This window comes from Salvelinus sp. IW2-2015, linkage group LG15 (assembly GCF_002910315.2).
Source record: "Salvelinus sp. IW2-2015 linkage group LG15, ASM291031v2, whole genome shotgun sequence".
Lineage (NCBI taxonomy): Eukaryota > Metazoa > Chordata > Actinopteri > Salmoniformes > Salmonidae > Salvelinus > Salvelinus sp. IW2-2015.
This window is the reverse complement of record NC_036855.1, coordinates 42417145-42554769: the sequence shown is the minus strand read 5'-3', so window position 1 is coordinate 42554769 and position 137625 is coordinate 42417145. Positions and strand designations below refer to the sequence as shown.

Below are 137625 nucleotides of genomic sequence, written 5' to 3'. Positions count from 1 at the left end.
ATTTATCACTCCAGTGTTAATCTGCTAAATTGTAATTATTCGATTTATTGCCTACCTCCTCATGCCTTTTGCACACATTGTATATAGATTCTCTTTTTTTTCTACCATGTTATTGACTTGTTTATTGTTTACTCCATGTGTAACTCTGTGTTGTTGTCTGTTCACACTGCTATGCTTTATCTTGGCCAGGTCGCAGTTGCAAATGAGAACTTGTTCTCAACTAGCCTACCTGGTTAAATAAAGGTGAAAGAAAAAAAGAAGAAAAAAGAAAAAGTGACATTYCTGGGGCTAAGGCCAATGGCTGTAATTCAGCTAAGCACTTTAAAGTGTTAGAGACGTCTACTCCATGGTTCACACTGGCCTTGCAAGTTGACTAATGTTTTGACCAGGGAGGCAGCTGGTCAGCGAACAGAGATAAGGATGAGCAGATTACTACAAACCTCTCAGAGGAAAGTGTCGGTTTTCATTATGCGTATGTCTGTCAATTGTTTGTCAATTAAACCTTTAAATTTAGAAGTCGTTTGCCTTATCCTTGGGCTCAGCATGTTGAACTCCTTGAGCAAATCATTATTCCCGACACCAACTAATCAATTATGATTTCAATATTGAAATTGAAGTAGGTTATTATTTAGTCTTCTGTTATTAAAGCAAGCTATTGATTAGGCAAGCTAAGTTAGCGTCAGCTAGCAGCTAGCTTGGAACCTAACTAGCTGGTTAGCTAACGTTAGCTAATGTTTAACCACATATAAACGTTACCAATATCTCTGGTTTAGCCAAGAGTATTGTAGCTAGCTAACTAAGTTAATGAGGGGTTAGTAGAGGAGGAGGATTTGGAAAACCCGCATGACTGGGAGGGAGTTGCGGAGAAGGGAGAGGCAGGTGAGATTGAAAACAGACAGGGAAGGCCCTCAGTGGGGAAGAGGCCCTTGATTGAGATGGGGTGAGGGGGWGCCAAGAGAGCTCAAACTCTGAACTAAATAGTGAATATTGTACACCGCTAACTAATTACTAGAGACAGTCTTTTTGAAATACAGAATTGATTACTTTTACTCTGGCAGTTTTTGTGCAGTTACAATAAAAGAGAATGACCTCTAACCATCTCTCTCTCTCTCTCTCTCTCTCTCGATCCCTCTTTCCATGCAGGCCCACTTTCCAGGACACCTATAACACCCGATGTCACAGGAAGGCCAAAAAGATCATCAWGGACATCAACCACCGAGCCACGGCCTATCATCCAGAAGGCAAGGTCAGTACAGGTGMATCAAAGCTGGGACCGAAAGACTGAAAAACAGCTTTTATCTCAAGGTCATCAGACTGTAAAATAGCCATCACTAGCCGACCTCCACCCAGTACCCTCTCCTGAACTTAGTCACTGTCACTAGCCAGCTACCTCCTGGTTACTCAACCCTTAGAGGCTGCTGCTCTATGTACATAGACATGGAATCACTGGTCACTTTAATAATGAAACACTGGTCACTTTAATAATGTTTACATACTGATTTACTCATTTCATATGTACAGTACATACTGTAGTCTACTGTATTCTAGTCAATGCCACTCCGACATTACTCGTCCTAATATTTATATTTCTTAATTATTTTACTTTGAGATTTGTGTATATTGTTGTGAACTACTGCACTGTTGGAGCTAGGAACATAAGCATTTTGCTACACGCACAATAAGATCTGCTAAATGTGTATGTGACCAATAACATTTGATTTGATTTAGTTTGATTTATGTGGTGGGGAAGTTGTTCTCTGCTTAGCTGACAGAGATAGGAGCTACAGGAGTCCACTCTGTTCCAAGTACCTGGCTCTTCTCTATGCACAGCACACTGGGGACTTCCTGCAGGTAACCATGACTTCTATCAATCACCCCTATAAATTAATCATTAGTGGTACTGAGAGTTCCTCTAATACAGCTTTGACTCTGCATTGGGGCATTGTAATTAGGACATTTGTCACGTAGAGAGGATGACGTTATTGACTTTTACCAACTGCTTTTTTATTGGTTAAAAAGATGGTTGTATACAGTGGATCGTTCTGTACTGAATGTGTACAAGTAGGTTAGGTAAGGAATGAGGTGAAAACCTTGAGGAGGATAGCTCTCCATGATGAGGGTTGGGCAAAATAATTACACCAGGCTGTTCAATAGTGAGCCATACTGACTGACGAGTGGCGTGGATTGGTACAGCTCAGCTCAGTACCACATAGAATGTTAAAACTTATTTTACTAAATTATTATCTATAGTTGCCTCTTTTGATACAGCAACAGTTTTAAAATGGGCTGCTACCGTGAATGCAATACTAAGATGTTGAAACTTTTGAACTTTTTATTTTTATTCTCTCTCACTGCAGTTGTTCTCAGGAGACTGGTCAGTGTGTGTGTAGAGAACATACACTGAGTGTACAAAACATTATGTACACTTGCTCTTTCCATGACATAGACTGACCAGGTGAATCCAGGTGAAAGCTATGATACCTTATTAATGTCACTTGTTAAATCCACTTCAATCAGTGTAGATGACGAGGAGGAGACAGGTTAAAGAAAGATTTTTAAGCCTTGAGACAATTGACACATGGATTGTGTATGTACAGTGCATATTCAGACCCCTTATCACACACGATACTGACACTTACGTGTCACTGTTGCCTGTGTTGTGGACAAATGTCTTGGTCTTCATACTGTAGTTTGTTCAGCTTTCTTAGGTTCTATTATGGTACTGCGAGCACGGGAAAACAAACGCTCCTCAGTCCCTGTACTGGTTCACTGGGGCTTGGTCTCGTCGTTATTGCTTAAAGGTAACAGGCCTTGTGATCATTGATCTTTCTGTACGTTGAAAATAACTGGGTCGCACATCACCTCTATAGTGAAGCCTGTATCCACAGCATCGAGTTTAGCACATGACGCCAATGGCAAATCCTGATCCTGTGCATTCCCCTCTTCCTCATACTTATTCTGGAAGTTTTCAAAGAGCTCCTTCCTATTGGACGGGAAAGGAGATCCTGTCAAGGAACTTACAGTGACTGTTTTTGCTTTCGGAGAATTGAGAAAGATGGACGGATAAAAAAAATTCGGAGAGATGAGGTCACATTGAGTAAAGAAGAGAGAGTGTTTATTGGCATTCTTTTCAAAAGACCACAAAGAAATGGTTAATATGACCACAAAATCAACATTGTCCAATGGCCATCTCAGTCTCTGGACTTGAACCCCATTGAAAACTTGTGGTTTGAATGTAGAAGAGGGCAGTCCATAAGAGCAGACAAATTATATCAAGGATCTGGAAAGATTCTGTATGGAGGAATGGTCTATGATCCCTCCCAACATGTTCTCCAATGTCATAAACCAATTTAGAATGGCTCAGTGTTGTTATCCTCGCAAGTGGACAGTGATAGAGCAGCGAAAACAGGTGTGCCAATCATTTTTACCTCTATCTTTTTAGATCTGTTTTTATTACTTGTTTAACAAAATATATTTCTCTGAGCAATTGTTTAGTATAAAATAATATAATATCCCCCCCAAAAAATAGCATACAATATAGCTCAGTATTTGTATTATTTATTTTATAGAGTCTTTTTTTAACATCTTTATCAAGGGTTGCAATAATTGATTCAGAAAGTGTTCAGACCCCTTCCCTTTTTCCACATTTTGTTACGTTACAGCCTTATTCTAATATGAATTTTAAAAAAATCATTTTCTTTACCAATCTACACACAATACCCCATAATGACAAAGTGAAAACAGGTTTAWTTTTTTTTTTTTTATGTATTAAAAATAAAAAACTGAAATATCTTATTTACAGAGGTGTAAAGTACTTAACTAAAAATATTTGAAAGTACTACTTAAGTAGTTTTTTGGGTTATCTGTACTTTACTTTAATATTTATATTTTTGACTACTTTTACTTTTACTTCACTACATTCCTAAAGAAAATTATGTACCTTTTACTCCATACATTATCCCTGACACCCAAAAGCACTCGTTACACTTTGAATGCTTAGCAGGACAGGAAAATGTTCTAATTCACACACTTATCAAGAGAACATCCCTGGTCATCCCTAGGGCCTCTGATCTGGTGTACTCACAAAACACTTGCCTCATTTGTAAATTATGTCTGAGTGTTGGAGCGTGCCCCTAGCTATCCATAATTTAAAAAACAAGAAAAATGATGCCTTACAGTTTGATTAATATAAGGAATTTTACTTTTGATACTTAAGTATATTTTAGAAATTACATTTATTTTTGGTACTTAATTAGATTTAAAACCAAATACTTTTGGACTTGTACTGAGCGACTTTCACTTTTACTTGAGTCATTTTCTATTAAGGTATCTTTACTTTTACTCAAGTATGACAAATGGGTACTTTTTCCACCACGGCTTAGTTATTTACAAAATTATTCAGACCCTTTAATATGAGACTCCAAATTGAGCTCAGGTGTATCATCCATTGATCATCCCTTAGATGTTTCTAAAACTTGATTGTAGTCCACCTGTGGTAAATTCAATTGATTGGACATGATTTGGAAAGGAACACACCTGTCGATAAGGTCTCACAGTTGACAGTGCATGTCAGAGCAAAAACCAAGCCATGAGGTCGAAGGAATTGTCTGGAGAGCTCTAAGACAGGATTGTGTCGAGGCACAGAGCTGTGGAAGGGTACAAAAACATTTCTGCAGCATTTAAGGTCCCCAAGAACACAGTGGCCTCCATCATTCTTAACTGGAAGAAGTTTGAAACTATCAAGATTCTTCCTAGAGCTGGCCGTCCGGCCAAACGAAGAAATCGGGGGAGAAGGGCATTGGTCAGGAAGGAAACCAATAACCTGATGGTCAAACTGACAGAGTTCCAGAGTTCCTCTGTGGAGATGGGAGAACCTTCCAGAAGGACAACCATCTCTGCAGCACTCCACCAATCAGGCCTTTATGGTAGAGTGGCTAAGCGGAAGCCACTCCTCAGTAAAACTCACATGACAGCCCACTTGGAGTTTGCCCAAAGGCACCTAAAGGACTCTCAGACCATGAGAAACAAGATTCTCTGGTCTGATGAAGCCAAGATAAAACTTTTTGGCATGAATGCCAAGCATTACGTCTAGAGGAAACCTGGCACCATCCATATGGTGAAGCCTGGTGGTGGCATCATCATGCTGTGGAGATGTTTTTCAGCGGCAGGGACTGGGAGACTGGTCGGGATCGAGGGAAAGATGAACGGAGCAAAGTACAGAGAGATCCTTGAGGAAAACCTGCTCCACAGCACTCAGGACATCAGACTGGGGTGAAGGTTCACCTTCCATCAGGACAACAACCCTAAGCATACAGCCAAGACAACACTGGAGTGGATTCGGGACAAGTCTCTGAATGTCCTTGAGTGGCCCAGCCAGAGCCTGGACTTGTGCCCAATCGAACGTCTTGGGAGAGAAAATAGCTGTGCAGCGACACTCCCCTTCCAACCTGACAGAGCTTGAGAAGATCTGCAGAGAAGAATGGGAGAAACTCCCCAAATACAGGTGTAGCTTGTAGCGTCATACCCAAGAAGACTCAAGACTGTAATCACTGGCAAAGGTGCTTCAACAAAGTACTGAGTAAAGGGTCTGAATAAATGTARATACATTTTTTATTTTTAATACATTTGCAAAAATATCTAAAAAATTGTTTTTGCTTGATGATTATGGGGTATTGTGTGTAGATTGATGATTTTTTTATATCCATTTTAGAATGAGGCTGTAACGTAACAAAATTTGGTGTAGCTCTTGAAAAACAAATCAGTTAAAATATGTTTTTGTAAAGTCTAGGGTGTGTGGGATGTGGAGGGTTTAGTTATGTGTTATTCTAATAAAAGTTATATAGCCATAAGAACAAAAAACACTGTGTGTTCAAGTGAAAATGCTCAACAGTAAAATGCCCCTTGTAGAATGTTTGTTTAATGCTAATGCAAACTGAAAAAACAGCAAAAGACAGGTTAGAATTATTATTTTCATAATTACTATAATTTTTTATGTTTATACTATTACTATTGCAATGAATTACTAATATTCAAAGATGGTTTAAATATAATCAAGGATTTTAGGAAGCAAATTCTACGAGATTTGCTTGTTTATATACTATTCTTGTCCTGTTCCTGAGAAGAGTGTTCAAATAAATTTCCACAGGGTGGCGACATTCTCTAGGAAAATTATAATAAGTCCCATGGAACAAGCAACAATAAAATGCCCCTTGTTGAATTGAATGTTTGTTTGACGCAAATGCAAACTGAAATAAAAACAAAAGACAGGTTAGAATGATTATTTTCCTAATTACTATCATTTTGATTATTGATACTATTACAATGAATTAATACCAATCAAATATGGTTTAAATATAATCAAGGCTTTTAGGAAGCAAATACCAAGAGATTTGCTTGTTATGCTTTTGTTGTCTTGTTCTTGAGAATAGTGTACAAATAAATATCCACAGGGCGGCAACATTCTTTAAATAATGAGGGTTGAGTGCCATGAAGTGGCAGGCTTCGATACTTACATTGTTGATCAATAGAATTAGACGAAGTAAAGTCATAGGCTGTGGTCCAAACACTTAAAAGACACACACTCATCAACTTACCCTCACCTTATGCCCTTGGGGGAATCCCTGTCACCATCATGGAGGGCGGTCCAAATGATTAGCCAACCAAGGAAGGTTTGCAACGAAGCCCCTCAGCCCTCGTTTTTAGTCGGTTTTGCGAGTGTACAATTACAGTATGTTCACTACGGGGCCTGAAACTCCCCATGATTCAATTTGGAACGATTGTACATCCACTAAGAAAAGTGTGCGAAAACTTAAAAACAACATCAATGGAGAAGTCAACATACAGCTGTAAGTAAAAACGAATGCAAATAAGTTAGAAATTGTGTTACTAATGCACATGACGGCACAAATACAGTTGAAGTCGGAAGTTTACACACACTTACATGCTGACCAGACCGGACACGTCGCGTGCGCGAGCGTCGCAAAATACATTTAGAAATCCATGTTATTCAATTATTGCACGCGCCAACGAGCGTCTGCGATGCCAAGGGCTAAAATAGAAGTCATTCCTATTTCTGACGCAGATCGCGCTGCAAGTCCTGCCTCTCCCATCTCCTCATTGGTTTATAGAAGCAGGTACCCACGTGCCATCTCCTCATTGGTTATACCCACGTAGGTGATTGAAAGTCGTGGTAATACTATGAAAGTTTAGATGCGATCACCATATAAGTTCAAAGATGAAAAAGCCTGGAAGGAGGAGAGATGACTAGAAACGATTCGGTTGGCTGTTTTATGTGTGGATTCATTGTCGGAGTAGAGGTCCTTGTGCATTTCAGGTAAAATAACAACTCAATGTTTATATCCCAGGACAAATTAGCTAGCAACAGCAAGCTAACTAGCTAAATTGCCATACATGTTTAATGCTTTTCGACCTATCCCCAAATGAATGTCATTGGTTCAGAGTTTGTTTTGATATTTTAACCTGCGTGTCGTGATCGCGTTTGGTGTAGGGGGACAAAATAAATGTATGCACGATGGCACACGCGCGCAGCCGGTTTGGGTTCCGTGTTAGGTTGGAGTCATTAAAACTCGTTTCTTAACTTCTACTTGCTACGCATCCCGGATCCGGGAGCACCCCCACCAGTAAAAAAAGATGACTAGCATAGCCTAGCATAGCGCCACAAGTAAATACTAGCATCTAAATATGCCATTGAATTCACAAAGTTCCAAGACACAGATGAAAGATACAGATCTTTGAATCCAGCCATCATTTCTGATTTTTAAAATGTTTTACAGGGAAGACACAATATGTAAATCTATTAGCTAACCACGATAGCAAAAGACACAACTTTTTTTTTCTCCACTATTTTCCTGCATAGGTAGCTATCACAATTTCGACCAATAAAGATAAATAGCCACTAACCAAGAAACAACTTCATCAAATGACAGTTCTGAACATATTTATTGTATAGCATATGTTTTGTTAGAAAATGTGCTATTTCAGGTATAAATCACGTTCTACATTGCAGCGCAATCTGAGAATAGCGTCGATGCAGCCAGAATAATTACAGAGACCAACGTCAAATACCTAATTACTCATCATAAATCATTTCTGAAAAATACACAGCGTACAGCTGAAAGGCCAACATCTTGTGAATCCAGCCAATATGTCAGATTTTTAAGTGTTTTACAGCGAAAACACAATATAGCATTATATTAGCTTACCATAATAGCCAGAAACCCACCGCATTTACCAGCAGCAAATGTTAGCGATCGTAACAATCCAGCAAAAGATATATAATTGGACTAACCATTGATGAACTCACTCAGATGACAGTCCTGTAACATCATATTACACAATGCATATAGGTTTTGTTCGAAAATGTGCATATTTAGCGGCACAAATCGTGGTTATACAATGTGAACAGTAGCAGCATTTCATGCATTCTGGCCGGCGCCATCTTGGAGAGGCACCTAATCTAATCGATAAATAATCGTAAACTTGACWAAAAAATACAGGTTGGACAGCAATTGAAAGATGCATTAGTTATTAATGCAACCGCTGTGTTAGATTTTTCAAATTAACGTTACTAGACATACAGTGTGCGTTACAGCCAGACCAGTGCCGCAATAATGGCGGACAAATCCTTTTACATTTTTCCACATAAATACGGAATAACATCATAAATAGCTCTTACTTTTGGACGAGCTTCCATCAGAAACTTGGGCAAGTGGTCCTTTGTCCAGAATCATCGTTGCTCGGTTGTAGATTGCCGTCTTCAACTTAGGAATTAGCAGCAAACATTAGCCATGTGGCGAAGACGTGCCCAAATGTTCAAAACGCAATACTAAGGAAATTCCGAAAATTGCAATATACTCGCATAAACTGATATAACTCGGTTTAAAATAACTTCGTTATGATGTTTCTAACACCTATATCGAATTAAATTACAGACGGATATATCTAAGGCCGATAACTGAGCATTTCAAAATGCCATCCTGAGGTCTTGCTTTGCGTCATGACGAACGTCAAAAAGAGAGCTCCCTCCGTTCCTTGGGGCTTTATAAGGTCTGAGATCTACGTAGAAACTCCATTCCAATTCTCATTGGTTACTGACATCCAGGGGAAGGCGCGTGCAGTTCATGTCGACCCATAGGATACATACAGAGCGTTAAACTGATCTGAGAACAGAGCCTCGTTTTCAGACCTTCGCAGTTCCTGTCATGAATTTCGCTGCAGAAAGAGTTCTGTTTCACCCACAGACATAATTCAAACGGTTTTAGAAACTAGAGATTGTTCTCTATCCAATAGTAATAATAATATGCATATTGTACAAGCAAGAATTGAGTACGAGGCAGTTTAATTTGGGAACGATAAATGGTAACGTTGAAACAGCACCACTCCACACATTTCTTGTTAACAAACTATAGTTTTGACAAGTCAGTTAGGACATCTACTTTGTGCATTACACAAGTAAATTTTCCAACAATTGTTTACAGACAGATTATTTCACTTATAATTCACTGTATCACAATTCCAGTGGGTCAGAAGTTTACATACACTAATTTGACTGTGCCTTTAACTTCTTATGGCTTGGGGGCAGTATTTCGACTTCTGGATGAGAAGAGTGCCCAAAGTAAACTGCCTGTTACTCAGGCCCAGAAGCTAGGATATGCATATAATTGGTAGATTTGGATAGAAAACACTCTAAAGTTTGAAATAATAATAATGTCTGTGATTATAACATAACTAATATGGCAGGCGAAAACCTGAGGAAAATCCATGTAGGAAGTGGGATTTTTTTGATATGGGTAGTTTTCAATTGAATGCCTATAGAGTATCTAATGGGTTAGGACGCAGATTTCAGTTCCTATGGCTTCACTAGATGTCAACAGTCGTTAGACATTGTTTCAGGCTTGTGTTTTCAGAAGAATGAGACCTTTCTGTCAGTGGACTGTAGAATCATGCAGTGCTGGATTGCGCACTTGACCGAGTGCGCACCCTTCGTTGTTTTTCCTTTCTATTGAATACGCTATTGTCCGGTTTAAATATTATCGATTATTTAAACAATTGACAACCTGAGGGTTAATTATAAACATCGTTTGACATGTTTCGACGAACTTTACCGGTACTATTAGGATGTATTCGTCTGCATGTTTTGACCGCCTTTGAGCCAGTGGATTACTGAACAAAACGCGCCAACAAAACTGAGTTTTTGAGATATAAAGAGGGACTTTATTGAACAAAACGAACATTTATTGTGTAGCTGGGACTCTTGTGACTTCAACCATATGAAGATTTTCAAAGGTAAGTGATTAATTTTAGCGCTATTTCTGACATTTGTAATTCCGTTACTTGGTCGTAAAATGTTTGTATGCTTTTGTAAGCGGGGCGCTGTCCTCAGATAATCGCATGGTATGCTTTCACCGTAAAGCCTTTTTCAAATCTGACAAAGTGGCTGGATTAACAAGAAGTTCATCTTTAAGCCGATGTATAACACTTGTATTTTTTATGAATGTTTATTATGACTATTTCTGTATTTTGAATTTGGCGCTTTGCAATTTCCCCGGATGTTGTCGTGATGGGTCGCTAGAGGAATGCTTGCGCCAGGCAATGCTCCAAATACTAATTGAGTTAAACAATTTAAAGGCAATGCTACCAAGTACTAACTGAGTGTATGTAAACTTCTGACCCACTGGGAATGTGATGAAAGAAATAAAAGCTGAAATAAATCATTCTCTCTACTATTATTCTGACATTTCACATTCTTAAAATAAAGTGGTGATCCTAAAACATGGAATTTTTACTAGGATTAAATGTCAGGACTTGTGAAAAACTGAGTTTAAATGTATTTGGCTAAGGTGTATGTAAACTTCCGACAACTGCACATCCCGTAAAAAGTAAATGTTTTTGTTTGGTTATCTTTTAGAAATAAAACATTTTCCTTCCTCAGAAGTTCCAGCTAGGCAGGCTAATGTTAGTTAGCTAATTAATTTGCTATCTATCATACAGTAGGCGTATATTAATAAATATATATTTAATATAAGTAGACATGCACTCATAATTAACTGTAGCGCATATAAAGCACCCATAAGCTACAGGTGGCTGAAAACACAATCATCGAGGGATGAACGAGTGATGAATTTCTGGCCACGGGTGGTCCATTTAAAACTAATACCTTCCTCCCTTGCCCCTTGCTCTGCAAGTGTAAACTCATCAGACATAATTTTACGTCATCAGAAGTGTCCACCTAATTTGAGGGCTGAGAGGATTGGGTGTGTCTTTTAAGTGTTTGGACTGCAACCAGAGTGTTCGCCAAGGCGTTGATCATGTGACCTTTAAGCGGAAACCGCATCCGAGAATTTGTTTTCACCGGACGACACCCTTGTTCGGACTTTTGACCCCCCCCCAAAAAAAATTGGGTGAAGTAGATCATACACAGATTATACATACTTTGTTATAACCCTCATGGACATGTGAATCCATCATGTAATTTCGCTTTAACAGAAACACATACAGTGGGGAGAACAAGTATTTGATACACTGCCGATTTTGCAGGTTTTCCTACTTACAAAGCATGTAGAGGTCTGTAATTTTTATCATAGGTACACTTCAACTGTGAGAGACGGAATCTAAAACAAAAATCCAGAAAATCACATTGTATGATTTTTAAGTAATTAATTTGCATTTTATTGCATGACATAAGTATTTGATACATCAGAAAAGCAGATCTTAATATTTGGTACAGAAACCTTTGTTTGCAATTACAGAGATCATACGTTTCCTGTAGTTCTTGACCAGGTTTGCACACACTGCAGCAGGGATTTTGGCCCACTCCTCCATACAGATCTTCTCCAGATCCTTCAGGTTTCGGGGCTGTCGCGGGGCTATACGGACTTTCAGCTCCCTCCAAAGATTTTCTATTGGGTTCAGGTCTGGAGACTGGCTAGGCCACTCCAGGACCTTGAGTGCTTCTTACGGCGCCACTCCTTAGTTGCCCTGCTGTGTGTTTTGGGTCGTTGTCATGCTGGAAGACCCAGCCACGACCCATCTTCAATGCTCTTACTGAGGGAAGGAGGTTGTTGGCCAAGATCTCGCGATACATGGCCCCATCCATCCTCCCCTCAATACGGTGCAGTCATCCTGTACCCTTTGCAGAAAAGCATCCCCAAAGATGATGTTTCCACCTCCATGCTTCACGGTTGGGATGGTGTTCTTGGGTTTGTACTCATCCTTCTTCTTCCTCCAAAACACGGCGAGTGGGTTTAGACCAAAAGCTCTATTTTTGTCTCATCAGACCACATGACCTGCTCCCATTCCTCCTCTGGATCATCCAGATGGTCATTGGCAAACTTCAGACGGGCCTGGACATGCGCTGGCTTGAGCAGGTGGACCTTGCGTGCGCTGCAGGAATTTTAATCCATGACGGTTGTAGTTGTTTACTAATGGTTTTCTTTGAGACTGTGGTCCCAGCTCTCTTCAGGTCATTGACCAGGTCCTGCCGTGTAGTTCTGGGCTGATAACTCACCTTCCTTGATCATTGATGCCCCCGAGGTGAGATCTTGCATGGAGCCCAGACCGAGGGTGATTGACCGTCATCTTGAACTCTTCCATTTTCTAATAATGCGCCAACAGTTGTTGCCTTCTCACCAAGCTGCTTGCCTATTGTCCTGTAGCCCATCCCAGCCTGTTGCATGTCTACAATTTTATCCCTGATGTCCTTATACAGCTCTCTGGTCTTGCCATTGTGGAGAGGTTGGAGTCTGTTTGATTGAGTGTGTGGACAGGTGTTTTTTATACGGTAACGAGTTCAAACAGGTGCAGTTAATACAGGTAATGAGTGGAGAACAGGAGGGCTTCTTAAAGAAAAACTAACAGGTCTGTGAGAGCCGGAATTCTTACTGGTTGGTAGGTGATCAAATACTTATGTCATGCATAAAATGCAAATTAATTACTTAAAAATCATACAATGTGATTTTCTGGATTTTTGTTTTAGATTCCGTCTCTCACAGTTGAAGTGTACCTATGATAAAAATTACAGACCTCTACATGCTTTGTAAGTAGGAAAACCTGCAAAATCGGCAGTGTATCAAATACTTGTTCTCCCACTGTATATATATGGTTTATTTTCCATAAAAAAAAAAAACGGAAATAGAGTCTGATAGGGGGCATCTATACGGCTAAGTTAATTTGAGGACAGGTCAAAACACATGAAACCATTGCATCGGACATTTAGCTAGCTAGCTTGCTGTTGCTAGCTAATTTGTCCTGGGATATAAACATTGGGTTGTTATTTTACCTGAAATGCACAAGGTCCTTTTTCTGGATCTATGTAGAATTTTAACCAATTTTGAGTCACACAAAATAGTGTGTTCTCTACTCTGACAATTAATCCACAGATAAAAGGGGAAAACTAGATAGTTATCTCTCCTCCTTCAGTCTTCTTCTTCTTTTGTGGACTTTATATGGCGATTGGCAACCAACTTTAAGGTGCATTACCACAAATAGAACCAAGTTATATTTTAGCGCCTGGCTATGCAAATGCTCGTGAGCAGTTTGGATGAAATTATTAAATAACATGCATATGTAAATTTATTTTGCAATACTCACGTATGCAACACGGGGCGGTATGGTCAGCGTGTAACATCCTGACTACACCGAGCACGCGCATGCGCACGTTGATTTTGTCCATCCACACCAGACACAATCAGGACACGCAGGTTGAAATATCAAAACGAACTCTGAACTAACTATATTAATTTGGGGACAGGTCGAAACACGTGAAACATTTATGGACATTTAGTTAGCTTGCTTGCTGTTGTCCTGGGATATAAACACTGGGTTGTTATTTTACATTAAATGCACAAGGTGCATTTTTTCCTGGATTTTTGCAGAATTTTTACCCTTTCTGAGTCACACAAAATGGTGTGTTCTCTACTCCGATAATTAATCCACAGATAAAAGTGTAAACTTAGTTAGTTTCTAGTAATCTCTTCTTCTTCTGTGGACTTCATATGGCAGTTAGCAACCAATATTAAGGTGCATTACTACAACCGACTGGACTGTGGACCTCAGTTCAGCTTTCAATCACCCACGTGGGTATATGCTCTTAAAAACCAATGAGGAGATGGGAGAAGCGGGACTTGAAGCACATCATGCATCACAAATAGAACCAATTTCTACCCAAAATTACAACCAACTAATTGCAGCATTACCGCAAAAATGGAAGAGGAAAGTGGAAGGGGGAAAAAGTAAGGAATTTGTCTGTCGGCCCTGCATTAAAGACCACAATTGGTTAAAGATAAATAAAAAAGTATACTAGTTTCATTTAATTTAAGGACCAAAAAATGTACAGCCGTGCCATATAGATTGCAAAACAGTTGGGAAGAGATTTTTGACCTACCGATTCCATGGCATATAGTTTATGAACTGATACGCAAAACGACACCGGATTCGAAACGTTGAATTTTTCAATTTAAATTATTATACAGAATTCTTGCAACCAACATAATGTTATTTATATGGGGGATACAACCTTCCCAGCACTGCAGAGTTTACTGCGAAGAGGCAGAATCATTAGATCATTTGTTTTGGTACTGTCCAWATGTAGCTTGTTTTTGGTCACAGGTCCAGGAACGGCTGAAGAATTGCAATATTTACCTGGTGGTAACCCTGCGGACAGCACTACTGGGCGATCTGAAAGTCATATTCAGTCACTCAATAATATAATAATACTTTTAGCAAAAATATATGGCAAATAGAAATCAAACCGGATGGATATCATACATATGTAACAGTATAACTTTAGTACGTCCCCTCGCCCCAACCTCGGGCGCGAACCAGGGACCCTCTGCACACATCAAAAACGGTCGCCCACGAAGCATCGTTACCCATCGCTTTGTGGAACCACTACTTCTAGGTGTATATGTATATGTATATATATATATTTGCAAAAAAATATATGGGGGATTGGAAGCGATGCAGTCAATTACATTGATCTACCTGCAATATTAAAGCTGATCTACCCCCCCCCAAAAAAAAGATGCACGTGAGCAGGTATGTGTACCAGGTGTGATTGAATAACAGGTATGTGTACATTTCTTTTACAACGCTTGTGCGCAAATCGCAGGCGATGTGGTCAGCATGTTATGCCTCGATTACACCGACAATGTTTTTGCACTTTTGCATTTTGGTACAACAGAAGTACATTAATTTCCAATGGAACGCTGCACTTGCGTTGCAGAGGCAGTTGACGTGCGTTCTGTGTGGCGCATGTTGGATTTATCGAATATATTCTTCAAACTGTATGCGCAGGCCGCTTGATAGAAATGGTAGCAGAAGGTGATTTATGAACTTGTGTTGCACACATATCAGGGCGATGCTGCGCATCATTGTTGGTGTGATCGAAGCGTTAGTGGAAGGTAGCGAGATAGTGTATCCAATATCAGACCAGAGTGACCGCTGAAGCACATTTATTGCACCGAAAATCTACAACTACGGCATTGACTTTTACATTTTTTTTGTAAAAAAAAATCCAAAACAACAACGAACAATTCAGTCGGATAAAAACTGAATCACTCTGAACACTCCCAAATCCCAATTTCGGCAGACAAATTTCACAGTCTCGCTGAAGATTCTAGCCACAATCGCAATATTTTATCACAGATAACACAATCACAGATATTTTTATCGGATTTATAAATCATCCGCTTTGCGAGAGGAAGCCCACTGGCCGGTAGTGGGAGAAGCAGGAACGAGATGGATTTTGAATGACATTCTGCACATTTTTACATCGATGAAACATTTGATCTCAATACAGTTTTCTGAGGGTGGGTATAATTTGTGGAACGTCCCAACAGGAATCTGTTCCAAAAACTTCGTAAAGTATAAGGTGGCCAACAAAAAACGCATACAAAGTAGCATGATCAATTCACCTAGCTAACTAGCTGCCGAATAGGCATCAACTCACCACGTAGCTTATTCTTAATGTTTGTCCATAAGGTACCAGAGTGAGGACAGACATTTTTTGGACTAAACGTGGTGAGTGAAAACTTAATGAAATGGCCCACTCCCTACCCGGTATCTTATTCTGCCACTAACAACTTTGTATGCATGCGTTGGTTTGTTTGCAAACTGGTTATTTACAATGTTTTTGGAACAGATTCCTGTTGGAACGTTCCACAAATTATACCCACCCGTTTTCTATTCCCTACAATCTGATTTTAAAAAATCGCGTTGTTTAGAATGAGTGTAAATGCGAATTGGGTTATTGCACACGCGCACTTCACAGAGGCGTTCTCTAACGGAAATATGCAGATATCTGCTAGAACGCGCCAATAGGATCTCGCTAGCTCGTGCCCACCTTGCTTGTTCTGCCCACTATGACTCATTCGTACCCATTGGAAATGACAGGCTGTGGTCTATCTTGGTTTAGTTGAACAAATCTTTGACTGAACCGAATCCGTTCGTCTCCACTCGCCATACGTCATCAATTTTGGCACCAGGCGTGTCCGTCCGTAGCCTCTCGCTTTCCATCTCCACATTGTCTTTACGATATGGCGACTATGTGTGTTGACCGCTGCCCTTCGCTCCGAAAAACAGGTTTTTTATTGTTCAAAACGAGCATTATTTTTGTGTTTCTATTTAATCCGTCTCTAACCACTCGGCTGTATTCTGAGGAGGACCCCGTGGTTATACTGACAAGCGCGACTGTCAAGCAGACTTTGCTCAACTCTTCCACCGCTTGGCTGGTCCAGTTCTACTCATCGTGGTGTGGTCACTGCATCCAGTACTCTCCTACCTGGAAGGCACTAGCTGGCGATGTAAAAGGTGAGTCTTATGGATATTTAGTTAGCTAGCACGGCCAAAGAAAATGTTTGCTAGCCTTTTCTAAATTCTTTCCCTGTTGTGTTTCTGCTATCTTCTTAGCCGATAGCTAACAACGTTAGCTGGCTAATATTATTAGCTGCTTGATAACTAGCTAGTTTTGTAGCTACCTTAATTGAGTGTGGATTCAAATGTGATACACTAGTTGGCTAACATTACAAATAACAATAACGGTAAGCATAGTCATAATGTTAACTATTGCGTGCATGTTTTCTTAGCTAGCTATTTGGATCGATGTTTTTTCCCCTCATCTGCTCTTCTAGTCAACATATGGTACGGTTTAACACCGTGGTTAAAGTTGGTTTGAAATTAGATATTTGCCGAATATTCGGACCTTCAATCTTCAATAGGTCGAACGATTTGAGCTAACGTCATATACACCAGATGATGCTCTTTTATGAAGGAAAAAAGCTGTAGAACATTGCACAGAGCGTTCAGAGTGCACACTGGTCGAGGAGTAGGGTTGGTCTGAGCGTTCTGACCTCACAACGGCAGTCAAGCACCCAAGCTAACTGGCTAATGTTGGCTACTTCCAGACACAAATGAGAGAACTCACTCTGACCCTTTTACTCTCCCTAGCAGAGCTGATTAAGCTGTTTTCATGTTGTCCATAGCGTTGGTGTCTGTAACTGTGCTGCTGGCACCAATTTAATTACGCTTTTTTGCAGATGTTTACTGACACCGGCCATATTCAACGGGTGTTGAGTTTTCATAAAATCATCAGTTATTCTGCGTTCTGGCACACTCAGACGAGAGTGCTCTGAAATTGGTGTAGATATCCAGAGCGAATTTACGAACGTACCCTTCATTAACAATGTCAATTGAGAACGCACAACGACTGTACCACTTAGCTAAGCAAAGAATGACGTGAATAATCAAGTCAATAAACGTTGGGTAGTTAGTTGAATATCATATAATTAATATACTGGCAAGTTTGATGTATTAGTAGGCAACTAACATTAGGTAACTAGCTAACATACAGGCACATACTGCTGTAATGWTMTGCGGTTCGTAAGGATAACGYAACTAACAAATTGTCTGCCAACATAACGTGTAACTTATTTGAAAAGTAATTACTTTATTACATTGCTCATCATTTTCTTAACATGTGTCATAATTATTTAAAGCAATGAATTTGTCGGACTTCGGCTAAATATTTTCTGCCATTTACTTCAAATCTGATAACGTTTTGAATCGTTTAGAATTGCATTATGGGCTCTAAAAGCACAGAAATAGTGTCCACTGCTCGTATACTTCATATTTTGGTGTATTTAGTACAACATCTGGGAACTTTTGGCGTACCATACTATGACCAATAAGCATACTGCATCCTCAATTTATGTATTACCACTGTCCCTGATGTAGACATTATGAACAATGTCCAAACATAAATAAAATATGATCTAAATCAGGGTAATCTAGTCAACTCACTGGATGCTGCAGCAGAAAGGATCAGAGAGCTCGAACATCAAGTCCAGAAACTGAGCATAAGCCACTCCCCTCAGTTACAAGTCAACAGATTCTGTGCTTCTGATGAAGATTTTTGATTCTATACCCATTTCCAGTTGGAGATTTTCACTGGATCTAAGCTGGTCCAATGGACAGAGAATCAGACTGCTGACTGGAAACAACCCCCAGTCCTAACCGCAAGTTGCAAGTCATTGACAAGTTCTTCCTGTATTGCTGCCATTTAGCTTTAGGATTGAAGGTGAAGGTCTTGTCTGACATCTCTAGAATAAGTGTCCCTACTGTCAGCCGTGTAGTCATCACATGGGCCAACTATCTTTTCCTAGTCCTGGGTTCATTGCCCATCTGGATGAACAGAGAGGATGCGATTGTGACGATGCCTGACAAGTTCCAACAGCACAGTCCAGACGTCAGAGTTATCATTGACTGCACAGAAATAAGATGTGAGAATTCAACATCCTTACTCTTCAATCTGAGATATTCTCCTTTTATAAGAGCACTAACACCTTCAAGGGGCTAATCGGGATTGCCCCATGTGGAGCAGTTACTTTTGTCTCTGAGCTCTACACCGAACCGGTGTATCAGAGGACAAAGGTAACTACTCTCTGACCGAGACATCAAAAGGCTTTCAGGAATTGTGGAGTTACTGGAGCCTGGAGATGGTATCATGGCTGACAAGGGATTCACCATCGAGAGGATGCTGGCTGATGTTGGGACAAAGCTAATCATTCCCCCGTTGAAGAGAACAGCAATGAGGACACTGAAAGTATGCAGGCCATAGCTCGTCTGAGGATTCTGGTGGAGAGAGCCATCAGAAGAGTCAAGGACTACCACATCTGGGAAACAACAGTTCCACTCACCTTGGCAGGGACTGTAACCAACGGCTGCTTGATGACCAAATATCAAGGGTCACTTGATGTCGAAGGACAGACTAGTATGATCCAATATTAGCCCTTCAAACCCACCTTCTACTGTCCTACACTGTTCCTGTTCAGCTCTGCCCGAATTCAGCTCTGCCCCAGCTCTGCCCTTAAGATGAAAACAGTGACTGACTGTTGTGTAAAAATATTTTGTAAATTAGTTTTAGTAAATATGTTATTTCTTGTTGGTACACGTTTTTTTTATGACAGTCATTTTCAATCACCTTAACTTGTATGACCATTGTAAGTCAGTCATCTTATGGCATTCCCTGTGACAATCAGTTCTATTCTGGAATTTGTTTGGGGAGACTGCATTGTAGACCCCACCCGGTAAATAGAGCCGTTGACACTTCAAATCCCTTCAGTTGCACACTCTTGAAAATGGTCAAACATTGTTTAAAATAGAGCCAATGTTTCTAAAATAAACACGATAAAACAGTATCTTGTAGGCACACACAGAGCTCTATCAGTAATGCAGAGCAATGTTTTGAACATCTCAATGTTTTTTTTACACCAGTAAATTTTGTTTTTCCACAATATTTTTTTTTTGTTTTAATTTTTTTTACACAAGAACAAGGTGTCTAAACTCTCGGACGCACACACAGTTCCAACATTAAGTGTAAAGCTGTCTGTTCTCGTCTTTGTTGCTATGTGCTGGGTGGCTAAAGATAAGTCACACCATCTAGCCTTGAAGACAACAGCAGCATTATTTACATAATTTACAATTACATCCCTTCAGGCCATTTTCAGATACTCATCCATGTACAGTACCAGTCAAACGTTTAGACATACCTACCCATTCAAGGGTTTTTCTTTATTTTTTACTAATTTCTACATTGTAGAATAATAGTGAAGACATCAACACTGAAATAACACATGGAATCATGCAGTAACCCAAAAAGTGTTTTAAAAAATCTAAACAGTCTTGAAGGAGTTCCCACATATGCAGACCACTTGTTGGCTGCTTTTCCTTCACTTTGTTGTCCAACTCATCCCAAACCATCTCAATTGGGTTGAGGTTGGGTGATTGTGGAGGCCAGATCATCTGATGCAGCACTGTCCATCAACTCTCCTTGGTCAAAAAACCCTTACACAGCCTGGAGGTGTGTTTTGGGTCATTGTCCTGTTGAAAAACAAAATGATAGTCCCACTAAGCGCAAACCAGATGGCATGGCTTATCACCGCAGAATGCTGTGGTAGCCATGCTGGTTAAGTGTGCCTTGAATTCTAAATAAATCACTAACAGTGTCACCAGCAAAGCACCCCAACACCATCACACCACCTCCATGTTTCACGGCAGGAACCACACATGCGGAGATCATCCGTTCACCTACTCTGCGTCTCACAAAGACACGGCGGTTAGAACAAAAAATCTCAAATCGGACTCATAAGACCAAAGGACAGATTTCCACCGGTCTAAGGTCCATTGCTCGTGTTTCTTGGCCCAAGCAAGTCTCTTCTTATTATTGGTGTCCTTTAGTAGTGGTTTCTTTGCAGCAATTTGACCATGAAGGCCTGATTCACATAGTCTCCTCTGAACAGTAGATGTTGAGATGTGTCTGTTACTTGAACTATGTGAAGCATTTATTTGGGATAAATTTTCGAGGCTGCTCACTCTAATGAACGCATCCTCTGCAGCAGAGGTAACTCTGGGTCTTCCTTTCCTGTGGCGGTCCGCATAAGAGCCAGTTTCATCATAGCGCTTGATGGTTTTTGCGACTGCAGTTAACTTTCAACGTTCTTGAAATGTTCCGTATTGACTGACCTTAATGTTTTAGTTTGAATAAAATATAATTAAATAAAAAGTAAAAAGTGCCCTTCTCTTATCTACATTGAAATAATTTAATTTCAGTAGTCCTCTAAGATTTTTTTTAATCAATTTCGCATAGCTCATTAGTACACCCTTGTGGTTGAATATATATGTATAAGTTGTAGGTAACTGGGATACAACAATGAATAATGTGGATCAAATATATACCATCAAAGGATACCATACAACTTACAACAATGAACACCTTGTGAAACCGCTGCGAAAACCAACCTTGTTATATTTAAGATTTTAACACGTAAACATTGTTTTGGGCACAGTTGTGTCATTTAATTTTTCACAGATTTGTTGTGCACTCGCATGGCAATCATGGACTGAAATACTGAATTCTGCTCTGTGGAATATAGAGGTGGTTGCTGTGTGGGTGTCACTTGTTCTCAACAGGCTCAGAAGGGGTACTTGAAGAGGGAGACTGCAAAGTCCAGGCAATGCTGCTCTCTTTGTTCTGAGTGTATGCAGTGCTAGTGTTTTTCGTTAATCTTTGTATCTCACATATGTGCTCAGTATGATAGAGCAAGATAAATTTCTTAGCAGATCATGACAACAACAGTGGCTGTAGATGATGTAATGAAAAGTTGGAGGGTGGTTGGTAATGGAGGACATCAGGTGAATACGTGTCTGGGTGTCTGGGCTTCTCATGTGAAGGGGGGCTGGATGGGAACTGTTTGACTAAGGGGTCTGGCAGCAGCCTCGTTCTCAGTCATGCGCATTTCACATGAGAGGTATCTCTCGTTCCATTGCTTTTCTACAGACAATGGAATTCTCCGGTTGGAACATTATTGAACGTTTATGATAAAAACATCCTAAAGATTGATTCTATACTTAGTTTGACAAGTTTCTTCGACCTGTAATATAACCTTTTGAACTGTTCGTCTGACTGGACCTGAACGCGCTTTTGGATTTGTTTACCAAACGCCCTAACAAAAGAAGCTATTTTGACATAAATGGACTTAAATTATGGACATTATCGAACAAAACAAACATATATTGTGGAACTGCGATTCCTGGGAGTGCATTCTGATGATCATCAAAGGTAAGTGAATATTTATAATGCTATTTATGACTAATGTTGACTGCGCAACATGGCGGATATTTCTTGGCTGGTTTGGGCTGGTTTGGGCTTTTTCCGTAATTTTTTTTTTGAAATCTGACACAGCGGTTGCATTAAGGAGAAGTGTATCTAAGGTTCCATGCATAACACTTTAATTTTCATCAACATTTATAATGAGTATTTCTGTGAATTCATGTGGCTCTCTGCAAAATCATAGCATGTTTTTGAACTACTGAACATAACACACCAATGTAAAATGAGATTTTTGGATATAAATATGCACTTTATCGAACAMAACATACATGTATTGTGTAACATGAAGTCCTATGAGTGTCATCTGATGAAGATCATCAAAGGTTAGTGATTCATTTGATCTCTTTGTGCTTTTTGTGACTCCTCTCTTTGGCGGGAAAAATGGCAGGGTTTTTCTGTGACTTGGTGGTGACCTAACATAATCGTTTGTGGAGCTTTCGCTGTAAAGCATTTTTGAAATCAGACACCGCGGCTGCCTGGATTAACGAGAATTTTATCTTTAAAATGGTGCCTAATACTTGTATGTTTGAGAAATTTGATTTATGAGATTTCTGTTAATTTGTATTTGGCGCCCTGCAATTTCATTGGCTGTTGGCGAGCGGTTCTGAACCCCAGTCCTAGACAGGTTAAAATACTTTGTCTTTTGGGCTTCACTGAAGTGTAGTGCTTCCAGTGGTCGACCGTCCAACTTCTCCAACTGTAGAAGATCGTTGGCTTCCACCGAGGTAACCCTAGGAAGAGAGAAATATCAGTGTTAGGGAAACTTAAACTAGCTTCAGGTTATTTTGTGTGCAAATGCAAGTAGTTATTGAGATTTTTTTATATTCACTTTAACAGATGGTGACCCCAGCTAGTAACAAAAGAGCAGCGAGGTTTCCCAGGTCTCGCCTTCCCTTTTGTCCTTCTTCCAAACAAAGTAATTCTCCTGGATGTCGTAGCACTTGGTCCCCTTCCTGATTCTGCTCCGGTAGCTCTTCTTCTGTTTCTCCTGCGCCTTGTCCATGTTCAGTCTCACCTTGATTGATGACAGGAATACATGCAATTTATATTTCATATTACAAATACATTTCTTACATATCTCTTGGAGGGCAAGAAAATAAATTAACAGCTGACTATCATTTTTACCTGGTCAAAAATCTCCACATCCTTCGAGGTAGTCCTCGAAGGTGTTCTGATCTGGTTCGACAACTTCCACCACATCAGGTGGAGTTTCAGTGATCTAAAAGTACGTACAAAATAGCAATAGTCAAACAACACTAAGTCGATCACAAATTTATAAGACTACAGTATATGCAATAATTGTATATACAATTGCGTTGTTTGCCTCATTCAACAGCTGCGGCTCCAGCCCGTACTCGGCCTAGATGCTGCTGTTGTGTGCAAAACGAATTACCTTCAGGTTGTTCTCCCACCCTTCCTGGTACCAATCAAGGAACTTGCCAATGGCAAGAGGGTCTGGGTTGGTCCTTTCACCAAACCTGCAGGGGGTAGGAAAGCGTTATCTATTGACAATGTAAGATATTGAAATATGTCTGATTTATGTACAATGGAAAAACAAATGGTAAAAAATAAATAAAATAAACCTTTGGTGACAGAATATAACCTATAACATCCGTACCTTGTTCCAGCGTTAGAGAGATTACTTTATTCTTACATGTATTGTGTCATACATTATGCAGATTTTCATATTTGTAAGGACACACACATTCTTTGATATTGCACTCTGCTGTGGTCAAATATAGAAACCATTACAACATTTGAATTGGGACACTTACCGATCATGTGCCATGGTGAAACAACTGATGGGCTTCAACTACAGCGCCACAGTCTTCAACCTCTCAAACTTCTGGCATGCTAGACAGGGTAAGCAAACGGTGACAAATTGAAACATTATGTGGTCTCTGATAAAACATGAATTGAAATAATACTAATTTCAGATATAATAGAATGTTCTTAATAAACAAAAGGTTATTTCACTTGCCCAGCTGTCCACCTCCTTGACAATTCCCTGTCAGAATAAGTGTAGGTTGATTTTGGCAATCAAGTGTCTCACTCCGAAATGGCCAGCATATATCTCAGTCAGCACGGCCTCCTTCTCCTCTTTAGTAAAAGTCACCCTCCTGTGTGGCTGGTTATCCTTCCCCCTGGTTAAGGGTATTTGGAATTACCATAATTGCTTACAACTATCCATTTGATTGATCAGGTTTAACTTATAGCTAGACACCTCAATATGACAGATATAAACTATATCAGTGGAGGCTGCTGAGGGGAGGACGGCTCATAATAATGGCTGGAATGGAGTCAATTGAATGTATCAACCACATGGGAACCACGTATTTGATACCATTCCATTTACTCAATTTCTGACATTATGAGCCATCCTCCCTTCAGCAGCCTCCACTGAACTATATGTATAGCTCGCAACTAGCTAACGTTAGATGGAAAATGGTTGTTGAAAAGGGTTGTACATAGCTAAAACAGTCCAGTTATCTAATTGAAGTTAACTGCTTAACATTACCTTGAATTGTGAATTTCTCAATGTTGCGATCAGTCTTCATAATACTTCGCCTGGTTGGAAAGACAAAAGAAAATCTCGAGGGATGCCTTTGAAGTGTAAGCTACATACAAACAATGCTGCAATAACAGTTACAGTAGCTTACTTGCTAGCTAGCTAACGTTAGCTAAATTAAACTGTCTGGCTAGGCAGGCTGAGGTATAACATTATACGTACATTAGCTAGCWACATCAATCTTAAAACAGCTTAAATTATTTATTCCTATTTAACAATATGTACTTATATAACGACAAATACATGGTAAAGAAAGTTTTCTCTTTCCAGTATTTTCGGTCCTCTGAAGCAGTAGGTAGTAGGCCGGTTGTCACCGTAAAAAACACCGACCTTGCTGAGCTGAGGTAATAATTTTGTGCGGACTGAGCGTGCGTTTATGCGGTGAACTAGAACTGCCTGCGTCCTCCTTCCTTCGCGACTGTTACGAGGTAAAATAGAGCCAAGCAACCAGCATAGCAACGGACGCTTTGGTTCAATAATCCGGTCAGAATGTTGCTAGTTGTAGCAACAGCCCTAGCAACAGAAGCTTCAACTCATCAAATCCCATTGTGCCATAGATGGGGACACTATCTGGCATGACAGGCCCTCAGTTTCCCACGCCAGTGAGTTCGGAACAGACACCGTTGTAGGCTATTTGCGCAAGGCATAAGAAGCAGTGCTTGACTTGGGCAGGAGCTCACCGGAGCTGAGTACCGGCATCTCAAATGTTCTACTGCTTGAGCTCCTGGTCGTCCTATAGAATATTACCTCAAAAGTATTATGGAGCTCCTGCACCTAAATATAAACAGTACCAGCACCCAAATTGATTACCGGAACCAATTTCAGTCAAGCATCGATAAGAAGTAATCAGGTAGGCCTATTTCTTGACATTTCCACTGGATCAGAGCAAGACATTTTTGCATTTCACGCTGATTCGTTATCGTAAGGTAAAGATTTTTCAAATACGTTCAACTATTGTCATTCTCAATGGTTGTAAAAACACTGTTTGTTTGCTGTTTTGAGGTGAAGAAAACATTACGTTGAGAAGCTCCACAGCTTGTTAGTGGTGGTGCGTTAAGTCGATCAGAAATACTATCAGATCCCCAAATGGGCACATTTAATATACCTACATTTGGGCGCTGGCCAGGTAGCCTATAGGCCTACTTATGTGCGTGCGCATCCCTACTCAATATTCACATGAGCACTCTAAACAAAAGACAATGACTAAATTGACAAAACTCATATGAAATAAACCAAATCTTGTTTCTCACAAGTGTAGCATAGTTGGTGCGCTCTGCAAACAATGTGTCCATTCCGACAATGAGAATGGTAAGACTGGAAAAGTAATATTTTATGCATTAACAGAAATGACTGAAACAAACATTGTAGATTAGGAATTAATGGTAAATGTACAACTGGTGACATCTACATTGGCCATGCGACATTTACGGTGTACGGCCCCAGCAAGAAGGCAGGGCATTCATACTTCTTGCGCTTCGCTGAGCAGTGCAGGGCTGTTGTCAAGGAAGTTAGTTTGTTTATACAAGATGTACCACCCCCACCTACCGTCAACCAATTATGTCAATGAAGAGAAGCTATACAGAGCCCTCAGCATTGTTACAAAATTTGGGAGGTGCATGGCGATGCGGTACGGAACTTGTTTTGGCATCTGCATGGCTCTGCAATTGCGTCACTCCTTCCATATGTGGGAACTTCAAGACTGTTGGAAAAGCATTCCAGGTGACTACCTCATGGAAGCTGGTTGAGGAAATGCTAAGAGTGTGCAAAGCTGTCATCAAAGCAAAGGGTGGCTACTTTGAATAATCTCAAATATAACAAATAATTTTGATTTGTTTAACACTTCTTTTGGTTACTACATGATTCCATTTGTTATTTCATACTTTTGATGTCTTCACTGTTATTTTACAGTTGTAGAAAATAGTAAAAATAAAGAAAAACCCTGGAATGAGTGTCAACTTTTGGCTAGTACTCTATATTTATAAAAAATTCCTTAAATTCAATAGTTCCTTGGCCATGTGCTCTAGTAGGGATGGGCATTTGACCTAGTTTTTTTTACTTTTCACAAACTTGCATGATTATTATTATTTTTTTATTATTATTACATTTTGTTTTTACATTACTCAATTGAAAAAATAGAGGTATTTTTAGAACAAGGCTGTAATTTTTTTATATTTTTTATCTACACTTAACAAAAATATAAATGCAACATGTAAAGTCTTGGTAAAACATGTAAGGTGTTTGGCAGTAAGTCCAACCGGCCTCAGAACTGCAGACAGGTGGGGTTATGGTATAGGCAGGCATGAGCTACTGACAATGTGCATTTTATCAATTGCAATTTGAATGCACAGAGATACCGTGACAAGATCTTGAGGTCCATTATCGTAGCATTCATCCGTCGCCATCACCTCATGTTTCAGCATGATAATCCACGACCCCATGTCACAAGGAACTGTACACAATTCCTGGAAGCTCAAAATGTCCCGGTTTTGCATATTCACCAGACATGTCACACATTGAGCACGTTTGGGATGCTCTGGAACAGCGTGTTCCAGTTCCCGCCAATATCCTGCATCTTCGCACAGCCATTGAAGAGGAATGGGACAACATTCCACAGGCCACAATCAACAGCCTGATCAACTCCATGTGAAGGAAATGTTGCGCTGCATGAGGCAAATGATGGTCACACAGATACTGACTGACTGGTTTTCTGATCCATGCCCCTACTTTTTTTTTTTTTTAAAGGTATCTGTGACCAACATATGCATATAACTAGAGGCTAGAGCTGACCTGGCTGTGGTAACTGCTAGTGTAGGTTATTCATTCATCTCAGTCGAGAGGTGATTAGACATTGGCTAACATTACTGTACATTTCAGTTACAATACGAGCTCAACACTGCGAATAAACACTTGTTTGTTTATTGTTTGTTAAACATCAGTCAACTAAAGAGTAGACCGTTTCTGATCTGCTTTCTTTTACAACTTGGTGAAGGAGCGCAATACATACAGTGTATTCGGACAACCTTGACTTTTTCCCACATTTTATGATACAGCCTTATTTTAAATTTGATTAAATAAAAATCTACACACAATACACCATAATGTCAAAGCAAAAACAGGTTTTAGACATTTTTGCAAATTTATAAAAAAATAAACATACTTTCTTGCCACTGTATGTGAACCCTTTGGAAATACCTGGATTTCTGCATAAATTGGTCATAAAATTTGATCTGATCATCTAGGTCAGAACAATAAACAATCTGCTTAAACTAGTAACACACAAACAATTATACGTTTTCATGTCTTTATTGAACACACTGTATAAACAGTCACAGTGCAGGGTGGGAAAAGTATGTGAACCCTTGGATTTAATAACTGGTTGACCCTCCTTTGGCAGCAATAACGTTTTCTGTAGTTGCGGATCAGATCTGCACAACGGTCAGGTGGAATTTTGGACCATTCCCCTTTACAAAACTGTTTCAGTTCAGCAATATTCTTGGGATGTCTGGTGTGAACCGCTCTCTTGAGATCATGACACAGCATCTCAATCGGGTTGAGGTCAGGACACTTACTGGGCCACTCCAGAAGTCATATTTTCTTCAGTTGAAGCCATTCTTTTATTGATTTACTTCTGTGTTTTGGGTCGTTGTCCTGTTGCATCACCCAACTTCCGTTGACCTTCAATTGGCGGACAGATAGCCCAACATTCTCTTGCAAAATGTCTTGATAAACTTGAATTCATTTTTTCATCAATGATAGGGCCTGGACAGTTTGCTGAGGCAGCAAAGCAAGCCCAAACCATGATGCTCCCTCCACCATACTTTACAGTTGGGAAGACGTTTTGATGTTGGTGTGCTGTGTCTTTTTTTTTCTCCACACATAGTGTAGTGTGTTCCTTCCAAACAACTCAACTGTAGTTTCATCTGTCCACAGAATATTTAGCTAGTAACGCTGTATAACATCCAGGTGCACGTTTGCGAACTTCAGATGTGTAGCAATGTTTTTTTGGACAGCAGTAGCTTCTTCTGTGGTGTCCTCCCATGAATACCATTCTTGTTTTACGTATCGTAGACTCGTCAGAGATGTTAGCATGTTCCAGAGATTTCTGTAAATCTTGAGCTGACGAGAATTTTTCTTAACATCATTGAGCATTCTGCGCTGTGCTCTTGCAGTCATCTTTGCAGGACGGCCACTCCTAGGGAGAGTAGCAACAGTGCTGAACTTTCTCCATTTATAGACAATTTGTCTTGCCGTGGACTGATGAACATCAAGGCTTTTAGAGAGACTTTTGTAACCCTTTCCAGCATTATGCAAGTCAACAATTCTTAATCTTAGGTCTTCTGAGATCTCTTTAGTTCGAGGTATGGTTCACATCAGGCAATGCTTTGTGTAAATAGCAAACTCAAACTTGTGAGTGTTATTTATAGGGCAGTCTCGAATCTCCAATCTCGTCTCAATGATTGTACTCCAGGTTAGCTGACTCCTGACTCCAATTAGTTTTTGGAGAAGTCATGAGCCTATGGGTTCACATACTTTTTCCAACCTACACTGTGAATTTTTTTATTATGTATTTAATATAGACAAGACAAATACAATAATTTGTGTGTTATTAGTTTAAGCACACTATTTTTGTCTATTGTTGTGACTTAGATGAAGATCAGATTACATTTGATGACCAATTTATGCAGAATTCCAGGTAATTCAAAAAGGTTCACACACTTTTTCTTGCCACTGTACCTTATTTCCATAAGTATTCAGACCCTTTTGCTATGAGTCTCAAAATTGAGCTCAGGTGCATCCTGTTTCCATTGATCATCCTTGATGTTTTTACAACTTGATTGGAGTCCAACTGGGGTAAATTCAATTGATTGGACATGATTTGGAAAGGCGCACACCTGTCTATATAAAGTTCCACAATTGACAGTGCATGTCAGAGCAAAAGCCAAGCCATGAGGTCGAAGAAATTGTCCGTGGAGCTCAGAGACAGGATTATTTTGAGGCACAGATATGGGGAAGGGTACCAAAAAATGTCTGCATCATTGAAGGTCCCCAAGAACAGTTGCCTCCATCATTCTTAAATGGAAGACGTTTGAAACCACCAAGACTCTTCCTAGAGCTGGCCGCCCGACCAAACAAGGTTCGTCACAAACATTATTTACCACAGCCTCAAATATCGTAAACCCTGCCTGTTTGTACAATTTTGCCTTTTAAAATCTGATTTTAAACTTAACCCTAACCTTAACCACACGGTTAACATTATGCTTAACCCGCCTAAACTTAAGTTAAGACCAAAAAGCACATTTTTACGATATACACAATTATGAAGTTGTGGTAACTAGTGGAAATCCTTAATTTGGCTTCAATCCGCTGATGAGTCTTTACATAGGAATTAATGGTATCACCAGATCGATTGCTTTTTCCATTCATATATACAGTCATTGGTTTCAATGCTTACATTTTCTTGGAAATGCTTTATCCTAGTAGTAGATGCAGGTTGGACCTACCTTTTTTTCTAAATCTCATTTGTCCTCTGTGACCACCTAGCCAGTTCTTTCATTTTCCAGTAGTTTCCTTTTATTCTCTCCAACAAGTAACAGTTTAGCTATAGTATTATGCTAATCACATCAGGAAGTATGAACCGGTTTTGCACATATTACTTATTTTAATCAGACGCACAAAAAAGACAATGTTTCGATCCAAGTTGGATCCTCGTCAGGTTTCGGTCCGAGTTGTATTTTCGTCAGGACGAGATGTCTTCTTTGTGCGTCTGATTAAATGACCATACCAGAGTTGCAGACATATTACTTTTTTATTTAAAATGTTCATCTATCCTGCACCTGATAAATTGGATGTGCATATTTTTCATTTTTTCCCCGTTATTCCCTCAGCACTAAGATGTATACAATAGACAAGATTGATAATGTTGGCCTAAATTCTCACTAAGAAGCATTCTGCCGAATTGCATGTTTTTTAGGGAGGCAGACTGAGTTCTTGAGAAGATGAGGAAGGATCACATCAGAGAGAGCTGTTTAATACATTATACCTCTCTTTGTTGGCACATGCTGTCGGCTGGCTAGCCCGTGAATGGCCGCCTACCAGCTGTTACTCTCTCAATGGGGGTCATTCAGGCTCATTGTTTTCTATTGACCCATGGGCTTGCATTTCTCCACATGAGCCAAGGCATATTAAGGATTGTAGGAAGATGGCGAATAGGAACAACCCATGGACACCACTGGCTCCAGGCACAGCCTTTTATTTCCATACAGTGGGGGGGGGGGGAGGTGTAACCAACAGTTGTTTTGTATTGCCTTCAGGCACAATTTAAATAATCGATCTGTTGCTTTCTCCACCAACAATCTATTTTGCCTGTCCTTTAACTTTTTCCATTAGCGACGGCCTGTCGGCTAATCAGCCGGTTACAGACTCAGTTTCAGCCAGGCTACTTTTTCCACTTCATCTTAACTAGGCTACTTTTCAATTTGCTAGTCTGTCGAGCCCTCTCCCACTAGAATGAACAATGTGCATATTACAGTGATCTATTGATAGTATAGGTGCCTGTCACTCACAAAGCAATTGATGACAGGGAAATTCAGTCTGCTGTCAGTCCCGCTTTCCGGTGTGCGCAGTGGTTGGTTGCGGTCAAATTTCGTTACACAGAGGAGGGAGAGTGCATGATGCTTGTGAATTTGCACGTCCCATGTAATGTAAGTGGTAACAATGAGTCAAAATCCACTTAACAATAATTAGGCTTTCTGGAAGATTTATTTATTTTCTTTCGCGTGTTTCACATAGCCAACCACGTAGAGTCGTGGCGCATAGGCTATTTACTGTGCTTTGATTGACAACTGAACAGCAAGTGTTGGCTAGTTTATAAAAGGTGTTGAACTGATGGAATAAAGTCGATCTTCTACATCCTTTTGCCATTCTAAAATTATGCAACGTGGATATATGTCCATGGTATTGCATTGGTACCAATGGTTTCCTTTCCTAGGATGTCAGGTCTTGGCAGACAGTGACGCTAAATTGTGTGACGCTAAATTGTGTGACGCTAAATTGTGTGTCAGTCAGTGTAGCCTACCATTTCAGATGGAACATGTTAGCCATCCTGATCAGCTTACCGGGCGTTTTTATTTGCTTAAATCACTGAACACAACAGGTGCTTATTAGAGACAGGCTTCTATCTCCCTGACCGCACATCACTGAGGTGAGAGCCTTTAATTTGCCTCACTAATTTGCATAGGCTACTGGTAGGCTTAGGCTTTTTGTCGATTTGCTGCAGATAAATTCTGAAAACATTTTCTGAAGATGGTGAATCATCATAGGTAGTGGAGCGCCTCATTCTGGTCCAAATATCAGAATTAGGGCCCTTACGGAATCCAGGCATTAAAACGGAATTCAACAATATAAAATGTTTTATTGATCTTAGTAGGGAATCAACTAACTGTATTGAAAATGTATTAATTTGCCCAAGTTTATCATAAGACAAACAGAAGATATTATTGATTCGTATTTCCTGCAACTTTCTGAAGAGTCAACAACTATGCCCCTGTCTGTGTGTGGTGCACGTCTACCACTTTGTATAGCCGTTAGTGATGCTAATGTAAACAGTTTCATTTAATTTATGTCTTCATATCGCAGTCATGTGGTTAATCAAAATTATATCAATTAAATAAAAATAATACAAACCTAAAAAGCTACTCATGTTGCCATAACCAACTAAAAATAACCTACATAAAGCCAACAAATAAAAACATTGGATCCAGCCCAAAGCTTGTGCTGGAGAACTTGCAACATTGTATGAAACATTCTGGGCTCTGCAGTTTCCTGCACCAGTGAGCTCGGGACAGACACAACTATAGGCTATTTGCGCAAGGGATAAGAAACGGCAGTGCTTGACTTGGGCAGGAGCTCATCAGAGCTGAGTACCAGCACTTCAAATTTTCTTCTGCGCTCTAAACAAAAGACTAAATTGACAACTTGTAAATGGAATGAAATTAACCAAAACTTGTTTCTCACAAGTGTAGCATAGGTTGTGCACTTTGCTAAAAGTGTGTCCACTCCGACAATGAGAACGGGAAGGCTGGAATAATATTGATGCTGGTGCTTAAAGTTAGTGAGGGATACATGAGTCTCCAGCTTCAGTGATTTTTGCAATTCGTTCCAGTCATTGGCAGCAGAGAACTAGAAGGAAAGGTGACCAAAGGAGGAATTTCTTTTTAGGGGTGACCAGTGAAATATACCTGCTGAAGCGTGTGCTACGAGTGGGTGCTGCTATGGTAACCAGTGAGCTGAGGTAAGGCGGGGCTTTACCTAGGAAAGACTTATAGATGACCTGGAGCCAGTGGGTTTGGCGACGAATATGAAGAGGGCCAGCCAACGAGAGCGTACAGGTCGCAGTGGTGGGTAGTATATGGGGCTTTGGTGACAAAATGGATGGCACTGTGATAGACTGCATCCAATTTGCTGAGTAGAGTGTTGGAGGCTATTTTGTAAATGACATCGCTGAAGTCGAGGATCGGCGGGATAGTCAGTTTCACGAGAGCATGAGTGAAGGATGCTTTGTTGCGAAATAGGAAGCCAATTCTAGATTTATTTTTGGAGATCGGAGATGCTTAATGTTAGTCTGGAAGGAGTTTACAGTCTAACCAGACACCTAGGTATTTGTAGTTGTCCACATATTCTAAATCAGAACTGTCCAGAGTAGTCATGCTGGACGGGCGGGCAGGTGCGGGCAGTGATCGATTGAAGAGCTTGCATTTAAGAGCAGTTGGAGGCTACGGAAGGCGAGTTGTATGGCATTGAAGCCTGTCTAGAGGTTAGTTAACAGTGTCCAAAGAAGGGCCAGAAGTATACAGAATGGTGTCGTCTGCGTAGAGGTGGTAACAAGTAACAAACATTGTAGATTAGGAATTAAGGGTTAATGTGCTGGGACAGGCGCAAATTGATATACACTATTGATATACTGGGGAATTGATATACACTAACAATCAAACTCAAACAAACACAATGACGTTATGAAACAATGAATGTGCACAAATTGGCGGGAGAGAAGTGCATTGTGCATCTGGATGCATGGTCATTCTGACGTCTGTATTGGCCATGCAGCATTTACGGTGATATGGCCTCAGCAGAAGTCAGGGCAATTCATTTGCCTAGTTAAATAAAGGTTAAAAAATAAAACATTTGCATTTCTCGGAGAAGTGCAGAGCTGTTGTCAGGAAGTGAGATTGTGTTCATACAGGATGTACCGCCTCCGCCTACCGTCAACCAATCATGTCAATGCGGAGCTATACAGAACCCTGCAGTACAGAGCTCAATTTTGCCTCTGCATGTCTCGAGGCTCTGCAATTGCCTAACTCTAATATTTATAATATGCATGTCAATCTCTCCTGGCTCAAAAGCTATCTGTTTGAACTACTGCCTCAAAGTGGAGGAGAGATTGACTTCATCAATAGTTGTATTTCTGAGAGGCATTGACATGTTGAATACACCGAGCTGTCTGTTTGAACTACTGGCGCACAGCTCAGACACCGATGCAATCCCCACAAGACATACCACAAGAGGTCTCTTCACAGTCCCCAAGTCCAGAACAGACTATGGGAGGCGCACAGTACTACATAGATCATGACTACATGGAACTCTATTCCACATCAAGTAACTGATGCAAGCAGTAAAATTTTATTTAAAAAAACGATACAAATACACCTTATGGAAAAGCGGGGACTGTGAAGCAACACAAACAGGCACTTAAACACACACGATAACATACCCACTATACACACGTACACATGGTTTTTGTATTGTAGATATGTGGTGGAGTAGGGGCCTGAGGGCACACAGCGTGTTGTGAAATCAGTGAATGTATTGTGATGTTTTTAAATGGTGTAATCTGCCTTAATTTTGCTGGACCCCAGGAAGAGTAGCTGCTGCCTTGGCATGAAAATGTTCAAACGTTACCTAACCTAGCATCATTGCGAACGTTAGCTAGCTAGGTGGCTAGCTAGTACTGACTGCTATGTTCAACATGTAACATTGCTAGCTAGACACAAACAGAACAATGCATAGAATGATCTGCATAAAAAGGCAACCAAGCAAGGTCTATTGGCTAACACCCTTTGGTCTTTTTTAACTAACGTTAGCTAGCTAGCAAGCTAACGTTAACAACAGTCACTGCCCAGAGACTGTTTCAACAAACAAAGCAAACACTTTTTACCTTAGATAATTCTTAACTTAACATAATAGCTAGTTAGTAGTGATGTTACGTTTGATACCGGAGCTCCGAGTCATGCATTAAAATCGTTAAGCATCTAACTTCTAAGCCGTGGTCCTTCTTCTTCGTGTGTCATATTGCTATCTGTCGCAGGTCGAAGTGCGAATTGCACATTTTGGTCACCCCAAAAAAACAGAATAGGGAATGGGGAAAAACGTATTGAATTGCACCACCATCTAACCCACCACCCCATCCCACTACTTGGCCCTAAACGATCCTACACCTATTTTTACTACTTTCTACATTGTAGAATAATAGTGAAGACATCCTAACTATGAAATAATTCATGGAATTATTTAGTAACCAAAAAGTGTTAAACAAATCAAAATATAATATAGATTCTTCAAATAGCCACCCTTTGCCTTGATGATAGCTTTGCATACTCTTAGCATTCTCTCAACCAGCTTCATGAGGTAGTCACCTGGAATGCATTTTAATTAACAGGTGTGCCTTAAAGTTATTTGTGTAAATTCTTTCCTTCTTAATGCGTTTGAGCCAATCAGTTGTGTTGTGACAAAGTCCATAATTACTTTAAGACAAGGTCAGTCAATCCATGAAAATGTCAAGAACTTTGAAAGTTTCTTCAAGTGCAGTCGCAAAAACCATCAAGCACTATGACAACTGTCTCTCATGAGGACCGCCACAGGAATGGAAGACCTTGAGTTACCTCTGCTGCAGAGGATAAGTTCTTTCACGTTATATTCATCTCAGATTGCAGCCCAAATAAATATTTCAGAGTTCAAGTAACAGACGCATCTCAACATCAACTGTTCAGACCAGGCCTTCAAGGTCGAATTTCTGCAAGAGTACACCAATATGAGGAAGAGACTTGCTTGTGCCAGGAAACATAAGCAATGGATATTAGACTGGTGGAAATCTGTCCAAATTGAGATTTTTGGTTCCATCCTCTGTGTCTTTGTGAGACGTGGAGTAGGTGAAAGGATGATATCTGCATGTGTGGTTCCCACCGTGAAGCATGGAGGAGGTGGTGTTATGGTGTGGGCGTGCTTTGCTGGTGACACTGATTTATTTAGAATTCAAGGCACACTTAACCAGCATGGCTACCACAGCATTCTGCAGCGATACGCAATCCCATCTTTTTTTGCGCTTAGTCCCACTATCATTTGTTTTTCAGGACAATGACAGTGACCCAAAACACACCTCCAGGCTGTGTAAGGGCTATTTGACCAAGGAGAGTAATGGAGTGCTGCATCAGATGACCTGACCCCCACAATCACCCAACCTCAACCCAATTGAGATGGTTTGGGATGAGTTGGACCGCAGAATGAAGGAAAAGCAGCCAACAGGTGCTCAGCATATGTGGGAACTCCTTCAAGACTGTTGGAAAAGCATTCCTCATGAAGCTAGTTGAGAGAAAGCTTTGCACACTCTTGGCAATCATCAAGGCAAAGGGTGATTTTCTTCCCCATGGCACACGAGGCACCTGTCTTTGCGCCTGTCTCAGTGGAATAATCCATTAAAACCGCGGGGATGCCACGGTCTAAGAAAAGTGTGGCTCAGCAGTACAAGGCACGACTCTCTCCAGATTGTGCGCTCTCCCGCTAATATTCATTGTTTCATAACTTCTTTGTGTGTGCATGGTTTGCTGTGTATCAATTCCCCATTTACTTATGTCACCAGCAGTAGCCTACATTTTACTGTTAATTCCCTTAATTTCTAATCTGCAATGTTTAATTGGTTACTGTAAGTTCTGTTAACGCATTCAAAATATTATTATTACAGTCGTTTACAATCATTTTCGGCGTGGACATATTGAAGAAATCACAACCTATGCTACACTTGTGAGAAACAAGTTTTTTTTATATATTTTTTTTTTACTTCATTCCATTTATGAGTTTTGTCAATTTATTCATCAACTTTAGTTTGAAATGCTCCTGTCAATGTTGAGTAAGGACACACACCTGATTACAAATATAGAAGTAGGCCTAGTCTACCTGGCCTGCGTACAAATGTAGGCTTATAAATGTGCCCATTTGGGGATGTCTGATTTTAGTATTTCTGATTGTCTTAACTCACCACCGCTAAGGAGATGTGGAGCTTTTCAAAGTCATATTTTATTCACCTCAAACACCAAGTAAATAAAGTCTGTTTTTAGAATCAAAAGCATTTGAAAAGTGGATAACCACTTGGCAGGAAATGAAGGGAGAAATGTAATGTTCTTATCCAGTGGAAACGTCATAAAAGTGTTCCCTCTTATCCCTTGCACAAATAGCCTACAGCTGTGTCTGTTTAAAGCTTACTGGTGTGGATAACTCTTGAGGGCCCAGAATATTTTATACAATGATGCAAGTTTGCTAGTGAGTTTCGGGCTGACACAGTTGATACAATGTTTCAACTTTGTTGCAGACAGGCCATGCATATGTGATGCAATGTGATTTATATTTTCTACCTGCAGGCTGCAATGTTATTTGTTGGCTTTATGTAGGCTGTTTTTACATAGTTGGCAATGGCAATAAAAGTTACTTTTGATTTATATAATTTTAATTGAGAGAATCATTGTCTGTGTTTAAAGATACAAAGACTATTATAAATAAATTAAATAAATCTGTTCCATGAAAAATTGCGTGTGAAAATCACAACTGGCACGCAGATCTGTAGAAATGGTAAGATAAATTGGCGCTCCAAATGGATAAGGTTGCCGACTGCTGGTGTAGCCTATTACCTTTAACTTCGGGAGCATAATGGCAGATTCTGCGAAGGCCAGCAGCAGGAGGATCCTTCTGGTTAGGCTATCTTGATCTACATTTACATTTACATTTAAGTCATTTAGCAGACGCTCTTTTCCAGAGCGACTTACAAATTGGTGCATTCACCTTATGATATCCAGTGGAAACAACCACTTTACAATAGTGCATCTAACTCTTTAAGGGGGGGGAGGGGGGTTAGAAGGATTACTTTATCCTATCCTAGGTATTCCTTAAAGAGGTGGGGTTTCAGGTGTCTCCGGAAGGTGGTGATTGACTCCGCTGACCTGGCGTCGTGAGGGAGTTTGTTCACCATTGGGGTGCCAGAGCAGCGAACAGTTTTGACTGGGCTGAGCGGGAATTACTTCCTCAGAGGTAGGGAGGCGAGCAGGCCAGAGGTGGATGAACGCAGTGCCTTGTTTGGGTGTAGGGCCTGATCAGAGCCTGAAGGTACGGAGGTGCCGTTCCCTCACAGCTTCGTAGGCAAGCACCATGGTCTTGTAGCGGATGCGAGCTTCAACTGGAAGCCAGTGGAGAGAGCGGAGGAGCGGGGTGACGTGAGAGAACTTGGGAAAGTTGAACACCAGACGGGCTGCGGCGTTCTGATGAGTTGTAGGGTTTAATGGCACAGGCGGGAGCCCAGCCAACAGCGAGTTGCAGTAATCCAACGGGAGATGACAAGTGCCTGGATTAGGACCTGCGCCGCTTCCTGCGTGAGGCAGGGTCGTACTCTGCGAATGTTGTAGAGCATGAACCTACAGGAACGGGTCACCGCCTTGATGTTAGTTGAGAACGACAGGGTGTTGTCCAGGATCACGCCAAGGTTTTAGCACTCTGGAGGAGGACACAATGGAGTTGTCAACCGTGATGGCGAGATCATGGAACGGGCAGTCCTTCCCCGGGAGGAAGAGCAGCTCCGTCTTGCCGAGTTCAGCTTGAGGTGGTGATCCGTCATCCACACTGATATGTTGCCAGACATGCAGAGATGCGATTCACCACCTGGTTATCAGAGGGGGGAAAGGAGAAGATTAATTGTGTGTCGTCTTGCATAGCATGATAGGAGAGACCATGTGAGGATATGACAGAGCAAGTGACTTGGTGTATAGCGAGAATAGGAGAGGGCCTAGAACAGAGCCCTGGGGACACCAGTGGTGAGAGCACGTGGTGCGGAGACAGATTCTCGCCCCACCATGGTAGGAGCGACCTGTCAGGTAGGACGCAATCCAAGCGTGGACCTTGCCGGAAATGCCCAGCTCGGAGAGGGTGGAGAGGAGGATCTGATGGTTCACAGTATCAAAGGCAGCCGATAGTCTAGAAGGATGAGAGGAGAGAGGTTAGCTTTAGCAGTGCGGAGCGCCTCCGTGACACAGAGAAGAGCAGTCTCAGTTGAATGACTAGTCTTGAAACCTGACTGATTTGATCAAGAAGGTCATTCTGAGAGAGATAGCAGGAGAGCTGGCCAAGGACGGCACGTTCAAGAGTTTTGGAGAGAAAGAAAGAAGGGATACTGGTCTGTAGTTATTGACATCGGAGGGACGAGTGTAGGTTTTTTCAGAAGGGGTGCAAACTCTCGCTCTCTTGAAGACGGAAGGGACGTAGCCAGCGGTCAAGGATGAGTTGATGAGCGAGGTGAGGTAAGGGAGAAGGTCTCCGGAAATGGTCTGGAGAAGAGAGGAGGGGATAGGATCAAGCGGGCATGTTGTTGGGCGGCCGGCCGTCACAAGACGCGAGATTTCATCTGGAGAGAGAGGGGAGAAAGAGGTCAAAAGCACAGGGTAGGGCAGTGTGAGCAGAACCAGCGGTGTCGTTTGACTTAGAAACGAGGATCGGATGTCGTCGACCTTCTTTTCAAAATGGTTGACGAAGTCATCCGCAGAGAGGAGGAGGGGGGAGGAGGGGGAGGAGGATTCAGGAGGGAGGAGAAGGTGGCAAAGAGCTTCCTAGGGTTAGAGGCAGATGCTTGGAATTTAGAGTGGTAGAAATTGGCTTTAGCAGCAGAGACAGAAGAGGAGAATGTAGAGAGGAGGGAGTGAAAGGATGCCAGGTCCGCAGGGAGGCGAGTTTTCCTCCATTTCCGCTCGGCTGCCCGGAGCCCTGTTCTGTGAGCTCGCAATGAGTCGTCGAGCCACGGAGCAGGAGGGGAGGACCGAGCGGCCGGCTGGAGGATAGGGGACATAGAGAGTCAAAGGATGCAGAAAGGGAGGAGAGGAGGGTTGAGGAGGCAGAATCAGGAGATAGGTTGGAGAAGGTTTGAGCAGAGGAAAGAGATGATAGGATGGAAGGAGAGAGTAGCGGGGGAGAGAGAGCGAAGGTTGGGACGGCGCGATACCATCCGAGTAGGGGCAGTGTGGGAAGTGTTGGATGAGAGCGAGAGGGAAAAGGATACAAGGTAGTGGTCGGAGACTTGGAGGGGAGTTACAATGAGATTAGTGGAAGAACAGCATCTAGTAAAGATGAGGTCAAGCGTATTGCCTGCCTTGTGAGTAGGGGGGAAGGTGAGAGGGTGAGGTCAAAAGAGGAGAGGAGTGGAAAGAAGGAGGCAGAGAGGAATGAGTCAAAGGTAGACGTGGGGAGGTTAAGTCACCCAGAACTGTGAGAGGTGAGCCATCCTCAGGAAAGGAACTTATCAGGGCGTCAAGCTCATTGATGAACTCTCCAAGGGAACCTGGAGGGCGATAAATGATAAGGATGTTAAGCTTGAAAGGGCTGGTAACTGTGACAGCATGGAATTCAAAGGAGGCGATAGACAGATGGGTCAGGGAGAAAGAGAAAATGTCCACTTGGGAGAGTGAGGATCCCAGTGCCACCACCCGCTGACCAGAAGCTCTCGGGGTGTGCGAGAACACGTGGGCAGACGAGGAGAGAGCAGTAGGAGTGCAGTGTTTTCTGTGGTAATCCATGTTTCCGTCAGTGCCAAGAAGTCGAGGGACTGGAGGGAAGCATAGGCTGAGATGAACTCTGCCTTGTTGGCCGCAGATCGGCAGTTCCAGAGGCTGCCGGAGACCTGGAACTCCACGTGGGTCGTGCGCGCTGGGACCACCAGGTTAGAGTGGCAGCGGCCACGGGTGTGAAGCATTTGTATGGTCTGTGCAGAGAGGAGAGAAGAGGGATAGACAGACACATATGTTGAGGCTACAGAAGAGGCTACGCTAATGCAAAGGAGATTGGAATGACAAGTGGACTACACGTCTCGAATGTTCAGAAAGTTAAGCTTACGTTGCAAAAAATCTTATTGACTAAAATGATATAGTACTGCTGGCTGGTGAAATAGGCTAGCTAGCAGTGGCTGCGTTGTTGACTTTGTTTGAAAGTGTAACTGGCTAGGTAACCTCGACAATTACTCTAGACTACACAATTATCTTGATACAAAGACGGCTATGTAGCCAGCTAAGATCAAACAAATCAAACTGTTGTACTGTAATGAAATGAAATGTAATACTACCTGTGGAGCGAAGCGGAATGCAACTACTCGCTCCAACCCGGAAGTGCGTATCGTAGAGGGAGAGGCAATAGAAGTGTTGTTTCTTGTATTATTGTCTTTTGTGTCTTTAGAGGACTGCTTCACCTTAATGTCCCTTTCCCTTTTCTTCTGTCCTTATTTGTCCCACTTTGTCCCTTCTTTGTCCCTTCTGCCAACTAGACACTCCTTGTTAGCTAGCTAGCTTCTTCCAGGAATGTCCCTAGCAACTGCTAGCACAATGTCCCTAGCAACTGCCTAGCAACAGGTAAACAACTTAGCTAGCTAAGAAAACGGTATAATTTTATGAAAAATTGTTACTTTTTCAAAAGCCTTTCTTCTTTGTTTGCTGCTTGTTTGGTCTCCTATTCAGTTTGCAGTTTTCTTTTGATTTTTTTCGATGTACTTTACTCTAAAAAAACATTTAAATTTCAATATTTGTAGGAGCTCATCTTTTCAGCTGCTGCTGCTTAATTTGGAACTCCGCTCCTACTTGAGTCATTTGTATGTCTTTATTTAATCCAACAATGTGCTTAAAACATCAGACAAGTTCAATACATACAGTGCATCCGGGAAGTATTCACATCCCTTCACGTTTTCCACATTTTGTTCCGTTACAGCCTTATTCTAAAATTGATTAAATAGGTTTTTTCCCCTCACCAATCTACACCCAATGCCCCATAATGACAAAGTAAAAACAGGTTTTTAGAAATAATTTTCAAATGTATCACATGTACGTAAGTATTCAGACCCTTTACTCAGCACTTTGTTGATTACAGCATCAAGTCTTCTTGGTTAGGACGCTACAAGCTTGGCCCACCTGTATTTGGGGAGTTTATCCCCCATTCTTCTCTGCAGATCCTCTCAAGCTCTGTCAGGTTGGATGGGGAACGTCGCTGTACAGCTATTTTCAGGTCTATCCAGAGATGTTCGATCTGGTTCAAGTCCGGGCTCTGGCTGGACTTGTCCCGAAGCCACTCCTGCGTTGTCTTGGCTGTGTGCTCTGGGTCATTGTCCTGTTGTAAGGTGAACCTTCGCCCCAGTCTGGCGTTCTGGGGAAGGTTTTCATCAAGGATCTCTCTGTACTTTGCTCTGTTAATCTTTCCCTTCATCCTGACTAGTCCCTGCTGCTGAAAAACATCCCCACCTGCTGCTGAAATTCATCCCYACAGCAAGATGCTACTTCATCTGGTTTCCTCCAGATGTGACACTTGGCATTCAGGCCAAAGAGTTCAATCTTCGTTTCATCAGACCAGAGAATCTTGTTTCTCCTGATCTGGGAGTTATTTGGCAAACTCCAAGCAGGCTGTCATGTGCCTTTTTTACTGAGCAGTGGCTTCCATCTGGCCACTCTACCATAAAGGACTGATTGGTGGAGTGCTGCAGAGATGTTTGTCCTTCTGGAAGTTTATCCCATCTCCACAGAGGAATTCTGGAGCTCTGTCAGAGTGCCCATCGGGTTCTTGGTCACCTCCCTAACCAAAGCCCTTCTCCCCCTGATTGCTCAGTTTGGCCGAGCGGCCAGCTCTAGGAAGAGTCTTGGTTGTGCCAAACTCATTACATTTAAGAATGATGAAGGCGACTGTTCTTGTGAACCTTCAATGCTGCAGACATTTTTTGATACCCTTCCCCAGATCGGTGCCTCAACACAATCCTGTCTCGGAGCTCTACAGACAGTTCCTTCGACCTCATGGCTTGGCTTTTGCTCTGACATGCACTGTCATTTGTGGGACCCTATATAGACAGGTGTGTGCGGTTCCAAATCATGTCCAATCAATTGAATTTACCACAGGTGGACTCCAATCAAGTTGTAAAACAGGGGTGGGCAAACTGAAATTCAGGGGAGGGACGCATTTTTTAAATCAATTTGCTGGGTCCTCCCGGGTCGCGCAACGGTCTAAGGTATTACATTGCAGTGCTTGAGGCGTCACTACAGACTCGGGTTCGATCCCAGCCTGAGTCACAGCTGGCTGTGACTGGGAGACGCATGAGGTGGCGCACAATTGGCCCAGCGACGTCCGGGTTAGGAAATGTTTTGGCAGGCCGAGATTTCCTTGTCCCATCGTGCTCCAGCGACTCCTGTGGTGGGCCGGGCGCATGCACGCTGACACGGTTGCCAGGTGTACTGTGTTTCCTCCGACACATTGGTGCAGCTGGCTTCCGCATTAAGCAGGCATTGTGTCAAGAAGCAGTGCGGGTCGTGTTTTCGGGGGACGCACGGCTCTCGACCATCGTCTCTCCCAAGTCCATACGGGAGTTGCAGCGACGGGACAAGACTGTAACTACCAATTTGGATACCACGAAATTGGGGAGAAAAAGGGTTTACATTTTTTTTGTCTCGCGGGCCAGATTGGAGTGCCCGGCGAGCTTGATCCGGCCCACGGGCCGTACTTTGCCCCCCTTGTTGTAGAAACATCTCAAGGATAGGGAATGGAAACAGGATGCCCCTTAGCTAAATTTTGAGTCTTATAGCAAAGGTTCTGAATASTTATGTAAATAAGGTTTTTGTTTTTGTAAATACATATGCAAAACAAATCTACAAACCTGTTTTTGCTTTGTCATTATGGGGTATTGTTTGTAGATTGGAGTTGCTTATTGGTTGTCGGAAATAGTGGGGTGCCTGGCTGGCTGCTTTTCTTTTTCTATACAGCCCCAAAGTCCTTATTTATTGGAGGTAAGACTGACCTGTGAACGTTTGTGTTTTCTGTATCAGAATGTACAGTCGTGGCCAAAAGTTTTGAGAATGACATAAATATTAATTTTCACAAAGTCTGCTGCCTCAGTTTGTATGATGGCAATTTGCATATACTCCAGAATGTTATGAAGAGTGATCAGATGAATTGCAATTAATTGCAAAGTCCCTCTTTGCCATGCAAATGAACTAAATCCCACAAACATTTCCACTGCATTTCAGCCCTGCCACAAAAGGACCAGCTGACATGTCAGTAATTCTCTCGTTAACCTGTCTAGGACCTCGCCAACAGCCAATGAAATTGCAGGGCGCCAAATTCAATCAACAGAAATCTCATAATTAAATTTTCTCAAACATACAAGTATTAGACACCATTTTAAAGATAAAATTCTCGTTAATCCAACCACAGTGTCCGATTTCAAAAGTTTTTCGGGCGAAAGCAGAACAAATCATTATGTTAGGTCAGCAACTAGTCACAGAAAGCATACAGCGATTTTTCAACCAAAGAGAGGAGTCACAAAAAGCAGAAATATTGATAAAATGAATCACTAACCTTTGATAATCTTCATCAGATGACACTCCTGGGACAACATGTTACACAATACATGTATGTTTTGTTCGATCAGTTCATATTTATATCCAAAAACCTCAGTTTACATTTGGCTTTGCCTCCAAAACATCCCGTGAATTTGCACAGAGCCACATCAAATCACAGAAATACTCATAATAAACATTGATAAAAGATACAAGTGTTATTCACAGATTTAAAGATATACTTCTCCTTAATGCAACTGCTGTGTCAGATTTCAAAAGAAATYTGCGGGAAAAGCAAACATGCAATAATCTGAGTACGGCGCTCAGACGACAAATCAACCCAAAGAGATATCCGCCATGTTGGAGTCAACATAAGTCAGAAATAGCATTATAAATATTCACTTACCTTTGATCTTCATCAGAATGCACTCCCAGGAATCCCAGTTCCACAAATGTTTGATTTGTTCCATAAAGTCCATCATTTATGTCCAAATTACTCCTTTTGGTTTTGCGCAATCCAAACTCACGACGCGCGGGCAGGTCCAGGCAAAAGTTCAGATGAAAAATCATATTACAGTCCGTAGAAACATGCCAAACGAAGTATAGAATCAATCTTTAGGATGTTTTTAACATAAATCTTCAATAATGTTCCAACCGGAGAATTCCTTTGTCTTCAGAAAAGCAATGGAACAGAGCTTGCTCTCACGTGAACGAGCGTCATGAGCTCAAGGCATTCTGCCAGACCTCTGATTCATTCCCCTCTCATTCGGCCCCACTTCACAGTAGAAGCATCAAACAAGGTTCTAAAGACTGTTGACATCTAGTGGAAGCCTTAGGAAGTGCAACATGACCACATATACACTGTGTATTCGATAGGCCAAGAGTTGAAAACCTACAAACCACAGATTTCCCACTTCCTGGTTGGATTTCTCTCAGGTTATCTCCTGCCATATGGGTTATGTTATACTCACAGACATCATTCAAACAGTTTTAAAAACTTCAGAGTGTTTTCTATCCAAATCTACTAATAATATGCATATATTAGCAACTGGGACTGAGTAGCAGGCAGTTTACTCTGGGCACGCTTTTCATCCAAACGTGAAAATGCTGCCCCCTATCCATAACAAGTTAACACAGATGTGAGTGTTGACGAGGACAAGGCTGGAGATCACTCTGTCATGCTGATTGAGTTCAAATAACAGACTGGAAGCTTCAAAAGGAGGGTGGTGCTTGGAATCATTGTTCTTACTCTGTCAACCATGGTTACCTGCAAGGAAACATGTGCTGTCATCATTGCTTTGCACAAAAAGGGAGTCACAGGCAAGGATATTGCTGCCATTAAGATTGCACCTAAATCAACCATTTATCGGATCATCAAGAACTTCAAGGAGAGCAGTTCAATTGTTGTGAAGACGGCTTCAGTGCGCCCAAGAAAGTTCAGCAAGTGCCAGGACCGTCTCTTAAAGCTGATTCAGCTGCAGGATCAGGGCACCACCAGTACAGAGCTTGCTCAGGAATTGCAGCAGGCAGGTGTGAGTGCATCTGCACGCACAGTGAGGCGAAGACTTTTGGAGGATGACCTGGTGTCAAGAAGGGCAGCAAAGAAGCCACTTCTCTCCAGGAAAAACATCAGGGACAGACTGATATTCTGTAAAAGGTACAGGGATTGGATTGCTGAGGTAAAGTCATTTTCTCTGAATCCCCTTTCTGATTGTTTGGGGCATCCGGAAAAAAGCTTGTCCGGAGAAGAAGAGGGGACCATCAGTCCTCGGTCATGCCAACAGTAAAGCATCCTGAGACCATTTGTGTGTGGGGTTGCTTCTCAGCCAAGGGAGTGGGCTCACTCACAATTTCGCCTAAGAACACAGCCATGAATAAAGAATGGTACCAACACATCCTCCGAGAGCAACTTCTCCCAACCATCCAGGAACAGTTTGGTGACGAACAATGCCTTTTTCAGCATGATGGAGCACCTTGCCATAAGGCAAAAGTGATAACTAAGTGGCTCGGGGAACAAAACAAATATTTTGTGTCCATGGCCAGAAAACTCCCCAGACCTTAATTCCATTGAGAACTTGTGGTGTACCCTCAATAACGGTGGACAAACAACCCCCCACAAATTCTGACAAACTCCAAGCATTGATTATGCAAGAATGGGCTGCCATCAGTCAGGATGTGGCCCAGAAGTTAATTGACAGCATGCCAGGGCGGATTGCAGATAAGGGTCAACACTGCAAATATTGACTGCATCAACCTCGTGTAATTGTCAATAAAAGCCTGACACTTATGAAATGCTTGTAATTATACTTCAGTATTCCATAGTAACATCTGACAAAAATATCTAAAGACACTGAAGCAGCTAACTTTGGAAATTAACATTTGTCATTCTCAGAACTTTTGGCCACGACTGTACTTTTTGCCTTTTAGTTTCTCTAAATTCATTAAAGGTTTAATTAGGATTTGTACCACTGCCTTAAGGCATCCGCATGCTTCCCAGACAACAGTTCGGAAGAGTTTGTGCATATATTTGGATATTTTGTGACGTTTTTGTTAATTCTTTACTTTGAGTTTCCCCGGCTGTTCGGGCAAACATGTTTTTTTCCCTAGAGGCAAACCGAATTTCGGATCCGAAGTCTACGCCCCTTCGTCGGTGATATGTCAACTGTAGGGATTCTTCAATAAAGTCTTTGTTGTATTCCAATGAGAGACGACTCATTTTCATGTACATTCTTTTCATTGACAAATACTGCACCAAACAGATTTTACATCTTAGATTTAAAATTGCACGACTGCAAAAACGTTAAAAAAAATTGATATTTCTTGAGTTACTTTAGATTAATTCGGACTATTTTTGACGAAGTGTATACTGGACATGGCATCTCAAAATGGACAAACAGTACTATTGCCGCTTTTTTCTCGTTTTTCAAGTGAGGTCTTTTAAGGGAGTATGCGTGCACACTCGTTAGGCTAAGCCACAGCCGAACTGAAGCTTGCTGATGCCTTTACTTTGCCTTTGTCCCTGTAACAACAACTGACATCAATTTTCTCTCTCTTTTTACAGACTGGGAGCATGCCATACGGATTGGCGTCCTGGACTGTGCTCATGAGAATAACTTTGACATCTGCAAGGAGTTTGGCATTCACTTCTACCCCACCTTCAGAGTATGTGCCAGCCAAGATTTGAATCATGTAGGCTACTAATAAGCCACTATTGTTTTACAGTTCTGCCACTTGTTCTTTTCTCCCTCAGTACTTTAAAGCACGTGGCCCCACATTTGATGTTGGAAAAACATACAGAGGTAAGAGTTTGGTACTTGTAGATGCATTTGGGGATTGTTTTTCGAACAAAATAAGTAGTTTTGATTTGGATGAACTTAAATGTTCACTATTGTTTGTCTGACAAGGCTTTGCAGTTTGTAAATTTTGTTCCATACTGCCAAATGTAGACAGACCCGTACCACCGCTGCATTCTAGAATAATATGTCCATCTCAAGACAGTTGTTTTCGTATTCGACATTCTCCTCAAGTTGTTTCCATAAAGACCTACTCTTCGGGCTGGGATTTATGCCCTAGGAGTTACCCTCTGCAGGTACCAGGCTGCTCAGGCTTACCTTCCGGGACTTACAATAAAGCTGTGACCGGTCAGAATACAACGGGACTACTGAATAAGTTCAGGCTTTCTAGGTCCGTATACTATAAATCTTCCCAAGATTTATGAATGAGTGGTAACAGGTGTAGGATCTGTGTCAACCTTGTTTTTGGTACCGGCTCTTGTTTCACTGATTCGCAATCTCTAGTTTGACTGTAAATTGCTTTGAACCCTGCTTGCAGCGCCAACTGTTTGTTTATTTAGAACTAGAGTAAAAAACTCACGGATGCTTAATAAAGCTCAAACCAAGTTTATTCACCCACTGAGTGCACAAGACAAAGAACATATTCACATAAGTCCTGGTATTTAACCCTTTCTCCTATGCTGAGTCTCCTCCTACACATCTGAAAAGCCAATACATCTGTTGCTAGACAGAACCTGAGTGATATATGTTCTTCCTCACTTCATCTGACCTGACCTCTGCCCAAATTCCTTACTCCTCCCTATAAGATCCCTGATGTCTAACAATAACATATTCTGACAGAATGTAAATGTTCTACATTCCCCTCTCTCCCTCAGTGACATGAATGAGAATATTTCATATTTTAAAGTTAATAAGTCTGAACCCATCAGCGCAAACCAGATGGGATGGTGTATCGCTGCAGAATGCTGTGGTAGTCATGCTGGTTAAGTGTACCTTGAATTCTAAATAAATCACAGACAGTGTCACCAGCAAAGCACCATCACACCTCTACCATGCTTCACGGTGGGAACCACACACGCAGAGGTCATCCGTTCACCTACTCTGCATCTCATAAAGACATGGCGGTTGGAATCTAAAATTTGGACTCATTAGACCAAATTACAGATTTCCACCGGTCTAATGTCCGTTGCTCGTGTTTCTTGGCCCAAGCAAGTCTCTTATTCTTATTGGTGTCCTTTAGTAGTGGTTTCTTTGCAGCAATTCGACCATGAAGGCCTGCTTCACGTAGTCTCCTCTGAACAATTGATGTTGTGTCTGTTACTTGAACTCGGTGAATTTATGTCGCCTGCAATTTCTGAGGCTGGTAACTTTAATAAACGTATCCTCTACAGCAGAGTTAACTTATGGCTGGGATCCCATTAACGGGATCGATAATGACAACAGCCAGTGAAACTGCAGGGCGCCAAATTCAAAACAACAGAAATCTCATAATTAAAATTCCTCGGACATACAAGTATTTTACACCATTTTAAAGATAAACTTGTTGTTAATCCCACCACAGTGTCCGATTTCAAAAGGCTTCACAACGATAGCACAACATATCATTGTTAGGTCGGCACCTATTCACAGAAAAACACAGCCATTTTTCCAGCCAAAGAGAGGAGTCACAAAAGCAGAAATAGAGAAAATTAATCACTAACCTTTGATATTCTTCATCAGATGACACTCATAGGACTTCATGTTACACAATACATGTATGTTTTGTTCGATAAAGTTCATATTTATATCCAAAAATCTTAGTTTACATTGACGTGTTATGTTCAGTAATGTTTTGCCTCCAAAACATCCTGTGATTTTGCAGAGAGCCACATCAATTTACAGAAATACTCATAATAAACATTGATAAAAGATACAAGTATTATACATGGAACTTTAGATAAACCTCTCCTTAATGCAACCGCTGTGTCCGATTTCAAAAAAACTTTACGGAAAAAGCACACCATGCAATAATCTGAGTACAGCACTCAGAGACCAAACAAGCCATAAAGATATCCGCCATGTTGTGGAGTCATCAGATGTTAGAATAGCATTATAAATATTCACTTACCTTTGATGATCTTCATCAGAATGCACTCCCAGGAATCCCAGTTCCACAAATGTTTGATTTGTTCCATAAAGTCCATCATTTATGTCCAAATACCGCCTTTTTGTTCGCGCGTTCAGTACACAATCCAAACTCACGACGCGCGGGCAAGTCCATGCGAAAGTTCAGACAAAATTCCATTACAGTTCGTAGAAACATGTCAAACGCAGTATAGAATCAGTCTTTAGGATGTTTTTAAAATAAATCTTCAATAATGTTCCAACCGGAAAATTCCTTTGTCTGTAGAAATGCGATGGAACGCAGGTCTAACTCTCTCACGTGAACACGTGTGGTCAGCTCATGGCACTCGGCCAGACCACTGACTCAAAGAGCCCTCATTCCCCCCTCCTTCACAGAAGCATCAAACATGGTTCTAAAGACTGTTGACATCTAGTGGAAGCCTTAGGAAGTGCAATATGACAAATATCCCACTGTATATTTGATAGGGAATGAGTTGAAAAATGACAAACCTCAGATTTCCCAATTCCTGGTTGGATTTTTTCTCAGGTTTTTGCCTGCCATATGAGTTCTGTTATACTCACAGACATCATTCAAACAGTTTTAGAAACGTCAGCGTTTTCTATCCAAATCTACTAATAATATGCATATCTTAGCTTCTGGGCCTGAGTAGCAGGCAGTTTCCTCTGGGCACCTTATTCATCCAAGCTACTCAATACTGCCCCCAGCCATAAGAAGTTAACTCTGGGACTTCCATTCCTGTGGCGGTCCAGATGAGAGCCAGTTTCTTCATAGCACTTGATGGTTTTTGCAACTGCACTTGAAGAAACTTTCAAAGTTCTTGAAATTTCCCGGATTGACTGATCTTCATGTCTTAAAGTAATGATGGGCTGTCATTTCTCTTTGCTTATTTGAGCTGTTTTTGCCATAATATAGACTTGGTATTTTACCAAATAGGGCTATCTTCTGTATACCACCCCTACCTTGTTACACCCCAACTGATTGACTCAAAAGCATTATGAAGGAAAGACATCCACAAATTAGCTTTTTAAGAAGGCACACCTGTTAATTGAATTGCATTCCAGGTGACTACCTCATGAAGCTGGTTGAGAGAATGCCAAGAGTGTGCAAAGCTGTCATCAAGGCAAAGGGTGGCTACTTTGAAGAATCTCAAATCTAAAAAATATTTTGAATTGTTAAAGCCTTTTCCTACTTGATTCCTTATGTTTTATTTCAAGGGGTTGATGTCTTCACTGTTACTCTACATTGTAGAAAATAGTAAAAATAAAGAAAAACCCTTGAATGCGTAGGTGTGTCCAAACCTTTGACTGCTACTGTACATAAAGAAAAATATTCTCACTTGTGACTCTCATAAAGGCAGCGTGTCTTTCGCGCAGTACTTCTCATTTCCCACTCTGGGATAATGTGATGGGCTTTCACTGTTAAAGTAACTCTCTGTAGCCCTGGAGGTCCATCCATCTGTAGTTAGCGCAACACAGGGTGCATTGGCCAATTTAATTGTCAACTTCAGCTTTAGCTTGCTTATATAAACAACCTGTTTGCTGAAATGGGTGCAAGAGGGCGACGTTTGTAACGTGGCTCGAGCACTTTCGCGAGGTGCTGAAATCCCCTTTTTTTTCTCCACCGAGAATCGGCGCATAAACTTTTATTTTTATTTCACCTTTATTTAGCCAGGTAGGCTAGTTGAGAACAAGTTCTCATTTGCAACTGCGACCTGGCCAAGATAAAGCATAGCAATTCGACACATACAACAACACAGAGTTACACATGGAATAAATAAGACATACAGTCAATAATACAGTAGAAAAAAAGAAAACGAAAGTCTATATACAGTGAGTGCAAATGAGGTAAAATAAGGGAGTTAAGGCAATTAATAGGCCATGGTGGCGAAGTATTTACAATATAGCAATTAAACACTGGAATGGTAGATGTGCAGAAGATGAATGTGCAAGTAGAGATACTGGGGTGCAAAGGAGCAAGACATAAATAAATACAGTATGGGGATGAGGTAGATGGATGGGCTGTTTACAGATAGGCTATGTACAGGTGCAGTAAGCTGCTCAAAGCTAGTGAGGGAGATGTGAGTCTCCAGCTTCAGTGATTTTTGCAGTAGAGAACTGGAAGCAAAGGCGAGCAAAGGAGGAATGGAGCGCGTGCTATGAGTGGGTGCTGCTATGGTGACCAGTGAGCTGAGATAAGGCTGGGCTTTACCTAGCAGAGACTTGTAGATAACCTGTAGCCAGTGGGTTTGGCGACCAGTATGAAGCGAGGGCCAACCAACGAGAGCGTACAGGTCGCAGTGGTGGGTAGTGTATTGGGCTTTGTTGACAAAACGGATGGCACTGTGATAGACTACATCCAGTTTGCTGAGTAGAGTGTTGGTAGTTATTTTATAGATGACATCGCCGAAGTCAAGGATCGTGAGGATGGTCAGTTTTACGAGGGTATGTTTGGCAGCATGAGTGAAGGATGCTTTGTTGCGATATAGGAAGCCGATTCTAGATTTAATTTTGGATTGGAGATACTTAATGTGAGTCTGGAAGGAGAGTTTACAGTCTAACCAGATACCTAGGTAGTTGTCCACGCATTCTAAGTCCGAGCCGTCCAGAGTAGTGATGCTGGTGGGATTCAAAATGGTCGGTAATCTGTTTGTTAACTTGGCTTTTGAAGACCTTAGAAAGACAGGGTAAGATAGATTTAGGTATGTAGCAGTTTGGGTCTAGAGTGTCACCCCCTTTTAAGATGCGGATAACCGCAGCAGCTTTCCAATCTTTGGGAATCTCAGACGATACGAGAGGTTGAACAGGCTAGTAATAGGGGTTGCAACAATTTCGGGCAGATCATTTTAGAAAGAGAGGGTCTAGATTGTCTAGCCCGGCTGATTTGTAGGGGTCCAGATTTTGCAGCTCTTTCAGAACATCAGCTATCTGGATTTGGGTGAAGGAGAAATGGTGGGGGCTCTGGCGGGTTGCTGTGGAGGGTGCCGGGCAGTTGACCCGGGGTAGGGGTAGCCAGGTGGAAAGCGTAGCCAGCCGTAGAGAAATGCTTATTGAAATTTTCAATTATCGCGGATTTATCGGTGGTGACAGTGTTTCCTAGCCTCAGAGCAGTGGGCAGCTGGGAGGAGGTGCTCTTATTTTCCATGGACTTTACAGTGTCCCAGAACTTTTTTGAGTTAGAGCTACAGGATGCAAAAAAAAAGCTGGCCTTAGCTTTCCTAACTGCCTGTGTAAATTTGTTCCTAACTTCCTTGAAAAGTTGCATATCACGGGGGCTATTCGATGCTAATGCAGAACGCCACAGGATGTTTTTGTGCTGGTCAAGGGCAGACAGATCTGGAGTTAACCAAGGACTATATCTATTCCTAGTTCTACATTTTGAACGGGGCATGCTTATTTAAGATGGTGAGGAAGGCACTTTTAAAGAATAACCAGGCATCTTCTACTGATGGGATGAGGTCAATGTCAATCCAGGATACCCCGGCCAGGTCGATTAGAAAGGCCTGCTCGCAGAAGTGTTTCAGGGAGCGTTTGAAAGTGATGAGGGGTGGTTGTTTGACTGTGGACCCATAACGGAAACAGGCAATGAGGCAGTGATCGCTGAGATCCTGGTTGAAAACAGCAGAGGTGTATTTAGAGGGCAAGTTGGTTAGGATGAYATCTATGAGGGTGCCCGTGTTTACGGCTTTGGGGTGGTACCTGGTAGGTTCATTGATAAGTTGTGTGAGATTGAGGGCATCAAGCATAGATTGTAGGATGGCCGGGGTGTTAAGCATGTCCCAGTTTAGGTCACCTAGTAGCACGAGCTCAGAAGATAGATGGGGGGGCAATCAGTTCACATATGGTGTCGAGAGCACAGCTGGGGGCAGAGGGTGGTCTATAGCAAGCAGCAACAATGAGAGACTTGTTTCTGGAAAGGTGAATTTTTTGAAGTAGAAGCTCGAATTGTTTGGGTACAGACCTGGATAGTAAGACAGAACTCTGCAGGCTATCTTTGCAGTTTTTGGTGGTTTTCCTAAGCCAGGATTCAGACACCGCTAAAACATCCAGGTTGGCAGAGTGTGTTAAAACAGTGAGTAAAACAAACTTAGGGAGTAGGCTTCTAATGTTGACATGCATGAAACCAAGGCTTTTACGGTTACAGAAGTCAACAAATGAGAGCACCTGGGGAGTGGGAGTGGAGCTAGGCACTGCAGGTCCTGGATTAACCTCTACATCACCAGAGGAACAGGGGAGAAGTAGGATAAGGGTACGGCTAAAGGCTATACGAACTGGCCGCCTAGCAGGTTCGGAACAGAGAGTAAAAGDAGCAGGTTTCTGGGAACGATAGCATAGATTCAAGGCATAGTGTACAGACAAAGGTAAGGTAGGATGTGAGTACATTGGAGGTAAACCTAGGCATTGAGTAATGATGAGAGAGATATAGTCTAGAGACGTTTAAACCAGGTGATGTCATCGCATATGTAGGAGGTGGAACAACATGGTTGGTTAAGGCATATTGAGCAGGGCTAGAGGCTCTACAGTAAAATAAGACAGTAATCACTAACCAGGACAGTAATGGACGAGGCATATTGATATTAGAGAGAGGCATGCGTAGCCAAGTGAGCCAGTTGGGTTGGCTGGGGACACGGCGATTCAGACAGTTAGCAGGCCGGTGCTAACAAGCTAGCAGTTTGTAGGCCGGGGCTAACATGCTAGCAGTTAGCAGATGGGGGCTAGCAAGCTAGCAGTTAGCAGACCAGGGGCTAGCAAGCTAGCAGTTAGCAGACCAGGGCTAGCAAGTTAGCAGAAGGGCCTTTGGGGGAAGTCGCGATGGAGGTAAGTCTGTTTTTGCCTCTTCGTGCGGTGACGTCGATAGACCAGTCGTGGATTAGTAGGGTTCCAAGTAGCTCTAGGCTAGCAGAATGGGCCTTCAGCGGACGTCGCGCCTGAGGGGCCTGTTGGAATCCTCCGGCAGATTATGTCGGTATTCCAGTCGTAGAGGATCGGGGGGGTTCCGTGCCCCGTACCGGCAGTAGAAGGGGTCTGGATATTGTAGCCCAGGAGAGGGCTTCGGTGGTAGCCCAGGAGCCCTAGCCAGGCTAGCTTCAGGCTAATTGGTGCTTGCTCTGGGATGGAGACGCTAGCCAGGAGTAGTCACCCGGGATTGCGGTTAGCTAGTTGCAAAAATCCAGATGAAAATGTTCAGAGTTTGCACTAGGATTCCGGGGATATGGAGAGAGAAAAAAATAGGTCAGTTATGCTCTGGTTTGAGTCACGTTGTACGAAACTGGTGAGAGCTTTCCGAGCTAGTTAGCTGATGGTTAGCTGATGACCGCTAGCAATGGTTTCCTGACTGATAGCTGGTAGGTAGTTAGCTGGCTAGCTTCAGTTGAGGGATTCCAGATCCGAAGTAAATAGAAATACTTTAGAAAAAAAATAGATACACATTGGCTGAGGCGGGTTGCAGGAGAGTATTTAGAAGTTGAGGTTTAGGAAAATATTTTTTTAACATATGCGAAGAAAAATATATAAAAAAGATGTATACAAGGGACAGGACAAAGGCAAAGACGTCTGACTGCTACGCCATCTTGGATCTTGAAGATCCATACTTATTGCTCCTCTAAATTATTTGGCCCGGTCAAAGTCTGCTGCAAAGGGCTGCTTGAATGCAGAGGGGAGACAAAGTTGTTTGGTAGGAATACTGGGGTGGTCTTGGTATAAATGTGTCAACATGTTTTAGATGTTGGCAGCTGCATAGGCTATTCTCTCTCTGTTTGTCACTGTTGTAATCCACTGGGAAGCCAAAATGTTCCCAAACTGGAGATTTAGACGATGGAGAATCCTCCTGGTTTATTGACCTCAGCACTCGCCATCGTACAGAAATAGTTCCTTGCTGCACCTCGGAAAATGTGCCAATTAAGGTATACATTTTTATTACAACATGCGCGTAGGCTCTAGTTTTAACAGAATAGCATGACATGTTTTTTTTTTAAGCTGATATTTACTCAAGAAGCCTATAGGCCTCGTGGTTTTATTTTTATTWAATTTTTTATTTATTCATTCGTGTTCACAGTGTGGACCGAATCGATGTCCCCGTACCGAACGGTTCGGKACGAGTACATGTACCATTTTACTAATAATAATTTTATTTTTGGGTGAAATTAATAGCTGACTGAGGACAGGAAGGCTGGGCATTCGTGCGGTTGAGTCCGTTTCGGCCGTAACATGGACTCTTAACATGAAGCTTTTGTACTCCTTGCTGAAACAAGCAAATGTGTGTTTCTGTCGCCTAGGCAATGCCCACCACAATGCAGCAGCAGCACACATGGAAGTAGAATAAATAGAATAGGCTTGGAACCTCTAACCCTGGCAATTTGACTGGAAAACTCAGGTTCTGACTAAAGGGACTGCAGCTACAACCGGAAGTGACATAGCAGAATTTACACAGCAAGTTAGGAGACTTGGATTAAGAAAAGGGTTAAGGTTAGCTAAAATGCTCTCCTAACCTGCTACGAAAAGTAACTTTCGGTCATAGCTGTTTTCGCTCTAGTCACAACCCTAAACTCATGGGTACACTTGCAATGCCTGCCTGGTATTGTGATGCGATCATTTTCATGGTAATATAGCATTTTTATTCAAATTTTGTTAACTGATGTGGCTCATGCAATACAATGTGTTTTTTTGTAATGTTCGGTTTCCATTATGCCATTGTTTCAATTGCAGCATATGCAGAGGAGATAAGAAAATGTGCAGCTTCATTTTTTTGTGTGTATATACAGTGGGGAGAACAAGTATTTGATACACTGCCGATTTTGCAAGTTTTCCTACTTACAAAGCATGTAGAGGTCTGTAATTTTTATCATAGGTACACTTCAACTGTGAGAGACGGAATCTAAAACAAAAATCCAGAAAATCACATTGTATGATTTTTAAGTAATTAATTTGCATTTTATTGCATGACATAAGTATTTGATCACCTACCAACCAGTAAGAATTCCGGCTCTCACAGACCTGTTAGTTTTTCTTTAAGAAGCCCTCCTGTTCTTCACTCATTACCTGTATTAACTGCACCTGTTTGAACTCGTTACCTGTATAAAAGACACCTGTCCACACACTCAATCAAACAGACTCCAACCTCTCCACAATGGCCAAGACCAGAGAGCTGTGTAAGGACATCAGGGATACAATTGTAGACCTGCACAAGGCTGGGATGGGCTACAGGACAATAGGCAAGCAGCTTGGTGAGAAGGCAACAACTGTTGGCGCAATTATTAGAAAATGGAAGAAGTTCAAGATGACGGTCAATCACCCTCGGTCTGGGGCTCCATGCAAGATCTCACCTCGTGGGGCATCAATGATCACGAGGAAGGTGAGGGATCAGCCCAGAACTACACGGCAGGACCTGGTCAATGACCTGAAGAGAGCTGGGACCACAGTCTCAAAGAAAACCATTAGTAACACACCTGTCTCTTATACACATCTAGATGTGTATAAGAGACAGGGTGAGGGATCAGCCCAGAACTACACGGCAGGACCTGGTCAATGACCTGAAGAGAGCTGGGACCACAGTCTCAAAGAAAACCATTAGTAACACACCATGCCGTCATGGATTAAAATCCTGCAGGGCACGCAAGATCCCCCTGCTCAAGCCAGCGCATGTCCAGGCCCGTCTGAAGTTTGCCAATGACCATCTGGATGATCCAGAGGAGGAATGGGAGAAGGTCATGTGGTCTGATGAGACAAAAATAGAGCTTTTTGGTCTAAACTCCACTCGCCGTGTTTGGAGGAAGAAGGAGGATGAGTACAACCCCAAGAACACCATCCCAACCGTGAAGCATGGAGGTGGAAACATCATTCTTTGGGGATGCTTTTCTGCAAAGGGGACAGGACGACTGCACCGTATTGAGGCTGTCTCTTATACACATCTAGATGTGTATAAGAGACAGGACAAAAATAGAGCTTTTTGGTCTAAACTCCACTCGCCGTGTTTGGAGGAAGAAGGAGGATGAGTACAACCCCAAGAACACCATCCCAACCGTGAAGCATGGAGGTGGAAACATCATTCTTTGGGGATGCTTTTCTGCAAAGGGGACAGGACGACTGCACCGTATTGAGGGGCTGTCTCTTATACACATCTAGATGTGTATAAGAGACAGGTATCAAATACTTATGTCATGCAATAAAATGCAAATTATTTACTTAAAAATCATACAATGTGATTTTCTGGATTTTTGTTTTAGATTCCGTCTCTCACAGTTGAAGTGTACCTATGATAAAAATTACAGACCTCTACATGCTTTGTAAGTAGGAAAACCTGCAAAATCGGCAGTGTATCAAACTTGTTCTCCCCACTGTATATATATTTAATGAACAAAAAAGTTTTCCCCACAAAAAGGCTTTATTACAGACAGAAATAGTCCTCAGCGGAATTTTGTGTGCATATGGAACATTCCTGGGATCTTTTATTTAATTTCATTAAACATAGGACCAACACTTTACATGTTGGATTCATCTGAACAGAACAGTCAATGTTATGGAATGAGCAGGTAGGTGTTCGTAATGTTTTGTACACTCAATATATATATATCGTGAAACTAGAATTAAACGCTCAGTCTCAAATAGCCGCCTGTCTCTCTTAATAGCCGGGCAATGGCACACATTTCAGCAAATAAACACCCGTTTCAAGTAAGTGTCGCGTCTAAATTAAATGTTTACGAGGTTACCATGAATTGTTACAAGATTTGTTTGATTTGTTACATTAAATAATTCCATAATCTCGAAGAAATTACGGCAATCATCTGTTTTTATGCCCAGTAAGAAACTGCTAGCCATTAGCTGTTGACAGCTGAGTACTGCTAGCTAACTGGCAAGCACAAAAACAGTCGTCAACTTCGGGAGTACAGACCCCCAGAAATCGTCTTGTCGATTTCTAGTGGTGAAAACAAAAAAGAAATGCACAGTCAGAGGAGAATAATTATTGTGAATAATTAAGGATTATTACGTTTTTAAATAGAGGCATATTAAGACAAACTAAATGTGACACAGTATGTAAATGATAACACATGGGCAGGAAATATTTTTTTAACTTAAAATGCTTGAAGTGAATGTGGAATTATTGGTAGAAATTGTAAGATAAATTGGCACTCCAAATGGGAAAGGTTGCCGACCGCTGGTGTAGCCTACCACCGGCAACTTCAGGAGCATAATGGCAGATTCTGCAAAAGCAAGCAGCAGTGGGAGGTGGTTCGGGAGTTTTTTTTCTTCTTCTGGTTAGGTTATCTTGATCTATCGCTCCTGCTTGAGTCATTTGTATGTCTTTATTTAATCCAACAATGTGCTTAAAACATCAGACAAGTTAAGTGCATCCAGAAAGTATTCAGACACCTTCACGTTTTCCACATTTTGTTGCATTACAGCCTTATTCAAAAATCGATTTAAGTGTTTTTTACCCCCCTCACCAATCTACACACAATAATAGTGACATAGCTCATAGTGACAAAGCGGAAAATGTATTTCCATAGGTATTCAGAGACTCGAAATTGAGCTCAGGTGCATCCTGTTTACATTGATCACCCTTGAGATGTTCTACAACTTGGAGTTCACCTGTGGTAAATTCGATTGATCTGACATGATTTGGGAAAGTACACACCTGTAATTAAGGTACCACTGTTGACCGTGCATGTCAGAGCAAAAAACTAGCCATGAGGTCGAAGGATTTGTCCGTAGAGATCTGTGACAGGATTGTGTCGAGGCACAGATCTGGGGAAGGGTACCAAAACATTTCTGCAGCATTGAAGGTCCCCAAGAACACTGGCCTCCATCATTCTTAAATGGAAGAAGTTTGGAACCAATCAGGTGAGAAAGGCATTGATTACCCAAGAATCTGATACCGCCTCACCTGTCACGTGTCACAGTTTAGTCACTGTAATTATTGTTATTTATTTAATATTTTACCTCTTATTTAACTAGGCAAGTCAGTTAAGAACAAATTATTATTTACAATGACGGCCTATCCCGGCCAAACTCTAACTGAGACGACGCTGGGCAAATTCTGCGCCACCCTATGGGACTCCCAATCATGGACGGTTGGGAATTGAACCAGGGTCTGTGGTGACGCCTCTAGCACTGAGATGCAGTGCCTTAGACCGCTGTGCCATCTGATGCTAACTGCCTACCAAACTTGCTAACTGACTGGTACTCAGCATTCCATTGTCCCTCTAATCACTCTGACATTAATGAAAATTTTAATCAAACACTTCATGAGAGCCCATGAGCTCATGTTGCACAACATTTCTCTAGGCTATTCAATTGCGCAAGAAAACAGTGATGGCCTCTTAAAAAGAGGAGTATTGTGTCAGAAAATTACAAGTTTATGTTATAATACTGTTTATACATCAAAGAAGGGTCTCATCTGTGTCTGTTGTTCGAGTTGGGCCTGTGGGGTTTGAGCTGATGATTGATTGACTTGGGGATGAAACCTACAGCTGGCATTCCATAGACAGGATGTGGGGTGGTTGTAAATGGGATAGAGAGGAGTAGAACCAAGGCCTCAATGGTTCTTAGACATCCTGGCATCTGGTAAATTAGGCCAGGGTAGTGGGTTAATATGACGCCAGGTGCAGATAAAGACAGGATGAGTCCAGTGTGGCTTATGATGCCCTTTGATCTGCATGACAAAGCATTTTAGTCATCCTATATAAGATGTATGTTTTTTCATTATTAGTTAGGCTCTCTGCCTAACAGTCAAGACTTTTGTGCTGACTGTTTCATTATTACAAGAATTTATCGATATTAAAACATTTTAGTCATCCTATATAAGATGTCCGTTTTTTATTTATTTATATATATAAAAATAAAAATAAACACTTCTTAGTGATCCCTTCACGTGCGGGATTGATTTGACAACACCCAGTAAAATAGCAGCGAGCCAAATTCAAAAACAGAAATACTCATAATAATAAATCATACAAGTGTTATATATCGGATTAAAGATGATCTTCTTGTTAATCCAGCCACAGTGTCAGATTTCAAAAAGGCTTTACGGCGAAAGCAAACCATGCTATTATCTGAGGACAGCACCCCATCAAACATACACATGAAAATCATAATTCAACCCGCCAGGCACGACACAAGTCAGAAATAACATATAATTCATGCCTTACCTTTGAAGATCTTCTTCTGTTGGCACTCCATTATGTCCATTAAACATCACAAATGGTCCTTTTGTTCGATTAATTCTGTTATATCCCCAAAATGTCCATTTTATTTGGAGCGTTTGATTCTGAAAATACACCGGTTACAACCTGCGCAACATGGCTACAAAATATCTAATAAATTACCTGTAATCTTGATCCAAACATTTCAAACAACTTTCCTAATACAACTTTAGGTATTTTTTAACGTAAAGAATCGATAAAATTTAAGACGGAAAAACCTGTGTTCAATAGCGGATAAAAACAAAGTGGAACGAGCTTTCAGGTCGTGCGCCCCAACCACAACAGTACACTTCACTCCACCCTCGTTCTGAACTGCCCTACTTCATTTCTCAAAGGAAAAACATCAACCAATTTCTAAAGACTGTTGACATCCAGTGGAAGCGATAGGAACTGCAAGCAAAGTGCCTTAGAAATCTAAATCCTCATAGAAAACCCATTGAAAAGAGTGACCTAAAAAAATAAATCCTGGATGGTTTGTCCTCGGGGTTTTGCCTGCCAAATAAGTTCTATTATACTCAGACATAATTTTAAGTTTTAGAAACTTTAGAGTGTTTTCTATCCAAATCTACCAATTAAATGCATATCCTAGCTTCTGGGCCTGAGTAGCAGGCAGTTTACTTTGTGCGCACTTTTCATCCGGACGTGAAAATAGTGCCCCCTAGCCTTAAGAAGTTTAATTAAGAGTGTTGGGCTGACGGTTTCATTATTGCAATAATTTATCTATTTTAAATAAGTATGATTGTTTGAAGAAATGACCAAGTCTATCTCAGTACTGAATTTCCACAACATTTTTGGTGACGGGGATAGTATCTGCAACTTCACCTGTTGACCGCTCCTGAAGATCTGGGTAAACTGTGTATCAGTTTTGGATCAGAAGTTGGGATCTCAGGGTTAACCACGCTTATTATTGAGCAGCTGGACCCGCCTATGATCTGAGAGGTAGCGGGCACGGGTGAATACCAGATCTCGGGACATAGTACTGAGAGAGGTAGGCTTGGACAAAAAAATCTAAGTGATGAAATTATAAATAAAAAAGAAATGCCCTGTTTCTTAAAATAGGCCACAGCTAAGGTGACTAACAGGACTGAGTTGAGTTGATAAGTGTTCTTAAGTGAGGTATCCTTGGGCATGATTGTTAATTAGCCAGTCGAGGGCAACCTAAACTCCAGTCTGTGGTACTGACTTGATCACAATAGGACTGGTGAGGTTTGTGGGAACAAGGGAACAGAGCCTGGTGACACCCTGCGGGGGGCACTAGTCCTGGCGAAGTTCAATTAGACAAGGGACCTGCGCCCGGTGACACCTGAAAGTACGCTGGCTCTGGCGAAGTCTAATTATAATTTGTTTTGTTAAATTAGGTAAACGGGTATGCCCTGGGTTACTATTGTTAGGTGTTATTGTGCATGTTTTGTTATTCCTGATACTTAGAAAATATGAGGTAAGGTTGGATTTTTGCAGGGACCGTGTTGCATAATTACATAGGAGACATGGGTACTCTGTAGGTAGTTTTGCACATTTGGATAGACATAAAATAATCTATACCATAGTAATCGCAGTAGGTGGTATCCCAGTGTGGATACAATACCCCATTGTGGGACTGCTAATTAGGCAATATTTTGATAATGGTATGGGTTTCACTGTTTATTTAGACAGGGTTTTGACATCTTAAAACAGCGCTAACCAGTTTTCCTCTTGTCTGTCTCATTCCCATCTGTGTTTTTTGTTTGTGTTGTCTGTGAATGTGATATGAGTGTGTGAGGGAAGTATGTTTTCGGAACAGTACTGTGTGAATGAGAGTTTTGTGAGTCTAGAAATAASTGTTAATCTTATGTTTGCATAATAAGATATGTAGCATTGTCTTGGGGTCCGTTCAACACTGCCTATCATAGAATATCACGGAGTGGTATTATTAAGTGGTAGATGTAATTTCTGGAAGACTAGAGAACCGTTGAGTATTATTCCCATAGGGCTGCATCCGAGAAACTAACGTTTTTGGGTTCCGCTGGGAGTGTATGCATCAGGAGTTGTTGGAAACGCACATGGAGGGATTCATTAATGTGAGTACCTAAGATTTCCTACGTTATACACTGCTCAAAAAAATAAAGGGAACACTTAAACCACACAATGTAACTCCAAGTCAATCACACTTCTGTGAAATCAAACTGTCCACTTAGGAAGCAACACTGATTGACAATAAATTTCACATGCTGTTGTGCAAATGGAATAGACAAATTTGTGGCCTGCTGGAGGTCATTTTGCAGGGCTCTGGCAGTGCTCCTCCTTGCACAAAGGCGGAGGTAGCGGTCCTGCTGCTGGGTTGTTGCCCTCCTACGGCCTCCTCCACGTCTCCTGATGTACTGGCCTGTCTCCTGGTAGCGCCTCCATGCTCTGGACACTACGCTGACAGACACAGCAAACCTTCTTGCCACAGCTCACATTGATGTGCCATCCTGGATGAGCTGCACTACCTGAGCCACTTGTGTGGGTTGTAGACTCCGTCTCATGCTACCACTAGAGTGAGAGCACCGCCAGCATTCAAAAGTGACCAAAACATCAGCCAGGAAGCATAGGAACTGAGAAGTGGTCTGTGGTCACCACCTGCAGAATCACTCCTTTATTGGGGGTGTCTTGCTAATTGCCTATAATTTCCACCTTTTGTCTATTCCATTTGCACAACAGCATGTGAAATTTATTGTCAATCAGTGTTGCTTCCTAAGTGGACAGTTTGATTTCACAGAAGTGTGATTGACTTGGAGTTACATTGTGTTGTTTAAGTGTTCCCTTTATTTTTTTGAGCAGTGTATATTGATTCTGTGAGACACGGGGGGGAAAATGAATGAGAAATTGTATGTCTGTATAATCGATTACTGGAGATTTGATAAGTAATACCGGGAATATAATGAGATGCAATTTAAACAACCTATACGTAGACGTATGTAGGTTCAGAGTGGTCTTTTTATGGATCATTTGTTAGAGACAACGTTGGAGCATTATATGACTGTCTACAGGATCTGGGAGAGTCTCAGAAAAAGATTGGCATATATTAAAACCTCAAGGAGAGAGGAGCAGAAGTAAACATAATAGAAGATGTACACTAAAGCAAAGCCATAAAGACACTAATAGAAGCGCATGAGCATTCTTCCAATTTGGCTCGAATATGAAATAATCTAATCATGGATAAAATTCTGCAAAATTTCCCTGCTGACAGGGAAATTCAGGGATGCATTTGTGACTGGGCACAATATAACAGAAGAGTCATTAGCTCAATACACCAGCGTTTTCATCTTATATCTATCAGCGTAATCACACTAACCGTACTATTTGTGAAGTAATTTGGGTATGGATATTGTTAAATGGGGTACTTGGTAAATTCGCTCAGAATTTTGTTTGGATTTCAGAGCACTGGTTTGAATGTACCAGAGTGCAAAATAGCTGTTGAATTTACCAATGCTCAACGCCGGTTGAATATGGCTGGTGTCAGTAGACGTTAGGGAAGTAACGTAATTATGTAATAACATTAAATTATTGCCAGCAGCACAGTTAGTCACCAACGTTTTGAATAACATGAAAAAAGCCTAACCAGCTCTGCAAGGTGAGTAGAATGGAGAGTGAAGATGTATTCTCTTGTTTGTGTCAGGAAGTAGTGTTAGCTAGCCAACTTTAGCCAGTTAGCTTGGGTGTGAGGTAAGAAAAGTATTATATTTTGTGAGGTCAGATAGCTTGGATCAACCCTGCTCCTTAGCAGATTTTGGGATTGAATAGTCCTTGTGAGAATCAAGGACAGTGGATATTAGATAACATAGTAAAGAGCACGATTTATGTTTACAAATAGTCAAACTTTGTTTCATGCCACATTTAAACAATCGCTAAAGGGTGTAGATTTGAGGGTTTTGTGTTGATACAATATAAAGTGAATTTGTTATTGGTGTGAAAAGACGAAGAAACTCATACCAAACATCGCCACATTAGTAAACTATGTGGTAGAGCAGGGTCACAAGGAATTATATGGTTAAGTACAACCGGCGAAACGAGAACATATTTGGGGCTTTCGAGAACATTGCGACTCAGGAAAACCCTAGTAGTTTTAATCTCGTGAGACACTTTAGTTTTATTTTAAAGTATATTTATTGAATTGAAGAAAGGGAGGAAGAGAGAGTAATTAAAGTGGGCTCCCTGAGAACCGAAGTTATGTTTGTTTTGACTATAATTAAAGAAAATGTTCACCTGGTAACAATGTGAGACAGAAAGACAGAGGTCGAGTACAGTAGAGATTGTAGGGGGCTTTCTGAGTTTAAGGGAAGAGCTGACAAGGTAAAGATCTGTAATCCTGCCCCTGAACAAGGCAGTTAACCCACTGTTCCCCAGTAGGCCGTCATTGTAAATAAGAATTAGTTCTTAATTGACTTCCCTAGTTAAATAAAGGTTAACAGGAACAATTTAAGGTGAAACTGCTATTACAAATGTTGTTGGACATTGGTCTAGTAGGATTATTTTACATGGTTATGGAAAAGAGATACCAGTCATATAATACAATATGGGAGTGAATTCTTACTCTGTGGCGAGATACAAGGGTAGCGCATGCTAAATTAAGCGCACATAAACGTTGGGGTACATTAAAACAAACAATCATGTTTTGTTTGTAGTTAAAACCTTTGGGTTGCTGATTATGATATTAGTATAGTGAATGCTAAAGAAATTGACATTTCTCTTCCAGGAGAATGGGGGTAGTCATGTTCTCTCTCTTTGAAACGTTTCCTGAGGCTATGGTAGTTAGTATAAAGGTATCCGGATTAAGCCGTAAACTACCAAATTAAATGAGGCCATTTTTGTTTGTTTTTAACATATGGTTTGCAGGCACCCACACACTTGTTATGAATATTCTTTAGTGTTTTAAAATGCTATGTATGATTTATTGTGTGTTTTTCATTTGGTTTTAGTAGATTTTTCACAGGTTGGAGATGCGGTATTTTAAAGACACACACATGGAATTTTCGGAAGTTTCTATTTTCAGAGTTTTAATTGACCATGTGAATTATTTGGATGGTAAATATACTGAATAAACTTACTGTAAACCTGGGATATGAAATGTTTTACTGTTTTCTTTAAAGATGAATTAGTCTAATATAGTAAGAGACACTTATTTGAAGGGTTTGAATTAGAGGTCGACCGATTAATCGGAATGGCCAATTTAATTAGGGCCAATTTTCAAGTTTTCATAACAATCGGAAATCGGTATTTTTGGACGCCGATTTAAAAAAAATGCCTTTCTTAAAATCAATACACAGAAGTATATATTTTTAAACCTGCATATTTAGCTAAAAGAAATCCAGTCTAGCAGGCAATATTAACCAGGTGAAATTGTGTCACTTCTCTTGCGTTCTTTGCATGCAGAGTCAGGGTATATGCAACAGTTTGGGCCGCCTGGCTCATTGCGAACTAATTTGCCAGAATTTTACGTAATTATGACATAACATTGTAGGTTGTGCAATGTAACAGCAATATTTAGACTTAGGGATGCCATCCGTTAGATAAAATACGGAACGGTTCCGTATTTCACTGAAAGAATAAATGTTTTGTTTTTGAAATGATCGTTTTCGGATTCGACCATATTAATGACCTAAGGCTCGTATTTCTGTCTGTTATTATGTTATAATTAAGTCTATGATTTGATAGAGCAGTCTGACTGAGCGATGGTAGGCACCAGCAGGCTCGTAAGCATTCATTCAAACAGCACTTTCGTGCTTCAAGCATTGCGCTGTTTATGACTTCAAGCCTATCAACTCCCGAGATTAGGCTGGTGTAACCGATGTGAAATGGCTAGTTAGTTAGCGGGGTGCGCGCTAATAGCGTTTCAAACGTCACTCTCTCTGAGACTTGGAGTAGTTGTTCCCCTTGCTCTGCATGGGTAACGCTGCTTCGAGGGTGGCTGTTGTCGATGTGTTCCTGGTTCGAGCCCAGGTAGCGGCGAGGAGAGGGATGGAAGCTTTACTGTTACACTGGCAATACTAAAGTGCCTATAAGAACATCCAATAGTCAAAGGTATATGAAATACAAATGGTATAGAGAGAAATAGTCCTATAATTCCTATAATAACTACAACATAAAACTTCTTACCTGGGAATATTGAAGACTGATGTTAAAAGGAACCACCAGCTTTCATATGTTCTCTTGTTCTGAGCAAGGAACTTAAACGTTAGCTTTCTTACATGGCACATATTGCACTTTTACTTTCTTCTCCAACACTTTGTTTTTGCATTATTTAAACCAAATTGAACATGTTTCATGATTTATTTGAGGCTAAATTGATTTTATTGATGTATTATATTAAGTTAAAATAAGTGTTCATTCAGTATTGTTGTAATTATCATTATTCCAAATACATATATATTTTTTTAATCGTCCGATTAATCGGTATCGGCTTTTTTGGTCCTCCAATAATCGGTATCGGCGTTGAAAAATCATAATCGGTCGACCTCTAGTTTGAATGACCTCTGTCCTGACTTTCTAGTGTGGTTTGATGTCCCTCACTGGAATGCCGAGAGACATTGGATGATGATTTAGATGTCATATTTAATACTGTTTTGAAGGTAATTTTGTAATACTGATAATTATGGATACATTTTATAACTCATAGGACCACGAGAAAGATAGTCCTGTCTCTAGTCTATTTTACWATGAAGTTACGGGTACAAATGTTTATTTTTTTGTTATTAATGGTAGTAATTCGAATTTGATTTGTAGTGTTGTTTTTACACATTAGTCACTGAATTATGTGTCAAAATGGGGGAATTACCAGTATTGAGGTTTTGGGATTGAAGTTTACACACCTTAATTAAGTGAGATATATATATATAGAAATTTGTTGAGTGATGTATGAAGGAGTGTTTTGTTCCGTTTGTTCTGTTTTGTTTTGTTTCGATAAATCTCACCAGATTGGGTCTGCTGGATGATCGGGATAATTTCCTGAACCTATGACTGCGATTAGGTTGAAGCATTGTTTCAACAGAATGTGATATTATAATTTTTTWWAAATGTGTTTTAGAGATTTGCATTAAGAATATTGGTTGTAGTAATAATTTGTCATAGAGTAGATAATTTGTTTGGATTTCTTGAATGCTTGTCTAGATTTCCTGAATCGGAAATGAACTGAACTGTTGTTCTGGTCTGTCGTCTCCCTCGAGGTTATAATAAGCATAAGCAGGGACAATTTGACCAAACGGTGTGGACCTCAAAACTCCCTGTAACCGGCTGAAGAAATGGCGTGCACTATGGCCGGTGTCCTGCACCACTTCTATCGAGAGACCTGAGTCCGAACCAGCAACCTTGTACAGCATCTAGTTTAAATGATCAAATGCCTTCTCTCAGGAGTGCAACAGAAGTCCACGTGGAGTGAGCATGAAGAGAGATCCGTTCCAAAACCTCTCATATTGCTGGTATACTGGTTGGCAAATGGACAAGACATAATGAGTTGTGGTGGGGTTCTGGTGAGACATTGAAATTGGGTCATTGTTATGGGCCATCCACTTTGAACTGTGAAGCTGTCTGAAGAAAAATGAAGAAATGCCAGAAGACTGAGTGCCGGAGAAGGGAGGGGGTTGGTCAACTGTGCTCGTAATTGATTTGGACTGGTCTAAAATTGTTATTTGGGGTATCAGGTTGATTATGGAGGTTCACACTGCTAAATTTATAATAATTTAGGCTAAGAATGCATTGGGATACTGATCTGTAATTATAACCATGATGAGAGTTAATTGGGTTTTAATTATGATTTGGAAATTATTTCCCTGACCTATTCCTGACTACATCTCTGATGAAGAGGACTCCAATTCTGAGCATAAGGACCCAATCACCGCATTCTTATCGGCAGACTCAATAGCCTTGGCTTCTCAAATGACTGCCTCGCCTTGTTCACCAACTACTTCTCAGACAGAGTTCAGTGTGTCAAATCAGATGGCCTGTTGTCCGGACCTCTGGCAGTCTCTATGGGGGTGCAACAGGGTTCAATTCTCGGGCTGACGCTTTTCTCTATATACAGTGGGGAGAACAAGTATTTGATACACTGCCGATTTTGCAGGTTTTCCTACTTACAAAGCATGTAGAGGTCTGTAATTTTTAATCATAGGTACACTTCAACTGTGAGAGACGGAATCTAAAACAAAAATCCAGAAAATCACATTGTATGATTTTTAAGTAATTATTTGCATTTTTATTGCATGACATAAGTATTGATCACCTACCAACCAGTAAGAATTCCGGCTCTCACAGACCTGTTAGTTTTTCTTTAGAAAGCCCTCCTGTTCTTCACTCATTACCTGTATTAACTGCACCTGTTTGACTCGTTACCTGTATAAAAGACACCTGTCCACACAACTCAATCAAACAGACTCCAACCTCTCCACAATGGCCAAGACCAGAGAGCTGTGTAAGGACATCAGGGATACAATTGTAGACCTGCACAAGGCTGGGATGGGCTACAGGACAATAGGCAAGCAGCTTGGTGAGAAGGCAACAACTGTTGGCGCAATTATTAGAAAATGGAAGAAGTTCAAGATGACGGTCAATCACCCTCGGTCTGGGACTCCATGCAAGATCTCACCTCGTGGGCATCAATGATCATGAGGAAGGTGAGGGATCAGCCCAGAACTACACGGCAGGACCTGGTCAATGACCTGAAGAGAGCTGGGACACAGTCTCAAAGAAAACCATTAGTAACACACCATGCCGTCATGGATTAAAATCCTGCAGCGCACGCAAGGTCCCCTGCTCAAGCCAGCGCATGTCCAGGCCCGTCTGAAGTTTGCCAATGACCATCTGGATGATCCAGAGGAGGAATGGAGAAGGTCATGTGGTCTGATGAGACAAAAATAGAGCTTTTTGGTCTAAACTCCACTCGCCGTGTTTGGAGGAAGAAGAAGGATGAGTACCCACAAGAAACCCATCCCAACCGTGAAGCATGGAGGTGGAAACTCATTCTTTGGGGATGCTTTTCTGCAAAGGGGACAGGACGACTGCACCGTATTGAGGGGAGGATGGATGGGGCCATGTATCGCGAGATCTTGGCCAACAACCTCTTCCCTCAGTAAGAGCATTGAAGATGGGTCGTGCTGGTTCTTCCAGCATGACAACGACCCGAAACACAACAGCCAGGGCAACTAAGGAGTGGCTCCGTAAGAAGCATCTCAAGGTCCTGGAGTGGCCTAGCCAGTCTCCAGACCTGAACCCAATAGAAAATCTTTGGAGGGGCTGAAAGTCCGTATTGCCCAGCGACAGCCCCGAAACCTGAAGGATCTGGAGAAGGTCTGTATGGCGGAGTGGGCCAAAATCCCTGCTGCAGTGTGTGCATAAACCTGGTCAGAACTACAGGAAACGTATGATCTCTGTAATTGCACACAAAGGTTTCTGTACCAAATATTAAGTTCTGCTTTTCTGATGTATCAAATACTTATGTCATGCAATAAAATGCAAATTATTTACTTAAAAATCATACAATGTGATTTTCTGGATTTTTGTTTTAGATTCCGTCTCTCACAGTTGAAGTGTACCTATGATAAAAATTACAGACCTCTACATGCTTTGTAAGTAGGAAAACTTGCAAAATCGGCAGTGTATCAAATACTTGTTCTCCCCACTGTATCAATGATGTCGCTCTTGCTGCTGGTGATTCTCTGATCCACCTCTACGCAGACGACCCCGTTCTGTATACCTCTGGCCCTTCTTTGGACACTGTGCTAACAAACCTCCAAATGAGCTTCAACGCCATACACGCCCATACGCCCTTCCGTGGCCTCCAACTGCTTTTAAATACTAGTAAAACTAAGTGTATGCTCTTCAACCGATTGCTGCCTGCACCCTCCCGCACGTCTAGCATCACAGCTCTGTACGGTTCTGACCTAGAATATGTGGACAACTACAAATACCTAGGTGTCTGGTTAGACTGTAAACTCTCCTTCCAGACTCACATTAATCATCTCCAATCCAAAATTAAATCTAGAATCGGCTTCCTATTTCGCAACAAAGCCTCTTTCACTCATGCCGCCAAACATACCCTCGTAAAACGGACTATCCTATCGATCCTTGACTTCAGCAATGTAATTTTAAAAATAGCTACCAACACTCTACTCAGCAAACTGGATGTAGTCTATCACAGTGCTATCTGTTTTATCACCAAAGCCCCATATACTCGCCACCACTGTGACCTGTATGCTCTCTTTGGCTGGCCCTCACCACATATCTGTCGCCAAACCCACTGGCTCCAGGTCATCTATAAGTCTTTGCTAGGTAAAGCTTCGCCTTATCTCAGCTCACTGGTCACCATAGCAACACCCGTAGCATACTCTCCAGCAGGTATATTGTACTAGTCATCCCCAAAGCTAACACTTCCTTTGGGCACCTTTCCTTCCAGTTCTCTGCTGCCAATGACTGTAACGAATTGCAAAAATCTCTGAAGCTGGAGTCTTCTATCTCCCTCTAACTTTAAGCATCAGCTTTCAGATAATCTTACCGATCACTGTACATGTACACAGCCAATCTGTAAATAGCACTACCTCATCCCCATATTATTACTTACCGTCTTGCTCTTTTGCACCCCAGTATCTCTACTTGCACATCATCATCTGCACAGCCATCACTCTGGTGTTAGTGCTAAATTGTAATTATTTTCACCTCTATGGCCTATTTATTGCCTACCTCCTTACTCTTCTACATTTGCACACACTGTACATAGATTTATTTTCTTTTGTGTTATTGACTGTACGTTTGTTTGTGTAACTCTGTTGTTTTTGTTGCACTGCTTTGCTTTATCTTGGCCAGGTTGCAGTTGTAAATGAGAACTTGTTCTCAACTGGCCTACCTGGTTAAATAAAGGTAAAATAAAAACTGGGTGGACATTTTCATCAAGCTGACCCCTATCTTTGTGCTTAGTGCCAGGGTGATGATTATCCTGTTTGCTGTAATGAAGCTTGTGTGAGATTTAATTTTTTATTTTTCATGTTTCATTTTCTGTTTCAGCTTGACTGTGTTTAGATAAGAAAGGTCTAAAACTCAGCAACCAAAGAAAGGTTGTTTATCCTGGATGAATTGTCAGCCACCAGAAATATGTACTTTGTTTGTTTAAATGTATGTTTACCAATAATCATGTAATGCTTGTACCCTTTGATTTTTCTAGAAGGAGATTAGCTTCTTGAGAGGAGAATGTGACAAAAAATGTCAAGATTATGTTATATTACTGTTTATGCATCAAATAATGGTTGATGAGTACTCATCTGTTTCTGTGGTTCGAGATGGGCCTGTGGGGCTTGAGCTGACAATTGATTGACTTGGTGATTAAAAACCTACAGCTGGCATTCCATAGACAGGATGTGGGGTGGTTGTAACTAGAATAGAGAGGAGTAGAACAAAGGCCTCAATGGTTCTTAGACATCCTGGCATCTGGGAAATTAGGCCAGGGTTGGGGGTTAAGATAATGCCAGGTTCAGATAAAGACAGGATAAGTCCAGGGTGGCTTATGATGCCCCTTGATCTGCATGACAAAGCATTTTAGTCATCCTATATAAGATGTATGTTTTTTCATTATCAGTTAGGCTCTCTGCCTAACAGTCAAGACTTTTGGGCTGACTGTTTCATTATTACAATAATTTATTAATATTAAATAATTATGATTGTTTGAAGAAATGAAGTCTTTATCAGTACTGAATTTCTGCGACAGGATCCAATCAGCTTTCTATTGGCTAGGCCTACTATATTAATTTCACGACTTTCCTAATGTTAAGCACATTGCTTGTCTTTACAACAGGAGTATAGCCCACCTGGCTGGCATGAAAATTACCACAGAAAAAGTGTTCTCCCTTCTCTATTTAAGTGCATAGATGACATGTATTTTTTCCCCTGCCCCTGTTTTGAGACAGGTGCATGATAATGGTCCATTCTAAATCAAAACAAATTTCCCACATATGGTATTTAGTTTATGTAAAGACCAGATTAAATCAAGAGTAGTCTGATGGGAGACAATATTAGCTTATCACTTGTGAATTATGTTTTGTCACTTGTGAATGATGCCCAGCTTAAGGCAAGAAACAATGACTTTTTTCGAATCATAGTTGCACACCTCCTGTAGGTCTATAGGCGTATATGTTTTGATGAGGTTTGTATCACAACTAAAGTGGCCAAATAACTTCTTAAAATTAAGCACATTAATCCGCTTTACGATGGGTGTAGAGCATAACTGGCATATAATAAAAACATTAAATGCATAATCGCATTTGCGTTCACTTTTGATAATGGTATTTCAAATCAAAGTTCATTTGTCACGTGCGCCGAATACAACAGGTGAAGACCTTACAGTGAAATGCTTACTTACAGGCTCTAACCAATAGTGCAAAAAAGGTATTTGGTGAACAATAGGTTGTTAAAGAAATAAAACAACAGTAAAAAGACAGGCTTTATACAGTAGCGAGGCTATATAAGTGCAAATTGTCTGGGTAGCCATTTGATTACCTGTTCAGGAGTCTTATGGCTTGTGGAACATTCACGCGTATAGCCTACTGCCGTGTGCTCATTGCTGCGCTTATAATGTGAAGAAATAGCCTAATAGTTTATCAACATTTTAAGCTAAATGTTTTGATCTGTTGCTTGTGGTTGTATTAATTTAAGATCTATCGCATCCCAAAACGGTCCCAGACTGTTTGGTGTATTTATTTCTAGCCCAGAATAGAATAGGTCAACTTTTGTACTATGGTGGATAATATATTGAGATGGGCTGGAGCTTTTGCTGTTCGTTAGGCCAACTCATCTTGTTGGCTGACGAAAAGTAAATGTGGACAGTTCTTCCAGTATCTTCAATATGCAATCGGAATTRGATAAGGAAGCGTGCAGTTGCGTCCCCGATGTGTCTGTCTTCACCTGTAGCCTTTGAGAAATACCCGATCACGTGAGGGAGAGCCATGTGAGTGAGAGGTGCTTCAGAGCGCGCAGCACTCAGGGAGGGCACAACGGCCACTGGTCGCGAAAGGCATGGATTTTTTTAGGGTGCATTATGGCAGCACAAATGGGATGCTGCGGGGAAATTCAAGCCATTATCAAGTGCTTGTCAAATTGGTAATGACAAGTGTGTACAGCTGCGCAGAAGACAAAGCAGAGCTCATACCTTTTTCAAGCAATTTGAAATCGTAAAGTGCCTTTCCCAAACTGTTGCCACAAAGTTGGAAGCACAGAATCATCTAGAATGTCATTGTATGCTGTAACGTTAAGATTTCCCTTCACTGGAACTAACGGGCCTATCCCGACCATGAAAAACAGCCCCAGACCATTATTCCTCCTCCACCAAACTTTGCAGTTGGCACTATGTATTCGGGCAGGTAGCGTTCTCTTGGCATCCGCCAACCCAGATTCGACAGGTTCGACTGCAAGATGGGAAAACATGATTCATCACTCTAGAGAGTGCGTTTCCACTGCTCCAGAGTCCAATGGCAGTGAGCTTTACACCACTCCAGGCGACGCTTGGCATTGCGCATGGTGATCTTAGGCTTGTGTGCGGCTGCTCGGCCATGGAAACCCATTTCATGAACCTCCTGGCAAACCGTTCATGTGCTACCACTTTGCGGCTGAGCCGTTGTTGCTCCTAGACGTTTCCACTTCATAATAACAGCTCAAACAGTTGTCTGGGACAGCTCTAGCTGGACAGAAATTTTACGAACTGACTTATTGGAAAGGTGGCATCCTATGATGGTGCCATGTTGAAAGTCACTGAGCTCTTCAGTAAGAGCATTCTACTGCCAATGTTTTTCCTATGGAGATTGCATGGCTTTGTGCTCGATTGTATACACCTGTCAGCAACGGGTGTGGCTGAAATAGCCCAATCTACAAATTTGATAGGTTGTCCACATACTTATGGCCATGTAGAGTGTATATATACATTTGAACAGTTATTACGGTGACAGCGGTCATATGGCTGGCCAATTACCGTCATCCACAAAATTCCATGACCTTCACAGCCCTACCTACTGTGTTCTCTCCTGTATAAAGGACCAGAGTGTGTGCAGATGTCAACCTCTCATCTAGAGCTGGGACATTCATTCTTGCGGCTGAAATCCCGTTAACGGTATCGATTTGACAACAGCCAGTGAAAGTGCAGGGCGCCAAATTCATCCGAACGTGAAAATAGCGCCCCCAGCCATAAGACGTTAAGCCGAAAATTACTGATGTTGTCTTCCTCCTTACTGAAGCATTTTGCCTGCGTTGCGAATTTTCGTTATTTTGCTACACAAAGTTTCTGTAGATTGTTGTAAAACAATGCATCTCAACAGTAATGTCTGTTATGTTGATTCCTGCTATGAAAGTAACTGGCTGTCCCCGTTTCACTAGCAGCTGCTGTGTGAGCATGCCACTATCACTCCCTCTCCCCACTGTGCGCACAAAGTAGGGAGAGATGCATTCTGAGAAGCACAAGCATATGGCCGTTGCTCAAAATGCAATTGTGGAAAAATTGTTTTCAAAGCAAATATAGCTGTTTAAGTCACAAATTTCTGTGAATATGTCATTTATTTCTCATATCTTAAGACCAGGCACCACACCCTCAGGGTAATTGTTTTCCCTTAATTATATCACAATCAACCTTTATCAGTTGAAGGTAGACATAAATCTAATAGTTTTTTTGTATAAAATTGTCAGAAATGGGAGGCTATATATCAATAATTATGCGCCTATTTTATATAGTGCAAATACATTTTTCTGGACACTGGATGAGGTCAGTCTAAATATTTTGGTTTAATTTTGTTAAGACACTCCAGGAGGACTGGACTTATCCATAGCAGATTGTGGATAAATATATTTATGGGTCAATTTATCAGGTCAATTTATTGGTCAGTTTATCGAGATATGGGTTTTTATCAATATCGCCAAGCTCTATTCTCATCTCTCTCCCCAGGTGCAGATAGGGAGCTACAGACAGTGCGACAGCTGATGGTCAACTTCCTCCAGAACCACACAAGACAGGACAGGCCTGTCAGCTGCCCTCCACTTGAGCCTTACAGGTTTGTCCAGTGGCACACCTTGGGATTCAAGACAGTCTTGGGACCAGAACAATTAGCCTATACCATGGTTTGATAAATAACCTCTGTCCTTTTACACTGCCATATGTCTGCTAATACGGGTCACTGTCGGGTTGATTTTTGAATCGCTCAATGAGAAGTGAGTGGCACACAATACAGGTGATTATCATATTAAATCGACTGTGTCGCATTTCCTCTTTTCAGCTCTGCAGATATATTGCCTTTGATTGGTCAGAAATCCAACCAATACACAGCTGTCATTGTTGAGAACGAGGACTCCTATGTTGGCAGAGAGGTATGAGGATTTCAAATTAAACTGAACTGTACCTTTCATGGCATTCTTATACTGTCAGACTTCAAAACAACGAAGTAATTTAACTTAAATGCTGCGTTATAGGGTTAATATGTGGGGGTTTAAATATATATAAAGTAATGTCAACTGTTCTATAGGTTATCTTGGACCTGATGATGTATCAGGGGCTAACAGTGAAGAGGGCATTGAGTTCAGAAAAGAGCCTCACAGAGAAGCTTGGCATCAACTCTTTCCCCTCAGCATACCTTCTCCACCCTAATGGAACACATGCCATTCTGCATGTGTAAGTTGGCAACCTCTACTATATTTACTTCTCCAGGAGTTCTGGTTCAGATGTTGGAGACTCAACAAATGTGTTTTGGTAGTTGGCATGGCATCCCCTTTTAATGGGTTGTATGTGAACAGAATATAGCATTGTTGTTATTATTTTATTTTTTATATACATATTTTWTTTTTTTACAAACATGTAATTATTATTTAAAAATAATATTTCATCCCAATTATCAGTGAAATGTTTGACTTCTTTATGTAGTCTGTTTTATAAATTCAGGCATTTTAAATGTTGCTCTGATATTTCTGTATCACCAGGCAGAAAAGACTGCGCTTCTTCTTCTCCTCGTTCCTCAAGCTTCTCCTAGGGGTCCACAGAAAGCTGAGCACCTCTGGAGCACCCCAGGAGCCCCTGCTGGAGGGGCCACGAGGTCCCGGGACAGCTGAGGCCTTGAAGGACTTCGAGAAGTGAGTCTGATGCTAACACAGTATCTTATGAATGAAGATGATACCAGTGGGTATGTGTGGGTGCTCACGTGCGTTCTTTGTGTGTAACCATGTCTGATCCGAGGCCCCATCATTGATTTTAAAAGTTGTCATTTTAGCAGATGCTCTTATCCAGAGCAACTTACAGGTGCTCATATCCAGAGCAACTTACAGGTGCAAGTAAGGTTAAGTGCCTTGCTCAAGGGCAAATCAAYAGATTTTTCACCTAGTCTGCTCGGGGATTCAAACCAGCGACTTTTCGGTTACTGGGCCATGCTGTTAACCGCTAAGCTACCTGTCTCCCTGATTTTCTCCAGGTCCAAGGTGTACATGGCGGACCTTGAGTCAGGGTTGCACTACCTGCTGAGAGTAGAGCTGGCTACCCACCAAACCCTGGAGGGAGAAGAGCTAAAGACCTTCAAAGACTTTGTGACAGTGGTTGCTAAGGTATAAGTGCTCTAAGGCTGAAGTGGGTCCGCACAAACAAGTAAACAATATTTACCCTCTTGTTTCTATTAGAGAAGTAACATTTATCTTTTCTTTGATTCTTGAATCCCAGCTCTTCCCCGGTCGCCAGTCTGTGGTAAAACTCTTAGAGACTCTTCTGGAATGGCTGGTCAGTCTTCCCCTGGAGAAAATCCCCTTTGATGCCATCCTCGACTTGGTCAACAACAAGATGCGGGTAAGGGAGGCATTTGTGTGTTATTTCATTATCAAGTGCTCAAATAGTTTAAATAAAATAGCTGTTTGGCATAGTTTAAAGGGCCATTCAGGAATAATTGGTAAAGTGGGGGAGGCTCTCCCTTTTTGCAGAAGGGGTGTACTTGAATGCATTTCTAATGGAAACAATCCATTTCCACTAGCATTGGTACTTTACCAAAAAATGCTAGCCAGATTATTCTTAACATTGCTAAGTAACCAGTAATCAAATTTAGAAACAGTTTAGTGGAAACAACCACAGCCTAAGGAAGTCAAATTAGTTAAACTATCCTTTTAACCTCTACCACTTCTCTCTCCCGGATCCGGGATCCTCCTCATCAAAAAAGCTGACTAGCATAGCCTAGCCTAACGGTACAGGGATATCATATAATTTTCATGAAATCACAAGTCCAATACAGCAAATGAAAGATAAACATCTTGTGAATCCAGCCATCATTTCCGATTTTTTTAAATGTTTTACAGCGAAAACACTATGTATTTCTATTAGCTAACCGCAATAGCCAGACACACAACCGCATATTTTCACCATGTTTCCACCGCATAGGTAGCTTTCACAAAACCGACAAAATAGAGATAAAATTAGTCACTAACCAAGAAACAACTTCATCAGATGACAGTCTTATAACATGTTATATAATACATTTATGTTTTGTTCGAAAATGTGCATATTTGAGGTATAAATCATAGTTTTACATTGCAGCCACCATCAAAAATAGCACCAAAGCAGTCAGAATAATTACAGAGAGCAACGTGAAATACATAAATACTCATCATAAAACATATATGAAAAATACATGGTGTACAGCAAATGAAAGATAAACATCTTGTGAATCCAGACAATATTTCCGATTTTTTAAAAGTGTTTTACAGCGAAAACACAATATAGAATTATATTAGCTTACCACAATAGCCAAACACACAAACGCATTTATTCACCGCAAAGGTAGCTTTCGCAAAAACCAGCAAAATATATAAAATTAATCACTAAACTTGAACAAATTAATCAGATGACAGTCTTATAACATCATGTTATATAATACAATTATGTTTTGTTCGAAAATGTGCATATTTATAGCTACAAATCCTGGTTATACATTGTGAATACGTAGCATCGATTTACCAGAATCTCCGGAGATATTTTGGACACTCACCTAATCTGACCAAAGAACTCATCATAAACTTTACATAGAAATACTTGTTGTATGGCAAATGAAAGATACACTGGTTCTTAATGCAACCGCTGTGTTAGATTTTTAAAAATAACTTTACCATAACATACAGCTTGCGTTATTGTGAGACAGCGCTCACCAAAACGGCGGAGAATAGGAGTCAACATTTGACACAGAAATACGAAATAACATCATAAATGTTTTCTTACTTTTGCTGAGCTTCCATCAGAATGTTGTCAGAATGAGTCCTTGGTCCAGAATAAATCGTTGTTTGGTTTTAGAATGTCCATTTCTTCTGTCGAATTCGCGCTACAATGCTAGCCAAGGTTGCTAACATTCCCATCCTCTCTTGGCGCAAAGAACGGAAAACTCCAAAAGTCCCAATAAACGTTGAATAAACTGATAAAACTCAGTTGAAAAAACCTACTTTATGATGTTATTATCATATGTATCAAATAAAATCAGAGCCGGAGATATTCGCCGTGTAAACCGAACGCTTTTCAGAAGACAATGTCGAGCTCCGCCGCGCGCCTTCGAAGACAAAGAAAATTCCGGACCTGTCACTCCAAAAGCTCTTGTTCGGKCTCAGATGAAGCTAGACACCCCATTCCACCTTCCACTGCCTGTTGACATCTAGTGGAAGGCGTATGAAGTGCATGCATATCGATAAATAAAAGCCAGTTGAATAGGCAGGCCCTGAAACAGAGCCTCGTTTTCAGATTTTTCACTTCCTCTATGGAAGTTTTCTGCAAAATTAGTTCTGTTTTACTCACAGATATAATTCAAACAGTTTTAGAAACTTCTGAGTGTTTTCTATCCAATAGTAATAATAATATGCATATTGTATGATCTAGAAAAGAGTACGAGGCCGTTTCATTTGGGCACGATTTTTTCCAAAGTGAAAACAGCGCCCCCCTATTGACAAGAAGTAAACAACCGATGTAACAAACGGTTCACAACACTTTCAGTTTGTCCTTTGATTTTTGGTTCTTGTTCGGGTTTAGTTTAGGAAGGAAACAAGTTTTTATTTTAACTAGGCAAGTCAGTTAAGAACAAATTCTTATTTACAATGACGGCCTACCCCGGCCAAACCCTAACCCGGACGACGCTGGGCCAATTGTGTGCCGCCCTATGGGACTCACAATCACGGCCGGTTGTGATACAGCTTGGAATCATGCTGTTGACTCGTCATTTACCACTGCTATACAGAAACACCACTACATATCTACAATATAAAATGTTTAATACCACAATGCAACAATATCACAATGTATGCATGTGTCTGTACCTTTGTGTGTCTCTTGACAGTCCCTGTTGTTCCATAAGGTGTATTATTACTTTTTTTAATTTTTTTATCTGATTCTACTGCTTGCATCAGTTACCTGGCTCTATGTAGTACTGTGCGACTTACATAGTCTTTTCTGCTCTTGGAGACTGTGGAGAGACCTCTGGTGGCATGTCTCGTGGGGTATGCATGGGTGTCCGTATGTGCAAGTATTTTAAACAGACAGCTCGGTACAATTTAGCTTGTCAATACCCATTACAAAAACAATTAGTGATGAAGTCAATCTCTCCTCCACTTTGAGCCAGGAGAGATTGACATGCATGTCATTAATGTTAGCTCTCTGTGTACTTTTAAGGGCCAGCCATGCTGCCCTATTCTGAGCCAACTGCAAAAAAAAAGTAATTATTGGTGGTTGTTAAGGCAGAGCAGCGCTTTAGTATGGACAGACTTCTCTTATGGACAGACTTCTTAGCTAAAGTTGTATCAATATGTTTTGACCATGACAGTTTACAATCCAGGGTCAATTTCCACATTCATTAGGAGACGTAGTTGAGGTTTAGGGTTTAGTGAATGATTTGTCCATAATACATTACTTTTAGTTTTGGAAATATTTAGGACTAACTTATTCCTTGCTACCCATTCCGAAACTAACTGCAGCTCTTTAACTTCTTATGGCTGCGATCCCGTTAACAGGATCGATATGACTACAGCCAGTGGAAGTGCAGGGCGCCAAATTCAAACAGAAATGCAATACCAAACCATGCAATAATCTGAGTACGGCGCTCAGAGACCCATCAAGCCAAAAAGATATCCGCCATATTGTGCAGTCAACAGAAGTCAGAAATAACATAAATATTCACTTACCTTTGATGATCTTCATCAGAATGCACTCCCAGGAATCCCAGTTCCACAGTAAATGTTTGATTTGTTCAATAATGTCCATCATTTATGTCCAAATAGCTACTTTTGTTAGCGCGTTTGGTAAACAAATCAAAACTCACGAAGCGCGTTCACTAGTTGCAGACGAAATGTAAAAAAGTTCCGTTACCATCCGTAGAAACATGTCAAACGAAATATAGAATCAATCTTAGGATGTTTTTAACATAAATCTTCAATAATGTTCCAACCGGAGAATTCCTTTGTCTTCAGAAAAAGCCAATGGAACGGGAGCTACCTCACCTGAATACGCGTGACCTGCTCCTGGCACTCTGCCAGAACTCTGACTCAATCCCCTCTCATTCACCCCCCCTTTACAGTAGAAGCCTCAAACAAGTTTCTAAAAACAGTTGACATCTAGTGGAAGCCTTAGGAAGTGCAACATGACCAATATCCCACTGTATCTTCAATAGGGTCTGAGTTGAAAATCCACCAACCTCAGATTTCCCACTTGCTGGTTGGATTTTATTCTCAGGTTTTTGCCTGCCTTATGAGTTCTGTTATACTCACAGACATCATTCAAACAGTTTTAGAAACTCCAGAGTGTTTTCTAATATACTAATAATATGCATATATTAGCAACTGGGACCGAGGAGCAGGCAGTTTATTCTGGGCACCTCTGGGTACGTTATTCATCCAAGCTACTCAATACTGCCCCCAGCCATAAGAAGTTAACTTCTTATGGCTGCGTCCCGCTACCGGGATCGATATGACAGCAGCCAGTGAAAGTGCAGGGCGCCAAATTCAAAAAACAGAAATCTCATAATTAAAATTCCTCAAACATACATGCGTCTTATATCATTTTAAAGGTATTCTTGTTGTTAATCCCACCAAAGTGTCCGATTTCAAATATGCTTTTCAGCGAAAGCACTACAAACGATTATGTTAGGTCACCATCAAACCACAATAAGCACAGCCATTTTTCCAGCGAAATATAGCAGTCAGAAAAAGCAGAAATAGAGAAAATGTATCACTAACCTTTGATTATCTTCATCAGATGACACTCATAGGACTTCATGTTACACAATACATGCATGTTTTGTTTGATAAAGTTCATATTTATAACAAAAAATCTGAGTTTACATTGGCGCGTTACATTCACTAGTTCCAAAAACATCCAGTGATAGTGCATAGCCACATCGTTTCAACAGAAATACTCATCATAAATGTAGATGGTAATACAAGTTATACACATGTAAATATAGATATATCTCTCCTTAATGCAACCACTATGTCAGATTTCAAAAAAACTTTACGGAAAAAGCAAACCATGCAATAATCTGAGACGGAGCTCAGAACAATAGTAAAATTAGCCGCCATGTTGGACTCAACAGAAACCAGAAAATACATGATAAGTGTTTCCTTTGATGAACTTCATCAGAATGCAGTCCTAGGAATCCCAGGTCCACAATAAATGCTTGATTTGTTCGATAATGTCTGTTATTTATGTCCAATTAGCTACTTTGGTTCGCGCCTTCGATAAACAATTCCAAAGTCAGAAAGCGCCTCCACTATAACGTGATGAAATGTCCAAAGGTTCCGTAACAGTCAGTAGAAACATGTCAAACAATGTATTGAATCAATCTTTAGAATGTTGTTAACATACATCTTGAATAACGTTCCAACCGGAGAATTAGATTGACTTCAGTTGAGCGATGGAACGGAGCTGCCTATCACGTGAACGCGCGTGGTCAAAGCATGGTCAGCTCGTGGCAGTGGTGACTAATTCCTGTCTCCTTCGGCCCCCCTTCACATTAGTCATCAGACAAAGTTCTATTGACTGTTGACATCTAGTGGAAGCCGTAGGAAGTGAAAACTCATCTATATCTCGCTGTAATTTCAATGAGAGCTTGGTTGAAAATCTGCCACCCTAAGAAAAAATCCAAACAGGAAGTGGAACTTCTCAGGCTCAGACATAATTCAAACCGTTTTAGAAACGTCAGTGTCTTCTATCCAATACTAATAATAATATGCAAATATTAGCAACTATGACTGAGGAGCAGGCTGTTTACTCTGGGCACCTCTGTGCACCTCTGTGCACCTTTCATCCAAGCTAACCAATACTGCCCCTGCAGCCATAAGAAGTTAAAGTATCCAAAACTTTATTTCCTCAAAAACACATTTTCATTAAATGTTGGTTTTTGCCAACAAATGGCCGCGACATCCGACAGGTTCTTGTAGGCCGCCACAAAATTAGTAGGGGTGTAACCGTTCACTAAATCAATGGTTTGGTATGTACCTCTGTTCTTAGGCCACTGTTCTGTGGGGGGTTTCAGTCCAAAAGGAGGGACAATTTTTCATATTAGCAATGGGAACATGTACATGTCAAATCCCATAGAGAATGATAACTAAATGCTAACGAGCGCATTGCGAACATATTGTACAGTTTCACGTAAACTATACAAGTATACAAGTAACTCAAATGTTACTTGCAGTTTGTTGCACACACTAAACAAATATTAACCAGCAAGGTTCTTGATCCAGGAGGGGATTCTCTACTGTTATCAAGCAAGGCTTGATTACGTAAGGAGCTAACCACTAAGCTAGATAGCTAACTAGCTACTAAATTAGCAAACCAAATGCACAACTGCAGAGCATTTGGCACATTTTAGACAGTAAACTTAATAGTTAGAAGATATCTAGCTGGCAAACATTTAGTTGTGAATTCCATACTGTAATTAGATCACCCACAAGGTGATCTACCAAACATTGAAGGTACCAAACATTGAAGGTCCCCAAGAACACAGTGGCCTCCATCATTGTTAAATGGAAGAAGTTGGTAACCACCAAGACTCTTCCTAGAGCTGGCCGCACGGCCAAACAGAGCAATCGGGGGGGAAAAGGGCCTTGGTCAGGGAGATGGCCAAGAACCCGATGGTCACTCTGACAGAGCCCCAGAGTTCCTCTGTGGAGATAGGAGAACCTTCCAGAAGGACAACCATCTCTGCAGCACTCCACCAATCAGTCCTTTATGGTAGAGTTTATAGACGGAAGCCACCCCTCAGTAAAAAGGCACATGACAGCCCGCTTGGAGTTTGCCAAAAGGCACCTGAAGGACTCTCAGAACACGAGAAACAAGATTCTCTGGTCTGATGAAAGTGTCACATCTGGAGGAATCCTAGCACCATCCTACGGTGAAGCATGGTGGTGGCAGGATCATGCTGTGGAGATGTTTTTCATTGGCAGGGACTGGGAGAATAGTCAGGATCGAGGGAAAGATGAACAGAGTAAAGTACAGAAAGATCCTTGATGAAAACCTGCTCCAGAGCGCTCAGGACCCCAGACTGGGTCAAGGGTCACCTTCTAACAGGACAATGTCCCTAAACACAAAGCCAAGACAAAGCAGGAGTGGCTTCAGGACACGTCTCTGAATGTCCTTGAGTTTCCCAGCCAGAGGCCAGACTTGAACCCGATCGAACATCTCTGGAGAGACCTGAAAATAGCTGTGCAGCGACACTCCCCATCCAACCTGACAGAGCTTGAGAGGATCTGCAGAGAAGAATGGGAAAAACTCCCCAAATACAGGTGTGCTAAGCTTGTAGCGTCATACCCAAGAAGACTCGAGACTGTATTCGCTGCCAAAAGTGCTTCAGCAAAGTACTGTGTAAAGAGTCTGAATAGTTATGTAAATGTCATATTTCAGCAAAAAATTCTACAAACATGTCTTAGCTTTGTCATTATTGGGTATTGTGTGTAGATTGATAAGGGGGGGAAAGTATTTAATCGATTTTAGAATAAGGCTGTAACGTAACAAAATGTGGAAGAAGTCAAGGGGTCTGAATACTTTCCCGAATGCRCTGTATATCACTTAACTTTTTTCCTCACTGCCCTGACCCAAGATCTGCTGGCCTAATTTCAATTTCTACTGGAATAGTTTAAGTGCATTGGCGTCATGTCGGGCTCATAAATTGAGGGGCTCTCTTTTTCTTCAACAGTTTTTTACCATGWTTGCATTTAGAAATGTTTTGCAATGACTGGGTTTATCAGAATGCAAGTTTCTCCATGTGGGACTAGCAACTTGAAAGCGCCTCCGGAGGATTACCAGTGGAATAGTTTAGCCTACCTCTCTGGGGATGTCTGATTTTGCTGTTCTGTAACATCACTCATCTTGCTGGCTGAGAAAAATGTATTGTGGACAGCTGTAGTACATGCGCCTTTTTTTTTTTTTTCATGTTCCTAATTGGCACATTGTTCAAAAGTAATTTAGTTCACCTCATGCATAGCACATCCAGTGAACCGATGGCCCATAGTAGACGGTCCTGTTCAAATACACATGTCATTACAGCCTTAATAATACAGTATGTGGTAGATGGAAAAACCTTGGTCCACATTTCGCGAACTGCATTACCAAAACTGGCAGCTTGTGACAGACCAGTTTGGTTCAGTCCAGTGAACCATAACACCCCTGATCTACTCTGGCTTAGTAGTGAGTTTTTCTGACTCTCTCCCTGACCACCTTCAGATTTCAGGGATGTTCCTGAGTGACCAGCTGCAATGGGTGGGTTGCCAGGGAAGCAGAGTCGGACTGAGGGGCTACCCCTGTTCACTGTGGACCCTGTTCCATGTGCTGACTGTCCAGGCGGCCAGCCGGCCCGACGCATTGGCCAACACCGGTACGTACGCATGCATATACATGCAGCAAAATACTGGTGTAATTAAGAAACATCCATGTCATAGCAATACTGCACACCTTCGAAAATAGATGACAACATCACGATTGGTACCATCATGAATATCTCAACTGTGGGATGATTATGAAATGTGTGCCTTGTCAAGAAATCGACTGTGCTTCTCTCTCGTTCCCCTGACCACCTCCCTTCTGTACCACCAGGCCTGGAGGAGAATCCCAAGGCAGTGCTGCAGACAATGCGCAAGTACATTGTGAACTTCTTCGGCTGCCAGGAGTGTGGGAAGCACTTTGAGGAGATGGCCGTGGCGTCTCTGCCCCAGGTGAAGTCTGTTGACCAGGCGGTACTGTGGCTCTGGAGGAAACACAACCAGGTCAATGGACGCCTCGCAGGTGGGGAACCTACCTCTATATCGGCATCGTTTGAGATCTCAAACCTAACCTGGAGAATATACTGTCATTAGAAGTATATAATCCGTATAGTAGATATATACTGTGGTATAGGTTAGTAAGCAACGTGTGTTAGAATTGAGTAGGCCGGTCAAAATGACTGGTCTCGACTTAGGAGATATGGGCCAACAATAACTTGACCTGGTGTTATACCTGTGTTATTGACCCTGTGTCCTCTCTGTAGGAACAATGAGTGAAGACCCTCACTTCCCCAAGACCCAGTGGCCCAGCCCGGACCTCTGCCCCACCTGCCATGAGGAGCAGGATGGCATCCACGTGTGGAACGAAGACAAGGTGCTCATGTTCCTCAAGCAGCACTACGGGGCCGCCAATATCTCCCCCAAACACATGTACAGCAGTCAGCATGATCCAAACCAGGAGGCCCTCGGATCTCCTGACAACAAGCCCATTAAAGCCACACAGGAAAAGACAGTGGCCCCTGAGAGCTCCCTACTCCACGCCAACCATGCCAAGCAGAGTGACGTGGAGGGAGCAGGGCAGGCGGGCACAGGGGCCCACAGGGAGACCAGGCCGGGGGTGAGCTTCCTGGGTCTGGGCTTCTCCAGTGTGGACATGAGTCTGTGTGTTGTGCTCTACGCTTTCTCCTGTGTCTTTCTCATGGTCATGTTCTTCTTTTTCCGAGTCCGCTCCAAAAGGTGGAAGATCCGCTACAATCGTCCATATGTATAGCAGTCTACTGGCCCAGGTCTGCACATTTGACTGAGCAAAGAGTTTTGTTTTTTTGGAATTGAGTTTTCCTTTTTAAATGTAGATTAGAAGGTTGCATTTTTTATTTATTTGTTTATGTTTTGTATAATATTTGCTGTGAAGAAACAGTCTCCAGATCAAGTATTTTACAATAGTGACTGGTTGAAAAAGTTTTAGTCCCCATAACAGAACCCCATAACATTGTCATGGGGGAAGGACTTGACTGTACACAATTCATTCCCAATACAATGTCTCTTAGCTATGATGGTAAGGAATTGTAAATAGTGTAAAACCATGACAGAGTCCAATTAATCAAGTGTTTTTTATATCTTTCTATCTAATTCAACGGTATTGGTCATGTTTTAATGGACTAAGATGAACCTCTGGAATATTTGTATTGACTACTACTAAAATCTTACTGTGTGAATTTATGATTTCAACCTCAATGTATTATTTTCCAGACCTATCAAGGAGATCACTTATTACAACCTATTAATGTTGGCCCATAACCATGAGAAAGAGAGGAGCAAGTACAGCCTTATTTTACCTAAGTGCTTGTTGTCTAAATACTTGGTGTGCATTTGAAGTCCTCTGTATTCTCCCAGACCCTAGGTGGCCTTAACGTGATTTCATCATTCATTCTAGTCAAGATAGTATGTGGTATAATACACTATACACTACCGTTAAAAAGTTTGGGGTCACTTAAAAATGTCCTTGTTTTTAAAAGAAAATACACTTTTTTTTGTCCGTTTAAAATAACATCAAATTGATCGGAAATAGTGTCGACATTGTTAATATTGTAAATGACTATTGTAGCTGGAAACTGCTTTTTAATTTTTTTTATTATGGAATATCTACATAGGCATACAGAGGCCCATTATCAGCAACCATCACTCCTGTGTTCCAATGGCACGTTGTATTAGCTAATCCAAGTTTATAATTTTAAAGGGCTAATTGATCATTAGAAAACCCTTTTGTGATTATGTTAGCACAGCTGAAAACTGTTGTGCTGATTTTAAAGAAGTAATAAAACTGGCCTTAGTTGAGTATCTGGAGCATCAGCATTTGTGGGTTTGATTACAGGCTCAAAATGGGCAGAAACAAAGTACTTTCTTCTGAAACTCATCAGTCTATTCTTGTTCTGAGAAATTAAGGTTATTCCATGCGAGAAATTGCCAAGAAACTGAAGATCTCGTACAACGCTGTGTACTACTCCCATCACAGAACAGTGCAAACTGTCTCTAACTAGAATAGAAAGAGTGGGAGCCCACGGTGCACAACTGAGCAAGAGGACAAGTAAGTTAGTGTCTAGTTTGAGAAACAGACGCCTCACAAGTCCTCAACTGGCAGCTTCATTAAATAGTACCCGTAAAACACCAGTCTCAACAGTGAAGATGCTGACCTTCTAGGCAGCCGTTTCCAGCTACAATTCTCATTTACAATATTTCGGATCAATTGTATGTTATTTTAATGGACAAAAAATGAGCTTTTCTTTAAAAAATGATATTTCTAAGTGACCCCAAACTTTTTAACAGTAGTGTATATACAAAAGTATGTGGACATCCCTTAAAATGTGTGCATTCGGCTATTTCATCCACACTTGTTTCTGACAGGTGTATAAAATCGAGCACACAGCCATATAATCGCCATTGGCAGTGGAATGGGCTTACTGAAGAGCTCAGTGACTTTCAACGTTGCACCGTCATAGGATGCCACCTTTCCAACAAATCAGTTCATCAAATTTCTGCCCTGCTAGAGCTGCCAAGGTCAACTGTAAGTGCTGTTATTCTGAAATGGAAACGTCTAGGAGAAACAACGGCTCAGCCGCAAAGTGGTAGGGCACACAAGCGCACAGAACAGGACCGCCGAGTGATGTAGTGCGTAAAAATGGTCTGTCCTCGGTTGCAACACTCACTACCGAGTTCAAAACTGCCTCTGTAAGCAACGTCAGCACAAGAACTGTTCGTCGGATGCTTCATGAAATGGGTTTCCATGGCCAAGCAGCCGCACATAAGCCTAAGATCACCATGCGCAATGCCAAGCATCGGCTGGAGTGGTGTAAATCTTGCCACCATTGGACTCTGGTGCAGTGGAAACGCTTTCTCTGGAGTGATGAATCACTCTTCACCGTCTGTTGGCTGGATCTGGGTTTGGCGGGTGCCAGGAGAATGCTACCTCCCCCAATGCATAGTGCCAACTGTAAAGTTTGGTGGGGGAGGCATAATGGCTTGGGGCTGTTCTTCATGGTTCGGTCTAGGCCCCTTCGTTCCAATGAAGGGAAATCTTCATGCTACAGCGTTCAATGACATTCTAGATGTTTATGTGCTTCCAACTTTGTGGCAACAGTTTGGGGAAGGCCCTTTCCTGTTTCAGAATGATAATGCCCCTGTGCACAAAGCGAGGTCCATACGTAAATGGTTTGTCGAGATAGGTGTGGAAGAAATTAAATGGCTTGCAAAGAGCCCTGACCTCAACCCCATCGAACACCTTTGGAATGAATTGGAATGCTGAATGCGAGCCAGGACTAATCGCCCAACATCAGGGCCCGACCTCACTAGTGCTCTTGTGGCTGAATGGAACCAAGTCTCTGCAGCAATGTTCCAACATCTAGTGGAAATCCTTCCCAGAAGAGTGGAGACTGTTATAGCAGCAAAGGAGGGACCAACTCCATATTAATGCCCATGATTTTAGAATGAGATGTTCAACGAGCATACTTTTGGTCATGTAATGTACTACAAATAGGGCTGTAGCCAGTTATCTTCAGAATGTATAGGTCATAGTGCATTACACGAACAAAACTGACACCCAATATTACTCAAATGTCCTTGTGTTAATAAAAGTTGATCTGATGATTCATCTGCCCATGCATTATTGTTCATTTTCTTTGAAAAGCKTATTTCTCTACTTAAAATTGATTTATTTGATGCGTAAAATGACAAACATTGGATAGAAACTTGTCCGATGGTGACATGATTGAGTAAATAGCATTGAGTCACAAAATTGCTAATCTGTATTCTGGTTTTATGAAATGTTGTATGTTTCTATATCTGAAATTGGGCACGTTTTTCAGCTAACTGCAATGTTACTGTAATTTGAGAATTAATGTCTATAATGCATGTGATATGCAGGTATGAATGGAAGCACTTACTGTAGCTCTGAACCAAGTTAGACTTAGTGCTTCTGAAAATAGAATGGTCTACAATATTGTGAATAGAACCTTTGTTTTGTTCCAGGTGCTGGTCCTTGATAATTAAATTTTTTGCCAAAAGTAACTGTATTGGAACTTTGAATTCACAATAGATTGGTGGTATCCCCCGATACTTGAACATTTTAAGTGTAGATTGACTTCCCTGATCAATTCTGTGAAATAAATAATGTTATGCCACATAAACATAGACAAAGCTTACTTGAAGACTTGCAACTCAATTAATTGTACAATTTGCTATAAAATTTWGCTCAGTCAGATTGTCGCCAGGATCTGATCTAACTGGAAAATATAACATTTCAATTATGTAAATAAGTGTTAATTTGTTTGTTACTTCTAGTGTGTGTTCTCGCTGCTGGAAATCATTGATTTAAATGTTTATTTTTAATTTTTACTCTACTGCATTTAATTTCATTTATTTTTGGTCTCCGTGCATTCTTATTTTTTCATTTATTTTCAAGAGTTGATAATGGATCATTTGAAATTGTACTTTGTTTGAATAATAAAAAATCTGGCATTATAATAACTCTGAAACGCTAGTGATACTGGCCCAACCACTGTTAAGTATAATTTAACACGGTAAATATTCACATATTCAGGACCAACCCAGATTGGTTAGTGCTATCAGGGATCCGTGGGACGTCCCTACCGTAACTACTACCCTTACCTAACCTTAACCCTTACATTAACTGTTGACATTTTTTACGGCAATGGTGTGACGTCAGTGTGGGGACGTCCCAGGATCCCGTTTAGACTTGAGAAGAGGTTGTTGTCCAGCAAGCAGCAAGCATTTAGGCCTACCTGCAAACAACCACAACGCTGGTGTAGTGTTCCAGAAAGCCAGCTAACTTTGATAGTCAAATTAACTCTTGATTTTCTGATTTAAGCTAAACTTGAATATGTATTGTTGTTTGACGAGTCAATTATACCATGCCAATTTCAAGTATATTTCTCGAAAATAAGTTAAGATGCTTTGGTACAAATCACTGGCTGTCTCATTGAGCCTGGAACAGCCCCAAGTAGATAGCGATTGTGTTCATCTTTACCTTATGCCCTATTCGAGTAAAAAATATTTATAGTTATGATTTTCTGTGCGTACATTTGTGTAAAAACAAATTTCATTTTGAGTAAATTGCTTTTTACTTGTGTACAATACAGTAATATTAGAAGATTGGAGAATGACAGTTGCCTGACTGTAATATTGCCTCACATTCACCCTACAGAATGTCGGATGCGATTGTCTGTCTTTTTAAAATACGTTGAAGTCAATGCAGCGTGAGTGCAGTTCAATCTATCGTCAATGTGAGATAGGCCGTGATTAGTTACTGTACAAGGAAATGCTGAAAAATAGAACGAGGTGGCGGCAATTTTATTTAAATATTTTAATTCTCAGGATCTTTAATATTGTAGCAACCTTGATAGGCACCTTACAATCTGTCACAGGTTACAATTGCCTCACCATCTCCTGGTTATTTTTTGTTTACCTTTGTTAATACTTTACAATAAGGTTAAATTTGTAAAGGGTGTTATAATTCCATTAACAGTTAATAATTTGTAAATGCATTATAAACCATTAATAAACGGTTATATCGCATTGGTCAAAATAGTGCAATAACTGGTAAGTGTTTGCCCGCCTTGTCATCTGTCCCTATCCAAATGGWCTTTGCTACCTGGAACTTGCCTGCCATGGAAGTCGTTTCTATCTACCTCTCCTCAATCCTGTAATGAAGTAGACGGAGAACAGCGGCATGCTGCTAAGCGGACAGGCTTGACTGCGAGAGATTCGGAGCAGATTGATTTAAGGAATAGTTTCGCTGCACTGGTGCCAGATCTACCTGTGCCTTCATCGCTGGGATTGCATGCGTCTGCGACGGCAGTGCTGACTCCAACTACACTGACTACGGCAGCGGCTTCATTGTCGAGTTTGGCCACTCTCTGGATCTGACCGCGCACTGCCTGCTATGGGAGGTCTGGACCTATCGCCGGGAGCAGCGAGCTTACGCTATCCTGCTTCTCGTGGGCCGGTGAAAGGTTCAACAAATTGTGTAAGGGGTAGGAATAGGAGGATTTCTCAATTCCTTTCCCTGGCCGTTGTATTGGGCAGCTCAATGGTGAGAAATGTCTCAGATCCTGAAGCAAAAATGTTGTGCTATCCAGGAGCATGAGTACAGGACAATTAGCCTATCAGAAGCTTCTAAAGCCATGACATATTTTCTGGAATTTTCCAAGCTGTTTAAAGACACAGTCAACTTAGTGTATGTAAACTTCTGACCCACTGGATTTGTGATACAGTGACTTAATTATAAGTGAAATAATCTGTCTGTAAATAACAAAAGGAATGGCAAAAAAGTCTGGCTGCAGTACCGATTGGCAAATGTACTGCAAATTGAGAAATCATGTGACTAAACTGAATTAAAAGAAGAACCTACGATATGAAACAAAGATAAATTACATAAATGATAAGATTTTTAGCACCTTAACATTTTGGCAAAATGCAAATTCATCTCCTTTCATTAAATAGATGGCTCATTCTTCACAAAACCCACTGATATTGCCAATTACTTTAATGATTTTTTCCTTTGGCAAGATTAGCAAATTTAGGCATGACATGCATAAGTATAACTGATCAAATTATGAAATTTGAATTTTGTAAATTGTTAGTGTGAAAGAAGTGGAAAAAATTGTCTGTAACAATGACAAGCCACTGGGGTCTGACAACTTGGATGGAAAGTTACTGAGGATAATAGCAGACGGTATTGCCACTCCAATTTGCCATATCTTCAATTTAAGCCTACTTGATAGTGTGTGCCCGCAGGCCTGGAGGGAAGCAAAAGTTTTTCCGCTAAGCAAGAATAGTAAAGCCCCCTTTACTGGCTCAAATAGCCGACCAATCAGCCTGTTACGAACCCTTAGTAATCTTGTGGAAAAAATTGTGTGACCAAATACAATGCTTTTTTACTGTAAACAAATTGCCAGACTTTCAGCACGCTTATAGGGAAGGACATTCAAGCACAGCACTTACAAAAATGACTAAAGATTGGCTGAGTGAAATTGATGATAAAAAGATTATGGGAGCTGTTTTGTTAGATTGCGGTGCGGCTTTTTATGTTATCGATCATAGTCTGCCAATGGAAAAACGTAGATGTTATGGCTTTACACCCCATCCTATATTGTGGATAAAGAGTTACCTGTCTAATAGAACACAGAGGGTGTTCTTTAATGGGAGCCTCTTCAACATAATCCATGTATAATCACGAATTCCCCAGGGCAGCTGTCTAGGCACACATACTTTAAAAAATCTTTACTAATGACATGCCCCTGGCCTTGAGTAAAGCCAGTGTGGCTATGCATGCGGATGACTCAACACTATACACGTCACCACAGTGAGTGAAATGACTGCAACACTCAACAAACTGCAGCAGCAGTTAGTTTCAGAATGGGTGGCAAGGAATAAGTTAGTCCTAAATATTTCCAAAACTTAAAGCATTGTTGTTGGGACAAATCATTCACTAAACCATAAACCTCAACTAAATATTGTACTAAATAATGTGGAAATTGAGCAAGTTGAGGTGAATAAACTACTTGGATTAACCCTGGATTGTTAACTGTCACGGTCAAAACATGTTGATACAACAGTAGCTAAAATGGGATAAATCTGTCCATAATAAAGCGCACTCTGCCTTTTCTCTAATGATTGCCTCGCCTGGTTCACCAACTACTTCTCTGATCGAGTTCAGTGTGTCAAATCGGAGGGTCTGTTGTCCGGGCCTCTGGCAGTCTCTATGGGGGTGCCACAGGGTTCAATTCTTGGACCGACTCTCTTCTCTGTATACATCAATGATGTCGCTCTTGCTGCTGGTGATTCTCTGATCCACCTCTACGCAGACGACACTATTCTGTATACTTCTGGCCTTCTTTTGACACTGTGTTAACAGCCCTCCAGGCGAGCTTCAATGCCATACAACTCTCCTTCCGTGGCCTCCAATTGCTCTTAAATACAAGTAAAACTAAATGCATGCTCTTCAAACGATCGCTGCCTGCACCTGCTCGCCTGTCCAACATCACTACTCTGGACTGGTCTGACTTAGAATATGTGGACAACTACAAATACCTAGGTGTCTGGTAAGACTGTAAACTCTCCTTCAGACTCACATCAAACATCTCCAATCCAAAGTCAAATCTAGAATTGGCTTCCTATTCCGCAACAAAGCATCCTTTACTCATGCTGCCAAACATACCCTTGTAAAACTGACTCCCTACCAATCCTCGACTTCGGTGATGTCATTTACAAATAGCCTCCAAAACCCTACTCAATAAATTGGATGCAGTCTATCACAGTGCCATCCGTTTTGTCACCAAAGCCCCATATACTACCCACCACTGCGACCTGTACACTCTCGTTGGCTGGCCCTCGCTTCATACTCGTCCCAAACCCACTGGTTCCAGGTCATCTACAAGACCCTGCTAGGTAAAGTCCCCCCTTATCTCAGCTCGCTGGTCACCATAGCAGCACCTACCTGTAGCACGCGCTCCAGCAGGTATATCTCTCTAGTCACCCCCAAAACCAATTCTTCCTTTGGATGCCTCTCCTTCCAGTTCTCTGCTGCCAATGACTGAACGAACTACAAAAATCTCTGAAACTGGAAACACTTATCTCCCTCACTAGCTTTAAGCACCAGCTGTCAGAGCAGCTCATAGATTACTGCACCTGTACATAGCCCATCTATAATTTAGCCCAAACAACTACCTCTTACCTACTGTATTTATTTATTTATTTATTTTGCTCCTTTGCACCCCATTATTTCTGTCTCTACTTTGCGCTTTCTTCCACTGCAAACCAACCATTCCAGTGTTTTTAGTTTTTATTTTACTTGCTTGTTTTATTCACTTCGCCTCCATGGCCTTTTATATTATTTATTTTATACATATATTTGTTTGCCTTCACCTCCCTTATCTCACCTCACTTGCTCACATTGTATATAGACTTATTTTTTTTAACTGTATTATGACTATATGTTTGTTTTACTCCATGTGTAACTATGTGTTGTTGTATGTGTTCGAACTGCTTTGCTTTATCTTGGCCAGGTCGCAATTGTAAATGAGAACGTGTTCTCAATTTGCCTACCTGGGGCCTGTTGCACAAAACTAGGATAAGGGATTAAGCCAGGATATCTTGGTGATCCTGGCTCAATTGATCCGTAATCCGGTTGCACTAAAGATGGATAGGGGCAGGAGGATATGTTATGGTATAAATTACCATGGAGATTTATTCTGTGGAGCTAGCCTGCTCCAGACCAGGCTAAATTCAGGATCTATTTAATCTCATCCCTAATGTCAGTCAGCAGTCACCACAAATGGAAACCAATAGTTATTTCACTGCTCACTATACATTGTTATCACATATAACTAGACCCACTGTTATTATTTAAACGTTTGTGATCATTAATTTCAATGATTTTGGATAAAAAATGATTTTTAGATGATGTTGCTATCATTAGATAATTTACAGTTTCCCATAGACTATAAGCTATATATAAAATGATAGAATATTAGGGCCACAGAGGGGGAAAAAACACAAGTCATAATATTTGTAACCAGTTGTTTTAAAGGAGGACAGTTGTTAAAATGACAGATGTGGGGCATTTCGTGAAATTGTACTTCAGTATGGTTTCATAAACAAAGACATGCTGATGTGCCAGAATATTAAGTATCACATTGTCATAAGTATCAAAACTGTAAAAACAATATGTAGCTTTTCTGCAGAAAGAACCAGCCTCATAAATGTATGACTTTATCCTTTTTCTTCAGTGTGGCCCTAGTACTTGTCATATAAACAAATACACATTCCATATGAAAATATAAAAACACAATGTGTTAACATTATGTTCCTTTATTGAATAAGGACAAAACAAAGCAGGTAAACCATCAGTCCTTTCGAAACTGAAGTCACAGTGACTCACAAGATGGAAAGCACAGAATCCAAGCATATTATACAAAATGATACATACACATTCAAAGGTCTGTATATAACAAACACCCTGCATGTCTGCACACTAAAATAAATGCAGGACAAATCCATACACATCAACTGAACAGACAAATGAATGGATGCAGTAGCCTCCTGCAGCCTTGTATTACACACAGTATACCGCACAAACATCATAAGAGGCCAAATTCATCAAAAAACGAACCCAAAAAAACCCAAATTCCTCTGCCACCGCAGGACATATTTAACCAAAATTGAAAGCACACATACTAACTAAAATAATTCACACATATTGGTCCCTCAGCAGCCGACCACTGTCGTCATCAGGGAAGATTGCCGGATTGTCCCAGTCCATGGCTGGTGGCACTCTGGGGGCCCTCTCCTTCCTCAGGCAGGCCACATTGTGGAGGACAGCACAAGCCACAGTAATATCACATGCCTAACAGGGCTGACCCTTAATTTGTGAAGGCAGTGAAAGCGTGCCTTCAGGAGGCAAAGGTCATTTCAACTCTGGCCCTGTCTGGCATGGCATGTTGTAGGCCTGCTGTGCTTCCTGGGGGTCTGTGAAAGGTGTCAGGAGAAAAGGCTGGCAGCCATACCCCCTGTCTCCCAGCAACACACCAGAGAATTCACCTGTCAACACAAAAATCTCATCATTACTACCTCATAAACACAGTGATATTCTTGACACAGCCATGATGGTTATAAATAGGGGTTGTGTGGCTTACCTTGTGATAGGCACTGATAGATTTCAGAGGCCCGAAAGATTCTGGAGTCATGGATTGAGCCAGGCCATTTTGCCACAACATTGCTGATCACAGTCAGCATTGCAGACCATCTGAAATCATAAGATGAGGAATATTACACCAATCAATGCACATCACTGGCAATGCAGAGTGTTCGTCAATGGACAATATCAAAAAGTTATGTTCACCTGAACATTAATGCTGTGAAAGGATTTCCTATTCACAAAATCGGCCTCATGGGCACCTGAGGGGGCTTTTATCCTTATGTGTGTGCAGTCCACTGCACCAATGACATTGGGGAAACCTGTCACACAAAGTAATGAGTATCCTACTATGTGTTAACAGTTGTCCTGTAATTTGTAGATCCTCTTACCTGCAATCCTATAGAACTCCTCTTTGATGTCACAGAGTCTTCTGTGGCCAGGGAAGGAGATGAAGACATCTGCTAATGCTTTGATAGCCAGACACACACTCCTTATTGTGCGGCAAATTGTGCCTTGTTCAGCTGTTCTGCATCCCCCACTGAGTACAGGAAGGCTCCACTAGCAAAAAAGCGCAAGCCAACAAAACCATTTGCTCCACACTCAGTGCATGGCTCCGTGCAGTGCGGTGCTTAATCCTGGGACCCAGTAGTCTGCATGATACCTGATGCCATCTGCAGAAAACCTGTATCTTTCATATAGATGGTCATCAGGAAGGCCAGTGGGTCCAACCGGTCCCTGAAGACCTTTCTCGCCTGAAGGCTCTCCTCAGCACAAGTGCTTCTTCATCCACCACATCTCGCACGAATGGGCATGCCATTGTCAGAGCAGAAAAGAAACACACAATTTTTGGGCCTTCATATAGGCTAGTGCCACACCTGGTGCTGGGGGGGTGGGCAAAAGAGGCGATGCCTTATAACGATGACTTGGTTGTACTGATTGCTGGAAAATAAAAAAAAACTTAGAAAGATGCCACCGTCCTGTGTGCTCACAATAAGAGCTCATATGTCAGGCTCACTTGACTTTACGAGAATATACCTAATTTTTATTTTGAGCTGTGTCATCTTCTTGGAGCTGGGGAGAAAGAAAAATAATAAGATTATAACATGTGTTTACAGTTTATGCAATTACAGTTTATGTACGACATTGAAGCATATCTCTCACACCTCCCTCTCAATGTTTTTTTTATTTCAAGGTCCAGGTCTCTAATTGTCCTCTTTTTATTTCGGACTCCAGTGCAAGATTTCCATCTTTTTCTTTTGTACTGATGTCTATGTCTGCCAGTTCTATTGGCGCCGCGAGTGGTTGCCATACAACTTTCTATAGCTTGTGAGCTCTGTGAACACAATACAATTAGCGCAGCTGGAATTTGGCAAGATGTGTGCTCTTTTATTAATACGCACATGTTGCCAGGCTGGTTTTCCCACTGTATAGCATCTGGGTCGTGTAAAAGAAATTAGATTTTTTGATTTTGATGAGGACTCCTCACCATTGTAGAGTAAATAGTACTTTCACAGTCTTAACATGATACCTCATGCCTTCTGGAATCCAGAGAGATGGTCTCCTCCTCATCATCGTCTCCATCATGTGCTGTTGCTGCTGCACTGGGGCCTTCACCCTATCACATTTAATCGGATTCATATTGAAGCTAGTAGACAAGACATGCCAGGCCTACAGTATGCCTTTGATGGAGTACTCACTGGATCAGCATCGTCTGGTGCTTGTGCTGGTGGCTCTAACAGGAACACAGTGCTGCCAGACACTGCAAGGCAATAGGTAAACCAAAGTCAGACAGTCCAAATTGATTCAATATGAATGTGGTTGTATCCCATGAGAGATGGAAGGACATACCTTGAATGAAGCGGGTGGCATCTTGGAGGAACCTATGCTCGTCTCTTTCCCCCCAGGGATCCCCTCTAAGACGGGCCTGCCTTTATTTAGCTCCAAGGCCATGTCCTCTGCTGGGGTAAGGTCAGCCTTTGGTGACCCACACCCCGTGCCTTGTCTGTGGGTATTCTTTTCACTGCTAAAACAGTACAGACAATGTGTGAGCAGGCACCTTCTGGGTACAATATATGCTTGTGCTTTGTTAAATATTAGTCAGGGACCATACCATTCTGCAGAATGTTCTTGTATTTGATTTTGACCTGCTGCCATGTCCGTTTTGGCCCGTTCATGTTTAATCTACACACACACAACACACACACCACACACAACACACACATTTAATGAGTCACACTGCTAAAATTACTTGGTATTTTTGTCTTGTTTTCAGTAAAAATATCAAAAAATTTATCATAGCTTTATACAGTGTGATGGAGTTACTTTTACACAATTTCACTCATACTGCAGTGCATTTCAAATAAAAATTTAACCGTTTCATAATTACAGGACAACTGCATTTTTGGAGATGTGAATTAAATATTTGAATTGTAATTGTGATGTTTCAGCGGACGGTGAGTGTGTAATTGTGCACTACTTACGCATTCAGGCGGTCTGCAATACTTTGCCACGCTTTTTCTCTTTGCTTTATCACTGGTGGCGGATGTTGCCTTTCTTCTTAATTATATCTTACCTCCTACGTATGCCTCCATGAGGATTTGTGCTTCCGACGGGGAAAAGTACGCGGCTCTAGTTGCCATGGTAAATCAGTTAATCTGTGATCTGTGGCGGGGTCTATTTGAGTGAGCCGTGAGCGCGCACCTATCCAGGATTGGTTTCACCTGGCTTAATGAATCCGTGTCTGCTCATCCTGGCTTGGTCTTTGTGCAACCAATTAAGCCTGGACGCACATGTTTTGGCTTCATTGAGCTCAGCTGAGTCATTTATCCCGGATGTCTTAATTCTACTTTTGTGCAACAGGCCCCTGGTTAAATAAATAAATAAATAAATAACAACACTATCAACAAGGCAGGTCCTACAGGCTCTAGTTTTGTCGCACCTGGACTACTGTTCAGTCGTGTGGTCAGGTGCCACAAGGAGGGACCTCGGAAAATTACAATTTGCTCAGAACAGGGCAGCATGGCTGGCCATTAAATGTACACAGAGAGGTAACATTAATGATATGCATGTAAATCTCTCATTGCTCAAAGTGGAGGAGATACTAAATCATTACTTGTTTTTCTAAGAAGTGTTGACATGCTGAATGCACCGAGGTGTCAGTTTAAACTACTAGCATATGTACACCGATGCATACCCCACAAGACATGCCACCAAAGGTCTCTTCACAATCCCCAGGCACAGACATACACAAGATAAGACACAAACTCTACACACACGTGCACATGGATGTTGTATTATACATTTGTGGTGGTGACCTGAGGGGACACACTGAATGTGTTGGGTAAGGTGTTATGAAATGTAATGTCATGTAGTACTTAAACTGTATGTAACTGTCTTATGTTGCTGCACCCCAGGAAGAGTACCTGCTGCCTTGGAAGCTAATGGGGATCCATAATAAATACAAATACAGAAACAATATTTACCTCCTGTTATTAACCATTTATAAATGCACTTACAAATGCTTATAAGTTGAACCCTTCCGTAGCATCATGCAACCTTATTTTCAGTAGCTGAATAGTTAATGTCTCCCTTTTTAGGTGTGATGCATTGTTGCTCTAACCCAGGAACTGAAGAGGTTGGTTTTCATGATGTGTCTTGACCGACCTTTGAAACCCTGATGCCCTGGCCAAATTTACATCAAGGACATTACTCAATCAACATCACATCTCTGTGATAGTCCAAGTATGGTGAATGTGCTGATGTGAAATGGTAACTAATACCTTCGGTTGGGGAAAAAATGGAGGTATCCTCTCACAACGTTGAACGTTTTGGTCTTCATACCCACCATTCATTGACTGAACATGTTTAATAAAGTGTTGAATCTTCTCACATGTATGTAGTGATGTGTACCAAATACTGCCTATGAGTACTGTATGTCTAAGCTCTGAGTGTACCTTATTTTAAAGTGACAGACCTACAAACATAAAGGAGTTACCAAAATGTATATACACTACCGGTCAAAAATGTTAGAACACATACTCATTCCAGGGTTATTCTTTATTTGAACTATTTTCTACATTGTAGAATAACAGTGAAGACATCAAAACTGTGAAATAACACATGGAATCATGTAGTAAACAAAAAAGTGTTAAACAAATCAAAATAGATTTTATATTTCAGATTCTTTAAAGTAGCTACCCTTTGCCTTGATGAAAGCTTTGCACTCTTGGCGTTCTCTGAACCAGCTTCACCTGGAATGCTTTTCCAACAGTCTTGAATGAGTTCCCACATATGCTGAGCACTTGTTGGCTGCTTTTCCTTCACTCTGCTGTCCGACTCATCCCAAACCACCTATCTGATGCAACACTCCATCACTCTCCTTCCTGGTAAAATAGCCCTTACACAGCCTGGAGGTGTGTTGGGTCATTATCCTGTTGAAAAACAAATGATAGTCCCACCAAGCCCAAACCAGATGGGATGGTGTATCGCTGAAGAATGCTGTAGTAGCCATGCTGGTTAAGTGTGCCTTGAATTCTAAATAAATCACAGACAGTGTCACCAGCAAAGCACCCCCACACCATAACACCTCCTCCATGCTTTATGGTCAGAAATACACATGCAGAGATCATCCGTTCACCCACACCGCGTCTCACAAAGACATGGGGGTTGGAATCAAAAATCTCCAATTTGGACTCCAGATCAAAGGACACATTTCCACCTGCAATTTCTGAGTCTGGTAACTCTAATGAACTTATCCTCTGCAGCAGAGTTAACTCTGGTTCTTCCATTCCTGTGGCGGTCCTCATGTGAGCCAGTTTCATCATAGTGCTTGATGGTTTTTGTGACTGCACTTGAAGAAACTTTTCAGATTGACTGACCTTCATGTCTTAAAGTAATGAAGGACTGTCGTTTCTCTTTGCTTATTTGAGCTGTTCTTGCCCTAATATGGACTTCGTCTTTTACCAAATAGGGCTATCTTCTGTATATCACCCCATACCTTGTCACAACACAACTGATTGGCTCAAACGCATAAAGAAGGAACAGACATTCCACAAATTAACTTTTAAGAAGGCACACCTGTTAATTGAAATATCTATTTGTGGTTAATATTTCCTAGCTAGTGCTAGCAAACGTTAGCTAGCTGAGCAGCATGCTAAATTATACAGCAGAAGTTCTGTATTCAAAAGTGAAACAAATTACATAGAGAATTTCTCCTGTGTGAAAATGGGTATCTAGTGCACGTTTATTTAGCGCAATCTCTTCTCTCTGGTCTTTGCACACTTCTCATAACCTCGTCCATCATGATTCTTCACGACGCACTGTCACATGATGTCAGTGTCATCAACATTCTGGGCACGTTCCAGGTCTTCTTTATTTCAAGCTTGTTTCACAGGGAATTTTTACAGAAACCCGCAAACCACACCAATAATATGACTTGAGATCTTGAGATAAAGAGTTCATTCCTGGAATAAATAAGTGTACCAATGTATCATCAGGGTTTCAGATGTAAGACACATCATGGGAGTTGACCATTGGTCTGAAACCAACCATTTCTGTTCCTGGAACAGAGCAACAATGCATCACACCCAAAGTGAGAAAATAACTATTGTTTAACTGTGCAACCATTGGAAAAAAGTTTGCATGATACAGTACATAAGCATTCAATATTATACGCATTTGTAAGTGCATTTATAAATGGTTAATAGTTGGAGGTAAATAGTGGCTCACTATTTGGCAAGCACTGACTGGCTGTTTTTACCAATTTGTTATAACCCATTTATTAATGGCTGATAAGGCATTTACAAATGATTAATTAACAGTAAATGACATAATTACAAACCCTTTGCCCTTTACAAATGGAACCTTATTGTAAAGTGTTACCCTTTCTTGTTTATGTGCAATCAAGATTGTTATTAGCTCATTGTGAAGCTATGGGGATCTCCGGTTGTGACCACTGTTAGAAATCTGGCGCTGACACGCAATAGCACTTTACAATTGCCCCACCATGTTTAAAACTATGATGTCGGTGTTGTATCCATAGCTCCAAATGAATCTAAAAGCGGTTACATTTCCTTAGCTCTATTAATTTACAGTGGCAGGGGCAGGCTGTTGAAATTACAGATTGTGCCTTTTAATATATCAAAATCCTTTTACCTCTCTAGCCTATGTTTGGAGGGGTGTCAATTCATTAGAAAAATACATATTATTGTTAATCAGTCCACTACTAACATCACATCTGCAGATAATCATTAGATTATCACTGCAGTACAAATCCTACATTAATGCTGGCTAGATAATCAGAAGCTGAGATTCAAAATCAAGTTTTCATGCCCTTCCTCATTCTTTAATTGCAAGAATATCCTTTTCAATATAGTCTTTAGACAATAATCCTAGCAGTATCGGATATTACCCACTTATCCTCCATAACCTATGAGTTATCCTTGCCATATTATAAGAAATAACAGGCACATCCAGCTCTTTCTTTAATCACAGACGAGTAGTCATTTGTGTGCAGTGCCCTGTGTGTCTGGCTCCTAGTTGGCACATAGACGCAGTATGCACACTATGTACTCAGCATGCCAAGTTGGGACAGGCACTGCATTGCAGCGCTGTGCATTTGCCCAAGTCTTGGCACACAGGCTGTCTGATCACACAGTGTAGATCATCTACTGTAAAGAACATAAGTCGACAGTATTATACCATAGTGTGCGTGACAACCCGTATGCCGGAGCTCTTTATCTGTCTTCTGTATTTTAGACGGTCTCAGTAACAATCAATCTTCCGTCTTATTAATCTCTGAAACAGATGAGGTATGTAATACATGTCTCCATTTCCCAGCTCTATAGTACACAGTCACCCTCTGCAGGGCAGTTATCCGCATTAGCTCTCTCTATGTCCTTAAATGACTCCTCCTCTCCGTCTCACACCCTCCCTTCCTCTGTCTGTGTCTATAGCCTACCCCCCTTTCCCTGTGACACATACGCTAGACGTTGCATTGATTGTGCATAGAGAACCTCACCCTCTTCTACCACCTCAGTCTCGAATGGAGAAGGAGAGAATTGGAGTGCTTCTGTTCTTTCTGGTGGGCAACCTTATATTTTATCTGAATGTATGTTTGACTTGTTTAGAGAGGACTGTGCAGTACAGGTTAGAGACTGTTTGTAATAGGAGGATGAGTGTTGGCTGACTTTCTGTGCAGGTAACAGTTAGTACAGTCTATTGAATACCTGAAAGCATATGCAGAGCAGTTCAAAACTTGTATCTCATTCCTCTGTATTAACAATCATGAATATAAGTTCTGGAAAATAAATGTTAGCTTACTGACATGTTTTGTTGGAAATAGTTGCAAAGATACTGTGAACTCTTACTCTTTTTTAAATAGCATATTAATATGCATGTTGTATTGTCTGAATCTGGATAACTTTTTTCTCCATCTCCTCTTTCTATCTGTCTTTGTCGGCAGATGCCCTTTCAGCCGGTCCTGTCTCCAGTGAAGACCTTCTCTCATCATAATGTCCCAGCTCCTGCATGTGGAGATCCCCAACTTTGGCAGCTCTGTGCTGGAGAGTCTGAACGAGCAGCGCCTGCAGGGCCAGTACTGTGATGTGGCCGTCATGGTCAACGGCCAGTCCTTTAAGGCCCACCGCGCCGTGCTGGCCGCCAGCAGCCTCTACTTCAGAGACCTGTTCAGCGGCAGCTCTCAGGGCATGTTTGAACTACCCTCCTCGGTCACCCCGTCCTGCTTCCAGCAGATCCTTTCCTTCTGCTACACGGGCAGGCTGACCATGGCTGCCAGCGAACAGCTCGTGCTCATGTACACGGCCGGCTACCTCCAGATCCAGAACATTGTGGAGCGCAGGATGAATCTCATGCTAAAGGCCAACTCTCCACACTGCGATTCCCAGACGGCCACCACCGAGGATCTGGGCTTCGAACCGTCAAGCCCCAACTACAGCCATCCGGCCCTGTTGCCAGGCGACACACTAATGGCCACTTGTAGGATTAAGCAGGAAAGATGTGAGTCCCCAATGAGTGAGGAGCACACAGCAAAGGGCCTCAAGGGCTACGCCACGAGGAGCAGTGCTCAATGTTACATGAGGGCAGGAGGGAGTGGTATTGTACCCGGAGTACAGTCGTACCCTATGGCCTCTGGGGAGCGCTCTAGCCCAGGGGCCTCCAGCCTCCCAGCCACTGACAGCCCCACTTCCCACCCCAACGAGGAGGAGTTTGAAGAGGAGTTCTACGGCAGCAGCAATACAAACGGGGTTTATGGGCAGAATTATGGGCACCCAACCAACTCCTACAGCAGTAAATGATCCATCCTCTGTGTTACTTTTTAGAAGCACCAGTAGTTCTCATTTGAACACAACTTCAGCTTTACAATACACTGTCTGGTATTGAAATTCTGCCTCCACTTGTTCCCCCAGTGCAGGATAAGTTGGACGTGTTGTCCCTACCTCTGGCCACTGAGAGGCGCTGTGTGCTGATCGGCAGGGACACGATGGCGCTGCCACCCAGTCTCATCAGCCAGATTGGCTACCGCTGCCACCCCACCCTGTACACAGAAGGGGATCCCGGGGAGAAGGTGGAGCTGGTGGGAGGTAAGACATAAGCAGTGACACCTGATATAGGCCACTCTATAATATGTATGTCTATGGTGCATCTCAGCTCGCCTCAAGCACTGACTCAATTAACACTAGAACCGCTGGGCTTTTCAGCCTTTAAGTACCCGCTAGAGAACATTGCTGGGCATCCCCTTTAGCGTCCGCATCAGATGAATATCAACCTGCAAGGTGTGCAAACATAGGTGTGCATAGGTATGCAAACATAAGCACCAACTCTTGAAAATATATTGTAAAGGATAAATTGCATAAAGAAATACTCATAGAAATATATCCATGTAAAAATATAACAATAGTTATTTGTTTAGATAGTGTGAAGGATATGTTTTGTATAATCCTACAAAGTCCTACTGAAAAAACGTATAGCCTATTTTAATTTATTTTATAATAAAACATTAGTGTAATACATTTGATACATTTTATTTCTAGATTTGATTAGTAATAGAGTTATAATAAGTATTACAGTCCAGTTACAGCTTCTTTTGACAAAGTAGAAACAAAAAATCCAGCTGTGCAGGTGAAATTATTTGCTGTATTCCTAAACAAAAGCCCCAGTGCATGAATAATTGTAAAGGATGAATTGCGTGAAGAAATATTTGTGGAAGTATATATATGACTAGATATAAAAACAACAGTTTTTTGTTTGGATAGAGTCAAGGATATGTTTTGTATAATTCTACAAAGTCCTAGTGAAAAATGTAGGCATACAGCCTATTTTCGTTTCCCTTACAATAAAAACATTAGTGCAATATATTTGAGCAACTTTATTTGTAGATTAGATTAGTAATAGTTAAAGTAAGTATTACAGTCCAGTTACAGCTTCTCTGACAAAGTAAAAAACAAAAATATATAATAATATAACCAGTCAGGTGCTCAGGTGAAGTGATTTGATGTATTCCTAAATAGAACCACCAGTGCATGAACAATTGTAAAGGATGAATTACAAAGAAATATTTGTGGAAATATATCAATGACAAGATATAAAAAAAAACATCATTTGACATTGTCCTCTTTTTCCCGAGTGGGAGCTATGGTGCGTAGGGAAGAGGGAGAGCAGGACGCACTGCTGCCTCGGCGGCTGTAGCTGCTTTCTTGGCGTTCATGTGGTTCTCACGAAGCTCACATGCCAGATCCATGATGAAGTCTCTGCTGACTATCTTGTCAAGGCATTGCTTGTACAACACGTGCGCATTGATAGCAGCCACGTCGATCACGTTGTAGGACACTGCAACAGGCCAGCGGCAAGTACCTCCTTTTACAGAGTACAGTCTTGCCATCTGGACGAGTGCATCCACACCAAGCTATTGCATAAAACCAAATAGAATAGAAAAGGTTTGAATTTTGTATAATAAAACTAATAGTAATATCAATAATATTAACGTAATACAATATAATGAAAGGAGAAAATATTTGTTGCATGGCAGATGGAAAGGCAGAGCTACATACCTTTGTGCGATTGTAGTCTGTCACTGTCTCCGATTTCTTCTTCTGGTAACTGCTGATGGCAACAGTGGGATGCATGGTGCTGAGGATTGCAAACACTCTTATTTATTTTACATCTGTACACTGTGAGTGTTGCTTTTCCACTCTCCATCACTGATGTGGAGTAAAGCTCCGCTGGTATGTTGTTTTGTGCAGAGGGCGGAAGCTCCAGTCTCTGTTTGTTCACTGTTCCGAGCAGGCTAGTTTTCTTTGCCAGACTCCTGTCTCACTGTGGCAGGTTGGATCACCGTCTCAGTTGGCCCTGTTCTAGTTTTGCTGCGGCGAGGCTCAGGCATCAGAGGCAGAGTCTCGAATCAGAGGAATAATCTTCATCAGAAACGTTGATTTCAAGCTCAATATCCGATCCTCCATCCGATTCCAGCTCATCTAAATTCTACAGAATATGCAATGCTGTCAGTGTGTCCATTCGTTTGGTTCGGCTTGCCATTGTGAACTACACACATTGTATGTTGTTCTCAGTTTCTGATTTGACTCTCTGAGGGGAGATTATACAATTTCCAGGCTTTCATAATAAAATAATTAGACCTCCCACAATTCTTTATCATCATTACACTATTGTTCTAAATTCAAACCCCTTCTCCCTCGTCATTCAGATCATTAAAATTCAATCACCCTCTTCACCTTCCTCCTCATCATTCAGTTCATTCAAATTCAGTTGTGAAGTGACATGCACAATTATCAGTTTCTATCTGGTTTCTATCACCCATTCATCCATTGACAACACTCATTCAGTGAGGAGAGAGGTCCATTAGAGCCTCTGTACCAACACCCTTCGGCACATTTCTCTTGGCCCCTTAAGTTAGAAAAAAAAAATGAAAAAACAACAACAGGTTAACAGCCTCTAAATACCTTTCTGTTTGTGATTTAAAAATTCTGACAACTGAGCAATGTAAAACATAAATATTTAGGAAAAGTCAGGGAAGGAGCAGGACGCTGCTATTCTTTGGGGGGGCAGATATTTTTTATTTACAAAATCAAACGTCAGTGGCCATTGGTTGTTGTAGTGTTAAAGACCTAAGCCCTCACATGCAGACAGTATATTTTCTTCTTTACAACTGTATCATACAATACAGAGACGTTATCATGGACATAGAGATCATTAGGGAGGCCCGCCATTTTATTGTTTTCATCATGGATGTGAACGTGAGTAGCATTGCTCTATCCTTTTCCCCAGGTTCTGGTGTATATATGACTCGTGGCCAGTTGATGAACTGTCATTTGTGTGCTGGCATTAAGCACAAAGTGCTGCTGCGTCGGCTGCTCGCCACCTTCTTTGACAGGTTAGACTGTTAAATTCTACAGTGCATTTGTAACTATATTGCCGTAGCCAGATTCTGGACCTAGGCAGTAGGCTACTAGCTCTTTATAAAGCATATTTAGTAATTTTAGACAGAGAAAATGAGAGAGGAGGTAGAGAAAATGATAGAAAGGAGAAAGGGAAAGCCCTATGGATAATGATTATGCTATTGTGTACATAGAAACACACTGGCCAATAGCTGTGGAACTGGAATTCGCTCCTCCACCAATGATCCCAGTCGAAAACCGTTGGACAACCGAGTCCTAAACACTGTCAAACGTAGGTGCCCTTCTGTTTTCTCAGGTGTTAAACTCCATACTGTATTAATTTGGCTCAACACTATATGTAAAGTTGACAATATGCATTTCTTTCAGTGTTCTTTCCTCTCTTTTGCAGTCTACTGTCAGAACTTTGCACCTAATTTCAAAGAGAGTGAGATGAACGTGATTGCAGCCGACATGTGCACAAACGCACGGCGTGTGCGAAAGCGCTGGCTGCCCAAGATCCAGTCCATGCTCCCGGAGACCAAGGAGAGCAGCAGAAGCTCCTGCAAGGGGCAGTCCAGGGCCTGTGCGTCATCCCAGACAAGTGTGCTGTCGTCGGCCTTGCCCTTTGAAATGGACTTCAGACACCTGACGTCGTCCTACCTGACCCTAGAACAGCAGCTCTACGCCGAGAGCCGCAAAGAGACTCTCCTACCTCACCTGCAGTTTGTGGGATCCACCAGGTCAGAGGAGGGGGCTGCAGCAGCAGAGCTGGCTGAGTCCGAGACAGAGCATGGGCCTGAGCGAGGAGAACGAGGAGCCCAGGCAGGCCAAGGAACTGAACGCCTCTCTGAGTGCTTGGAGAGAGCAGCTGAGGTCCCCTCCCTCAGCACACAGGGTAAGGCTGGGGCCGGGGGCTCCCCCTCCTCCAAACACACAGGACAGCAGGAGGACAAGTTGCTAGGAGATGACCAGTGAGCTCCTAACATCCCTCTTCTCAACCAATCTATATATGTCTATGTATGTGTATTTAAGCTTTGGCTACTCTACTGCATGTAACATCGCAGAAATTGCAGTTCAGACATGCACTTAAAAGAAATCTGATGAAAAATGAAATGCAGTATAATAATTCCCTGAAGAAGAAGAGAAGAATGCTACTACTGTGGCACCTGATGGACTCGCTGATAGATAAGGTGGGTGAACAGACATGGGGCGAATGAGGAAAACCGTTGAGTTTTTAGTTGTCGTCTGTAGTTTGTACTCTTGTAAAGCCTACAAGACCAGAGGTCTAGGGTTGGCTTTTATGTGCATTTACCCTCTACTACACCACTGGTCATAATGTGCGGCTCACTACTTCTACCAAAAGTTCGGTACCACTTTATTTTACAGTACAGAAATTACCTGGTATTTTACATAGAAATTGCATTGTAAAATGGTAATTAAACAATTCTAATAACCTATAACCTACATTTGTTTATTTCAGGCTCAATGCAAGTAGCACCACAGCACCATTTGGTACCAAGTAGTTAACAATAGTTTAAAGGTCTTTGAAGTAAGTAGCAGAAAGTACCMATTAATACCTCACAATTTCCTAGAAAATACCAAGTCATTTCTGTTCCTTAAAATAATGTGCTACCAACGCTTCTTCATTGATTTCTGTTTTCTAATTGTTCTGCTTCCACCTAATTACCTCTGATGTGACATTATGTTCATCTATATAATCAACTGTTGGCACTGAATAAGACAAACATTACCAATAACAACATGGGGAGGCCACACAATATTGCTTCTATATTCCTTTATTTTAATCAGCTTCAAACTGTCGGTCCACTGAGATGCATTGAAGGTATAGCCCCAGTGAGATTGATCTGTTCTTTACCTTATATCCAGTACTGTTTTGATATTACTGATTGGAATATGTTGAAAGATTCATCCACCCAGGACTCATCCATCAACATTGAGGAATATACACATCAATCACAGGCTTCATTAGGAAATGTGTTGATATTGTTCCCACAATAGCAATCCGGACATGCCCCAACTAAAAACCCTGGATCAACAGAGATATCCGTACCATGCTCAGAGCCCATACTGCAGCATTCAATGTCAGCAGAACGGACCCTGATGACTCGGTGGGGCGCGATGCGTACAAGGCAAGCAGTTACGAGCTCCTCAAATCCATTAGTGACGCAAAAAGACATTACAGACTCAAACTTTAATTGATGTTTGACAACTTAGACTCGCGACACGTGGCAAGGACTACAGACTATCACGGACTACAAAGGCAAATCTAGCTCTGTGATGCCCACCGAAGCCTCCCTCCCAGATGAGCTTAACACATGCTATGGTCGCTTCGAGGCAAACAATACCGAGCAATCCAGGAAGACACTCGCTGCTCTGGACAACCAAGTGCTTTCACTCTGAGGCTGACGTGAAGAAAACTCTCAAAAGAGTGAAAACTCACAAAATCGCCAGACCAGTTGGCATCCCTGGCCGCATTCTCAGAGTGTGTGCTGACCAGCTGGTGAGCGTCTTCTCAGACATCTTCAACCTGTCCCTGGCTGTAGTCCTCACCTGCTTCAAGGAGACTACCATTGTCCCAGTGCTCAAGAAAAACAAGGTGACATTCTCAAATGACTACCGACCAGTCTCACTCACCCCAGTCATCATGAAGTGCCTCGAGAGGCTGGTCATGGCCCACATCAAGGCCATCATGCCAGGCACACTGGACCCACGCCAATTTGCCTACCGCTCCAACAGATCCACGGAAGATCCCATTTCCATCGCTATTCACACAGCCCTAACACATCTGGACAAGAAGAACACCTATGTGAGAATCCTGTTCATTGACTACAGTTCAGCATTCAACACTATTGTTCCCTCCAAGCTTGACACCAAGCTCAGAGCACTGGGTCTGGACAGCACCATCTGCAACTGGGTCCTGGATTTCCTGGCGGGCAGACCACAGGAACAACACCTCTTCTATACTAATTCTTAACACAGGGGACCCTCAGGGGTATCTCCTCAGCCATCTGCTGTACCTCCTATTCACCCATGACTGCGTGGCTTTGCGTGACACCAACTCCATCAAGTTTGCTCACGACACCACAATTGTAGGCCTGGTAACCAACAATGACGAGTCAGTCTATAGGGAGGTTGTAAGTGAACCGGCATTGTGGTGCCAGGACAACAGCAGCTAGAATTTTTCCGTCCACAATTCAACTGTGGGAGCATGGCGGCTCTCAACACCAGGCAACAAAAAGAGCTGGCCACTACTATACGAGAGATTGTTTGTGAGGAGATTACCTCTGCCCTCGTCTTACAATTAAAACCGATAATTTAATCATTGGCTGTGCTCACTGCTAAAGTGGATACCTATTCTAAAATGGGAAGCCTGGAGAAGACAAGCAATGCGACAGAGGTGTGACTCCATGACCTGGAAACAGCGCAAGCTAAGTTGGAAGGGATAATCAAATTCCTGTAAATTCAATGTGCAGGTCACAGGACTTGAAACTGGTGTGGAAGCGGGCAACTCAACTTCCTTCATGAGCAATCTTTTCTATGAACTGTTTGGGCAGGAGGTCCTATGTCRCCGATTAACAGTGAGCACTGCAACGGTCAACTCCAACTGCTCTCACTGTATGATTGTACGGATCCACAGCTTTGAAGTCAAGCGGCGAATTGTTCACCTTGTAGTGTAATCTGGGGGTTTGACTATGCAGGGAAGAGGATCAGCATCTACCCAGACCTGAGTGCCAAAATGCTAAAACACAGGGAAACCTACAACAAGGTGAGATACCAGCTACGCAAGCTAAACCTGATATTCGGCTTCATCCACTCGACAAAACTCATCTTGACCTTCAGAACACCACACACATGTTTTCCACTGCCAAGGAAGCTCAAGACTTCTTCAAGAAGCACATCAAATCCAACACACAACGGGACAAGCCAACAGAAGGAACCTCATGACTGGCACATTTTTTAAGGTATGCTATCCATGCACAATCACACGGCCTAGCCTATGGCTATGATGCTGCCCTCAGCATAAGACAATGATGACACCCCCTAGTACAAGGAACAATAATAATATTATTGCTGAGCATTAAACTTGTTATAAGTATATTGCCTATGGTCCTGGACATTTACACAGTAATGGCACCACACCAATTAATGGGCAATGGACAATATATGGAGGTTTACACATACTGGAACTGCTTTCTTGTGGCTACAGTGTATTGAATCCATTTGGGCAGAATATGGCAAATAACAGTATATATACAAAAGTATGTGGACACCACTTCAAATTAGTGGATTCAGCTATTTCAACCATACCCGTTGCTGACAGGTGTACAAAATCTCCATAGACAAATCTCTATCGACAAATATTGGCAGTGGAATGGCCTTACTGAAGAGCTCAGTGACTTTCAACGTGGCACTGTCATAGGATGCCACCTTTCCAACAAGTCAGTTTGTCAAATTTCTGCCCTGCTAGAGCTGTTCCGGTCAACTGTAAGTGCTGTTATTGTGAAGTGGAAACTTCTAGGAGCGTCAACGGCTCAGCCGCGAAGTGGTAGGCCACACAAGCTTACAGAACGAGACCGCACACAAGCGTAAGATCACCATGCGCATGCCAAGCTTCGGCCGGGGTGGTGTAAAACTCGCTGCCATTGGACTCTGGAGCAGTGGAAACGCGTTCTCTGGAGTGATGAATCACGCTTCACCATCTGGCAGTCCGACGGACAAATCTGGGTTTGGCGGAAGCCAGGAGAACACTACCTGCCCGAATGCATAGTGCCAACTATAAAGTTTGGTGGATAAGGAATAATGGTCTGGGGCTGTTTTTCATGGTTTGGGTTAGGCCCCTTAGTTCCAGTGAAAGGAAATTTTAACGCTATAGCTTACAATGACATGCGAGATGGTTCTGTGCTTCCGACTTTGTGACAAAAGTTTGGGGAAGGCCCTTTCCGGTTTTAGCATGACAATGCCCCTGTGCACAAAGCAAAGTCCATACAGAAATGGTTTGTTGAGATCGGTGTGGAAGAACTTGACTGGCTTGCAAAGAGCCCTGAATATCAACCCCATCGAACACCTTTGGGATGAATTTGCGAGCCAGGCCTAATCGCATAACATCAGTGCCCGACCTCACTAATGATCTTGTGGCTGAATGGAAGCAAGTCCCCGCAGCAATGTTCCAACATCCAACATCCATATTAATGCCCATGATTTTGGAATGAGATGTTCGACGAACAGGTGTCCACATACTTTAGGTCAAGTAGTTTAAGTTAGTAGCTATTCCCCTACTATTTTATGTTTAATTTTGTATAGATGTTTTGCTACTGCCAAGGAGAGAAGGCCAGTCCAATATTGGCTACTACTACACAATAGATTTTTTGGTTTTGCTTGTTTTCCTTCTTGTTGATTCCTTTTCCCCTCTATTTAGGCACTAAATGTATCTCCCAGGGAGGACTTTCCCTACAGACAATGATTAATTATTATATACAGTAACATCTAGAGTATAGACTTCACTTTTTTGCACATACCCTCTTATTTGTTTTGTACATAGTACAGAGCACTTAAAGGAGGGCAAATGTATGTTTAAAGTCATTCAAAGCATATTGATAATAATTTATGCATATAATGGATTAAGATCTATTGCTCCTCCTATTGTTGACTGTTTCGGCATTAGACTTGCATATCTGTCATCTTTTTGTTTTCATTTTCTTTATTTTTTCTTCCTTGATGAGTAAGGGTGGGCCTTACTCATCAAGTCTGCTAACTTAACTGTAAAGGTCTAAATTGGTTGCTTATTTGATGTTTTACTTAACAATAATAAGTTGCTTAAGAGATTCCATGTGTAAGGCTGCCACTCACAGTTATTCTACAACCCTGTAAGTATAGTGCAGGGCGGGGGGAACAGGAGAAGGAGGGCTGGGAGCTACATAGGAAGGAGGGGGGCTGAGGAAGGGGGGGCAGGGAAGGGGGAACGGTTTATAGAGACTAAGTGGGTCGTGCTTTTTATTTTACATCCATGATCTTATCAACACTAAGGATAACAATTACATTTTAGAAAAACAATGGCAACACTAGCTATTGTCTCATGGAATCTGAAAGGCTTTAATAATCCTATCAAACATTCCAGCTGTCTTGATATTCAAGCAAGGAACCATATTGATATAGCAATGCTCCAAGATACACACTTGCTCCAAAAGGACACACATAGAATAGAGAACCATTTGTACAAACTGGCTGCTTTTTAAAAAGCCCCAAACAAAACTAAGGGTGTTATCATAATGATGCATAAGAATCTCAAAATCACAGTATCCCTGGTGAAGGCGAAGACCAAGAAGGCAGAATCACTTTCCTTAAATGTATCCGTAATGGAAAGAAAATTGCCTTTATCAATGTGTATGCTCCAAATTCATATGATACCACTTTTTTTTATTCTCTGACCAGCATATTGTTAGAATTGACTGAATTCCAACTGGTTATTCGCACAGACATGAATGTCTTTTTGGACATGCAGGACAAATCTAATGAGACCAACATACTCTCCAACATACAGTGCATTCGGAAAGTATTCAGACCCCTTGACTTTTAAACATTTTGTTACGTTACAGCCTTGTTCTGAAATTAATTAAATTGTTTTTTCCCTCATCAATCTGCACACAATACCCCATAATGACAAAGCAAAAACAGGTTTTCAGACATTTTTGCAAATGGATAAAAAAAAACTGAAATATTACATTTACATAAATATTCAGACCCTTTACTCAGTACTTTGTTGAAGCACCCTTGGCAGCGATTACAGCCTCGAGTCTTCTTTGGTATGATGCTACAAGCTTGGCACACCTGTATTTGGGGAGTTTCTCCCATTCTTCTCTGCAAATCCTCTCAAGCTCTGTCAGGTTGGATGGGTACCGTCGCTGCACAGCTATTTTCAGGTCTCTCCAGAGATGTTCGATCAGGTTCAAGTCTGGGCTCTGGCTGGGACACTCGAGGATATTCAGAAACTTGTCCCAATGCCACTCCTGCATTGTCTTGGCTGTGTGATTAGGGTCATTGTCCTGTTGGAGGGTGAACCTTCACCCTATTTTGAGGTCCCGAGAGCTCTGGAGCATGTTTTCATCAAGGATTTCTTTGTACTTTGCTCTGTTCATCTTTCCTTCCATCCTGACTAGTCTCCCTTTCCCTGCCACTGAAAAACATCCCCACAGCATGATGCTGCCACCACCATGCTTCACCGTAGGGATGGTGCCAGGTTTCCTCCAGACGTGACGCTTGGCATTCAGGCTAAAGAGTTCAATCTTGGTTTCATCAGACCAGAGAATCTTGTTTCTCATGGTCTGAGAGTCCTTTAAGGGCCTTTTGGTAAACTCCAAGCGGGATGTTATGTGCCTTTTACAGAGGAGTGGCTTCCGTCTGGCCACCCTACCATAAAGGCCTGATTGCTGGAGTGCTGCAGAGATCGTTGTCCTTCTGGAAGTTTCTCTCATCTCCAAGGAGGAATTCTGGATCTCTGTCAAAGTGACCATCGGGTTCTTGGACATTCCCTGACCAAGGCCCTTCTCCATCGATTGGTCAGTTTGGCTGGGCAGCCAGCTCTAGGAAGATTCTTGGTGGTTCCAAACTTCTTCCATTTAATTGATTGATGGAGATTGATGGAGGCCACTGTGTTTTTGGGGACCTTCAATGCTGCAGGCATTTTTTGGTACTCTTCCCCAGATCTGTGCCTCGACACAATCTTTTCTCGGCGCTCTACGAACAATTCCTTCGACCTCATGGCTTGGTTTTTGCTTTGACATGCACTGTGGGACCTTATATAGACAAGTGTGTGTCTTTCCAAATCATGCCCAATCAATTAATTTCACCACAGGTGGACTCCAATCAAGTTGTTGAAACATCTCAAGGATGATCAATGGAAACAAGATGCACCTGAGCTCAGTTTCGAGTCTCATAGCAAAGGGTCTGAATACTTATGTAAACAAGGTCTTTTTGTTTTTATTTGTAATAAATTAGCAAGCATTTATTTTAAAAAAAACTGTTTTTCGCTTTGTTATTATTGTGTATTGTGTGTAGATTGATGAGGATTTTTTAAATGTAATCTATTTTAGAATAAGGCTGTAACGTAACAAAATGCAGTAAATGTCAAGGGGTCTGAATATTTCCCGAATGCGCTGTACATGGAGACTGTTTTGTGACAAAAATAAGGTGTTAAATACGTACAAAAAAWTTGAAAATGTTTCCTGACCTTTCTTATATCTCTCCAGATCCAACCCAGATATAGGACAGACACTTCAGAACAAACTTCGTTCAGATTTCTTTTTTTGGGGGGGTGGGGGGGTGAATCTGTTATTCAATGCATTTGTATGGGCTAATAATAGTAAGGCCAAATAAAATTGTTAATCAAACTGGGTCGTGTTTTGGAGGACACATGACTCTCGACCTTCGCCTCTCCCAAGTTTGTAGGGGAGTTGCAGCGATGAGACAAGACTAACTATCAATGGGATATCATGAAATTTGGGAGAAAAGGGGTAAAGCATTTTTTTTTTTTACATTGGTCATCAATTTTTTTTTTATATATATATTTTTATATATAGGGGTCTTAAAATTATAATAATTAAAATGAATATGAAATAACAAAACGAACCTTGGTATGACCTTCTTAAAACAATTCCATATACAGTAGCTTAGTAGAACCCCCCCATTGAGCCCCTGGCCCAGGCAATTCGACATTCAAAAGAAGTTACACCAATATGCCTCAATTCTACGGATCAAATCATCTATCATCTATTATACGCTGAAGATSTAGTTCAATCCCTCCCAAATGCTTTGAAGATCATAGACAAATTCCACTCCAGCTCAAGTTATAAAATAAATCTAACCAAATCTGCCCTACTCCCCCTCAAGAATCTGACAAGAGTACCCCAGCTCTACTTATAGAATCCCAATCGTTTCCCATTTTAAATATTTAGGATTAGATATATTTCCTTCTTTAGACAAAACCATTGTCAAAACCTTCAACAGAATGCTCAGTGAAGATGCGGGAGGAGGTGTGCTTGGTAGGGTGGGAAGGGGTGGGAAAAATGGTTTCTGGGTGGGGAGGGAGGATGCAGGCGTGTGGATATGGACTGAGGGGGTGGGGGAATGGGTTGGTGAGGGGGAGCCTTTTTTGTTAATTTTCCTCGCGTAAAAAGTTACAAAACTGTTGATACACGTACTGTTCTTTATCTTACAAAACTGTTGATACTGTTCTTTATGTATGTATGCATTTCTCTGATAGTTTTTTCTTCTTCTTTCGAGTGGCATCCCACAGGTACAAAAAAATATGAAAGGCAAATATGATAACTGAATATATCTGAATTGATTTGACTTTGAATGTTATACCGGTACCTGTAACCCCCTTCTGAAAAAATTACAAACAAAATAAAAAATGTGTTAAAAAAAAGGAAGCAGAGGACGGACACATGCCCTGATCCACATATATGGGATTGCAGTCAAAAGAGTCAGCAGTTTTAAGTTCCTGGTGTCCACATCACCGAGGACTTGACATGGACCAACAGCACCATTACTCTTGTCAACAGGGCGCAACAGCGTCTCTAACTCCTAAGGCGGCTGACGATATTCCGCATTCCAACCCAGCTCCTCTCCAAATACTTCCGCTGCACCATCGAGAGTGTCCTGAATGGTTGCATCACTGCCTGGTAAGGGAATTCCTCCATCCACTACAGTAAGACCCTCCAGCGTGGTGAAGACGGCCCAGTACATCACTGGGACCGTGCTCCTGCCCATCCAGGACATCTACTTGAAACGGTGCCTGAAGAAGCCCCGCAGCATCATCAAGGACACCACACACCACAGTGAAGAGCTGTTCACTCCCTTATCGTCTGGCAGATGGTATCGAAGCATGAGGTCTTATACCAACAGACTCAGAGACAGTTTCTATCTACAAGGCATCAGACTGCTGAACACTTGAACTGGACTGACCACCTGCACTGACTCTCTGCACCTTAGCAAACATGCACTCACTCACATACACAGCCACACAGATACTGTATACGCGCGCACACACACAAACACAAACACACACACATATTCATGCTACGCACACACACATCCCAACTGCTGCTACTAGGCTCTTATTATTGCTAAATACTGCACAATTTAAACACTTGCCCACCAAACCCCCCCTTCCCCAAAACACGTGTAAATATTGGACTATAAATTGTGCCTTCCTGTATTATATTTAAGCTAAAATATTTATTCTATTCTACTGAGCCATTTACTTTATGTTCGATATTCTTATCTTTTATAATTTCTTATTGCTGTTGCATTGTCGAGAAGGAACCTGCAAGGAAGCATTTCATTAGACGGTGTATATCATGTTTATCCTGTACATACAACTAATAAAACTTTAAACTAGATGCTTAAGGCTCTCCATCCCTACATCAATAACATAGTTTCTCACACTCATGTTCCAAGACAAGGTTGAGCGCAGCAAACAGATGCAATAAACAGAAACATTGGTCAAAATCCTCTTTGTTTTGATGTCATGTGAAAGGCTGCAGAGCTACCAATAGAGGATGGTTTAGCTGGGAGAAATTGGTGCATATATTGTATGTTAGGTTTGTTATATTGGTTGACTTTGTTCACAATTACTGTTACTTGGTTGACAATTAATGTTAGTCTTTAAACCCACTCTTGCACAATCAATACATCCAGACGGGTTTGTAATTACACAAAGATTGGTCTGGCTATTGGAATATTTTCAAAACCTAATGGCTGGCTGTTTATGAGTGAAGGCACACATGGTATTTTAATTACACTTTTGCTATAAGGTATTAATTGAGTATTGTTTGTAGAAATACATGTCAATACTTATACTACCCAAAACATACTACTACACATACAGTACCTTGGATAACTTGGACATTGGAGGGTGAATGTTCATGTGTCATTGTTGTTTTGTGATGGTCTTTTGTGAGGTCCTCCTGGTCCATGAGCTTCTCCAGGAGGAGGACGTGTCCCTAAATGTGAAGAGGAGGTTCCGAAACTTCCAGACAGTGTGGAACTGGTTGCTCTGTTTGAGGTGGTTGTTCTCCAGGCGAAAGAGATTACAAATACACCGTCTGGAGGAAGAAGAACAAAAAAACAGGCTTCTGACAAAAAGTTGTGGCAAACCTTTGGCCAATTTGCCCCAAAATTTAGCAAATTCGTTTTGTGGCAAACTGTTGCAGTAAATATGCGGCAACTTGTAAACTTCTGGCAAACAATTCTAGGAAACTTGTGGCGAACATTATGTGACGAACAGTACGAATATGCAAATCAAATGAAATTAAAGTTTTTTGTTACAATGTGTTAAACAAATCAAATGTATCTACATAAACCAAATCACATAACATTAAATTAATTTACACTACCGGTCAAAAGTTTTAGCACACCTCCTCATTCAAGGGTTTTTCTTTATTTTTACTATTTTCTACAGTGTATAATAATAGTGAAGACATCAAAACTATGAAATAACACATTGAATCATGGAGTAACCAAAAAAGTGTATTCTTCAAATAGCCACCCTTTGACTTGATGACAGCTTTGGAATTCTCTCAACCAGCTTCATGAGGTAGTCACTTGGAATTAATTTAAATTAACAGGTGTGCCTTCTTAAAAGTTAATTTGTGGAATTTCTTTCCTTCTTAATGCATTTGAGCCAATCAGTTATGCTGTGACTTGGTAGGGGTGGTATACAGAAGATAGCCCTATTTGGTAAAAGACCAAGTCCATTTTATAGCAAGAACAGCTCAAATAAGCAAATAGAAACGACAGTCCATCATTACTTTAAGACATGAAGATCAGTCAATATGGAACATTTCAAGAACTTTTTAAGTTTCTTCAAGTGCAGTCGCAAAAAACATCAAGTGCTATGAAGAAACTGGCTCTCATCTGGACCGCCACAGGAATGGAAGTCCCAGAGTTACCTCTGCTGCAGAGGATAAGTTCATTAGTTACCAGCCTCAGAAATTGCAGCCCAAATAAATGCTTCAAAGAGTTCAAGTAACATATACATCTCTCTATCAACTGTTCAGAGGAGACTATGTGAATTGCTGCAAAGAAACCACTACTAAAGGACACCAATAAGAAGAAGAGACTTGCTTGGGCGAGCAATGGACAGTAGACCGGTGGAAATTTGTCCTTTGGTCTGGAGTCCAAATTGGAGATTTTTGGTTTAGAATTCATGGCACACTTAACCATCATGGCTACCAGAGCATTCTGCAGCGATCCGCCATCCCATCTGGTTTGGGCTTAGTGGGACTATCATTTGTTTTCATCAGRACAATGACCCAACACACCTCCAGGCTGTGTAAGGGCTATTTTACCAAGAAGGGAAGTGATGGAGTGCTGCATCAGATGACCTGGCCTCCACAATCCCCCGACATCAACCAAATTGAGATGGTTTGGGACGAGTCGGGCCGCAGAGTGAAGGAAAAGCAGCCAACAAGTGCTCAGCATATATGGGAACTCCTTCAAGACTGTTGGAAAAGCATTCCAGTTGAAGCTGGTTGAGAGAATGCCAAGAGTGTGCAAATCTGTCATCAAGGAAAAGGGTGGCTATTTGAAGAATCTCAAATATAAAATACATTTTGATTTTTTTAACACTTTTTTGGTTTCTAACTGATTCCATGTGTGTTATTTCATAGTTTTGATGTCTTCACTATTATTGTACAATGTAGAAAATAGTAAAATAAAGACAAATCCTTGATTGAGTAGGTGTTCTAAAACTTTTGACCGGTTGTGTACTTCACATAGAGAAGAAAATTAAACATACCAAATGTAGTAACTAAACAACATATATTCAATGTCTTTAACTTCTTATGGCTGCAAGCCCTAAGTCAGGCTCAATATGACAACAGCCAGTCCAAGTGCAGGGCGCGAAATTCAAAATATATTTTTTAGAAATATTTAACTTTCACACATTAACAAGTCCAATACAGCAAATGAAAGATAAACATCTTGTGAATCCAGCCAACATGTCCGATTTTTTAAATGTTTTACAGCGAAAACACCACGTATATTTATGTTAGCTCACCACCAAATACAAAAAAGCACAGACATTTCTTTCACAGCACAGGTAGCTTGCACAAAACCGACCAAATAGAGATAGAATTAGTCACTAACCAAGAAACAACTTCATCAGATGACAGTCTTATAACATGTTATACAATAAATCTATGTTTTGTTCGAAAAATGTGCATATTTCAGGTATAAATCATAGTTTTACATTGCAGCTACAATCAGAAATAGCACCAAAGCAGCCAGAACAATTACAAAGACCAACGTGAAATTCCTAAATACATGGTGTACAGCAAATGAAAGACAAACATCTTGTGAATCCAGCCAATATTTCAGATTTTTTAAGTGTTTTACAGCGAAAACACAATATAGCATTATATTAGCTTACCACAATAGCCAAAAACACAACCCATTTATCAGCAGCAAAAGTTAGCGATCGCAAAAAAACAGCAAAGGATATATAATGTTTCACTAACCTGGACAAACTTCATCAGATGACAGTCCTATAACATCAGGTTATACAATACACTTATGTTTTGTTCAAAAATGTGCATATTTAGAGCTGAAATCCGTGGTTATACATTGTGAAAACGTAGCAACTTTTTTCCAGAATCTCCGGATATACAGTGAGGGAAAAAAGTATTTGATCCCCTGCTGATTTTGTACGTTTGCCCACTGACAAAGAAATGATTAGTCTATAATTTTAATGGTAGGTTTATTTGAACAGTGAGAGACAGAATAACAACAAAAATATCCAGAAAAACGCATGTCAAAAATGTTATAAATTGATTTGCATTTTAATGAGGGAAAAAATTTCAATAATCTGATAAAACTATATTGAAAAAACATACTTTACGATGATATTGTCACATTTATCAAATAAAATCAAAGCCGGAGATAGTAGCCGTCTATAACGAAAGCTTTTCAGAAGCCAATGCTGATGTCCTACCCGCGCCTTCCTGAACAAAGGAAATTGGGGTCATGTCATTCCAAGACCTCTCTTTTGACCTCAGATCAAGCTATACACTCAATTTCTTCTCTCACTGCCTATTGACATCTAGTGGAAGGCGTATGAAGTGCATGTATACTAATAGATTTAAAGCAAATTAATAGGGAGGCCCTGGAACAGAGCCTCGATTTCAGATTTTTCACTTTCTGACAGGAAGTTTGCTGCAAAATGAGTTCTGTTTTACTCACAGATATAATTCAAATGGTTTTAGAAACTTGAGAGTGTTTTCTATCCAATAGTAATAATAATATGCATATTGTCCGAGCAAGAATTGAGTACGAGGCCGTTTGAAATGGGCACCTTTCATCCAAGCTACTCAATACTGCCCCTGCAGCCATAAGAAGTTTTAACAGATAAAAAATTAATCCAATACAACTTGAAATCATCAGCATGGTAAATGAAGAAAATAGCTAAGACTGGATATTCCCCAAATAAATAGTTTATTTAATCTTTTTATGTAAATAGAACATTTACATGAGAGGAATGGGAACACTATCGGGATGTAGACCTTAGGATGTGGGACAACTCCAGAATTATTTACGAGCCAAGTATTAACTGAGCAATAGATTAACCAATGGAAGTTTAAAAGATAATCAGCCACATGTAATAATAAAAACAACAAAAACTAAATCAAACCCAGTTCAGAACTTTTTCCTTTTTGTGTGAACTTTGGAGGTGGTGGTTGTCGTGTCTTTACTATGGATTAAATGATATGACATGCATGCATTCAAAATAGCCCTTACACAGCCTGGAGGTGTGTTGGGTAATCAAATCAAATGTATTTATAAAGCCTTTCTTACATCAGCTGATATCTCAAAGTGCTGTACAGAAACCCAATAAAAAAAAAACAGCAAAGCAATGCAGGTGTAGAAGCATTGTCCTGATGGAAAACAGATGATAGTCCCACTAAGCCCAAACCAGATGGGATGGAGCATTACTGCAGAATGCTGTGGTAGCCATTATCAAATCAATTCTCTGTAATTAATATTACCTGACTAAACTAATCATGTAAATGTAATTAACTAGGAAGTCGGGCACCACGGAAGAATGTTTATAGAGCTGTTGTCTTCCATATAAACTCTTAAAGATCTGGTAATCTTTTATATAATTAGCAGTAAATTACGCCGTGAGCTATGGGGGTCATAAACCTCTCCAACAGGGCAACGTAATGACACGGCCCTGTAGAAAGTCCTTTGTCCAAAGTTTGTTGAATGCATGCACTGAAACAAATCAGTAAACAAAATTAGGATACTGAAAACAATTACTGAAAAATATATATTTTGGCATCTTAAAAAGCTAGAAATTGAGTCATGCCTAATATGGAAATTCATATTATTTTTCCAACATGAACTATTGTTACTCTAAATCCTGGGTTAAAAATAAGCCAATTTGGGTAATTTCGACAACCCACTGCTGGATCAATATCTATCAGACACAGCATTGGGTTAATTCAACCCAACGGGTTTGGGTTGTGCTTCTAACCCAACGCCTTGGGTTGAGCACTTGACCCAACTGCTGGGTAAATATTAGACAATATTTCTGGATTGTGACATAAACCCAGCACATTGGGTTGGGGGATTGACACAGCAGCTGGGTCATTTATGTCATCCATGGGTTATTTTCAGTGTCATCCTAATTTATATTTTGATTGGATATTACATTTGAAGGTCACTCTACTAAGGACAGACTAATGACTCACTACTTAACTATTTCATTCATAAAGCACTTTTCACAATTCCCAAAATGTAACGTTTGTATTTAAAATAAATTGTTGTGATCAAATGAAAGCGCAATAGAACGTGCTTCAGTGGTTGAACTAGAGGCAAACAAGCCACATACCGTGCTGTAGGCAAAAACCAGGCACAAATATATTAAAAAATGAACTAAGAGTAAATTTAACAGATCGAATAAATAGTGCCTTAAAGAAGCAATAAAACTGGCCTTCTTTAGACTAGTTGAGTATCTGGAGCACCAGAATTTGTGGGTTCAATTACAGGCTCAAAATGGCCAGAAACAAAGAACTTTCTTCTGAAACTCGTCAGTCTATTCTTGTTCTGAGAAATGAAGGCTATTCCATGCGAGAAATTGCCAAGAAACTGAAGATCTCGGACAACGCCGTGTATAACTCCCTTCACAGAACAGCGCAAACTGTCTCTAACCATAATAGAAATAGGAGTGGGAGGCTCTGGTGCACAACTGTGCAAGAGGACAAGTACATTAGAGTATTTAGTTTGAGAAACAGATGCCTTACAAATCCTCAACTGGCAACTTCATAAAATAGTACCCGCAAAACACCAGTCTCAACATCAACAGTGAAGAGGCGACTCCGGGATACTGGCCTACTCATAAATGTTACTTCCCAATACACAGATCAACCTTACCGAAGGGGATGCAGAAGGTGATTGTTTCAAGGATGAGATCCTGAGCTATATAAGCGGATGGCTTGCACATGAGGTACAGAAAGATCCAATCCTCCATGACTGCAAGGCATGTGAGAGGCTGCTGGTCCACATCGGTTCTGAGCATGACTATGCTAAAGGATCTTCTGATGCCACAACCTTTATCAAAAGGAAGCGCTACACTGAGGACGCTAGGCTGGTGGATCCATCTCAACTGCTGAGGGAGATGGTAACAAGGACATAATTGACAAAAACCTCAGCAGTCTCTGGGCAAAAACTGGCACTGTGTCAGGACTAAGAGTCCTTTTACTTAGATCTAGTATCTTTGATTGCAAAGCAAAAACCGTAAAAAATTAAGAAATTGTTTGCAAATGCATAACATTTWWAAAAAAAATCTCATTTACATAAGTAGTCAGACCCTTTTCTCAGTACTTTGTTGAAGCACCTTTGGCAGCGATTACAGCCTTGAGTTTTCTTGGGTATGATGCTACAAGCTTTGCAAACTTGTATTTGGGGAGTTTCTCTGCAGATCCTCTCAATCTCTGTCAGGTTGGATGGGTAGAGTTGCTGCACAGCTATTTTCAGGTCACTGGCTGGGCCACTCAAGGACATTCATAGACTTGTCCCAAAGTCACCCATGCGTTGTCAACATTGTTGTCATTTTGGAAGGTGAACCTTCGCCCCAGTCTGAGGTCCTGAGCGCTCTGGAGCAGGTTTTCATCAAGGATCTCTCTGTACTTTGCTCCGTTCATCTTTCCCTCAATCCTGTCTACTCTCCCAGTCCCTGCCGCTGCAAAACATCCCCACAGCCAGACGCTAACACCACCTTGCTTCACCGTAGGGATGGTGCCAGGTTTCCTCCAGAAGTGACGGCTGGAATTCAGGCAAAGAGTTCAATCTTGGTTTCATCAGAACAGAAAATGTTGTTTCTCATGGTCTGAGAGTCCTTTAGGTGCCTTTTGGGCAAACTCAAAGCGGGCTGTCATGTGCCTTTTACTGAGGAGTGGCTTCTCTGGCCACTCTACCATAAATAACTGATTGGTGGAGTGCTGCAGAGATGGTTGTCCTTCTGGAAGGTTCTCCCATCTCCACAGAGGAACTTTGGAGCTCTGTCAGAGTGTCCATCGGGTTCTTGGTCACCTCCCCGACAAAGGCCCTTCGCCCCCGATTGCTCATTTTGACCAGCTGGCCAGCTCTAGGAAGAGTCTTGGTGGTTCCAAACTTCTTCCATTTAAGAACGATGGAGGCCACTGTGCTTTTGGGGACCTTCAATGCTGCAGAAATGTTGTGGTACCCTTCCCCAGGATTGTGTCGAGGCACAGATCTGGGGACTGTGGGACCTTATCTGGAGACTGTCAACTGGGGACTGTGGAACCAGATCTGGGGACTGTCAACTGTGGGACCTTATATAGACAGTTGTGTGCCTTTCCTAATCATGTCCAATCAATTGAATTTACCACATGTGGACTCTAGTCAAGTTTTAGAAATCAAGGATAATCAATGGAAACAGGATGCACCTGAGCTCAATTTCGAGTCTCGTAGCAAAGGATCTGAATAATTATGTAAATAAGGTATTTTGATAATTTAGTTTTTTATACATTAGAAAAATTGTCTAAAACCAGTTTTCACTTTGTCATTATCGGGTATTGTGTGTTTAGAGAAAAACGTTTTTTAAATACATTTTAAAATAAGGACGTAACGTACCAAAATGTGAGAAAAATGAAGGTGTCTGTATACGTCTCAATACTGAATCCGCCAGTGTCCCACTTCGGCATCTGCGGTGAAAGGTGGCAGAGCTAGAGCGGTGTTTGTCAGACCATGAGACATCCCAAAAATGGGTCTTATCACGTAAACGTATGTATTGTCAGAACGGTTTGAACTATTATGACCACTCTATGGAAAGGGAAGACTCTCATAATGGTGTTCTCCGTTTTGCTCTATGACGCCCTCAACCTAAATACATTTAAATTGTTTTTGTTCTGGAACCAAGTAACATGTTCCTTGGTACACAAACATGTACACAACAAAAACAAGCCATACCATGCGGTGCTTGGTCTTTAAGGATGTGTTATGAATGACTGAAAGTGTCTCACTTCAAACTAAGTATTACAGGACACTACATGAAGTGTCAATACATAGGTTATTAACTGTTTGCTGATTTATGAAGATTCTCTCATGATTCACAGGTTACTGTCGGGTGTGAGAGGTATTTAAATGGGTTGATTTAACAACAAAAGATAGTTAGCAGGTCTGTTAGGAAATGCCTTTGTCACACCATCTGGATAAGGGCATTTATGTGCTGCACCAGAAACTCTAAAAGGGAAGATGGGAAACTCCATTAAATTTGTATTATTATATTCCTCTTTCATTTACAAATCTCATGATGTGACTGTGAGACATGGCTGTATCAGGGAGGATTTGTGTTTAGCTGAGCCTGCTAGCTAGCAACATTTTGGCTAGCTATACATTGCTGTGAAGTCACCAACATTATTTGAAATAACTTAACTACTACAAACTCATTTAAATTACAATAAATAAAGTTTAACTTACTCGTTTTTCGCTGTCCAGTTGCAGCACATTTGGGACATTTGATTTGCATACTCATCACACGTGCAGCTTCTTCTTCTTCTGTGGATTTTATATGGCGGTTGGCAACCAACTTTAAGGTGCATTACCCTCCACCGTCTGGAGTGTGGACCAGAGACAGTGAAGGTCTAAATCCTACCCAATAATCTCGTCTCCCTAAGGGAAACAAAATACATAATTAAATACTACATCCCCTGAAGATTTCCCCAAGAGTTCACTTAATCCTGGATCTTCAACCCCGTTACTCCTCAAATCTAATGGCAATCGCACCCTTTCTCTCACATATTTCTGGCAATGAAATAGAACGTGTTCCACAGTCTAAATCTCCTCCTGACAACGATCACACCTGCCAGTCGGATGTTTCCCACCACTTTCAATGTTCTATTTAGCCTTGTGTATCCCAGTCTCAGCCTTGTGACTACTCTTTCCTCCCTTCTCTCTCGGCCTGCGAACCTCCCTGCCCCCACCTTTTCCTGAACCTTATGCAGGTGTCTTCCCTTACTCTCTCTGTTCCACAACTCTTTCCACTTATTTGTAACCATTATTCTTATTAATCCCTTAGCTTCTGCTTTACTGATTGACAATTCCATCTCAACATTAGGATGTTAAAGAGCCTGCTTGGCAATAATATCCAGTCGCTGTACTCATAATATACAGGAGAACGATCGCCTTATGGCGAGGATAGCTGTGCTGCAAGCCCAGCTTCAGACGCAATCGTTAGGCAAGGGTAATTTCAGTGTAGGAAAGGATGAAACAGCGTCTGTGCCACCAGTAAGTACAGATAGTAACGTTAGTATAAATCCCCCCGCACAGTCCCCGCAGCCGGACAACTTTCTCATGGCTTCTGGAGGGAAATGCTGTAGGAATGCTCAACTGGTGTCGCTCATTCAGCCGACAGAAACTTTCAACCGGTTTTCCCCATTAAGTTAGCGGTTCGGAGTCTGAGGCCGAGTCTTCTCTTGTCTCTACTCCTCCGTTACGGGGTCTGAGACGCCGAAGGCTCCCACCATTAGCTCTGACAAATTGAAAACCCTAGTCATTGGCGACTCCATTACCCGCAGTATTAGACTTAAAACGAACCCAGCGATCATACACTGTTTACCAGGGGCAGGGCTACCGACGTTAAGGCTAATCTGAAGATGGTGCTGGCTAAAGCTAAAACTGGCGAGTGTAGAGAGTATAGAGATGTGTATCCACGTCGGCACCAACGATGTTAGGTGAAACAGTCAGAGGTCACCAAGCGCAACATAGCTTCAGCGTGTAAATCAGCTAGAAAGATGTGTCGGCATCGAGTAATTGTCTCTGGCCCCTCCCAGTTAGGGAGTGACGAGCTCTACAGCAGAGTCTCCACACCAATCGCTGGTTGAAAACGTTTTTCTGCCCTCCCAAAAGATAGAATTTGTAGATAATTGGCCCTCTTTCTGGGACTCACCCACAACAGACCAAGCCTGACCTGCTGAGGAGTGACGGACTCCATCCTAGCTGGAGGGGTGCTCTCATCTTATCTACCAACATAGACAGGGCTCTAACTCCTCTAGCTCCACAATGAAATAGGGTGCAGGCCAGGCAGCAGGCTGTTAGCCAACCTGCCAGCTTAGTGAGGTCTGCATAGCATAGTCAGTGTAGTCAGCTCAGCCATCCCCATTGAGACTGTGTCTGTGCCTCGACCTAGTGGGGCAAAACTAAACATGGCGGTGTTCGCCTTAGCAATCTCATTAGGAAAAGACCTCCATTCCTGCCATTATTGAAAGAGATCGTGATACCTCACATCTCAAAATAGGGTTATTAATGGATCCCTCACTTCAAAGGCAGCTATAGTCAATGAACTAATCACTGTCATAATCTTGATGTGATTGGCCTGACTGAAACATGGCTTAAGCCTGATGAATTTACTGTGTTAAATGAGGCCTCACCTCCTGGTTACACTAGTGACCATATCCCCGTGCATCCCGCAAAGGCGGAGGTGTTGCTAACATTTACGATAGCAAATTTCAATTTACAAAAAAATAAATGACTTTTCGTCTTTTGAGCTTCTAGTCATGAAATCTATGCAGCCTACTCAATCACTTTTTATAGCTACTGTTTACAGGCCTCCTGGGCCATATACAGCGTTCCTCTCTGAGTTCCCTGAATTTCTATCGGACCTGTAGTCATAGCAGATCATATTCTAATTTTTGGTGATTTTAATATTCATATAGAGAAGTCCACAGACCCACTCCAAAAGGCTTTCGGAGCCATCATCGACTCAGTGGGTTTGTCCAACATGTCTCTGGACCTACTCACTGCCAGTCATATTCGGACCTAGTTTTGTCCCATGGAATAAATGTTGTAGATCTTAATTTTTCTCATTAATCCTGGCTATCGGACCACCATTTTATTACGTTTGCAATCGCAACAAATAATCTGCTCAGACCCCAACCCAGGAGCATCAAAAGTCGGCTATAAATTCTCAGACAACACAACATTCATTGATGCCCTTCCAGACTCCTTCTGCTACCCAAGGACGTCAGAGGACAAAAATCAGTTAACCACCTAACTGAGGAACTCAATTTAACCTTGCGCAATACCCTAGATGCAGTTGCACCCTAAAACGAAAAACATTTGTCATAAGAAACTAGCTCCCTGGTATACAGAAAATACCCAAGCTCTGAAGCAAGCTTCCAGAAAATTGGAACGGAAATGGCGCCACACCAAACTGGAAGTCTTCCGACTAGCTTGGAAAGACAGTACCGTGCAGTATCGAAGAGCCCTCACTGCTGCTCGATCATCCTACTTTTCCAACTTAATTGAGGAAAATAAGAACAATCCAAAATTTCTTTTTGATACTGTTGCAAAGCTAACTAAAAAGCAGCATTCCCCAAGAGAGGATGGCTTTCACTTCAGCAGTAATAAATTCATGAACTTCTTTGAGGAAAAGATCATGATCATTAGAAAGCAAATTACGGACTCCTCTTTAAATCGCGTATTCCTCCAGGGCTAGCTGTCCTGGATCTGCACAGCTCTGCCAGGGCCTGGGATCGGGAGAGAACACTAAGGTTTTATACATATCTCTTGACACAATGATGAAAATAATCATGGCCTCTAAACCTTCAAGCTGCATACTGGATCCTATCCAACTAAACTACTGAAAGAGCTGCTTCATGTGCTTGGCCCTCCTATGTTGAACATAATAAACGGCTCTCTATCCACGGATGTGTACCAAACTCACTAAAAGTGGCAGTAATAAATCCTCTCTTGAAAAAGCCAAACCTTGACCCGGAAAATATAAAAAACTATCGGCCTATATCGAATCTTCCATTCTCTCAAAAAATTTTGAAAAAGCTGTTGCGCAGCAACTCACTGCCTTCCTGAAGACAAACATGTATACGAAATGCTTCAGTCTGGTTTTAGACCCCATCATAGCACTGAGACTGCACTTGTGAAGGTGGTAAATGACCTTTTAATGGCGTCAGACCCAGGCTCTGCATCTGTCCTCGTGCTACTGACCTTAGTGCTGCCTTGACACCATCGATCACCACATTCTTTTGGAGAGACTGGAAACCCAAATTGGTCTACACGGTCAAGTTCTGGCCTGGTTTAGATCTTATCTGTCGGAAAGATATCAGTTTGTCTCTGTGAATGGTTGTCCTTTGACAAATAACTGTACATTTCGGTGTTCCTCAGGTTCCGTTTTAGGACCACTATTGTTTTCACTATATATTTTACTCTTGGGATGTTATTCGAAAACATAATGTTAACTTTCACTGCTATGCGGATGACACACAGCTGTACATTCAATGAAACATGGTGAAGCCCCAAAATTGCCCTCGCTAGAAGCCTGTGTTTCAAACATAAGGAAGTGGATGGCTGAAACTTTCTACTTTTAAACTCGGACAAAACAGAGATGCTTGTTCTAGGTCCCAAAAACAAAGAGATCTTCTGTTAAATATGACAATTAATCTTGATGGTTGTAAAGTCGTCTCAAATAAAACTGTGAAGGACTTCGGCGTTACTCTTGACCCTGATCTCTCTTTGACGAACATATCAAGCTGTTTCAAGGACAGCTTTTTTCCATCTACGTAACATTGCAAAAATCAGAAATGTTCTGTCCAAAATGATGCAGAAAAAAATCCATGTATTTGTTACTTCTAGGTTAGACTACTGCAATGCTCTACTTTCCGGCTACCCGGATAAAGCACTAATAAAACTCAGTTAGTGCTGAATACGGCTTGCTAGGATCCTGACTAGAACCAAGAAATTTGATCATATTACTCCAGTGCTAGCTTCCCTACACTGGCTTCCTGTTAATTAAGGCAAGGGTGATTTCAAGGTTTTACTGTTAACCTATAAAGCGTACATTGCTTGCTCCTACCTATCTTCCGAGTTGGTCCTGCCGTACATACCTACACGTACGCTACGTCACAAGACGCAGGCCTCCTAATTGTCCCTAGAATTTCTAAGCAAACAGCTGGAGGCAGGGCTTTTCTCTATAGATCTCCATTTTTATGGAACGGTCTGCCACCATGTGAGAGACGCAGACTCGGTCTCAACCTTTAAGTCTCTTACTGGAGACTTATCTCTTCATAGGTCATATATTGAGTGTAGTCTGGCCCAGGAGTGTGAAGGTGAACGGAAAGGCTCTGAGCAACGAACCGCCCTTGCTGTCTCTGCCTGGCCGGTTCCCTCTCTCCACTGGGATTCTCTGCTCTAACCCTATTACAGGGGCTGAGTCACTGGCTACTGGTGCTCTTTCATGCCGCCCTAGGAGGGTGCGTCACTTGAGTGGGTTGAGTTACTGACGTGATCTTCCTGTCTGGGTTGGCCCCCCCCCTTGGTTTGTGCTGTGGTGGAGATCTTTGTGGGCTATACTCGGCCTTGTCTCAGATTGTAAGTTGGTGGTTGAAGATATCCCTCTAGTGGTGCGGGGGCTGTGCTTGGCAAAGTGGGTGGGTTATATCCTCCTGTTGGCCCTGTCCGGGGGTTTCATCGGATGGGGCCACAGTGTCTCCTGACCCCTCCTGTCTCAGCCTCCAGTATTTATGCTGCAGTAGTTTATGTGTCGGGGCTAGGGTCAGTTGTTATATCTGGAGTACTTCTCCTGTCTTATCCAGTGTCCTGTGTGAATTTAAGTATGCTCTCTCTAATTCTCTCCTTCTCTCTTTCTTTCTCTCTCTCGGAAAAACCTGAGCCCTAGGCCATACGTCAGGACTACCGGGCATGATGACTCCTTGCTGTCCCAGTCCACCTGGCCTTGCTGCTATTCCAGTTTCAACTGTTCTGCTGCGGTTATGGAACCCTACCTGTCCCAGACCTGCTGTTTTCAACTCTTAATGATCGGCTATGAAAAGCCAACTGACATTTATTCCTGATTATTATTTGACCATGCGTGCACATGAACATTTTGAACATCTTGGCCATGTTCGTTATAATCTCCACCCGGCACAGCCAGAAGAGGACTGGCCACCCCTTCATGCCGGGTTCCTCTCTAGGTTTCTTCCTAGGTTTTGGCCTTTCTAGGGAGTTTTTCCTTGCCACCGTGCTTCTACACCTGCATTGCTTGCTGTTTGGGGTTTTAGGCTTGGTTTCTGTACAGCACTTCGAGATATTAGCTGATGTACGAAGGGCTATATAAAATAAACTTGATTTGATTTGATTTGATCACAAATACCCCCATCTGTCTCAACCTATACAAACACTGCAAAACCTCATACAGTACATCCTGTCTGCTCGGAGACACACATTAATTTAAGCTCATCAGTGCTGCACAGGAGCAAATTACTACTCTGTCTGGCCTCACCTGCACTCTGTAGCCAAAAGTATGGCCAACAACTCCACTGTGTAAACAGATAAATAATTTGTTGCTCTTTTTGTCACTGCCACCTTAAAACTCAAGAACACTAAAAGCTGCTCCTGTACTCCTTGTTTTAGGGTTCTTTAGATCCATCTGTGAATATATTCAAGAAAGCATAGTACTGTGTTGTTAAATGTTCCCTTACAGCTGAATCTACTCCTTCCTCAACATCTCTTACCCTCTTTTAAGCAACCCTATATCTATCACTGGTTGAGGAAGAAACCAAGATGGGATAGCAAGAAGAGCCAGAGAGGGGCTATACTCCCTCCCAAACAACCCCATCTCTTTCGCAATGCAGTTGCCTATCCACCCAAAGCTTGTATTCAGATTTGATTCATGTTCCCAGCACTCTAATAGCACCTTTTTTGTAGGATGTGTAACCTTATGTCCTTGTAGATTTACCCAATATGTCATGGCTAGCTGTTGTCTTCTTAACTTTAACGGCATCTCTCCCAACTCTACCTGCATCGCTGCCACCGAAGAGGTCCTAAGTGCTCCACAACATATTCTTAGGGCTTGGGCCTGGATAACATCTAGCTTTTTTAAAGATGTTTGAGCTGCTGATCCATATGCTATACTTCCATAATCCATTGATGACCTTAACAGCGCTATATATATAATTTTCAACGCCATTCTATCTGCCCCCCACTCCATTCCTGACAAGCAACGCATCACATTCAATATTTTCTTTCCTTTGACAACTACTCTGTTAACACGCTCTGCCCATGTCATTCGGGTGTCAAAACAGACCCCCGGGAATCTAAACACTCCCACCCTCTCCAGATTCCTTCCATACAACTTCAAGTATATTTCCTCCCCAACCTTCCTTCTAGAAAAAAACACAGTCTGTGTTTTCTCAACTGAAAACTTGAAGCCCCACCTGAGGGACCACTGCTTTACTTCACTAATCGCTTCTTTAACCCTTCTGGCTAAATGGGTAATATTTCTCCCACTCTTTCACAGCATTCCATCATCCGCAAACAATGACCTCCCAACATCAGGTCTCACCTGAGAGAATACATCGTCAATCATAATGGAGAACAACAAAGGACTAATGACACTTCCCTGGGGTGTTTATACTGAATCGGGTGCTGGTAATTATGGGACCATTTCAACATTCTGAAAGCACTGTTCCGACTCTTCACTACTTCTCTACACTCTTCACTCCACAAGGGGACTGCGTTTCTCTTTCTTCGCCCTGTACCCATAGGAATCACCTGCCTTGCAGCCCTTACTATTGCACCTCTAATTCCATAATTGACTGTTTCTGTATCTGAATTAAGATCTACCTGGAACAACTCCTGTTCACTCAACTCCTGAAACTGACCCCACTCTGCTTTCCCAAATAGCCATCTCCTCAATCCATTTCCTACTGATTCTTCCTCCCTCAATCCTACAATACACATTATAGGATAGTGACACTGTAGATTCCTCCAAAACCTCCCAACTGCATCTACCTGCCATTGAACTTGAGATCAAAGTAAGATCCAGAGCAGATTCATTTCCAGTTACTGGGTCAATCCTGGTTCCCCGGCCATCACAGGCCCTATCTCATCCAGTAGTTCCTCCAACACTTGTCAGTTTACATCAGTCCATAACCCTCCCCAGAGCGTACTATGAGCATTAAAATCCCCACACCACATTACCCGTCTCCTATCTTGACCTTCTACATTCCCAGGGGCCAGCAACTCCAGTCTCTTATACGGGTTGTAAAAGTTCACTATTACCATATTCCCCCTTCCCAACCACACCTCTACCACTTCAACTCCCTTTCCCACACACCTATATGGGATCCCACGCTTTATAAAGGTAGCACACCCTCCCCCTATCTCTACGGACCGCAACATAACCTTGTAATACAAAATCGAGCGTAGGTTTTAGCCATGTCTCCTGGAGACATACAGTATGTGACTCACCACCTGGATTCGGTCTTATGCAGCAAAATTTGAAATTATGTTTTTTTACATTAGATAAAAGTAGAGACTCAGAGCTACATAATAATGGTACATCATGCACTGCGTTTCAGGAACAATGGGAAAGTAATTCTGCTTTGAAATTTGATCAACTTGTAAACACACTTTTGAGGAAATCGCCTTTGAATGTTTTGGTATCTAGTGAAGAGCTCTTCTTTGTCTACACCCATTCAGCATCGTTCACACCCTCTTAATCTTTAGCCCCACCCATCTCATTTCGCTCTTGAAGCGCACACTTGACACTCTGGCCGATGATTTGTTTACCTCTAGATAACACGAAAACAGCCTAACCAGCTCTGCTGGCAACAATTTCATCGCTTTTTTGCAGACGTTTACTGACACTGGCCATATTCAATGGATGTTGTACACACGTCACGCAACGTTAGCTAATGAGCCAGCCAGCCAACGTTAGCTAGTTAAACAACAATGAACTGTGCCAACAATGCCACAGTGCTGGGAGCTAACCAACCATGTTCAATGTTAGCTAGCTAACATTAGGCTCTAACTAGAACAGCAAACGACTCTGGGAAACGAATAATAACGTCAGCTAGGGAGGMAGCTAACATTAGCTAGCTAGCTAACAGTACACTTTAGCTTAAGACATCTAGCTAGCTAGTTAAACAATGTACCTAGCTAGGTAAAGAAAGTGTAAGTTCACACACGTCACGATAGCTAACGAGCCAGCCAGCTAACGTTACCTAGTTAAACAACAATGAATAGTGCCAACAATGCCACAGTGCTGGGAGCTAACAGCCATGTTCAATGTTAGCTAGCTAACATTAGGCTCTAACTAGAACAGCACACAGCTCTGGGAAACAAATAATAATGTCAGCTAGGGAGCCAGCCAGCTAACGTTAGCTAGCTAACTAACAGTACACTTTAGCTTGAAATGAAACCACTTTCTGTCTATCTGAAAATGTACTGTAGCTAGCTAACGCTAGACTATCTTACCTGTATACATCATCGTGCATGGACACGTTTGCCTGTCAGGAATGCCATACCACAGTTGCCCTTAGTTTGAAGATGTAATCCAGAGACAGGTGTTTTCTCCATCTCTTTAGCTATCACTTTAATACTTGATCCTCCAGAAAGTGGAGAGCAACACTTATGCAACTCCACTACACAATACATTTTTCAAAAAACTCGTTCGACAGGATTACCAACAAAGACTGACGAGCTTCTATGGCAGACCAATCCAAACTCCTCTCTCGGCATGTCCAGCCCACTCATTATCTCAGCCAATCATGGCTAGTGGGGAAGGTTGCTGACTTTTTCTGTGGCTTAACAAACAAGGCTCATAATGTAACAATTGTATTCATATTTACAGATGGCATACAAGTTTGTTATTAAGGCACATGAAAGTTCACATACTCGAGAAGGCATTTCTGCCTAAAAACATATTTTTATGTTCAAATGGCTCTCCTGTGAAGTTGTTACTTGTGACATATGCCTAGTTTCCTGAATCGGGTCACATATTATATCAGGTTTGGCTGGTAACTCCTCAAGAAACTGTTTGAACTCTTGCCCATTAGCCATCAAACTTCTGGCATTCCATTGAAGGATTAACACCATAATGCAAATTAACCAATACATGATTCCTGGCTGGACTGATTCTCAATCTTATTGAGGTCATCCTGTACATTTCCCCATGTCAGTCCTGTGATCCCAAGATACCTCACTGCCTGCTGCACTATGATCTTTATCTTCTTACTCCTTGATTGAAATGTTTCTGTGCAATTGATTGCTGCTGTCACAAATATAATAACCTTCCTCAAGTCTCCTACCAGTCTTGTGTTCTCCACCATTCTGCTCCCTCCATCCTGCCCTGCATCTCAATCTGCCCTGGAATTCCTGCTCTTCTAGGTGCCCTGATTGTTTCTGCGTGAACTACCTTCACTGCTTCTGTATTCAAGATGTTACGTTCACTCCTTACCTGTTGCACTTCCACCTGTCTTTTCATCTCTGAACAACCCCCATGCGTTACACTATGGGCGCCCCCACAGTTACAGCACTTTAACTGGACCCGATCTCCACATTCCCCATATGCATGTTCTCCCCCACACTTTGCACATCTCCTTTTGCCTTTACACACTGCCGCTACATGCCCAAACCTTTGACAGTTATAGCAACGCAATGGCTTCGGAACATATGCTTGCACATAGTAACTCATATACCCAATCCTAACTTTTTCTGGCAATACCAGACCCTCAAAGCTTAGTAGCACTCACAAGCTATCCACCTTCTTCCCATCTCGTGTCATCGGGAGCCTCTTTGCCTCAATAAGAGAGCCTCACTTCAAGTGGTCCTTTATTTCCTTAATGTTAACAATTTCTGGAACTCCTGTAATAACTCTCTTCACCTACTTCCATCCAGTTTCATCCGACATGCTACTATCAAACACACGTTTACA

The 137625-nt window shown here is 41.5% G+C and overlaps 2 protein-coding genes and 2 long non-coding RNA genes across 4 annotated transcripts; 2 read left to right on the top strand and 2 right to left on the bottom strand.

The window, feature by feature from the left end:
- Positions 1–16352: 16352 nt before the first annotated feature.
- On the top strand, positions 16353–89887 carry qsox2 (quiescin Q6 sulfhydryl oxidase 2). Its single transcript, XM_024002771.2, has 12 exons — positions 16353–16827; positions 47469–47569; positions 47658–47706; positions 75940–76045; positions 76268–76358; positions 76514–76659; positions 76965–77114; positions 77450–77579; positions 77692–77814; positions 85705–85855; positions 86074–86262; positions 86504–89887. Exons 1-12 carry the CDS (start codon positions 16554–16556, stop codon positions 87007–87009), a joined length of 2016 nt encoding a protein of 671 aa, XP_023858539.1. The 5' UTR covers positions 16353–16553; the 3' UTR covers positions 87010–89887.
- A 6868-nt stretch (positions 89888–96755) lies between these two features.
- LOC139028896 (uncharacterized) lies at positions 96756–97525 on the bottom strand. The gene is made up of 3 exons (XR_011481112.1): positions 97153–97525; positions 96947–97056; positions 96756–96851 (listed from the first exon to the last, which is right to left on the bottom strand). It is a non-coding gene; the product is annotated as an uncharacterized lncRNA (long non-coding RNA).
- Positions 97526–98371: 846 nt separating this feature from the next.
- On the bottom strand, positions 98372–99498 carry LOC139028895 (uncharacterized). The gene is made up of 3 exons (XR_011481111.1): positions 99429–99498; positions 98797–99129; positions 98372–98707 (listed from the first exon to the last, which is right to left on the bottom strand). It is a non-coding gene; the product is annotated as an uncharacterized lncRNA (long non-coding RNA).
- A 4446-nt stretch (positions 99499–103944) lies between these two features.
- On the top strand, positions 103945–110078 carry LOC111973903 (nucleus accumbens-associated protein 2). Its single transcript, XM_024001351.1, has 6 exons — positions 103945–104029; positions 104411–105255; positions 105375–105548; positions 108247–108352; positions 108551–108648; positions 108766–110078. The coding sequence occupies exons 2-6, from the start codon at positions 104460–104462 to the stop codon at positions 109329–109331; spliced, it is 1740 nt and encodes a 579-aa protein (XP_023857119.1). The 5' UTR covers positions 103945–104029; positions 104411–104459; the 3' UTR covers positions 109332–110078.
- The last annotated feature ends 27547 nt before the right edge of the window (positions 110079–137625 follow it).

Excerpts from the sequence above, each read along its gene's own strand:
- LOC111973903 (XM_024001351.1), top strand. The coding sequence starts at position 104,460 with ATGTCCCAGCTCCTGCATGTGGAGATCCCCAACTTTGGCAGCTCTGTG. Across the intron at positions 105,549-108,246 it reads GAAGGTGGAGCTGGTGGGAG|GTTCTGGTGTATATATGACT; the intron begins GTAAGACATAAG and ends CCTTTTCCCCAG. Across the intron at positions 108,353-108,550 it reads CTCGCCACCTTCTTTGACAG|AAACACACTGGCCAATAGCT; the intron begins GTTAGACTGTTA and ends TTGTGTACATAG.
- qsox2 (XM_024002771.2), top strand. The coding sequence starts at position 16,554 with ATGGCGACTATGTGTGTTGACCGCTGCCCTTCGCTCCGAAAAACAGGT. Across the intron at positions 47,570-47,657 it reads ACTTCTACCCCACCTTCAGA|TACTTTAAAGCACGTGGCCC; the intron begins GTATGTGCCAGC and ends TTTCTCCCTCAG. Across the intron at positions 77,115-77,449 it reads GCCTTGAAGGACTTCGAGAA|GTCCAAGGTGTACATGGCGG; the intron begins GTGAGTCTGATG and ends GATTTTCTCCAG.